Below are 144,179 nucleotides of genomic sequence, written 5' to 3' on the forward strand. Positions count from 1 at the left end.
GCAGCAGTGCTGGAAATGGACAGATTTGACTGAGCTGAACCTCTCACTATCTAGATTTTCCTGCAGGTTAAATACTTTTAGTCTTACATAATGAGATTTAACACATACTACTATACAGTCTATAAGGATGTAAAAGCAGAATATTTAATCTGTTGTTAATACAACTTCTCGACTCTATTATCTTATTTAAGATCAGTGAAACAAGAAATAATCACGAGACAAAACTATTGAAGGTGTTTTGAAAATGTTCTTCCATGTCACATCTCTTTGAATTTTTTCCCTGATGGCCTGTAGGTTTTATAATTCCTTTTATTAAAGTCTGATTGATTAAAATGTTGCATTCAATTAGTACAGTGTCTGTGTATATATGTTCAATGACAATGACAATTTCAAATGTATTGTTTGTCCACAGCAAAACTAAAGAAACCAGAAAATATTCACATTTGAGGAACGGAAATGATATAATTTTGATTTCTTCTTCTTGTTTGTTTAAAAAGGACTCAAAATACTTATTTGATTATCAAAATAAGTAAGTGGTTAATTTCAGCTCTAATACTGAGCCTAGTACTTAACTGAAAGCAGTCCCAGATGTCACTGTAACACCATACAGTATGCATAGGAATGGTGAGGCGACTGCTTACTGATATGCCATTGAACAGCAAATACTTATTATGAATGAAAAACCCACACAGTCAGTGACTACAAATCTTTGAACTGAGCTGATCAAAATGATTTGAATCAGCAAAGTGGTCAGTAATATCCAGTATACTCATATGAGTACCCATGTCTCCCACACAGTCACACCCCAGTGCTTATGATCATGTCATCCAAAGTAAATTGGCTGATATTGCAGAATCATGTCTTTTTTGTCCTTTGAATATATTTTAAACAGATTTTCTATTCAGCCTATTTGTAGTCTGTATAGATGTGTACTCTCAAAATAGTTCCACACTAACAGAGACAGACAGTGCATACATTAAAGCTGGCTTCAGAGTGTTTTCATCTAAATTTTTTCAAATTTAGTACTCAGACAGCTACCCAAAAACTATTTTTTATAATAACTGATCAATCATAAACTACAGGTACCTCATTATTAGTGCTTTCTTCATCCAGTAACAGCTCCATGATTCCCTTCTGTTGATGATGCTGATCTAGGTTTGCCTCCTCTGCCAGGTCCAGGTCCTGGATCTTCTGGCTGGCAGTGAATGATGTCACACAGGCTTGATTTTGGGCTCCATTTTTTAATTGTTTCTCTGCAAAAATGTGAAAATTAAGTTTCTGTGAGAATCACTAATGTACACAACCTTTTCTACATCCATATACAGAGACTGTCAATGTCTCCCTATTACAATATGATACATTATTACATCATATCAAACTATGCTGGGCTGATACATTTCACCCAGTAAGGAACCAGTAGCAACCATTCTTCAATGAAACCAGCACACCTGTTGGTGGTACTTGCCATGATACAGGTCCCTGCTGATTGGCTAGCTTGCTAACATTACTCAATAAATGTGCCAACAAAACACACACAGTAGCCTACTGAAAAAGGAAATGAAAGTAGGCAACCTTCATTTTCTTAACACAGTATAAACAAATGAAATTAACCAGCTCACCTGAAACATCTGAATACCACGTTTAAAGTTGACGTCAGCGTTTCTCTATGTTGTCTCGCTGTCCAAACGGACACTGACACCTGCTGGACATCTGCTGGTACTGCCGCATGAAACCAGCACTGGTAATGATCAACACTGTCGCCTAAATTCATATAATAATGAATGAACGAATACACTCATACCAGATTTACATTGAAAACACACTCTCCATGTCCTTAATTTACATTTAAGAAACAAATGGTTTAATATTCGACACAGGAAACTGATATGAAGATGTGCTAAGAGTAAAAATATACCTATTATTAATATTTGGACAGTTTAAATCATACAAATCACTGCATATGGCTCATGTGTAAATGATGTGCACCATTGAGAAATAAGCAGCTGTAGATGCAACACACAACCCTGACATGTGTTAAACTGACTGAAAATAAAGGACTTGACCTTACTAACAGTTGTGAATTGACATAAACAAGATAAGAATCAACTGTTTATTTATTAACTACTTATTACTGGTGGTGAAATGTCTGGTGTCTGTATTTTCTTGTGTATTTCCATATATTCTTGGGACTACCATCTTGTGGTGTTTGTTTTCCTAGCTACTTATTGACCAGCGGGTGATAATGATTTGATTTGATTGCTGTCTCTACAGGAAATGCCTGTTTTCTGTTTCTCATTTTCCTGATGATGAAGATATTTGAATAAATAAATTAGAGAGTTCTTTTCATCCATGTAGACATGTAAGGTGTAGGTGACTATACCAAAGTTATTTATTAGTAAAAATATTAACAAAAGTCACCTGCAAGTTTTAACGTCACATTATTGTTATTAGATCAGTTATGTCACTCAGTCTATTACACACCAAGTGTAGACGGCTGCACCAGACAAAGGTCAGTTAATAATAAACATTTTATATCATATATTAACAAACTCGTGCAAGTTTAAATTTCATGTATTTAATGGGGTTTTTTTATCTTACGAACTTCAACACAAGCCTCAGGTAAATTTCTATCTTGACCTAAAATATGTTGTGATCAATAAGTTAACAAAGTGTTGTCTCACGTGGTAAAAAATTGTTTCACTTTCACATCTCTCAACATGAGCAGGACTGCTACGTTTATGTGGTAGCACTCTGCTCTTCATACTTTGGAGCGTATTGTCTCATTCCTCACATGGCACCCCTGACAGAGCAGATGGCTGCCTATCATGCTCTGTATCAAAATGTTCATCAGAGATAAAGTTTTTTGTTGCTGTGGAGGCTTGAGCATGTTCAGTGGTCATCAGCAGTCTTCAGGATTTCATGTGCTACATCAGCCTCCCCCTAGAAGAGTCAACATGGAAGACTGACACTCAACATCCAGGGTTTCCTTGACGACAGAGAAGATATGTTTCCTACCAACCAGATCAGGGGGGTGGATGACCACAGGACAAACAAGAGCACTGAGAGGTCTCCTCCTTCTGTTGACTAAGTAAATAATACCCTCAATACAATCACTAAATAGCAACACTTAGTTAGCTAGTTAGTTAGTTAGTTAGTTAGTTAGTATTCACTAAGGATACTTTTTAAAGCTACCTTCTTTAAAGATCTATAACTTGTTTTATACCTGCAACACTACAGATTACTGTTGGTTTACTCAAAAGCCCATTGACAGTATTAGTCCATCAATGCAAATGCAGTATTGTGATAAAAACATACTCACTACTTGTTTCTGATTTAATGTGGCAGGCCTCCTCTTGACTCTTTGGATTATCTGATGGTGGGTGTCAGCCAGGTGATCATGCCAGGAAACCAGGGCAAACCACTGAGCACACTGAACCTCTCTCAGCACCTCATTCTTGTTTCCAAACCCCAAACTTCATCTGCAGAGCCAGTCAGTGAGTGCAAAGAAGCACAGTAGCAGAAGGTGAAAGTGTGACAGAAGTCAGTACCACCAGTCAAGAGGATGAGGAGCATCCTGAACTTACCAGTGCATAGTGAGATGTCACCCTCTGCTTCCTCTGTGGGTTTGGGAAGCTCCTCGTATGCACAGGAAGCTCTCATTATCCACTCACTATTCTGAAACTTGACTGATTGGATGTTGAATTCATTAAAAAACACACACATCAGACATTAAAAATAAAAGTGTAATGTATTTCTCAGTGTTGTTGGGATAATGTAAAGCTACTAAAATATTGAAATACTAGCAGGTGTTATCATTTAAATAATAATTCCAATCTAGTGAATAAAGTCTTTCCAAAACTACATACAGTACTCCACTGTGTTTTCAACAAGCAGGTACACAGAGTTATCTGGATAACCTCGTAAAACCTAGAACAGCTCTTTTAACACCAGTAAATATATGTGACAGTTCAGAGGAACCAGCAAAGATCAAGGATGGAGATGACACCACAACACACAACAACATTTTTCTTTCAACACAGATCTACTGTATGTTGAACTAAAAATAGCAGGGGTAATAGAAGTTTTATAAATCAAATGTATGTGTTGCCAAAGCACTGCTGGTGTTGTGTTGTCATGTTTCAGGATGGTGACAGCTGTCAGGAGGTGGCACTGTGACACAGCACAGCAAACAGTGGCATGGGTAATTGTTACGCTTTTGGGACAAGACAAATATTCTGTGTGTTATTAGAACATTATACATTGTATGTATTATTGAGTGGTTGATAATTAACAAATAAAAAGGAGTACATCCATTGTTTTCAGCTCCAGCATCCACTACTTTACGGATTAGATACTTGGAAGAAAACCAAAACCACAATGATAAAAGCGCAAACATTTATCAACAGCTGCCTGAGGCGGATCCGGAACATCTACTGGGAAGATATCAGCAACAAAGATCAGAGAACCTGTGGAAAAGGGGAACCCCCCAAGGACAAACAAGTGAGGCCAGCCCAAGAAGACCTGGCGCAGGGACCTCCAGATGGGCATCAAGTGGAGAGAAAAGCCTAGGACAGAAGATTCTGGCAGACAGTGGTCAACAGCCTATGATCCCTGCAAAGGAGCAGTAAGTGTTAGTAAGTAAATAGATCCATTGTTAGTTAGAGGAAAATCATAAAACATGCAAATTCTCTGGTAAAATCTGTTTCCATTTCCTTCATCCCACACATGCCAAAAGGAAATCACCCTATTCTATCACTGGCTCATTTTAAAGTTACAATCCTTGAAAGGTTATTCCTGGTTCATTGGGCGACACCTGTGGTCACCAGAAGTATGATTTTATAAAGCTGTCAGAGTTTATATAACCTGTGTGTTGAGTACTAAGGGTAGAAAATACACCTTGAGCAGCTACTCTGTCAGCCACAGAAGAAGACAAATACAGACTCAACGGCAAGCAGAGCTGTCTTGTATTTGTGTCTGCTCCTCTCTACTGACCCAGTTGTTCAGTATGAAATACATGTACAGAAGCATACACACAAGAACACACTGCTCAGCTGCCTATATCATCTGTGAGAGATGCTGGCTTCTCTGCCTCCAAGTTACCCAGAGAAGCTTTTTTTTTAAAGAGGTGCTCCTTTTCTACAATGAAATCTAGCAAAAGGCCAGGATATAATTTTGTTCTCAGGACTGTTAAATGTACATGTTTGGAACAGTTTAAATGTGTTTTACAGCTTCCTCCTCATTTCAATTGGTCAATTTATGAGAAAAGAATCTCAGGAATGTGGGTTGGCATTTCTAGAACCTATTTCACCTCAAAAGCAAATATCATAGTGATCATAGGGAAACCAAAAATATGCAAAAGAGGAAAAACATGCTATTGCACAATGTGGAATAACTTTATGATGTTGTTGTTTTTACAGTAAACTATCTCATTTTACAACAGTCAAACTTCCTGGATATCTAACTACATATGAGCCGACTGTGTTACTAGGCCAATAAACTTGTAAACAACATATTACACATGTTTTATCTTCTTGTTGTTGCCTTTGACCATAAGTGATTTATCAAACTAACTGGATCTATTTTATAATGAGACAGCAAAAAATAGAGACTGGAGCATTGTTGTGCAGCCACACAGGCTCGGCATTTACAACTCACAGTTAAACATACAGTGGAAACCCGGAAAGACCTACCTTGTTGTGACTGGTGATCGTACCATCAATATCACAGTGTTACTTCCAGCCAAGTTTCCCAAGAATCATAAATAATAATCATAAACATATAATGAATCATGTTTTTACTAAAGATTAACTGGATGTATTTCTCAAGAGAAGATGACACAAAGGCTGTCACAAACATAAAAAGATTTTTTTTAAAGTGCAATTAAAAAAAATCATATATGGCATGACTTAAAACAAACAAACAAACCTTTTTTGTTTGTCAATGGTTAGTGACCTGCACGTGAGAAAGGATGCTGAACATAGAAGAATTATCACAGAGAGCTCTAAAAGTTATCTACAGGGTTTAGTTCAGAATCTGATGAAGAGTTTATGGATATCAAAGAGAACCAGCCATACCAAACATGATGTACAGTAAAATAAGGGAACTTTTAGTAGACTGTTAAGAAGTTAAAAAGTAGTTACCATTCAGGTTTATAACAGATAGAGGAAACGGTGCAGTGTCAAAAAAGATATGATAAACCTATCAGCAACCCCTATTAATACTGAATTACATATTGGACATTGATCACAGAGACTGGTGCTTTACTGCTCCACTGTCAGTAACACAGTAACCTACTAACTGATATTGTTGTCATAAAGTACAATTTCAAAGTAGTAGTGAGAATTATCTATGAAGACATGGCAGCATCATTCAGTTTAACATGACACACACAATTAAACACACACACTGAACATAAAGTCATGTTCCTATAGATCTGCTCATGTAAACGAAAGTGGAGTATATTTAATTTATTTTAACCATTTATGTCCAGCTCTTCCCTTTATACCTGATGACATCATAATAATACAGTCTATGAATACAACCAAGTTTTTTACATCCACATTTTCTGTGTCCTATTGAACCGCTTGCCCTAAAGACAACACTGCTGCTGTTGACTATTAGCAGATAACACCCATGTTTACTTTAATATTAGATCACATTCAAACAGAAACTACAGTTTTAAAAACAACCCGAAACTGTGGCTGAAGGCTGTACTTTTGGAGGAACCTGCTGAGCAAGTTTAGTCTAATGTGAATGCATTTTTACAGCAAAACATTCAACTAAATAAAAGTTTAACACAGCTGCAAAGTAAAGCAAAGTAAAGCAAAGTCAAAATGAAGACTTGGATTTTTGTGAAAAAAATGTTTTATTGTCTTTTAGTAAATAAATAGAATAAATTTGTTCAAATACAAACATTCAATATGTAGTAATAAACATATAAAAATAAGGAAGTGACACATTTGGTTTTATTAGTAAAATCTGTGTTTGTTTGTTTTGGAAAATCTTTCTGATTAATAAGTTCCCTCGCAACTTCACAGTGCAAAGTGTGTGATAGTGAGGAACACTGATTAATGGAAGAGGATTGTCTTCATGTTCACCCACAGCTCCGTCAATATTCCTGTCAACATAAAAAAAAAATTACAATTACACATCTGCTGTGAGGACACCACTATGGACTGAATTTCTTAAGTTAGACTTGAAACCATCATCCCCATTAAACAGCTGTTTGATGTCATGTTGTATGTGCAGCAATCTAGCACATTATAAATTAAGTTTGTAGCTCCAAGCAATAATTTGGTAATCCTGTGTCATGCTGCCTGGCCTCAAACCCCAATTCACATAAATAAATAAATACTTAAGTCATTTACACATCTTCAACCAAAATGTATGTAGCTTTAGTTTTGAATCACTAAAAACAGAAGACCTCCCTTGAAAAAAAACTATCATATGACCATAAAACCATTCTTCAAGTACTATACATAACATACCTGCATTTGCTCATATATCCAGTCAATGAAGTAGGAGACGTTGCCGTAGACTCCTGGCTTATTCCTCAAAGCGCATCCAATCCCCCAGCTTGTGTCCCCTGCCAGCCACCATACATTTCCCTCCTTGACTACCAGGGGTCCTCCACTGTCACCCTGCGGCATACACGAATAATAAATAATAATAATCTCAGGTCACTGTGTGTGTGTGTGTGTGTACATGTGTGTGAGAATGTGTGGAAGCCATACTAACCTGACATGAGTCTACTCCTCCCTGCAGTTTGCCAGCACAGATCATGGTCTCAGTGATATCTCCATTTAATATCTCAGGTCTGTTACATGTCTCCCTGCTGTAGATGGTCACCTCAGCCTGATTTAGTAGGTCGGGGCTTGGTCCTGAAAAAAATGAATGATTGTTGACTCACAGTTAGCTCAGTCAAGGATTACAATGCACATCTACCTTATTTGTACTTTAAGCCCTAAAAATCAGATGACAGGAAAGCTTTTAATAAATTATTTACAGTGAGGAATGAAGTATATGTTCATAACTGTTTAATTTTAAAGGTTGGAAAGTGCATCAGGTGAGCATATACACCGAGTGTTTGGTTTACCAGATGAATGCAAGGCTCCCCATCCTGTAATCCAAGCTTGCTTTCCTGCAGACAGCTGTACGCCAAAGTTGGGGAGACACACTGGACTCACTGTTCCTGAGGCACAAAATGATAAGCTCCAAATGTTGCCTTTAACCAGTACAGAAATTATCTGACACTGTTATAATTCAGTTGATGAAATGTGAATTAAACTGGCAAGTACTCACTTGTAAATGTCAGAGGTTCTTTGAGCTTTAGAAGAGCGATGTCATTGTTATTGGTCTTCGAGTCAAATTTTTCATGACTGATGATTCTACTAACAGATTTGCCATTGCTCATTGTATGCAAGTTCACACTGCCGGATTGTACTGTCCATATTCTGGGATAGGAGTTCCTACCATGAAGGACAATACAGTCAACCATGAGGAAAACAAACCTTAGATAAGATATTTTATATCAGGTGTGGACACTGATAATGCAGGCTTGTGCACATGTAAATGTTTGATAGTGGCACTGTAATCTACCTATAAACACATGACTTATTGTGTTGGTCAAGTTCAATTTCAGAGTACTGAGTTTTATGGAAGGGCAGTAAGGTATAATGACACACACAAGCACTGTATAACATTGGGTCATAACCATGTTAAAATGTGTTTGTATTCTGCAAACTGATAATTGCAAACTGACAGCATAGAAAACTGCTGGGTTACACAATGATGTGTTCCTACAAAACTATTCAGGTAAAGGAGATGCTTACTGTTGAAAGCAGTGTGCAGCAGATACAATCCAGTAAGGGCTGATAATGGAACCTCCACAGATGTGTCTATGATGAATCTGGAGGCTGACCTGCCACGGCCAGGCTCCATCTACCGCCTGTGTACCACCTACGATACGAGTAGTGGGGGCTGCTGAACTCTGTCCACAGGCTGAGGATGGAAGAAATGACTCAATCATAAGTTACAGTAACAAACTACACACTTATCTCCTATGTTTTTACTAACAGTGTCAGGCTAGGAACAGCCAAGCCAGACTGTCAGTCCAACAGTTTGGTTGAGAATTAAATATCTCAATAACATTGGATGGATTGACACAAGATTGTAACAGTTTTTGCAAATTTCCTCTTGTGCCACCACAAGGTTGCCATTTGTGGTTCAGGGTTAAATAACTGAACAACTATTAAATGGACTGCCAATCATTTAGTATAAACATTCATACCCATCTCCTCCTGTCCTCAAGTTGAAGCACCTTGGGAAAAATACTGAACCTCAAATTGCTCCAGATGTCTGTGCACACACATTGCTAGTACCTTGGTAGTTTGTCACACAGTTTGTTTACTGTGTGTAAATGTGAGTGTGAATGAACAACAAAAACGATAAGATATAAAGCAATATAAAAACAGCCATTAACCACTAGTCAAACTTTCAATTAGTACTTTACTTTGATTTATGGCCAAACTGTAAAACTAATGACATACCCTCAGCCTCAGTTGTACTTTGCATTCAGTATACATATTAGCATCCAAACATCTAAACACTATACTTGCTAACCGTTAGCATTATAGCGCTGTCATTGAGAGCATGTAAGCATTCTGACACTAATATTTAGCTCAAAGTGTTGCCTCTTCCTGGAGTTGACTTTAATTAATTTAAAAGATCCCCTCCAGACATGTTTTGAGAGGATCTACTTCACTGTTAAGTCCATTCTCAGTGTTTGTGCACTGGAGGTTTCAAGTTTCCTCATCACACTTATGTTATACACTGGCCCATGATTAGCTCCAAACTAGTTGTGATGTCACAAATCATGCTTATAGGTACACCCCTTAAACTCAGATTTAAGGAGAGCACAGAGAATTTCCACTTTGAAGAGATGAATGTGAAAATAGCTTCTAGTGTCAAACTGTGTACATGCATCATTATGCACAGTGAAGTTCAAACATCCAACTGAAGGAATAATAAGCAAAACACATATCTGGCTGGAGGGGGCACTTTAAGTTGTTTCAGATAGGTAGTTAGATGACTTCCTGGGTGGTCAAATCTTGTAATAAATGTTTTGCACATTGAGCATCACATTACTTTGTGTATATCGCAGTTATGTCTCAGTAAAAGCTGGAGCTTACCAATACAACGAAGGCCAACAGCGTTTCCTGAGCAGCTTTGGCTGAAAAAGGAAAGAGAGACAAAAATGTACATTTAAGAGAACCATCAAAATCTAATTATTCATTATTATTTTGCAACTTCTAAATAAAACTGTGAAATGAAACTGATTAGGCTCACAGTTGGAATTAATTGCATCACTGACGTGTTGTATATATCCAGTGGATAGGTGGGTTGGTTTACCTGGGAGTTAGCTGGGATTGTAAATGTGATCCATAGTAACTTCCAGACTTCAGCTTCATGTATCCCTTTGCAGCTAAAGAACCTGCATTAGTTAGAGTGTATTGCACATAATCCAGCCTGTGGGACAGACGCAAGGACAAAAATGGAATAAGTGACATGAGACTAACATACTGTACTCAGCTGGAACTGTCAGTTTAAAGGTGCAATATACGACATTCAGCCCCACTAGATGTCACTCTATAGCACCAGCATCTCAGACCAAAACAAATAGGCATGTCATTTATTTTAATAAAGTTTGGAAAAAAGAAAGCAGCTCCTGAACTGACAGCTCAAGAAACTCATCGAACTATCAAAGTAGGCCGTGCTGTTCAAATATGGATCCGTTAGAAGATTCTGTCACTGCATTGCCTAATTCTAGCCTTACATGTTTTCAGGAACAGAAACAGAAATCTTGTGACATGCACTCGCGATCAGACTGGCTATTAAAACAAAGAACAAAGAAACTCGGATTACAACACACACAGAAGCAGTGTGACTTCATTCTCTGTTCAGGACACCATTAGTCCACTATATCCTTACATAACAAATAGTTTGCTGACATCGAGTGGAGCTGATTGTAAATGTAATGCACCTTTAAAAAAGATTAAAGAACCATACAAAAAAACACACTGCTATAATAGAGGTTCCTCAATGACAGTCATTTTGTTTGTTTATTAATGAGTGATGAATTCTAAATTTTAACTAATCTATTCAGATGCTGCTAAATGTGTGGTTCTTACTTGTGAGTTCTGGTGTCTAAATATTGTTTCAGTGGATTATTCTTACAGACAACAACACATTATGAATGAAACACTGAATACTTGTAAAGTACCAGGTATGGCTCTGAAAAACTCATGAAGATGCAGTGTGTATGTTAACTTTTATGAAGTAGTTATATACAAGACTTTGCAGAAGGGGGACAACATGAACAGCAATGAAAAAGATAATCAGCACCTATTGTAGCCCATGTCCTCACACACAGCACGCCCATAGTTGTTGTCCCAGTTGTCGGAGCACACGGGCATCCACGTCTGGCTGTGTGATGAGTAACCCTCCAGCATGAAGTTGGTCCCATGGAGGCGAACTGTAAAAGCAGAGAGGACAATACTGTTAACTAACACAAAGACAGATGCAGTATGTGGAAGATTAGGTGTTGATTTTAATGTCTTACAGCACTGAGCTTCATCCTCTCCATGTGAACAGTCCTGGACTCCATCACACCATTGAGAGGCGCTCAGACACGTCCCACCACCACCACACGACTTCCCCAGTAAACACTGGTAGTATACTGCAAAACACACATACAAACATACACAATATATATTGCCCACATTGCATACTGCACACATACACATGAGTCTACCGATATAAGCATTATAAAAAATGTCTTCAAATGAACTTACGGAAGTACCAGAGCAAGAGGCCGACTACCGCCAGGACCAGAACGGCACATAGAGACGCACACAGGATGTATTTCCAGTGGCATTTCGGTGATCCTGCAAGGCGAGGAAAAAAATTGCTTTTTTGTCTGCTGTAACTTGGTACAGTATGCAAAAGAATGCAAATAGAACAAACTTCAAGCTTTACATAATATCACATGCAAAGACAAGGATTAACTGATAAGCCTACTGTGTTGCAGATATGAAAAGAACATAGAACATCCAGTAGAGAACAACTTAGAAGAGGTTCTAACACAAGTTCAGTGCTTCACTACAACATGATCTAAAAAAATGCTGACTTTGTGATTTAAATTAGTGCTAACTGTTACATCCAGCATCTACTTCCTCTTAATCTATAACACTATCATAATCAAGTGTTGAGACATAGGTTTCTGTGGTGGTGATCGCAGCAGCCTCATAATGTATAAGTCATAGATTGTAAAGTGTGCATTGGGTCACGAATTGACATATGAATGTCTGTATCACTGGTATTAGTAGAACAAAAGGTGGCAATTGTCACGTGAAAACAAGTTAATGATTTTGTGAAAGTACAGTTGCTAACAATACATAGATATTTGCCTTGCGGTTAACTGGAAATCATTGTTTACCCACCTTTGTTATTCCACGATATCAACTCACAAAGGCTTGTGCCAAAACCAAAATCAAATATTACAGTACCTCTCTTTTGTCCTATGTTATGCGGCGTTCCAGGCGTCACAGTGTGGTGGGTGTTGATGGTTTGAGGAGTGCATGCAACATAGCTGGGGGTTTCACGCGGGAGGGAAGGGTATAGCCCCTGTTGCGGGGCGTACGCAGGGGGTCTTTCTTCCTCGTGATGAAACCCTGCATTATAGGTTCCACCATGTGCCTAGAGGAGAAGACAGTGAGGTAAATGAAGGAATCTGGGATGTGACCAGGTGGTTGAACTCAATGAATTGTTGTATATTTCAACAGGTGGAAAAATATGTAATCAGATCAAGAGTAAAAAAAATAAAAATGTTGCTTTTTTGTGTGTGTGAAGCTGAACTTACCTGATTATTAATCATTACTGAAACTGGTTTTACAGCTCGGAGAGGTAATCTGTGGAAAAGGTTAAACTGTTTTTGTTTTTTTTTATAAATCCAAATTGAATGAAGTAATAATCACAAAAAAGTAGAATTTGTTCATAAAACATAACTTTTATTTGAGGAATATCTGTCATTAAAATGTTAGGCCACAAGAAATAACATATAGGTATACTACCAAAATACATGAACACATACCATAATCATACACATTGCAGCTGGTTTCAACACAAAAACACTCATAAGCTGACTTACTTTAAGTTAAGTTCTCCTGGTAGATTTCCTTCCCACAAATACCTTCAGAGCTCTGATTCTGTCCGTCTCTCCACTCCCTGTTTCTCTCTCTGTCTCATGTTCAGCCCATTCTTCCATGTAATCAACAGCCATGACCACACCTTTTCCACACTGAGCTCGCAGGTCCAGCCTTGTTATGTGCCCCTCAATTTAAACAGCACTTGAACAACTGACCTGGATAAACAGCGAGGTCAGCATCGATACTCATTATCTTCTGTCCTCAGTCAAGCTGAGAGATAAAGGTGCATGAAGTGAAAACAATGGTCAGAGGAGCACGTCTGTCCAGCAGTTGCGGTCCACTCGTTGTCTTAATCAAGTATAAATGTGATATAAAGGCATCATGATCCTGTGTATCTTATTATATAGGTTTATAAGAAGTTATAGCACCAGTGACATTCCCCTTCAAGCTCATATATTCAGCTCCACTCTCACACAGATCACACAAAACCAATATGAAAACATTGGTTGTCAACACAGCTGAGTAGCAAACATCAGATTATATCAACTTCTCATTTTACAGTGAATCCTGCCAACTTCCTCTTCAAATTGCAGACATTCAATAGCTAAACAAGCCTTGAATGTTGTTCACTATCATACAATCTGCTCAATTTTGAATTTGTACATGCATACACACCTAAAAATATAAATTAGTGTTAATTAAAGCAGCAAGTTTAATAAAAAATAAAATATATAAAAAACAGGGGGACATGATAAGCAACTTTATAACGTGAAGCAATGCTTTCCAGTAACCAGAGCTGCCACTCCTAATGATGAGGGGGGGAGTGGTGAACAGGTGAAAAGCACTCATTGTTTGTTTGACATACCAAAAGCTAGGTTAAGTAGGATCATATAGATTAAAATAAAAAGGTGGAATAGATTTGCCTTTACATAACATGTGCTTTGGTCCATCCTCCCGAAGAGAAGTGAGTGTCACTTGTGTTTAATCAGTAACGTCCGAACAAATGGACAAGTATGTTTAAAAATACTAATAGCCAAAAGGACTTTTAGACCCTGTTAATTTTTACCTAAATGTTTGAGCGTGCTAACTGGCAGGAAAAAAGGAAAGAATGGAAGACTAGTCATGCTATAAGATGCAGAGTGAAGCACATGATGTTCTACTGGGTGACATCAGCTCAACCCTTGTATGTTTTCTGTATTTAAAAGTACTTTATGCTGGATTGTAGACAATAAGTTTGCACGTCAGAGGAACCAAACTCAGCAGGAACTGTAGCTTAGGGAAGTCGAATTTAACAAAAACACAGTATTAGATTAAAAATTCACAAGGTTTAATGTAGGCAACCAGTCCTGAATTAAATTTTCATACAAAGAAGCTATCAAGTAAGAAGTACAAAAAGTTAGGGTAAACACTGAGGGTCTTACTGTACCAGGTCTCCCATTACTTCAGTGTGTATTATTTTGCATGAACACACTGAAGTTATGTTATTTTTTTTTTAAAAGGGAGATTTATGTACACAAGTAGAGAATGTTGGTATACATCATCGTCATTTTAAAAAGGATCAGTTCACCCCAATCACTAGAGCTAGGTTTTGTTTAAAAAAATTACAATACCAATCCAAGTATCCTTAAAGTGATGCCGATACCATTTGAGTATTTCATTTGATACCCATTCCACATTTTGTGCCTTTGCACAAAATTAGCAGCATTGCTCAGATACCGAACAGGGATAAGTGGAAAATAAAGGTTTTTGTAATATGGGTGAATTGAACCTTATATGACCGCAACAGCAAATGTGCTTTGCAAAGGCAGCACAAGCAAACACCTTAAACTTCAACTCTGACTTTGACATCTCAACTGCAACACTATCAGTACACAGGACATAAAAAGGAAGTGGGCCCCATCTAGTGGCTAACTTTAGAATTGCAGTGCCAATCCTATAATCAGTTTTTTCAAATTACGCATCAAAATAAAACCAAAGCAATGTTCCTGTTGTGAAACTTGAGTAATTATGTCATTTTTTAAATTAACCATCAACACTATAGTCACAAAATACCAATAACACAACACTGATTTCATAAAAACTATTTATTAAACCATTTCAACTCAAAGTTAAATATTATTGTATTTTTTGCACTTGACGCATCGTCAAACAAAGGAGTGTTTTAAACCCATGATGTGATGTGAGTTGAGTCCTAGTTTACAGTTGGAGTAAGGCCATTCGGTATTGGAGTTGTAACAGCATTCTTCATAGTAAAAGTGGAGTTTATGGAAGTCTTAATCATATGGAGTTACCAGGTCGTCACCACACAAAGGTTTCCTACAGTTTCTGGATAATAATAGTTGAGGCTCCTCCACCTCCATTGCAAATGCCTGCCAGACCGTACTGGCCTGACTTCAGGTTGTGCACCATGTGACCCACAATTCTTGCTCCGGACATCCTGACAGGAGAAAAATAATACATAAATAAAATATAAGTAATAATGCACAACATCATTACATGTTGCAATTTAAGAAAACACATTTAAATAGACAAAACACAAGGAAATTAAGCAAAATATCAATTTACACCCCACCACAATACATTACAAAAACTACAATAAAAGTGAATGATGAACATGTCAATAACTCAAAAGCAAAAAGTTGTTGAAACACAGATGACACCTCTTTCCTTCTGTAGTGAGGTAGAAAACAGGCCACAACATTATATTCACTTAAACAAGCCGTTCCCTGAGCTAGACTAATAACACTGTTCTCTATGTACAGCTGGCTATGTGAGGAGTGAGCAGGGACAGTCTAAAAAGTGCAATGCCAAAAAGATACAATTACTGAAGTAATCATTTTTGGAGCCAAGAAAGAATGATTAGAAGTCAATGCTCAGCTTCAATTGATGATGTTAAAAACCAAAAACCAAGCTAGAAATCTTTGTGTACCAAGCTAGAAATCTTGGTGTAGTCATGGACTCAGTCCTGAATTTCAACAGCCACATTAAGACAGTTAAAAAGTCAGCCTACTATAACTTTAGGACTGTATCAAGAATTAAAGGACTGGTGCCTCAGCAGGATTTGGGAAAGTGGTTAGCAGTCTGTCAAATATTTGATTATATAAAATAGTACCGTTTTGTTTTTTTAAGCACTGAATGGTTTATGGCCAAAATACATTTGTGGTCTGCTGGTACATTATGAACCATCCAGACCTCTCAGGTGGTCTGGGACAGATCTGCTTTCTGTCTCCAGAGTCTAAACTAAACCTGGAGAAGCAGTGTTCAGTTTCTATGTTTCACATATCTGAACAAAGTCCCAGAAATCTGCAGGTCTGCTGTAACTCTGTTCTTTTAAATCAAGGCTGAAGACCTTTCTGCTGTTTGCAACTGATTTTTATTAAACCCAAAAATGTTAGGGTAATTGTTGGTCTTATTGTAATTTAGCTTAATTTTACTTCCAATTTAATAGTTTTTAAATTGTATTTAAATGTCTAAATATTGCCATGTGTTGCTTTTATATCTTGTCAGGATGCCTTTTATGGTTTATGTCAAGCACTTGTTGAAATGTGCTATACAAATAAACCTGCGTTGCTTTGCATTCAAATTATATTCATCAACCCCCTCATTTTCATTCCCCCATCCCCCCCTCACAATTAGTATTGTAATATAACAAACAGCAAACCATACATGTGTCAAATGATTTTGGGAACGCTGCATGGTAAAAGAGTTAAGTTACAGTATATAGTCTGAAGTATCTCTTTTTGGTGGTGCACTTTATAGAGGGTCCCTGCACCCTCACCTCACAGCCAGCTGCACATAGAGAACAATGTTATTAGTCCAGATCAGAGAACAGCTCATTTGAGTGAATGTTTGCTCGTTGTCTAACTTACTCGATAATGATTTGAAAAAACAAGAACCTAAAAAGTTGAAAAGGTTTAAACAAATGATTAAATACTTAAATCACAGTTAAACCCCTGCCAACAATATCAATGTTATCTCTCTGGCTTGGTTTGAATATGGGATTAAAATGCAAACATACTTCCTGGAATGTGTCACTTTTGACATTTGTTCAACGGCTTTGTTAGTTTGAGGAGAATCTTTTAACTCCCACTCTACTGGCTATGATTAAACAATCTATTTCTGCATCACAGATGAGAGGAAGAAGTAGAGGATACACAGCTGAGATAACAGGATGCATCTCTTTCATCAGATCAACTGCAAATATCTTCCGGTAAAAGCCTCTCTCTCTGCTGCTTACCCAATGGGGTGACCCAGTGACACAGCTCCCCCGTTGACATTCACTTTTGCAGGGTCGATGCCCAGCATCTTGATGTTGGCCAGGGCGACCACGCTGAAAGCCTCGTTGATCTCCCACATGGTGATGTCCTCCTTCTTCAGTCCTGCTGCATCCAGAGCCTAACACACACACACACACACACACACATATATACAGAAGTGTTAGGATGTTCTAACAGACTTGCATGAGTATAGAGTACATCTTTTAGGATTTTCATAAAATAATTCTTTAGACTTTATCATTTAAAAAATGTGTGACACTGTTTTAAAATCAGATTTACAGATTAAACCTGGATTACAAAACTCTGTATGACACTGTGTGTGTTAAGGTTACCACCAGCTTTTTGAAAACACTCATAACACACTCATAATGATACACTTCAGAATAGGAAAAAAAAAAAAAAGGTACAAGTGGAAAATAGACAAGCAACATACAACATTTCCAGGTTCACTACACTGCCACCAGAAGCCCTTCGTAACATCCTCACCTTTGGTACAGCGAATGCAGGAGCGATGGGGAAATCAATGGGTGCAACGGCAGCATCAGCAAAAGCTATGTGAAAGAAAAACAAACAAATGAATCCTGTGATTTACAACTTGATGGATGGACCTATGAGAAAGACTGTTGTTCAACTGGAATGTCTGTATGCAGATAAAAGTGTTAAACATTTTTTTTTTACAATTATATCCTGTTGATATCACCTGTTCAATACTTTCCCCTAAACATGCTCAAATACAAAAGACACAAATCTATTATTGTTTTCAACTTATAGACTCTGAGATAGAATAAATGCAAACCAACAGTTGTATGCTTCATCTGTAGGCCTACCAAGAGTTACAATATTTAATTAAACTTAAGCTTTGCAAGAACAACTTTGTGTGTGTGTGTGTGTGTGTGTGTGTGTGTGTGTGTGTGTGTGTGTGTGTGTGTGTGTGTGTGTGTGTGTGTGTGTGTGTGTGTGTATGTAACAGATGTGCAGAAAGCCCAGTATTTGTATTTGTTGAGGCAGAAAAATTATTTGGATTGGAATAAAAGTTAAAATAGGTGAAAAATCTTGTTTTTGTTACACTTCTAATTTTAGTATATTAAATGATTAAAATAAATTGGTCTCAAACTCAGGCCATGGACCACTGTGTAGACTATTAAACTAAAGCCCAGCTCTGTTACACACAGACTCTGTTTACACCTGACATTAATATGCATCTCCAGTCATCCCAATACATGTGAACAGCACTACAAACAAGTGTAAACGGATCAGTCAGTCCACTAGCAGAGGTGGTCTGGGATACATTTGACCACATATCTTTTGTAGTGTAAATGCCAATGTGTCCTAAGAGTCCCCGGCAAGGACAATACAGAACGTGGCGGTGTTTTTTGTAAATGGCTGAAAAAAATAGAGAGGAGCAGAGATGTACTGGCTGGAGTAATCTGAACAGCTGGAAAAGTCCTTTACACCTTTATTATTTCTTGAAACAATCTAAGCTCTTTAGCCCACACTAAAAACAAATGTAGTCGTTGTTCAACTCATGTAATAACTGTGAATGGGGCTGTTTGACCTTGTGGAAGTGAGAAAATCTGGACACAAGTGGTCAGCTAGAGACAGGTGTGAACAGCAATGTGTCTCCGCTGTCCGCTTGTGATTGGATCAGCCGAGACACATGTTAATGCTGGGTATAACAAAGTCACAGAGGCCTGAAGCTATTTATACATCCATGACACACAGACAGTGATGTTACTGACCTGCACACTGTTATCTGACATGTTTTTCTAAAATATTTGTATGAAATAAATATTCATAAAAAAGACCACTTATGATTTTTCCTAATACTGTACTCATATTTGACCTCTAGTGTGTGTGTGTGTGTGTGTGTGTGTGTGTGTGTGTGTAGCTTACAAACAATCCTGGCCAGTGGAGTGACGTTGAGTCTCTTTGCAGCATCTGCTGTCATTAGAACGAGAGCAGCGGCCCCGTCGTTCAGTGTGCTGGCATTGGCTGCAGTGACTGTGCCTAAAAAGCAAGTGTACAAATACATTCTTTGAGAAATATTCTTCAGCAACATCATAGTTTTTTTTTGTTTTTTTCTAATGAGTCTCTTTGAGTTGCACAGAATGGTGTAGATGAGCACATCTGACAAAACACACATGTGGTCACATTAATCACAGTTAATGAGCTGAAAAATAGCACAGATAGAATAACAAACACTGCAATATTATGAGCAAATATTGCAGAGAAGGTAAATAAGCATTTCACAAGCATTACATTAAGTTGTAAATCTCTTTCTGTGTGTGGCTGTTAGGGTCTAAACTAGAGGCTAGAGTATTCTGTATAAATTAGATGGAAAATAAGAGAGAAGGATTTTGTGGAAACAAGACTGTTTGTATTTCTGAGATGTAAAACTCTCAGAAAGTGGCCTCCTGTTATCCCCCAACTCATTGAAAGAAAGATTATATTATTGGATGATTACCATTCTCTTTCTGGAACACTGCCTTCAGTTTGGGCACCTTGCTGAAGTCGACCCGCCTCCACTCCTCATCCTCAGATACGACCACATCAGGTTTGCCTGTAAAAGCATGTCACCATCACATATTTGTGTTGTGTAAATGACAAATGTCTCCAGGTGAGAGAAAAGAAAAACATATTTTTGGCTTCTTCCTGTACCTCTCTGGGGAATGCTAACTGGTACGATCTCCTTGGCCAATACGCCGGCCTCGTATGCTGCTTTGCTGCGGCTGTATGAGCCGATGGCGTAGGCGTCCTGCTCCTCCCTGGTGATGCTGCTGTTCTTGGCGGTGTTCTCTGCACAGTTGCCCTGTTTTAGACAGTACGGTCAACATATCAAATATGAAACTGATCAAAGTACAAATTCAATATGTGTCATTCAAATTTTGTGTTATTATAGTGTGAAAATCCCCATGTTATGATAAAGAAAAAGTAAATCCAATAGTTTTACTTTCACCAGAAATACACTACATCCAATTACAAAACTTAAAATATTGTTGTATTGGAAACATTATATATGAATTTCTTACAGGAGCATTCTGGTTTTTTATTTCAAATTAATTTAAAAAACTAATGTTTGTGTCATATTACCAAGCAAAACAACATAATATTGAACAGGAGGTTGACAGTTACCATGTGGAATTTGTTGTAGACATCAGTGAGTCCATCCTTGACAATGAGGTCTTCCAACCTCACTCCTCCATAGGTTGGAGTGTCTCTGGGCATCACATAAGGTACATTGGACATGCTCTCCATGCCTCCTGCCACCATCACATCCTACAAATCACACAGTCACAGTGTTAGCTATAGCAACAGCTCACCTCCTGCTGGTCATAAAATGCCAAACTTACTAGCTGCAGCCATAGGGAGGCAGTGTGTGACCTGTCATACTGCAATAGCTTGGAAGATATCAAGCATCTCATGGTAAACAAAGCTTGTTTTTAGTCACAATAAAGTTCTCCATGATCTCATCTGAGATCAGATATGTGTGTTTTCTATACACATTATCATCAGCCAGTTTCATGGCAAGAGATGCAATATGTGAGGAGATCAAAAATCAATAATGCAACAATATTGTAAAGATGACTGAAGGTGCATTCACAATTATGTTTTTTGATAAATAATCATCAGTAATGTGGAAGTAATGACCAAGTGGGTAAAGGCCAATAACAGAACAGCTACAACAGTCTACTTACTTCAGAAAACTACATGACTTCACTGTAATACAGCCTTTAAAACCAGGAATACAACAATTATGCCATATCATGATATAATGATATACAAAATCTAAGATGATATCTAGTCTCATATCATAAAATAATACTGATGTATCACCCAGCCTTAGAAGAACCTAATATCTACATTTTATCAATAAAAGACAGACCCAACAATCAGCATGACTATGTTCTATATACACTGTCACTGTAACTGCAAGCAGCTTGATGCTACCTGGTGTCCACACATTAGACTCTGGGCTGCCATCATGATGGACTTCATCCCAGAGGCACACACTTTGTTGATGGTTGTTGCTGGAGTGCCGAGGGTCAAGCCTGGAGACACAGTCAGAGACATGGTTACATTTGCACTGATAAATAAAAGGATGAAAATTGAAAGTCATTTGAATAACCTTCTATTATGCTTGTGTGTGTTTGTACGTGTCAGACTGGCACAGGACTGATGCATATTTGAATATTTCAAAAGTGATGCTACTGTAGATTATTTCACTTTGATGCGTTATGCATGATTACATAATCATAGTAAATGTGTTTAATACATTGTCACATTAGTTTACAACCTCCCTCTAATTTTTAACATTGATTAAGCTATAAGAGGCCTTTCCAAGCCACTGAAAATAAACCTTGCTTGTGTTACAGCTGCAGTAAAGCTTTTGGTTTCCCATTTAGTAATCTTGGTCATGCATGTATATTGTGAAAGAATCAGTTTTCTGGAAGAAGAATAAAAACAGTGTCACCATACCTGCTCCAAGCAAGGCTTGTCTTGTGGGGGCCTGTCCTTCTCCTGCCTGAAGCACATTGCCCATGTAGACCTCCTTCACCTCTTCTGGAGCGATTCCTGAAAACAAGAAACATTCACGAAAGTTGAGACACATGCACAGATATTTGATACTCTGTGACGCATCGCTCCATACAGGTGCGAGAATGATGAAACTTAGGTCATTTATTATATTTGATGTGTAAGATCAGCCATGAATTTTAGTGTACTAATAAAGGAGAAACACTCGACTCTCTCTACACAGAGTAAACTTCCTGACCATACCTGCTTTGTCGATGGCTCCCTTGATGGCGATGGAGCCCAGTTTGGTAGCTGGAACTGCTGCCAGGCTGCCTTTGAAGGAGCCCATTGGAGTGCGGACTGCGCTGACGATGACGACTTCCTGAAAGCGTCCATTTATAAGTCTGTGTTACAGTGTGCAGCCCAAACAATCCATCATGATAAGACTTTCAAATTCCAGTCAGCGTACTTACATTGAGTGAAGGGCGAGATGTGTAGGTTCTTGAGAGGTATTTGTGAGCCTAAAATGACAGGATAACAAGGATAATACACCGTTTACATATGAGAGTTTACTTCTAGCAAATACTTTCAAATGAATCATGTTTTGACGCAAACGGGTGTGAAACAAGTGTGCTATGTTAGAAAATACGAGCAGACATGGCTCAAATTGACAACACTTAAGTCAACTTTAGATCTGTCACTTCTGAGTCAGGATTAAGGGGAAAGTGAAGGTAAACAAATGATAGTTATATTTAATTTACGCTACTTATGCTTGTGAGAAAGTGTAGCAAAAGCCTTAACAATGTTTAAACCCACTTTCAGATCTGTCAAACCTTTATTTTGCTCTTAAAAACAGAACAAAAAAGGGTGATTTCACCGTTTTTTTCCCCATCCAGATTAAAGACCACTATACTTTGGTCTGTCAAACCCAGACCAGATTAACAAGAAGACTCCAGGGACTCGTTAAAACACAGTTAGGGATTTGTGAAACCTTAATTCCATTGGTAGAAAGTGAAACAAATCAAGTTAAATGTGGTCCAGATGGAATACTATAAGTTAACTCTTTCCACTTTCTGTTTTAGGATACATTTCACACATCTGACACACATTTTTAATGAATCTCTAGAGTTTCCATGTTATTATAATTCAGATTTGACTGGTTCTAAACTGGATGGAGGTTTGAAAAAACAAAACAGTGAAATCACCCTTTTTTCACTTTCACAAACCTGAAAGAGAGTTTAAACAGCGTTGAGACCTTTCCTACTCATCTAACACTTTAACACAAGTGTAAATGGTGCAAAAACGGAGAACCAAGCTTTGAATATCATTGTTTATGTTTCTCGTAACTTTGAATTGGAAACTTCAACGTCGCTAAAATTAGCTAGTTTAGCTTAATATCTTGTCATTCAAACTTTGGTGCTAATTAACAAAACTGCTTTTTTGTGTGTTTACTGGTGTTACTGTCGTTGCTTTGTTTGCTAGCTTAATTCATACACAGTTGAGAGTCAGACATTGCTGGGTGAGTAAAGGTTACGGTGACATGAGATAACGTCACCTCTAAACACCTGCAGCAGTTCTCAGGTGTTTTCATACTGCTGGTCACACACACTAATGTTAGCAAAGCTGCTACTAGTGAATGTAGGCCTTGGTGTGTGTTTGCAACTAGCAGGAGGAGACAGGAATGTGGCTACTAACATTAGCATTACTATGCAATGTAACAAACGACACACATTATTAGTTTTCCACAGCCTCACTTACCAGGCGTTTACACATTGTAGCCCGGATGGTTAAAAGTCCACTGGATGACATGTTGGACTATAGGAGACAGGACTGCTGCACACACTTGCAAGACCTCCTTCACCTTCAACCATGCAGCGAAGACGTATATAAATACATCAGCCAATCACAGTGAGAGGTGTTCCCCCGACGTCATGCGACGCAGCTGGGCATTATGGTCGCTGTAGTTTCTACTACTGAACTCACAATGAGTGTGATATAACCTCTTTACATGAACTACAACAGTCATTTATGGTCGAACGTTCACTGTATATACAAATAAATACATCTCAGCATGGATATTAATATATTTTATAAAAGAAGTCGGACATTTTTTCATTTATTTTTAATTTAACATTTACAGTGGATACGTTAGGTTGGACCTAGTTTTGCTTCAGTGACACAGTGTCAGTTACAGTTTGAAAATGTATACCCATCTTCTCATCTATACACACTATTTTTTATTTACATAGACCCCAAAGTGAGACCAAGCATGTGAGTGTGTGGTAAACCCAGTGTGTAAAGAAAATAAACAAGGTATATTTGTGCTCTTGTGTAGTGATGATGTCAGTGCGGTTACAAGATGGTTAAGCCTTGTGGTTCTATGAGTATGAGTGTGATTGTTTTTCCTTCAGCAACTAGCAGGCTTACTCCTGGTTCATACTGTAGGCTACACGGGCGCACACGCACACACACACACACACACACAAGATATGGTTGATTTTCTTTATTCTAGTATAACCTAATTTGTATGGTTAGTTATGACAAAGACACATCTTTTTTTCACTTGTTAAACTTTATTGATTCACATTGATTCGATGCATGTAAAAGCTGGCTAAATAACTGCTGCAGCTGTTGCTCTACAGGATTGTTACTCTATTTCATAAGTATTTCTATGTATTTCCATTCAGATTTCTACAGCAAAGCCCCCATTAGCTGATTAGAATGTGGAGTAGACTATAGCTATTATTGCATGCTCACAAGTGTGTGTATCAGTGTGTGTGTGTTAGACAGAGAAAGACATTCAGATTTGTTTCTTTAGTCACAATTCATCCATCTGTTGTTCGACAGAATGCCAAGCACTCTTTCTCTTCCTCTGTAGCTGTACACTTTCTGTTTGGATCCATATGAAAAGTACAGGTAACCTGAAAAGAGGGATGTATCATCAGTATCACCCCAAACAGGAACACAATGCTACTGCGGAGGGGATTAACATTTAACTACTACCTACCTCTGTTCTCAAAAGCAGCATCCACCCTGTAGCCAATCCCAGGGAAGCCTCTGTCAATAGATTTTGGGTACCCGATATGCATTCTCCCCCTCTCTTCATTGTAGCTATATGAGTAACATAAGGAGGATTGTTAGCCAGTACAGCATATTGATCAATCCTGTATATTAATTCAGTTTCTATGACATGACTGACATTACTCACCGCCAGTATCTACTACCCACAAAGAGCAGGGTTCTGCTTTTGAATGGCACATGGACAGCAGCATCTACTTTGGTGACAGACCGAGAGAAGCCAAAGTCGGTGAGAGGTTTAGGATAACCAGGTAGGACAGTTTTTCCTCTGACCTTCCAGTAATGATCCCCTGTGACATGAAAAGGTAGAGTTACTGTAACGTTCCTTCTGTAACTTTATTTGTTGTCATTTCATCAACAAGAAACAACAAATTAACTTCTGGGGAAGATGAGTTTGGTTTGAAAACGGAGCTGATTTTATACCTTCAAACAAAACAACAGTGTTGCCTTTCTCATAAGCGGCATCGACTTTGTTGATTCCAGGCCAGACAGACTGAATTTTCCCCGTAACGATTCTGTCCCATCTGCTGCTCCTCTTCCAGTAATGTCTGGAAAAGTTATGCAACATTTCATGATGAATACAACAGAGAGATCACACAGGTGAGAGATCTTACAGTGATTTTCAAAGTGGCTGCTCTGATAGAATATAGCGTGTTCTTTTGAAAATTAAAATGTCTCACCTGTCTTTAAAGAAGTAGAGATTGCGCCCAATGAAGGTAACAGCATCAAATTCCAAATCTGGACTGCAAGCATCTGGGCTAGGTTCTGCTGTGGGTGCAGGCCGTGGTCCTGGAAGAGCTGACGTTCCTCTCACTCCTTTGAGAGGCAAAGAAATGATACAGGTAAAATCTCTCAGTAGGAAAGTTTAAAATGAAAAGAGCTTTGTTAAGTCTGTGAATTAGTCAGGCTCTCACCATAGATTGCCTGCACTCCTTGTCTGTCATCATCTGGAAGCATGTACCCCTCCGTGTTCACATATTCGTAGGTGGGATACATGAGCGCTGTTTGGACCTGAGAGTGAGCTAATCCCAGTGCATGGCCAAATTCATGGGCTGCCACCAAGAACAGGTTGGATCCTTCAAACACACAGTTTGAAAGTTAGGACATGAACTGTGGGTGCATCATCAGCTGCAGCATCATGTGACCTTAATGTCCACACCTGTTGATGTCAGAGTCCAGTTTTCATCTTCATCAAAATGGGTGTCACCTCCTATGCCTTCTCCGGGAGAGAATGCATGAGCCAGGACTCCATCCTCCCCATCGAATGGAGCAAAGTCTCCATGTTCTGATTTTGGGAAAGGGAAAGTTAAGGTAACACTTGATCAAACATTTTCCTTAAAGGCAGTGAAGACTCTGCATTACCTTTAGCCTTGAACTTGATCATGATGTCAGCAGTGTCAGTGTCAATCTGCTTGAAATCCAGAGGAATGACATCACTGTAGAGTTTCAGAGCCTTAGCTAAGGTGGCATCCACAACACTATGGCTCAAGTCTGGTGTGTAGTCAGTTACCCTAAGGCAGTGTGAGGGTGATAATAATGAACAAATCTCTTAACATGTGCTTTTTATTCTGACATATAGAGAAAGTGTAGTGCAGTACCTGTATGTGACCACACTTTTGTCCCACTTGGGTCGACCATCGAAGTGGCCATATCTGAGCACGTCTGTGAAGCCACAGCGGGGGCGAGACATCACTTCCAGGGTGTTGGTGTCCAACTTCCCCGTCACCTCCAGACCAAAAAACTCCTGCATTTTCCTGAGAGTGTCCTCAAAGGGATCTAGAGCGCTGCGTGAGGTACTGCTGGGAGAACTGACACCCAGGTCAGAGTAGAACTGAGACAGATAGTCCTGCAAGGAAGACAGGAATAAACAATTCATGTACAGATACTCCATATGCGGATGATGAATGTAATAGATTAGTAATCTATCTAATAAGATTGTAATGTGAGTTGCTGATAAAGTTGAGTGATAAAGATTGTTTTGATGTAATCATTTAATTTAATGAAAGAACCATTACATTTTATAATCATGGTTTTTACTCAAATTACATTTTTATCATAAATTTATTGCTGGGACTTATTATCTGTCACTCTTCATTATAGAGTGACAGATAATGGATCTTCACTCTGATCTATTTCAGCATATCTTAAACTAAACATAATATGTGCTAACAGTAAAACACAGCAACAAAGACTCCAATTAGAGGAGTATGTTCCAACAAGCTACAGATGAAGCCATTTCAAAGTTCCCGTGTTTCCTTGATGGCTCCTTGACTGGTCCTTGACCGGTCCTTGGCTGGCCGATAATGGAAGCAGGGGGGAAATGTGATCCCCCCGCGATGACGTGTTCAATGAGGCCCCGACTGGAAACGCCCCTAAGCTGCCCAAGTGAAAACCAGCTGCAATGCCTCATTTGTCCACGGGGAGGAGCAGTGTGTTTAGACCGGTTTAGACCCACTGCTCATAGAAAATAATAGGCTGTCCAACGATTAAAAAAATTAACTGGATTCATCACGTTACAACCCTGTGATTAAACCTCATTAAAATACTAGGCTAAATATTATATACACTAATATTACTTGTTTTACTTCTATTCTTCTGTATAAAGTCGCCTAATGAAGGGTACAATATAGTTAATCCATTAGAAAGTAAGGATGAAATTGAAGCTGCCGTACATCTGACAGGACACCGTCTGTCACAGGAAACACTCGTGGACACTTAATTCCTCTGACTGATCACTGATCACTGCCACTGTCACACCAAGAAATAGCCCATGAGACAAACCCAGTCTAGCGATTTAAAACAGGACGCGCTATTTAATACGTAGTGTTAATATTATATGGGTTCCCAATCCGACCATTTTTTTGTGTATTATTTTATCATTATTAAGGCAAAATAACTCAATGTATGTCCATCAACATTATAATGAATAGGCTATAGGCTTAATATTAGTTTACATCCAGCGTGCTGCGTGGACTTCATTACATCTGCTGCACCGCTGCTACCGCAATTATGAAATGCTAAGTTTATACAGTCTGTGACTGTGACCCTCATAAAAGTAATATTTTACAAATCTGCATTATATAAACTAACGAAATTCGTTCGCAAGTCATTTGGCGACTTCTAAGTCATTCAGTTAAACTAAGTCTGTTCTATAGCTGCTCCGCTGGATTGGCTGGAGAGGCTGCGAGCGTGAGTGAAATCATTGCGTCTTTTTTACACAAGTATCTGTAGCAGGCTACTGCATGACTCAGGCATGGCTCAGAAGAACATGCTTGTACTTTTTAATCATAGTGCGTTGTGTTAATTGATCAGCTGTGTTGTGTGTTACCGGCGCAGCACGCGTTGTTTTCGCGCAACGTTTGTGTCGGAGGCAACTGTGCTTGAGTACACTTGGGTTTTGAGGTAATGTGAGTGCGGGCCAGCGGGGGACGGGGGGCATTCGCTTTGAAAGACAATGGGACAGCATTGCAACCATCCCCCTCAACCCATCACCTTCGAGCTGGACACCTCCCCCACCGAAAATCAAAAGCCATATGTTTTGTTTTTGTCAGTCTCTAACAGATGGTGGGTATGTTTTTTTTCACTAATGTCTTTACACGCATTCTGGAAACTTTGATTGCTGCATATTCTCCTAAAGATAAAACCCAGACATCACATGCAAACACCATGCCACCACCAAGATTTTGTCTCGATTCATGTTCTAAGGAAATCAGACAAGACTCCGTCCTTCCGACGTCAGGTGGTGTTATCATGTTCAGAAGCACAGTATGGTCACCTTTTGTGGAAGATGTATTCCTTTTCAGGATTTGACATTATAAATAGAAATAAATAGAAATAGAAACAGAAACACGAGCTGAAAAAAAGCTGTCTCTAAGATAAATGAATTACTGATGTAATTACTGATTGTTGTGATTGTGAGATAAACACCCTGTTACTAAATTCTTTTCTAGTACCTTTTTGTTTCATGATGTATGTATGTACAGTACATTTGCTATATCCTACTGCATGGATAATTAACTGATTATTGGGTATAATAGCTTTTGTTTGTTCTTTCTGTTCATCTTTCTTTCTGCCAGACAGTGTCTCATGCACCAACTTGAGTTCTGGAGAGTTTTGTAGGAAGGGAGGGACTCAAGTGCTCTTAAGGTAAAATTAAGAATACTGTACAGTATGTAAATCTGCATAAATCTTACTTCTTTTTCATGTTATATACAGGATTGGGAGGGTTACTTTGTATTCTTTTACAGTTACTATTACCTGTTAAAAAATGTAGTCAATAACTTCATTCAAGCAACACAATATTAAAATAATGTAATTTGATTACTTTTCGTTACTTTAGGATCACTGCAATACCAAATATGCGATAATAAAGACATAGGGCATAAATTCGGTGCAAAAGTGGCCACTTTCTATACAAATAAAAACCATGTAATTAACAAAGACCAGTACAAGATGCCACAAGTAGTTAGGATGGAAATATAAGTGTGTTCAGAGAGGTGGTGTTAACTGCTCTCTCTCTCTCTCTCTCTCTCTCTCTCTCTCTCTCTATTTGATAAAAGGATCACCTTATATGTTTTATATGTCTCTCTCGTTACACACACACACACACACACACACACACACACACACACACACACACACAGTCATATCAGTGGAGAGCAGTTATGTGTGTTACAAGCTATCATAAACTCCAGCTCTCTGTTAACTGATTTGTTAGAGTCTATGGGACTGCCACAGTGCGTAACAAATGTCCTTGCTAACTTTTAGGTTCAATGTGTGTGTGTGTGTGAAGTGTGTGTATGTGCACGCGTCATCCGGTATCATCCTTTACTCAGACCTATGTGGATCAGAGAGATCAATGACGTCTCGTTTCTGCTCTGTTTAGATTGGGACTTTTCAGTACATGGTAGTATATAGTTCTTTATTGTAAAATGTAATCCTGCTAAATAATCCCCATTTTGACAAAGTGTTCCTGTCATCTGATTACATCTTTTCCCCCTGTAACTGTAAGGGAATAGAGAGAGTACATGTATTCCTTTACTCCCCAAGCCTGGTTATATATGATGGGAAACATCTCTGTTATCCCACCACAATCAAATCCACATTAATCCTTTAAAATGCTACAAAACTGAGTAAAGTGTTGGGTTATAATGCATGACATAAACAGGAATATCTCTACACTTTCTCATATTTAGACAACATGGAGCAGCCTTAATAATATCACAATAATAACAGGAAGACACAGTTTTCAATTAAACTAATTAGGCTGAGGTATTTTCCCTTAGGCTAAAGATAATAGCACCAACTTTAAACTCATCTTGAACCTCTGAACTGCTCAAACTCATCTTTTAATGCTGTAAAGCCGACTCCAAATGTCATGGAGGCCTAAGTGAGCTATTAATACATTTTGTTTCTTTGTTCGATTTCTGTGTCAAGCAAGTGTGTCCTCTTCATAATACAACATTTAAAAGGCTGGCAGAGCATGAATCACACTAACTAGAACCACAGAATACATTCTTTCTCCCTCTAATATCACCGGATTAAATAACAGATGTAAACAGAGATAGTCTTCAGCTTTGAACGTACTTCTATGGAATTCATGTTTACCTGTGCTTTAGAGAGCTCTTCTTGGCTAGGTGAAGTGGTGGGAACAGCTCCACAGAGTGCTACAATGACCACCATCATCACTGATTTAACAGCCAATGCACCTTCCATGATTCCTTTTTTTTCTACTGCAAAAAAATAAGAAATAACTCCAGCTATTATTTATTCTTCCTCTCAGACTCAGTTTGGATATAGAGTTCTAATAGCACCACTTCCTGAAACAGTCATATTTCAGTCTTTTGGATGTGAGGTAATGATGCGTGACCGGGCAATAAAGCATTCCTGAGAGTGTCTGAACAGGCCTATTTAGAACAAATGGAGATAATAACAAGTGAAAGAGAGCGAGGGGGAGAGAGAGAGGGAAACAGGGGGTAGAAGAGGTAAAATGAGGTAGTCAGGTGGAGTTGCGTGGGCTTGCATGAACATGATGAGCAAAAATGGTACAAGATGAACCATGAGCAGGAACACGGTGTCTTGTTTGAGATAAGACTTACTTTTTTTTTTATCTATACCTTTTTTTCACCTTGCTTATAAAGATTGTTTTCCTTACATGCAAATATCTCGGAGAAGATTCAAGACACAATAACTTTATCATCCCAGTCATAAAACTGAAGAAACAACAAAAGCAACAACAAACATAGAAAAATGCATGAAGTTCAAATGCAAGAAATTGATGTATTTAAGTATTGAGATGATCTTTTCCAGAGTGATAGCAGACGATAAAAAAAGACAGTGTGCATCTGTTGGGTAATGGCAATTTGGAAAGGGAGCCAAAGGACAAGAAATGTAAGTGTGGATGAAGACGATGGGAGCTGTCTTACAGGATGGACTGTGCTGTCTTTAGTGTCTGTCTTTTATGGAGGTCAGGCAGACCGCCTAATCGAGTTCCAGTGATTGTACTGCTTACGTTGAGCACTCCGTTTAATGACATTTTTTTGTTGAACGTTAGACAGATAAAGTAAAATGTAAGGACACTCTCAATAAAAGATCTATAAAACTATGTCATCAGAGGTCTGTCCATCTGAAACTTGGCCAGCCTATTTTTTTTTTTTTGCAGGGAGACATTTCGTCATTATTCAGCAGGCTGACTATGACTGTGACATCTGTGAATTTTAAGATATGGCGGTGTTTAAACTCATTGACCCAGTTGCTTGTGAATATTATACAAGTTAGTTGATGATATAGTCAAATCCAAAAAGTAACCATTTACTCTCACTGTCTGAATTCTACAGGTTAAAAATTGAGTTAGTGGTTACCTGTAAAATGTGTCACATTTCCATATAAATTCTGGGGACAAAACTCTTCTGTATACATATTTTAGGGTGAAGTATTCCAGCACAGCACTGCGCTCTACAGAGGATAGTACACCAGTGTAGTACACAAAAAAGACAAGAGAGGGAGCTATTGGACCTAAAACTAATGTTGTATAGTGTGACAGTTAAGTGCAGTACTGTGTCACCATGAAGTCTCTGTTTTCTTTTCCTTTGTCATCAAAATTCATTCAGGATCACTCAAAAATGTATTGATTCCTGTATCTGACATTTTTACAAATCATTTTAAAATTTAGAAACAATTGTCAACTTGTTTCCATTAAAATCTTGCTTTCATGTAATAATTAGGTAGGTAGGTAGGTAGGTAGGTAGGTAGGGTAACTTTATTGATCACCCTTGGGGGAAATTCAAATAGTATTCTTTAAAAGTGATAATAAAAATCAAATATCCAAATACTATATACAATAAACACCACAGACCTGTGACAATGGGAGAATATAGACATTTGGTAATAGACCAAATGTCTATTACCAAATGTCTATTAGATGAAAGCTGTGAACTGTTGCTGAATTTCCTGATTTGGAGCTTGTTTTTCTCAGTTTCTGTGGTGACTGTCTTATTAATTAAATTTGTATTTGTTGATTGATAGTAGTGCCATATAGTTTACATTTGCCACCTAGTTAGTTGCACATACATTCAGTACCAGTCTGGACTGTTTGAACATACCTTCCAACAGTATGTCCTAACTCTTTACTGTGCATAAAATTATATACCTAATTATTGATGTCCATGAAAGTCTGTAAAAGGTTAACTAAATGTATTAATTGATACAACCAATGTTTCTTTTAGCTTTACAACTTTACAGCTACAGTGCGAAAGATAAATGACACAATGGGCAAAAATCAAAACACAAAATGCGTAAAAGAAATTTCATTTCAATATTTTTATTTTTATAAAAATGTGTAACTGTGGATTTAAATATTTTCTTCTTAAAACCTGCAGATGAATTGAAATACAATTTACAAAACACCCATTATTTGAGTATTCTTCAATAATCTATGACTGATAATCTGATTTTGCATTGATTGTGTACAATACATTCATTTTATTTGTCAAGTATTTTGTTAAACCTTCATTTATTGTCAAATATAAAATAGTTGCTTTATAGTTAAATCTATTTAATTCATTCCTTTATAGTATAAATTCATTGCCTGACGATATGGAGCAGCAGCAGTATTTCCAGTGATAACATGTTCAAAAACAAGTGGACTTACTGTCTTGAAGATGTTTTGCTTCTCATCATCTCATGCATCATCAAGAAGGTTCAAACAACAGAAGCCTCTCATATCAAGCATGTCAGTAACTCATGCCTACATACTCAGTACTATGCTACAATGCAAATATAACAGTTTGTAAATAATATTAAACTTTAGCAATATACTCTCTGAATATTGTATTTTTACAGCAATACAATATAATATTTACAATCATAAAAAAATATTCAAACTTAACACTGTTATTGCTGATTCATTTTCATTCTACATGAGCTACACAGCTACAGCTACATAAACAACTTAACTAAGTCAAAGGGTCTAAGCATCATTGCAACGCAGGAAGTAGTTGTTCCTCAGCATACGGTGCATTCTGCCGGTCTTCAGGTCGTACTCAAACATGTGGGGTCCACTGTAGAGGTAAGTAAAACCTGGAGGACAGAAGTTCAGTGTTAGTGTTTCGATGCTATTTTAAGAAAATAATGAACATTTGAAGCCAAAGGTTAGTTAAGGAAATTAAACCACTCTATATGTCCACTAAATATGAAGCTGAGGCCAGAAAATTAGCTTAGCTTACCATAAAGACTGGTAAGCAGGGGAGCAGCCAGCCTGGCTTTGTCAAACAGTACTAAAATTCACCTACAAGCACCTATTACACTCATTAATTATCATAGGATATTGTAGTTTTACACTATGCTCTATTTCTTGGCAGGGTGCAGTGATTTACCAGTCTTGCCATCACCAAGAGGTTGCCAGGCGACCAGTGGGGAGTGTAAGTCACTGCGCCTGCCAAGAAATTACTGCAACAATAGCTGCTAGTAGCAAAACGTGTAAAACCACAACTCATGATTTTTACACTATATTTAAACGGATTAGCCGAACAAGATACAACATGTTAATGAATGAGTTTTAGAGGTGCTGGTAGAGTAGGTGTGTTTTTGTTAGCTTTGGACGGAGCCAAGTTAGCAATTTCAGCCTGGTTCTATTTCTAAAAACCATGGTGCTGGACCAAAGAACTACATCTGTAAAGGCAGAAGAAAGTCCACACACTGTAGCTCCTGATGCAGGTATACAGAGTCTGAAGAAGAGCAAAATCCTCAAAAGGTCACTCTTGATATCCCATTAAACTACACTTGCATTGGAAGCTACAATTTGAGGACTTTCTTCTGCCTTTACAGAGGTTTCAATCTTCTCATCTACTCTCTGGAAGAAAGTCAAAATCCCAAATTGTTGAACTTTTCTTTTCAAGGCTGAGAAGACTAAACAGAACATTCTATCATGTCAGTAGTCTTGAAAACTCATATCAGCCATGAATTCTACTCACCTCTTTGCTGAATAGCTGCTGTCACCTTGCTGGTCATACCACTGAAGGTCTGATCAACACGTTTGGGGATTTTCCGGTCCAAAGTCTGTCTGGCCTCATCATAGCTAAAGACACACAGACAATGATTAGGTCAATTCACTGAGGGAAAGGGGTGAAAAACAGCTAATATCCAGAAATTAATATCGACTTTGAACACACCTGAAGTAATATTTGCCCAAAAAGAACAGAAGAGTCTTGCCAGATTCCTCGTCGTGGAGGGCTGCATCGATTTTCGTCACATATATTGGCAGACCAAAACTGCTCAGGCTTTTGGGATAGCCACGTACAGCATTAGTGCCAGAGTAAGCCCACACTTTACGGTCTGCAGGCATTAAAAAGATGGAGAGTGTGAGGTTTTATATCCTTTTGCTAATCAATCTTAATCAGACCAATAAGTTTTTGCTTATCTTATCAAATAATGTATAGTCAGACAGAGTGGTTTGATGTGCTGACCCTTAATTCAACTCTAAGACACAGAAGTGAGAGTATATCCTCCCTTCTCAGTAAGCACAAAAGGCCACAGCAGTTGATATCAAGGAGGAAGAAAGCAAAACAATACGAGACAAGAAGCAGGACAATTTATACACCTAAGCTGTTCCACTGGAGGATTGAGGGTTCCTGTGGGCTAATTAAAGAGGTAGTGGCACCAAACACATAATCTATTTTGACAGATCACAGACCTGATACAGCAATAAAGTTAAAGCATATGACATGACCACATATGATATGAAATACCGACAAAGAAAAAAAACACCCTCAAACGTTGCCTGCATCGCTTTCCTCAAATTTTGAACACGGCAAGAGAAATGGTATCAGGTTGGTCCCTCAGGTAGATGAAGAGAACACATACCTTTAAACAGAAAGATTCTGTCTGACTTTAGGTTTTCGTAGGCAGCATCGATGTTGACGGGAGCCTTAGGCCAGAAGTTTGTGATGGGGCTTTGTTGGGCTACGTTGCTCTCAGGGTAGTTACGCCAGAGGACGCTGAGAACACACAAGAACATAGACATTTTATACAAATTCCAGGTCGGTAATATGGTGAGAAACAATCCTGACAGATTTTGGATTCAGATGTTTTAGCAGTCTGCTGTACAGTATTGCTGATACCTGTCTTTGAAGAAGAGCATCTCTCTTCGCAGGGTGGTTACAGCGTCCAATGCCATGGTTGAATCACAGGAATCGGGTGTGGTGGGAGGCTGAGGTCCAGGCTGAACTGGATCTTTATCAGGGTTTGGACCTGGAGATTTAAACAGCATAAGTCATCAAATAAGTGGTAGGCACTGTATCAAATTGCAACACCTATTGTTTTTGCAGGACATTTTGGTTGCATGCTATTTGTGCAGACAGGCAGCTATGAATCAGTCAGTTAATACTAACCATAGAGAGACTGGATGCCTCTGACATCATCCCGGGGCAGGACGTAGTTGACAGGGTTTATATATGCATAGGTGGGGTACATGAGTGCTTTAGGATCATTCGAGTGAGACAATCCCAAAGAGTGGCCAAACTCGTGGGCGGCTACGAGGAACAGGACGAATCCTACAGCAGAGAACACATCGGTTACAACACTTCATGTCAAGATGGTGCAGTAATTATATAAAATATCATCCCACGCACTCACCTCTGGTTGAGCGGAGGGTGAAGGTCTCATCCTCGTCAAAATGAGCATCTCCTCCAATACCAGGGGCTGGGGCGAAGGCATGGGCAAGAGTTCCACCAGGGCCATCAAAGGGGTAAGCGTCACCATGTGCTGTTAATGGAAGCATATTTATGTTAGGTCTTACAAACTGTAGAAATCAACAAAACGTAAGCCCAAGTATCAGATCTGCTCTCTTAGTCAATGCTTACTCTAATCTTCCTTGCTGGATATCACAATAACAAGTTTGAGCTAAGGTAAACAGCATTCTCAATACCTACTTAATCCTTAAAACCCTGTAAAGAAAAACATTTGTCTGCAAGTGCTGGCAAGCCACCAGAGGAAAGATTGTTATCATTTTGTGACGGTGAGCGATCCAGATTATGTAACTGTTGTGCAAATTGTACATTTCCTGTTATTAAAGGCTAAATACTACACAAATTAGCAGTATGTCCTATGTCAGAGGTGACAACAAGCTTTCTAGGAGATTTAGTCATGCTGCTCCTAGGATTAAGTTTGTGTAATAGCTGAGATATGCTTCAGATACTCAAGTCAATGATATCTATATTGCACCATATCACAACAAAAGTTATCTCAAGGCATTTTTCACATAGAGCAGGTCTATACTGAACTGTGTAGTTTAATTTTAAGATAATAAACATTCCCCCATCAGTAAGCATATGGCAACAGCTTTACAAGGAAGAAACCTCAAGCAGAAGGTAGGTGGCCATCATCTGCCTTGACCATTCGGGTATAGAAAGAGAAAGAAGGAGAAAGCAAGAGAGAAGACTATTACTATTGTTACTTTGTAATCATGCAAAGTTAAATGGTTTTACATTGATATAAAACTATAAAATACAAAAGTTATTTTGTACTCACATCGGCGGCCAAAGGAGATCATGATGTCAGCTGTGCCTCTTCTTATTCTGGTGAATCTCAGAGGAGTGACTCTGGCCCAAACCTGCAGAGCTCTTTCTATGGAGTCATCAACCTCTGCCACAGACATGTCAGGTGTGTGGTTCACTATCCTGTAATATAGAAAAAAATTGCCAAGAATATAACAAAAATAATCAGGAAATTCAATATCTACAATTTATCTCTCTTTAGATCATTCACCTGTATGTAAGCTTGTTTGTCCGCCACTTGATGTTTCTTCCAAAGGTGGAGTAACGGGCCATTCTCTCATCTGGAACGCCACATCTGGGCTTCCTCATCATCTCCAAGGTTTCAGCATCCAGCGCCCCAGTGATCTCTAGACCAAAGAATCTCTGCATGTCAGCCAGCTTCTTGTTCACAGAGCTGATCCCACGTCTGGCTACTGGACCTCTCTCCTCTGTTAGGTTGTAGAATTTCTTCAGGTAATCCTGTAAAAAAGAAGACAAATTAGATTCTTAAAGGTCACTGATAATCATGAAAATTTAAGGAAAAATACAATAACAAATGCTGCATACCTCTGCAAATTTTTCATCTTGCTCAGTCATATATGAGACTGGCAAACTATAAGCTGTGACAGCCAAGCCTAACACAATGCACAAACTAAAAGATCTCATGTTCCCTCTTTGAATGTGACTTATCTCTCTGTGCTGGAGGCTGCTGTTATATAGGTGCAGAGATGCGGGCATGTTGAGTAACAACCTTCTGAGTCAGTCTTCCATTTATTGCGCAGCCAAGAAGTATTTTCCAAAAACATGATCCTGTAATTATGACGACAATCATGTGACACACAGGACATGACATTTCCATACATAATGACATGAATACTATAACTACAGAGTGGATGAACTTATAAAATAAATGACCAACATCATATATAGCATCATATTACACAAATTCAACATAGGAACTTAAACTCATGCATATTGTATGCTCTAAGCAGTGTGACCTGAATTATTAACCATGCTTTTCTTTATATTCGTCCATATTTTTCTTTTAATTTTGAAAAAAATAGCTGCTTTCTATATCTGTTGCTTAAGGTTTTAATCTGAGAAATCTCTTGACATTTTACCCGCCTGTCAAATATCTGTCACTCAAAGTGTCATCTCCCTCAGGCCGTCTTTGCTGTCTTTGCTCCTTATAAGGAAGCAATGTGACATAGGAGCAAAGACGGACATGCTGTGTCATGCCATGAACAATAGTCCTCTTACTGCTTGTAAAACCAGAGGTCACCCAATATTTCCATGACAAAGTCATTCTGATTATGGAAATTTTTATAAATGCCACAGATCTACTTACAGGTGTAGTTGTGCATATAAATGTTTCAATATTTTATGCAGTTGACTAGATTAGGCTTTCCATTCTAATATATCTGTAAGTATGTATTTACGTATCTAATTAACATAACATTTGTACATTATTATTCATGGATAACTTTATTGCAGAGGCTGTTTCCTAACATTGGACAATGGGATGAACAATGCCGTAGTATTACGTTCGTTGTGCAACTTGAGTTAACTACTTGACACCAGTGAACGCAGACAGTATGATTGACAGTGTTGCAATAAAAAGGAAACATCTGATCGATTTACAATAGTATTATTTAGTAAGTGAGTTCTGAAAGTTATACACGTGAGCATTTTTGCCTTTAAGATTAGTAACAGTTGAGTGCAATGTCAATGGAAGATTGAAATAGTTTGTCATATCAACCCAACAGAAAACACAATACAAAAAACACCAAAAACTTACTGCTATTTCTAGCACAATTCATAATATGTCATCTATTTTAGGGAACATAAATGAGGTCACCATGCTGAAGTCAACAATTTTCACCCCCGCATTATTCATCAGTCATCAGTTTCTTATTAAGAAAATGTGGTTAATGTCCACACGCACACACGCACATACAAACATACAAACTGTTTATCTGGGAATAATTATGTAATTCTTGTTGTGCTAAATAAATAAATAAAACAGTACAGGATTGTGTTTCATTGTAATGATAATCTATTTATATTGGCACAGTGCTTCTGTTTCGCATCATAAATCACAGAAATATCACACAAGTTCTATCATGTATCATCTAACCCTAACCCCCCCCCCCCAGTACAGAAAAATAGAAAGAGAGAAATAAAATGCTAGAATAGAGCATTAAATATAAGATTGCAGCATAAAATAATAAATTAGCTTTAAAATCTATCTTTATCTTTATCTTTGAATCTCTATTATGACTGCTTGTTCATGAATCACTACCCAGTGCTGTCTCCTGAGGTAAAGTTTCAGTTTGAAGTTGAATTTATGGAAATTCCCATTCAACATTTCACAACCTACTCCTCCTGTTCCATAGGTAGAACATTTCTCAATCTGTGAAAAAAACATGTTAAACATAACTTAAATGTATATGAAAATGAGAAACAAATCTATTAAATTACAAATGTTTTAGTCGTCTAGGTCTAGGTCTAAGTCTTCTGGCATGACTTCAACACATGCCAGAATGTATTAAACGTGTTTTGAAATTGGTTAATATCTGTGGGGGGAGCCAGCCATGTGAGTGTGTATGTAGGTCTTTCAACTTTTGGCAAGCAGGTAAGTTAGCACACCTTTTTCCCCCTCTGACTCTGACATCTGTACCCTAACCCAAACCACCTCACTCCTCATATCTAAACCTAACCCACCTAACTCACAAAGGTGTGCCCTAGAAGCTTACTGGTAATGTATTAGTATTGATCTATTTGATTTATTTTTTTGTTTTACCTCATGTGATGGGACAATTATCTACCGTGTGTCTCTTTTTCTTTTTGAGGCTCACAATTTATGTGCTCCAAACTCTCAATGCAGTCTCATGGCCACCATAGAAAAAAGAGAAGGAAAAAAGGTTAATGAGCTTGGACTGAACCAATCACAGCATGTCTTTATTATTATGGTCAAATCACAAATTTGACTCCTATTAGCATTACTCACTTTCTTTTGGATTAAAAAAAATACAACCTGATTGACAATTTGGATTATTTATTAATTTAGTCACATTTAATTATTTTCTTTACCTTCTTTTCGTTTCACATGTTTACATTTTAATGTTGCTCACAATAAACACACATCAATTCACTTATTGGCAGTACCTTATTACTTACAGCAATACTGAATGTATATTCATGTATATGTTTGCAGAGCTAACAGAGGTGCTTCAGTGTAACATACTGGTGATATGAATGGCAAAACTGTCATGTGTATGTGTAGTGGTGTGATGTTGTTGCGCTATATTATGAAGGCAGTGAAGCGCAAACTTTTATTTTGAAAGATAGCGGTTTTGCTGTCATGTTTTTTTCTTTATTCCTTTGAGTGTTGTTAATATAGGAAATGTTGTTAATAGGAAATTGTGTAATTGTGAAGGTTAATGTTTTAAGCACAAGTCAGGGGAAATGTATTACTAGATAAATATGCATTACTGGCAGTATATTGAGTATTTTCTTTTCTAAACTGCACTTAACACGTTCTGTCGGGTGTTACTTCCTCTTTGCGCTGTGATTTTCCCCAGAAAGAGTACAGAGAGCATGTATGAGGAAAACTGTGAACACCTGTGAATGTTTCTTCTCCATAATGCAGGGCAATAAAGCATGTTGAGACCATTCAGGAGTGTGTCTCTGCCTACCTGATAACACAACGCAGAATTAGACCCACTACATATGTACAATTGCATTCCAAGCCCCAAGAAAGAGAGCATGGTTTTGAAGCCAATTGAATATAGTGGCTAAACAATGTCATTTCAATACAATACAATTATGTGATGCTATTGGGCCACTTTTTTTTAGACTTACATTGTGAAAGAGATGTCTGTAAATCAGCAGACACATCTTTTAAGCATCATAACTACTGTGAAATGACTCACAGTACATTCACATTTCAAAAGTCCAGAAGAGCCATATGATTGAATTGTTATATGGGCACATTGGGCCCACAGAGAATGCACAGTTTGTTTTTAGGAAGTGGCTTTTTTGGTATCATGCGCCACTGAGCAATTTTCATAGGAATGAAAGCGGCTGTACCTCCAATACTGTATCCAGTTCTCTTTATAGAAAGATCTATATTTACCTTGTGACCCATCAGTGTGGGCTACTGTAACAACACTCTTCATAATATTATTATAGAGTCTAATGCTTCTCTAGATAAGTCTATACATAACATGTAGTCATTGGCTCAGTTAGAATGTTTGCAGTGAGGTATTACAGGGCTTATAGTGGCTTTCTGAGTTAAACATTACTATTGCTGCTTTAATAACTAAAGAAAGGAATCTCTGCACACCTGAGTAGGGGCAGATGTGTAGGAGGAAGGTGCAATTAAAAAAATGTATAAAAGAAAAACAGCTCCCACACACTGTCTCACTCACTTTATTTGTTTTAACAAGTCAATGCAATGTTACAGTCTCTGAGACCTTCGTCAGGCATATCTAATGAACAGTGACACAGTGCAAGGGAGATGTTTTCTTTTTTCTTTTTTTTGATTGCTATAATAACTAAAAACAGAAGAAGGAGTTATCTTACATGCGTGACACGTAGACATGGTATATGATGATAGAGATGATAGGCACCACACTGATGAAATGAATAAATCAAATACATTTTATTTAACAGATAATGATTTACATTGTGTAACATACAACACAGTCATTGTGTTTCCTTTTCCTAATGACAGATAGTTGACCTCATGAACAAAAATACATTTTAACATGTTTTAATTTGTTGAGACTGAATATAATGTACTGGAGATAATGCCCACTGTGACTCCACTCACCCCACCTCTCCTATCCTACTCTCACCTGGTCACCCTGCTTGCTGCCAGCCTATCAATAGCAGGCAGAGGGTGGATCACTGAAGCAGTGCTGCAGACATCACATTGTGGTTGGTTGTGGTCAATAGAGCTGTTCAGCATTCCAGCCTTGAACATGACAAGGATCATAAAATATACAATTTGTCATATTTCCACTGTGTATAACTTATAGTATATTAGTATATAGTATATTTCTATATGTCTGTCATTTCAAAAATCAAAGTACCGTTTTTCTTTCAAAATCATGTTATTGGCCAAGTAGCTTGTGGAATCAAGCATTGTAGACCAGGGCCGCTGCTAAGCTTTTGGGGGCCCTAAGCATAAATGGTCAGAGAGCCCCCCCCCCCCCCCCCCCCCCCCCCCAATTTATTTTAAAATTGACATGAAATATACATATAATTATGAAAATGTATATATTAAGCAAAATATATAAAACAAAATGTCAAAAACTTTCCTAACAGTAGCATTACAATATAATATGTAGCTGATAGTTATAATTTATCACTGTTTATACTATTATTGTCATTTTGTACATGTTTCAGGTGTCTTTGTGTGTCTGTGTTGCTTAAGAGGGCTGTCAACTTTTGTTTTGAAAATACCGCTTTTACTTTGACATTCTGTGTTTTTGCTGCTATGGCAGAGAGTGAGAAGTGAACAGGAGAAGGTAAAGACGCACATGTGCTGTAGTTAAGCTAAACTGTAAAGTTAAGGACCAGTTTACGTGGTTACAAGGCGTTTAAGTGTTCAAGAATCATCCGAAGACCAGAGATAATTCCTCCTTGAACACATACTGTATAGAATAGTAATTGTAGAAATGGCCTGACATTAATACTGAGGTATTACTACCAATAATAAAAGGCTATCTATAAATGTATTATTAATAAATAGCCTATGCCTGTTTCTAATATATATTAGGCCTAATATAAACCAGTGTCTACAATTATCATTTAACATTTACTCTAATGTTCTTTCTTTCAAGCTGGGAAGCTGGGAACCAGATGCAGAGGGCAAATAAACTCAGTTGTCATATCCATAGTCTCATAGTCCATCAGGTGAAACTTCTTACCTAACATCTCACAGGTCATACACAAAAAGAGCAGCCAGTAGTATAATAATACTTTATTTATATAGCACCTTTCAAAAACAAAGTTCACAAAATGCTTTGACAGACAAAGCAAAGCAAAAGCATTACAATAAAAAAACAAGACATACAACATACAGACTGGCATTGACAGGATGAGAGTAGAGGACAGTGGAATACAGTGGGAGATAATGAGAATGTAAAAATACAGATATAAAATAAATAAGACAAAGTAAAATAAGATTAAATAAAAGACAGTAACAATAAGCAAAATGAACAGACAAGCAGATGACATCACATAAAAGCTAGTCTGTAGAAGTGAGTTTTGAGTAGTGATTTAAAAGAAGATACTGAACGTGTGGGCCTTCCCACCAAACATTAGACATCTGATAGACGTGCAGATCATGTCTATATTGCGTCCAATTCTTCATTGACATGATGTCATTTATGTATTTACATTATTATTATTAATATTATTATAATAATTATTATTATTATTAATGTATTATTACTATTATTATTCATGTATTATTATTATTATTATCATAGTAGTAGTAGTAGTAGTAGTAGTATGGACATGATGACTTTTGTGATTAAACATTATTTTTGAATAAAAGTAATATTTTTGTTTGTTTACATTTTCCTGTTTTTCTTTTCTAAAATAGTGTTATTCTGTTTATTACAACAATAAAGCTGTAGCCGTTGGGGAAGGAAGGGGGGGAGGGGTGTTATAGTCAACGCCATTGTGATTGGCTGAGGCATTGCGTCATCAATGTACATCATAAGAGCCACTCCCATTGGAGTTCATTCATTCAGAGCATTTGAAGCATGCGCCGCAAAGGAGTGGAGGCAAAGTCCTTCTAAGGTCCTTCTCTTATTATAATGTCTCTGGTGGAGGGGGGGGGGCTTCACAGCCACTCAGGACTGATTTTGTGTATAGATATATATTATTGTTTATATTGTTTATATTCTTATATTTGTACATAGTCAATCCTATTTTTGTGCAATAAAAATTAGGTGAAAAAACAGTCAGGATTGGATTGTGATTTTTTATTAACCTGACTGCAGAATCGTGTCCAGAAGGTAGGGACCTGTTTTTTAGAGGCGGCTCAGGCTCAGGAGGTAGAGTCGTCCTCCAATTGGAAGATTGGTGGTTCGATTTGCGGCTCCTCCAGTCCACATGTCATGGGCAAGACACTTAACCCCAAATTGCTCCCGTTGCTCCCAACGGTGTGTGAATGTGAATTAATGGTTAGATTCCCCTGATAAGCAGGTTGGCATCCTGCGTGGTAGTGGGGCATGGTTTGATTCCCCTGATAAGCAGGTTGGCACCCTGCGTGGTAATGGGGCATGGTTTGATTCCCCTGATAAGCAGGTTGGCACCCTGTGTGGTAATGGGGAATCGTTACATTCCCCTGATAAGCAGGTTGGCACCCTGCGTGGTAGCCCCTGCCATCAGTGTATGAATGAATGTGTGTGTGAAAGGGTGATATGACATGTGGCTTTGAGTGGTCGCAAAGACTAGAAAGGCGCTATATAAGTACAGTCCATTTTCCTTATTAAAGTTAAAAAAAATGTCTAAAATGAGTTATAATTTGACGTAGAAAAGTCCACAACAACCATATTTGGACTAGAAATAGCTCCTGCACGGCGGTACTGTGGACGTCATAAATGGACGTTAAGTATACGTTGAAAGAAAGACGTCGTCTGGAGTAACAGTCTGCACTTTGAGGTGACCAAAATTATGGCAAAAGCACGGTCCCCTTTAGATTTCAGCCAGTAGCAAAAAACAGTGAGGGATTGAGAACAAAAATCAAAGTCCAAATATCCAGGCAATCAAAAACAGGGTGGACAAACACAAGAAACAAAAGACTAGACAGCATGTACACACACAAAGGACACAATGACAAACTGGTCAGGAAATAGAGGTGACACATGTGTATAAACAGGGCACGGCTGATTACAAGATTGAGTACAGATGTGTGGGGAAACTGGCAGGAGTGAGTAGTAGTAAGTAGCATAGGACTCAACACAAGTGTACAAAATAAAACAGGAAGTTGGTACAAAAATCAGAATAATAAACAGATACACAATCAACTGCCCAATCCCTACTATCTCGGACACTTTCTTCCAACGTCTTTGCTTGTTTGTTTATGTCATGGTAAACAAACAATGACAAATTCTACAGCTCCATAAACCAAGAGTCACAATGATCTATGTGGAATGGAACAAATGTTGGCAGGACCTTTAGTACAGCGGTTACTGTGGGAAGAAAATAACAGTATTGCTGCTAATTTCCATCAGCTTAAACTCTGCTCAGTATCTCCCTGCTTTCTGCTGCCAAGGTGTCATGGCATATGAATGTTTGGGTGTGAGTGCACAGTTAGCACCACCAGCTGGTCAAACTGTTCATCATCCAGTCTAATAACTAGAAATCCACTAACATATGAGATGCATAAAATTCTGTTCAGACAGAAGTGCTTGGGGGTCTTTCATACCATCAGCCATCAGACTGTACTGTGGTGTTGTACAGCTCCCAGTACCTCCCACTCCCACTAATATAGTGTATATTTATTGTTTATTTTATTTTATTTTATTTTTGATCACTTTTCAAGAATACTGTTATGTCATAAACTTACCCTACCCCACCCTTCTTACCCTACACTTTATTGTATTAGTACTGATTGACAAATGTTTGCATACTATCATGCTAAACTCAACATTATGCCTGCTTAAGACATAATAAGTATTACAGTACAGCAGTTAAGCATTTGTATAATGTGGTTATTACCAATTTTATATGTATGTTTCTTATATAGTACTACATATTTTCACATATCAATGATATCAATTTACTCTACACTACTGCACTGTACTATGACTGGTAATAGCTTGTTAATCATACAGCTAAAAAAACAAATGTCTTCTTGAGAAACTGCACAAGCAACATCATTATCAGTACATTATCTTTTGGTTTGGCAAAAATAATAACAAAACAAATACAAATGTATTTAAGTAACTTTTATTTGTCAATTGCAGGAGTCAAATTATTTTCATACACAGTTTTTGCATACATACATTCATATGTGTTGTCACAGTAGGAGTAGTAGTGCAAATCTATGCAGAACTATAAAAATGATAAAATTAATTAATTAAATTAAGTTTTAAGTTAAATAAATTTAAGACAGCAAGAAAATAGTAACAGCAATATTTAAAAAGTGAAAGACAAATAAACAATAAAAATAGAATTAAATTAAGTTCAAATAGAAAAATAATAGGAAAATAAATAAGCCAATTTTGGCAAAAAGGGCATATATCCAGTATATAGCCTTAAGCCAGTAACAATATTACTCCATATTATAGAATATATTATTTCAAAGGATGGACACTTTTTAACTGTCTTCATTGTCATTCACAGTAGCTGCATTAATAACTTCTGTTCTTCAGCTGGTTTAGAAGTTAGTGCAGGGCAAGAAGTAGTCATTTCCAAGCACACGGAACAACCTGCCGCTCCTCAAGCTGAACTCATACATCTGGGGTCCACTGTAGATGTAGGTGAAACCTGAAGAAGAGAGAATCAGTGTTAGTAAAGGCAGGAAGGATTCAGAAATGAACATAATCTCAATAATCATGACTTCGAAAATTCAAATCAGCCTCAAACGCAACTCACTTCTGTACTGGAAAGCTGCCGTCACTTTGGTGGTCATGCCATTGAAGGTCTCATCAATACGTTTGGGGAATCCCTTGTCCATGGTCTTTCTCTCCTCATCATAGCTGAAACACACATAGAAGATAATTAGACTGATTCACCATTTGTACACCATCTTGTAAACCATCATCACATCTAAATCAGTATAAATCTGAATTGATTTCAGATAATCTGAACACACCTGTAGTAATAGCGGCCCACAAAGATCAGAGTCTTGCCAGTATCCACGTCGTACATAACTGCATCGACTTTCTTCAAAGTTTTGGGTAGACCGAAACTGGAGAGTGGTTTAGGATAGCCAGGTACAAGGTCATAGCCATTGAAAGCCCACATCTTACGACCTGTAAAGAGATTCAAAGGAAACATGTTTCTTAGTGAATGCATGTGAAGGTTAATTATCTACACTTGAATATAGTGTCAGATTAGGAGATTGGGTAAATTAAAGGACAAATACCTTTAAAGAGCAGGATTTTGTCTGTTACTTTGCTCTCAAAAGCAGCATCAACACTGTCAGGGCCATCAGGCCAGAAGCTTTGGATGAGACTCTGCTGAGGTCTGTTGACTTGAGGGTGGCTACGCCAGAAGAAGCTGAGGACACACAAGAACACAAATTAGATCAGTAAGCCTCAGAACACTGGATTTCAGGATTCAGATATTTGAGAATTCTATATCCTTGGTACCCGTCTTTGAAGAAGTACAGCTCTCCACGCAGGGTGGTGACAGCGTCCAAGACCATGGTTGAGTCACAGCTATCGGGGGTTTTGGGAGGCTCAGGTCCAGGAGTAACTGAACCACCATCAGGGTTTTGACCTGGGGGTTGAATAGAGTCAGAGTAATGTTATGTTCAGAGTGTCCTTCAGAGTTTATGTTGAGTGTGAACAGACAGCTATGAATCAGTCAGTTAATACTAACCATAGAGAGACTGGATGCCGTTGACATCATCCCGGGGCAAGACGAAGGTTTCAGGGTTTCTGTATATGTAGGTGGGGTACATGAGTGCACCAGGATCCTGAGAGTGAGACAAACCCAAAGAGTGGCCAAACTCGTGGGCAGCTACGATGAACAGGACGTACCCTAGAGCAGAAAACACAGAAGTACAAGTTATATACCTCTCAATGAAGCGCATACAGTATATCATGTATACAAGAACATACATTGAGTAGTTAATAAGTAAAATCAGACACTATGCCAGGCATAAATAACTCACCTTTGGTTGAGCGGAAGGTGAAGTCCTCATCGTCATCAAAATGAGCATCTCCTCCGATGCCAGCAGATGGGGCGTAGGCGTGGGCAAGAAGGCCACCAGGGCCATCAAAGGGGCTAAAATCACCATGGTCTGTTAACAAGAGCATACTCATGTTAGCTTTGGCAAACAAGATAGAATTACAAGCCATTAAATGGATTACTGTTTTTTATAAAAATCAAAAATGGGTGACTAAAATGCATCTTAGTGCTAAAACTGATCAGCTGTCTCTGTCTAACCCTAACCCTCCTCTGCCGGAATCGAACCAGGGATGCTGCCATTATGTCGCATGCACGGTAACTAGATTTTCAAGAACATCACAACTACTATAATAAACATGAGCATCAAGAAAGTATATAACTGGGACATAAACCGGAAATTTTATCTTTTACTCACTTCTGCGGCCAAAGGAGATCATGATATCAGCAATGCCACTGTAGATTCTGGTGAATCTCAGAGGAGTAACTTTGGCCCAGACCTGCAGAGCTTTCTCCATGGAGTCATCAACCTCTGCCACAGACATGTCAGGTGTGTAGTTCTCTATCCTGTAAGACAATATAATATAGAACATATATTTAGATAATGAAGCACATCCAAAGCCTAAAGTTAGTCTCTCACGCATTCTCTCTTTAGATAACTCACCTGTAAGTAAGACTGGTTTTATCCCACTTGAAGCCTGGAAAGGTAGCGAAACGTCCAAGGCTCACATCTGGAACACCACATCTGGCCTTCTTCATCACCGCCAGGGTATCAGCATCCAGGGTGCCGGTGATCTCCAGACCAAAGAATTGCTGCATCTCAGTCAGCTTCTTGGTTATGGGGCTGACCGCACGTCTGACAGAGGGACCGGCCTCATCAGTTAGGTTGAAGAATTGCTTCAGGTAGCCCTATGAGAGAAAATAGAAGTGACATACTTAAATATGCATCATCTGCACATTATATGTATAAGCTCCATGCAGTATGAAAAGATCTGTTAATATATAAACAGCAGAGAACAAGCAGCTGCTGTCAACTTTGCTGCTGCAGTATTGTAAATTTCCCCATCGTGGGACTAATAAAGAAATATCTTATCTGCGTCTATAATAATGTAACATCAGAAGGAAGAGAACAAAGATTTCAAATGCACAATTTTAGTACAAAATAGTAAAAAATGCATGCATAAAAAGGCAAAGCAAGAACACATACCTCCGCAAAGTTCTCATCTTGAAGAGTAATCTGTGCTATAGGCAGGCAGTTAAGTGCAGCTGCCAAGCTTAGTAGAATGCTAAGTTTGAATGTCGTCATGTTTCCTTGTTGTAGGTAAGATATGTTGCTGTGCTCAGGGCAGCTGTTATATAGCCTGTAGACTGGGTGTGTTGAGCAACTACCCTCTCAGGAAATGTTCCTTTTATGGGTGACAGAGGAAGTTAAGGCTTTGATTTCTGATTCGACAAAAAAAATTCCCAGAAACACTGATGACTGGTATGTGTGACAGACTATGCTCTGGAAGATTTCCACAAAACAAGAGATTACATTAATCTTATGATTCTGCCATAAAAGCACTGTTCTCTGATACAAATTTTAGTTCAAAATGTATTTTATGTGTTTTAAAATGTGTGTTTTGCATAATCAGTTTTGAGTTTTCCAACAGCTGTATGAAAGAACTTGACTCTGTTCTTCCTTGTTTATTTAATAAATACATACAAATAAATAAATAACCACATAATATGAACATTTGGACATTCAAAGCTATATTTGGATCTGGACCCAAACAAATTAAGATAGTCCAGCAATACATATCATATTTCATTTCAAATATTTCTAGTTGCATAATAAAATGCAATATTAAGAAAGTCTCAACATGCTCATCCTCCATCGTCTGAGGAAGATATGATTGATATTAATATGATGATTGATATGAAAACTCAATTTGATTGAGCAGTCAAACTTTAAAAAAAAGTCTCAATGCATTGTATCATGGCCTAATTTGATTAAATGGTGTATGTTATGCACACTGACAGGTCTATATCATTTTATTTGAAGCTTTAATAAAATATCTTATTAATACATTTTAGTTTTGGGTTTTTTTTAACTAACTTTTTCTTTATTTGAAATGTCAATCCATACATACATATCTGACTGAAAATCTGATCTGGAATATTACAGACAACTCAAATAACAGCTTAGCAACAAGCTTAGCAACAAATACTACAGAAACAGCAAATACGTCACGAATGGGACAGTGGTTGAAGCCTGGGTTTTGAAATCTTGACCATGTTTAAAATAGACATCTGACATCATAACAGTATAGCAGAAATGTCCAAAAAGCCTAATATGTCCCCTTTAAAAGCAGTTACCGTAACTAGGTATTCATATAACAAAGAAATAACTAAAAATATATATTGGCAAAGGTTACTCATATTAAATTCATACTGTGTATATTGGAGCAAAATTTAAATTAATGATGATTTTTTTTGGCTTTCATTTGTGCTTTGCTTCACTCTCAAACTCACACTCTGAGCCAAATCAACTCATTCTTTTTTTTCTTTTTTTTAATGTATGGTGGTACAACAGTGCTCGCACCATACCATTTTTGACAATTTAATATACTTTTATTAGACCTCTATTATTAATATACTTCTAATATATTATTCTTTTGTCCATTGTCACTGCCTTCCACCCTGCAAAACCAGTCTGTCATTAAAGGTCTGTCCCAGCCATCATGCTGTTGTAAATTCTAGTAAAACATCAAAGTGCTGTGTGAGCAAACACAGACATGCTGTGTCATGTCTTTGTGAACAAAAGCCTCTGTTTACCTCCTTTTCAAATTCTGAAGTTCTGCCACTTCAAGGAGTACTTGTCATTGCCAGGGATTATTCATCAGGCTGCACAGTTTTAATCACACACCGCATCATCAAGTCCAATCAGTCATAACAATTCTGTTTATTGATATGAGTCACACACAGGAAAAAGGCAATATCATCTTGTAAATGATTTTTATCAGTCAGTTAATCTATAATCTATTAAATTCTCTTGTATCTGTATAAAGTGTTTTTCAAGCTGCATGAGCCAACTGTAGGTGGTTATTTTCCACCCTGCTAGATTTGTAATAATTTATTACAACTTTGAACATCAGTGTTGAATGTGGAGCTGGAAAGCTACATTTTGGTCTTTGTTACCTAATTCTGGACACTAACAGGAACAGTAACAGTCTTCTTGTGCAATGTATTGTCTCAGGTAAATTGATCAACACCAGTAAATTTAGACAGGATGAATTTCACTATCGACAAATATAAATCATTACAATTTTATTCTCAATATATGTGAACAGTAGATCATAGTTTCACAAAACATATCTGGCAACAACATTCAGATAAAATGATTGACAACTCAAAAAAACACACAAAAAAACACACAACACGCACAAATGCCACATTTACAACATCATATCAATAGTGAGGTAACACTTTTCACCACTTTCCTGGATTATTCAACAGTTCCCAAATTGGTTTTTGCTAAACTGAGGTTATTGCAGAATATACAATTACTCAACACTTGTCTATACACATGCAGGCAGCAGATGCACAGCATCATTACCAACCTACAGACATGCACTCTACTTCAGTTATCTGCTCTCTGTATCATCAGATTTCATTGCCGTCCTTCTTGCATTCCAGCAGGTCATTAGCAGAGCCGATGGAGGTGACATGTTTAGAGTTGGAGTCATATTGGTAGTAGATATTCCCCTTGAAGAAGTAGACAAATCCTGTTGGGAATAAAGATTAATGTATCAGGGTGCATAATGTTTACTACAATAATACATTAAAGATGCTATGTGTGGGATTTTTTATATCAGATTATCATCGGGGCCATGGGCCACTGGGGTTTCTGCATTTAACCCTTACATACTGTTCAGGGTCAAATTAGAGCCTTTTATTCAAATTTGAGAGCTGTAAAAACACCTTATACACATTTCTTTTAAGTGGACATTTCCTAATGTGACGCCAAATATACAAAAAAATTTAATAAAATGCATCATTCTTTTTTACATTGTTGTGCAGTTTAGTGTTGCTTTCGTCAACGAAAATTATGACGAAATATCTTCGTCAACGAACCTTTATCACGTGACGAAAACGAGACGAGACGCAACGAAAACGCTGGTCACGTGACGATAACAATAATAAAATGTGTAATCCCATTTTGTTGACGAATAAAAATGAGACGAAAATGTGTTTGTTTTTCTGTTTGTTTTTATTGTAGCTTATTAAAATGCAAGATATTTTTTCTGACTGATTTATTGCCCAATATCGCCGTGTATCTCGCTTCTTTTCCCCGCCCTACCCCCTTGTCTTTGTTGTCACTTTGTAGCCGCTCCACAGAGGCCACATGGCTAATTAATATGCACGTGCTGACCATATATGGTTGTGTCCAGGCATTCCGGGGTGCAGTATGAGATGTGTTTATGCACCATTCTTGGGTCCGGTTTGATTTATCAATGGAAAATTGCGGAGAGTTGTGCGTAAATATTTTGGGTGTACGCCATTTTTGTGTTTTCGCTGTATGCAAAAATGTAGTAGCAGTTTTACACACTTTTTGATAAATGAGGCCCCAGATTTGTAAGTATATATTTACAATGACCAGTTACCCTCACTCATGTAAACCTATCAGTGGGTGTTGTTGTTTGCTTTCTAAAGATAACAATTTGTGTACTGATTTTTGTTGTTGTTGTGTTGTTTGTGACAACCACTCTTAAAATAACACCTCCAGGCGGTTACAGTTTCATCTCTCTACCACTAGGTACTTATACTATATTGACGGGGTTAGATAGAATAACATTACTGAAAAGAGATTAATACGGTTTTCTTTGACTAAAAGTAGACTAAAATAGTCAGGGACAATTCTGACTAATACTAGACTAAAATGCTCAGACTTTTCATCGACTAAAACTTGACTAGACTAAAAGGAGTATGAACATGACTAAAACTAATAAAAACTAAAACGACCGCTTGACACAAAGACTAGACTAAAACTAAAAGTAAAATAGGCCGCCAAAAACAACACTAGTGCAGTTACACATACAGATACACATTTCTGTAAATGCAAATGTTGTTGTATTCTTCATATTCTATAGTGTCTAGACCATAATATAGTGAATGTGAATGAATTCCCTCCATAAATAAATAGAATGCACTCAGTTTGCTCTCTGACAGCTTCATTAAGGATTAATAAACCATTTATGGCTGACTGATGAGAAATTTATGACTGTCAATTGGTGTAGAGACTAAAATTATTAGTCAGAATATGAGCAGTATGTAAGGGTTAAAGCAATTTTAACTTAAACATGTAGGTTTGTTTGATCACCCTTTTTGTCTACTTTTCCTCCCTAATTTGACCTGGATACTCTACTTCTTTTCTCTGCAATAATACAATCTAGATGATGAAGACAACCAGTCACTGTAAAATACATTGCTGATTTGCTTTGTGTTTACATGCTGTGCATAGAACCTTTATATGTAACAGAGACAGACATAGAAGGTGATGTACCTTCATGAAAGGCAGCAGCATCTATAGGAGATGGAATCCCTGGCCAGTGCTTCCCTATGGGTGTTGGTGACGCCTGCATCATCTTCTGCTTCTCATCATACCTATTGTTGCACACAGAAGAAAATGTGGTTAAGCCTTGTCTGTACGCTTTCCTGCTGGTAGTACATGCGCAAGCTTGATAAGGAATGAGGAAGCCACAGTATCTTATGACATCTGATTAATAACACAAGTTGAAAATTAGTCAACACAATGAAAATAAATCATTCTGCTTAACACACAGGAAATTTAGAAAAAGTTATTGCAGCAATACCTAAGAAGGAAGTTCTTCAAGACAAGCCTTGTTTGCTGTATAAATCACAAATAGTGCTATTGCATGGCAATATGAAAATTTTTCAAGAGAACTGGTGTAATGGGTAATGTAACATCAATTGGCAAATATTTAGATGTAAACAAACTAAATTACGAAAGACTATTAAAACTTAAAAGAATCCCTCCGTTAACTATGAAGATACTGTGTGAACTGGTCTCAACTCAAAAGTAATTGATATAGTTGAAGCTTTTGACGACTTGTATTCCTGTTGAGCACTTATTTGATAGTCTGTTTCTTCTTTTAAGCCTATCACCAATTCTGAAGTATTTTATGTACTTGATTACTCAATACATGAGACAATCAACAGGAGCAGACAATCTAACATTGTAACTGATTTAAAGATGATCTTATATCTTGGTATATATCACGATATGCAGCTTGTGTGTAGAGTTTAAGATCATTCAGATTGCAGTGAGTGATAGTACACACAGTTATAATGCATGAAGTTTGTTGTTGGTGTTCTGGGGCCCTACTGTCTTTGAACTGACATTAATGTTCCAATGATGAATGTGTTATTTTTGCATGACACAAAATAGATTCAATCAAGTAATAGTCAAAGCTAACATACACCAGCATCACAGCACCTTCGTTCCCATTTGATAACTACCTGAGTTAGCCATATATTTAATCTAACATGGACTACTGATAAAATCCCAACTGTATCCTCAACATTTAGCTCTTATTCTCAAGCCATGTCTAAATTATGGTCCATCTTAAAATTCTACTTGCAAGAGCAGAGCATTTGTACTCAAGAACCCATAAATCTATTTAATGTCCTCCTTCTATTAAAACACACTAGTGCTGTGCCCGAAACTTGGAGATATCCTGTATACATGTTGCTCATTCCTTATAGATAAATATTGTATCCATGTGTGGGAAATGGTAGGATCTTGAATACCTCCAACACTCATGGCCAGTGAAGAACACAGTGTAGTGATCATTGTATAAGTGAAGAGCAGCATCTACAGATTTTATTCTGGAGGGGAAGCCCAGGTCCCAGATGTTTCTTGGATAACCTTCCTCAAGGTTTAACTGCTTCAGCATCCAGTACTGGTGACCTGTAACAAAAACACTACATTTTTATATTTACAGACGCATTTTATACACACTACCCATTCAAGTATATATGCTTTTGTCATTATAAAGGCCAATATACTTTTTTGTTGTGCCTATACTGCACAACCCATGATGCTCTTTTAGTATTACCTTTAAAAAACAGAATAACATTTTCCCGCACATTCTCATAGACAGCATCCAAATAAGAAGGTATACTTTCTGGCCACAGACTACTAATCAGAGTGATTGCTGTCCTCTCAAACTGATGATGTTTACGCCACATAAATCTGAAAAAGCATGAGAAAGTAAAATCATTTCTATTGTTGTTTTACCAAGAATCCTCAAAGCACAAAGACAGCAGACAACAGATGAGAAGCATATCTGCCTGTCAAACCTTGATGATGTAGAATTTCTGAGAAAGTGTACATACCTGTCTTTGAAAAACAGGAGCTCCTGCTGTAATTGTGTCACAGCATCAAAAGACAGATCTGGGTCACATTTGTCAGGTGTTTTTGGAGGAGGGTTTTTTGAGGCTAGAGCAGCAAAATTGGAACTGATACCTACAGCCAACAGAAGTAAACAGTTTAAGTGCACGATTTATTACCATTTATTCATTCATTAAGGCCTTGCTTTTTGAAATGTGCCCAACTCAGCATTTTCTTTTCAAATAAAGTCATACATAAACTCCCTGAAGTTCAAATGTACTTTGACTTACTTAAGTATATCATCTGCATATAATCCGATCTTTTCCAAGTCAAAGTCATAGACATCTGTAAGGAGTATAATATTGTTTGCTTTAGTAAGAGATTCAAACTCTTTTATAATAAATTGACATATCCAGTTTCCATAATTATTGATTCATGGTTTTCTACTGACCATTAATTATTGCTCAACTTTGGCAGCAGCCATTGTTATGGTTTTCCATTTAGTTACTTTATGATTTAATTCTTTCAAATTAGCTGTTTTAAGCCAATTTATATCAGTATGAGTAATCTCAAAGTAGTCGCCTATATAGAAAGCAGAAATGATTTCTCAATTGTAAGACTTACGAAAGCTTGTTTGTTTTGCATGAGACTATTGCAGGTGATATCCCCCTTCTTTCGCTGCTGTACGCTCACATACATAGAGCGAATCTGCACTGCCTAACTTGCTTGAAATATGCTTAATCAACCACCTGAACCTGACCCAACCTGACCTTGTTTTTTTTTGTTTTTTGTTTTTCAAACCATCTTCTACGCTAAACACTAACCACCACACTGATATGCACAACCCACAAAATTGTCCCATTCCTTAAATTACATTAATGCCCAGTTACATTGTCAATTTAAAAAAACCAATAAAGGCAAATAGCTTTTGTAATAGAACCTTTAAGAAATATAATGCCTAGTGTATAATGTGCACATTAATGTGAATCAGGCATTATTCATTTACTTCATGACGCAGCCAACTGTCCAGTGTCGTATCTTTTCTCTTTTTACACAATAAATAAATTGCAACTCATAGTCAAAACAACCACATGTATGACTGTGGGAACTGTGAATTGTGTCAAAGTTGACACAATTTAATGGCTTCACTGTCTTAAGTCAGCTAGTATCAGAATAATGGTGAAATATTAAAAAGAGGAAGTTGTGGTTTTCAGTTTGGATTAATTCCCACCACTGTGGCTGGAACAAACAACATTTGTTACTGTTGAATTACTAAGGCTTCCACATGCATATAAATATGTGATTTGCAAAACAATCCAATATACATTTGCACATTTAATTAAAAGGGGAATATACTGTATTTTCATTGAAGCCAGAACAAATGTAATGCTAAGTTATTGTGAAGCTGTTCTTGCACCTCACACCTCACAATGCACTCTGACATATGAGTGAGTCCAGCTGTACTTACCGTATAAGTGTTGGACGTCTTTGACGTCACGGAAGGAAAGCTGAGGCTCAAAATTTGGGGCAAAGTTGTATGATGGGTACATGATAGCGCCAGGATCAGACGAATGGGCCAGGCCAAGCGCATGGCCAAATTCATGGACAGCCACAGGAAATAGGTTGAAACCTGGAGCAGAAACAAGTCTTATGAAGGTCTGTGGTGCTGCATATAACTTGCCTTTTCTCTTTAAATGTAGACTTGTCATCAATAATCTGTGGTAATATGTTTAGAAGATGTAAGACTCCTTTTACCTTTGTATTGCAATATATTAGTATTCAAATCAAGTGAAATAAATAGTTAGACATGTGAAATAGGCTTATTTGCTTCCTTGTCAAAAGTTAAATTAAATCGATGCTTCCAGACCTGCCAACACTCAAAATTTTTCACAACCTGGCAGCAAACAACCCAATTTAAGTGTCACCAGGATAGTGGCTATGCTTTTGCAAAGCCTGTAGGTTTGACTTTAATATAGGGCATGGCGGGGAAAATGACACAAGCCAACATATCACCTCATAAATATAAATAAAAACATAAGCAGGGTGAAGGCAGCTTATATAATAACCGATAAAACTACAACGGTTGTTTTTACTATTTGGATTTTTTATGGTTTAGATAATGAAATTACGGCTTAGTCTGGAGGCTAGCAGTAGCTTCTTATTTTTATGGACAAACAAGAGTGGTAGTATCTATCTTATCATATAACTCTTGGCAAGAAACAATATTGAACTAGTTCTGTAACACAAACATTGAGTTTCTATTTTCCAGGTTCACTTACATCTACAATGGACTCCATGTTTGAGTACAACCTGAGGACTTAGAGATTGTACCTTGTGAGGAGCAACAGCTACTTCTTACACTGCACTCACCTCCAGCCTAGTTACATAGTTAAATTGTTTATGCAGCCACAGTATCTATGATACAATCATTTGTTTTAAGTATGTGCATGACTGGAGGTTAGCTTGAGGTTCTTTGAACAGAACTAGGCTAGCTGTTTCTTCCTACTTTAAGCTAAGCTAACACCCAATGCTGCATTAGTACTCCCATGTACCCCAAACAATTTCTAGCTTGTTCTGATAGTTTTGGTCATACTAGGTTTCTGACAGTCACAATATTTATCAACATCAAGAGCCCATATGGTGAATCTTGCCATGTAACATCCCCCTTGTAACTTATAACTTCATATTTAAAAGACAGATATGAAAGTCATTGCTGATCTCATCAAACTCCTGACAAGAAACATTAAATAAGAAATAAACATTTCCTCCCAATATTGTCCAACTATTCCTTTAAGTAAAAAAAAATCCTTGTGTAAGTGTGAGTAATTTCTAACACCTGTACCAGTGTAATTAAAGCTCCAGTCTTCATCAGCATCAAAGTGCACATCTCCACCAATACCAGACCCAGGCAGAAAGGCATGAGCCAGGATTCCTTTTTTGCCATCAAAGGGTGAGCCATCCTTATGATCTGCAACAAACAATGTCCAGTTAACCATTGGCCTAAGATACAATAAAGCCCTCATTAATGTTGTGAGTCATCACTTTCCAATAAAGCTCAACTGAGCAGATCTGACATCACAATACTGTCACTGTCTTAAATTATCTTATCTTGGATTGTGTTATTTTCTTATAACCCCTAGTCTCTTGTACTCCTCCCTAGAATGCTTTTTCCAAACCTGTCCTGCATTAGCCATATCAGCCCTGCCCTACTCCCAGTGTTTCTCCAAGCCAAATAGCTCCTTGCCTGTTCTCCAGTCTAGTCACCTGTTCCCTATTCCTTCATGAGTACAGTTAGTATTTTAGTCCTGTTGTTCAGTTCAGTCTTTGTCGGATGATTTCTATTTCGTTCTGTTCTATTCGGTTTTACTTTGCTTGCACTCCTGAATAAAGTCCTGAATAAACACTATTCTTCACTTCCTGTCTCCTACTTTTGGTCCAGCATCTGGTCTCTTTAGAGCTCACCGCCACTGTGGAAGGAGATGACAATGTCAGCCTCTCTCCTGCTCCGCTTGCGTAATTGTATCGGCGCCACATTGGACCAGAGCTTCCATGCTGTCCTGAAGATTTTGTGAATCCGTGAAGCTGGTATGGTGAGGTTATAGTGAGCGATCCTGAGGAACAAAGAATAGCACTTATTAACTTTAGTGAACATCAGCTTCATCGTTTTTAGTTTCTATTTACTTTACTTACTCTGCAAAGTAACCATATCTTATGCCTGAATTTAATTTGATCATATAAAATGAGTTGAGATGATTTCAATTAGTAGGAATTAATGCTTTTATTTAGGCTGATGGGATAGGAAGTCATATCAGTGCTCTAACCTGTAGCTGAGGGTGTGCCGCTTCCAGCGAATGGTCTGTCCAAATGCTTCGACATCAGACAGACCACAGCGTGGCTTCTTCATTACTGCCAGAGTCTCTTTGTTGGGCTCTCCAGTCGGGGGTAAACCAAAGAAGTTCTGCACCTCCTTGATCTTATCACAGAGTCCAGTTGACCAGTCAATATTAACATCATTGACTACATTCCTCTTCTGCCTATCTTTCTTGGGCTGGTAGCCATAGAAATGCTTCACATATTCCTGAAAGCAGATCATTTTACAAAAACCTCATGAATGTATGCTGAAGTGATGTACACCATTTCAGACACAAAACTCTCTTTCTGTGCCCACAGGGTTTGACAGTCTGTCTCCATAGCAGATAAAAATAATTACAAGATGACACGAGCAGATGACAACAATTTGTTGGAGGTGTAAATTATTTGATTTCTTCTTCTTCCACAATGTCTGGCAAGCTGAGAAGTAACATGAATCATGAAACAACTACAATCTTTACTGTAAACATTCCAAACATTTTCTCCAACCTTTAATAATATAGTACAGTGCCGGGACATTACTATACTCATGTAATTACAGGTGTCAACAACAGACGCAAGACCTATAGATGCTGTAGCTTGTGACTTCAAGAAATGACTGCAGACCTATGTGTATATATATATGTGGGGCTAATATTCCTCAGTTGAAATATTTAAATACTTTGTCCTATTTAGCATTTATGAATAGTATATAAGCATTTAATACATCTTTTATAATACACTATATTTATAAAACAACATTTGTAAGTGTTTCCTCATGTATAGGGTTAGGGTTGTCAACAATTAACACTTTTCCTATTAAGACATATTTCTTAATATTACACCTGTGTTTTACTTTTTTTAAAAATCAAATAATGTGAAAGATATCATTTCTTGCAATAAAAACTCACCTTTAATTATAATGAATTTAATTAAATATAATTGATTGTAATGAATTATAATCTTAGCCGATTATTTTGTTACCTTGAGGAATAAAATTGTTGTGATGATGTTACATTCCAAGATCAACATCAGCTGAAACCTCAAGCTGACATTCAAAGGATTGACAGTCATAAATTGTGGTTCGTTCGGCAAATCTGTAACAAACAGGGCCTCCATGTGAGATTGTGGTCACTCGCTCATAGCTCAACTGCTGTTATCGCTTGGTTTAATTATGTGTTACCACAAGATAACACTGGTTTCGTAGCCATGTCTTGTCACGCTGATGGTTAAGCCAAGCGGCACTCAAAAGGGATTTTTATCAATGCATCAGATTTTACTACACTTGAGGTTTCCTGGGGGCAGAAATTCTGAAAATGAATGTATTATCTTGGAAAATGATCATGTCAATACTTTTATTTTATATCATTTTCAATATTAAAATTGATTATTGTAAGAAATATCAATCTTAAGCTGTAAATTTGTAAATAAGATAAAATGAAGCATCAGATTATTTAGGCTGGACACAGTGTATATAAGAGACATATATATCAAAATACATTTCAAATAATAAGCAATATGTGATTCTTAATATTTACGCTAATTTGAACCAGATTCTTGGCTCCACGCTGATGAAAGAGTGATGCTATTGTGTTTCGACCTGCTCTCACAAAACACTCTGGTTACTTAAATTGAAAGGTTATTAACAGTAACCACCACCACCACATATTGTTGTAGTCATCTTATTGAATAAAATGAATTATCAATCAATCAATCTTTATTTACATAGCACCAAATTACAACAAAAGTAATCTCAAGGCACTTTACACATAGACTGTACTCTTTAATTTAATTTAGACCTAACATTCCCCCATTAGCAGCACTTGGCGACAGTGGCAAGGAAAATTCCACTTTAATGGGAAGAAACTTCAGGCAGAACCAGGCATTTGATTTGTTTTTGTAATATAGTGGTCAGAGAATGATTGTCATTAGGAAAATATGTCAAGATAAAAAAAAAGCTCTGGTGAAATGTATACATGTAAAAAAAAAAATCACTAGAGATTACCGCTTATAATATTCTTATTGTTACACTTGCATAAAGACTTCTACAATATATATATGGATGTATATTAGGGCTGGGCAATTAATCGAAAAATAATCTAAACCAACATTTAGAAACTCTAATTGACTTAATCTTGCTCATATCAATTAATGGTGGTGTTCACTGTTGCCATGACAGTAAAGGTTGCATATCTTTAAGGAATTTAACTTGTCTCCAGTGATCATTTGAACCCAAACCATGATTTTTACATAGTTCTAATCAAGTAAACTAGACATTAACCACAGCTTAGTCACACCTTAAAACAACATTATTTTCAGACCCTAAAGATCCTCATGTGTGAGGGCAGCAGTGGAAAATACTAAACTAAAGAAACTGTGAACATACATCATTGTTCATAAAGAGTAGAGATAATCGTTCATTGATCGTAATCAAGGTTAAAAATTCAATTAATTGTGATTTTGATTTTTGCCATAATCGCCCAACCCTAATATATATACTGTATGTATATGTTGCCATGAATTTATAAGTGTCAAATAGTGTAAAATTATGCGTGGAGCCATATCCTGTACCTTACTGTTAGTAATAGAATACAGATCCGATTAGTGGGTCAAGAAGCTTTTAGAGAACTTATCTGAACTAACAGACGTAATGGGGTAATAAAACAGTTCAGAGTTAACCCCCAATAAATAAAACAACACACCCCATTCAGAAACCAGTAAAGCAAGCTCTTTTCTGTACTTTCTTACTGAGTTTACGTTGCAAGTACAAAGTGATAAATACCTCTGCAACCTTCCATTCAGCTTCAGATGGCTCAGCGTGGGGTTGTGTGGGCTGCTCTGTGGTCCAGAGAGGCATGGCCATCACAAGAGTCTTGCTGGGCATCATCAGAGTCAAAAGACTGAGCCAGAGCATCTTCATGTTTGACAGACAGGAGTCTCAATAAGTCAGTCTGTCTTAGAGACGTGCAGCTACTGATGCACAGAGCTGTATGCAAAACTGCAGCAGAGGCCACCTGTTAATTATATATGGGTGCTCTTGCCCCAACAAGAACAGCAAGGTGGCTTGGCGCAAAACTGAGTCTTATTTTGAGTCTCTAACACCAACCTCCTTATTTAAAGCTTCAGACCAGGAAATCAGTTCCATCAGACCCAAAATTCTCAGAAACACCTCCTATTTTACCAACATTCCTAACTTTTGTAAAGTACCTTTATCTCCTCCGGGGATGAACAATAACAAAAAAAAATATCCTAGGAAATTTGATAAAGAAAATAAACAACGAGCTACATCAAAGATTAAACTCAAAATTCACTAGAAAGATCATGTCAGTGATAGTCTTGGAATCTACAGTACTGTCTGCTTTCATATCACAGTAAATCACATTACTAACTCATTTGACAGAGGCCTACTGTGATTTCTTTTGTTGCATATCAAAATTCCAAAATCGCATGTTCAACAATTCCCTCAGTATTATAGAAGATTAAAGAAAGACTCAACATGTAGGCTACTGGTTAGGCCTGTATTATCATTGCATAATAATGAACAGCTTGTCTATAGGCCATTTAATGTCATATACTTTTTCATTTGCTTATGTAAAATATAGTAATGAATAAATGTTGCACGTTGAATTTGTATATTAAAAGTGCTATAGAGTATTTTTATGTTATTTTATGGTTATGGCTAATTGAAGGTGTGAAAAACGTTATAGTTATAGCCCACCAGCACATTCATCCTAATCTTTACTGATCTGTTTGCAAGCTAACCCTAACCCTAACCCATGCTTTATTTATTGTGCTGCATTCTTTCTTTCTTTGATGATCCTGTGAAATGATGAAACTTTCTAATTAAATAATAAAGATAATATTGATACACCAATTATGGGAGACCACTGATGTGGTTTGGTTTGTGGTTCTTCACTCCTTGGTTTTAATCTTGTTTATGCATCACTTTCAGAAAGAACTAAAATTTGCACGATGAAACTTCTTCCAAAAAGAGAATGTCAACAACAAGTGGTAAACATAGCTTGAGTTGTGGCAATTGCTTGTCCTGAATGTTGCAAGCTTAGACAGAGTGAGATACTGACAGGTAAATGCACAAAAGTGTAATGCTGCACTTAACGTTATATTGTCACAATCTATCTCTGAAAAACTCCTATAACTCATTCATCTAACACTCATAATATCTGCTGTTGTTATTGTTTCCCACAGTTGAGCAGCTAAGTCATTCCCACGTTCACACAGTTACTTCCATTTTCTTAGTAAATGTTTTGAGTCAGTCCAGTGCTGCAATCACAGAGAATAATAATATGACGTTGGCATTGTCAACAGTGCTATCGCTGCTGTATGACATTAGATTATATGATAATTGTCTAAATTCTCATTCTGATAAAATGTTGGTTTTGGTGCTTGTTCACCTCAGTGCAGCCTTTGATACTGTTGAACATAAAATACTTATTGACAGACTGGAAAAGGTGTCATTTGATCAGATACAGTCCATATCAGTTCACATCTTCAAGGCAGGAGTCCCTAAGGGTTCAATTCCCAGAATTCCTTTATCATTCAAACCAAAATGTACATGGCAATAAGATTGTTTATCACAGCTACACAGGTAACGCTCAGATTTACTTAACTTTCATCTAGTAACTATAATCCCATGGACTCATTCCATAGCTTCCAGCTGGTAAATAGCTCAATACAATTAAAGTTCAGTTAGATAAATACCAGTCATCAATCATTGTATTTGGCAACAAGGAGGAATAAATTAAATATATTGCTCAACTTGATTCCAGATCTATAAAGGCAGAAGGTAGATTTCTAGGTGTTTTTATTGACTCAGATCTGTGCTTCAGCTGCCAAAATAAAGAAATAACTAACTTTTACTTTTATCATCTAGAACAAGTAGCTAGAGTTAGAGGTTGTAGGATGGTGCTAACTTCCTGATGATATACTCCAACTGTAGCCAGTTTCAATTCTAAGTTAAACTCTTGATTGGCTGGTTTCTGTGCTGCTCATTTATTTTCTTGGTTGCCTTTGGTGCAACTTAAAACTTATTCCTGCACTGTAACTGCACTATAACAGCATTTCTAGTCTATTACTTATCCTGTCTCTCTCCTAATGGACTCCCAGCATAAATGACATCACTATGTTGGAAAGCATACTTTACATTTCTTTGTCTATAAATGACTTTTAGGTAACTTAAAGTAATATCTGTCTATGCATAGCCCATGTAACATATGAAAAATCAAATATTCCCTAATTGGGTTTCATAACAATGCTTCATGGTCATTTTTTATATTTTCTCTCTTTGATCACATCTGTAAACCCAGTTTGTGGCAAAGGGAGGGGGTTACCATTTCAATACTACAATTTGCATTGTTAAAAATGGTCAGAAGAAAATGTAAAGATTTATATACTGTACTTAAAGACAGAAACTCATTATTATTATCATTATTATTATTATTATTATTATTATTAGCAGCAGGTTCTGTGACACCACAAACAATATGGAAGTATATCAACAAAAAGAGTATATTTTTTTCTCACTCTGATCATAAATAAATATGCTTTCATGATTTTTCATTTATGCCTTTTAGATTTCACAAATAACTTGTAGGTTTTTAGATTAACTAGAGAAATGAAGACAGTGTGCTTATTCACATCCAGCTCAGTTACAGCTTCTTTTAGTTTCAGTGTTACATTTTTTTTATTTACTAATGATCACTTTTTAGAGGTAATTTCAAGGATTTCATCATCAACTACTCTGATGGTGCAATGTTAATATACCTCTCCATTTGGAGAACTAATATTACTTTACACCAACTACTTAAATTGAAATCTGCAGTTGGAAAAGTGGAAAAGATTCATGTGTAGATACATTTTGTCAGAGTTGTTACTTTAAAATGTAGTATAGTTGTAGTACAGTCAAAAAAATCACCTTAAAGCAAAGTATGCCAACTTATAACCAGCATGCCAAGTGTTTAAGCATGACGTATGGTAGCGTCATTCAGCCTTTTCATTAACCTGGGCATTCCCAGCATGAATCAGCTCAGTGGAGACAAGGCGTCAACCAGATTACATCTATTCTACAGTGGGGACAGTTACCTGACCTGCAGGAACAAAAACTCTGTGCCAGAACACAGTCTAATCACTAGGATTAGTGGCTACAACTAATACTGAGTCAAACTCAGGAAAAAAACCTACTATTAAGATCCATTAGGGCTTTATTACACATTGACTCATAATACTGTCGTGTTGTCGCTGCAGGCTACAACTGAATTTAATGCTGGCAATAAAGCCTGTAACATTATTTTAATGAAGCGCTGCTGTTTTGCAATACCTGGGTGATGATTTGAAGTTATAGAGACCGTATGATACTTTTTCAAGCATGCAGATGCAGGTGCAGATTAAATAAAACAGCTCTGACTGATTTTCAAATGAAATGTTTTTATAGGTTTTGAGTATTCAGCACATTATGTTGATGATGCATTTCCTTTTTGTAACACGTAGGAAATAATGAATACACTGTTTTGCACAGCTGTGTGTCTCAAATAACAAAAACATGATTCTTGTTTAAACTAAAGAGAAACAGGAGTTGCTCACATTCCAGTCAGCAAGGGGATTTTGCATATTGGTCACCACACTAAAGTGGTGTTTTCCTCCTTTTCTCAATAAACTATTTCCATTGAATAAACCCACAAATCCTTGCCAGCTGTGGGGACATCCATGTTTCGAGAAATGAGTTTATGAGCTTTGATAACAACAGTAAAGGTAATAGGGTGTGCAAATGACATTGTTTGTGCAAAACCTGATTGATGTGAATATGTGGAACAGGACAAAAGTTCTTATAATAATTGTGCTTTTATGACTTGCTGACAATTAGTTGACAGTAAAATCGTGTTTGTGTTCACAGCGGTTAGGGAACACACAGCATGCACTGCAATTACATAACAATGTATGTTTTTATCATTCAGGGAGGAATGTTTGGATCCTATGGACGTTGTTTAGCCTTTGCCTAAACTTGCTCTTCTCACAGTGTGCTGAGAGATGTCAAAGAGACCCTGACCCTAAAGGAGAATTCCACACACATTATATACAGGACATGTACGTATATATTATACATTATAAAGTCAGGATGGCATAACCCCCCCTCCGCCCCTCCTCCTCTCAACCCAAACTGAGGTTTCTTCTTGTTAAAGGGTTTTTTCCCCTTGCCCCTGTCACCAAGTGCTTGCTCATGTGGGAATGTTGGATCTCTTTAAATGAAAGAGTACGGCTTAGACCTGCTCTATGTGTAAAGTGCCTTCAGATGACTTTTGTTATACAGATAAAGATTTTAAATGAAGTGATTTTCTTACTTTGACTTCAAGGTTAAAATATGATAAAGCAGTATATGTCAGACAAATAATCTGAGTGGATACTGCGCAATTTACCTCTCAAAACTACTTCTAAGGTGTGAGCGGGTTCCTAAGTAAGAAAACACAATGAGCACTGACAGTGTTAGATATATTTCAAAGATTTCCAAGTTTTTACTACTGTTGACTGCACACACTAACATAAACATCTAAAAAATTTCTTCTCTGGAACCCGTGGGTGTCACTGTGATGAGCATATTATTGGCGTAAGTGCCCTGTGACTAAAGGAGCAAATTTGTGAGTCCAGATGACACATACTTCCAGCCGTGTCCAACACAAACATTTAAATGTACTCAGGAACAAGCCTTGTGTGAACTACGGTTCAATACAAAAGTTCATGATGCCTTACAACCTCAAGGTCCAGCCAGTTTCTACAGTACCACCTCAGCATGGAGTGACGTGCACTGTTTGAAGAGTGAGTTGCACGGCACGGTGTTATACATCAATATGAGGTTTGGTCATTGGCAAGGAAAGCTCTGTCAACTGTAACACAACCCTTTCAGTGGACGCAAGATTTCATTTTTTTTGTTTTTTATATGTTGCAATACTGACTGTCTGAATCAATTGAACAAATAACAGTTCAGATACAGAAGAGCAAACTTCATTTATAATTACAGGACCTGCAGAGTGAGTACAACAGCTAGTAAATGACTGCCACACCTTCAAGTTACATGACTCAATTCAAAGCCCAAACTACATAATAATATTTAAGATGCACCAAATTGTCAATGAAGGGTTCGTGAGTCATGTGTTAATATCCCAATGATTGACACTTGAGACAGGGTGTGATAATCTGATGTGACACATTTGCTGCAGGTGCATGATGATATGATATTTTATAATGATGCACTGACTGGAAAGCACTTTTAATTTCGTTGTACCTGGTGACAATGACAATAAAGATCTATCTATTCTATTCTATATACTGGTATGACCCTTTGCAAAAGTCTGCATGTTATAAACATATAGTGAGTTACAGGATATGATTTTAAAGAGAGGTTCTTCTTTAGACAGCATGTTAGTTTGACAAGATTTCTTTTTATTTGACAATACAATGATTAAAGACTGGCACATGACCAAAAAACTGTTGAAAAGGTTTGCTCTTCTGGCCTCAGCACATACTGTATTATCGTTTTTAGATACAGTTAACGTCATAGGAACCTGTACCTAACTTGTTGGAGACATGAAATGAATGGAAGGCCAAAGATTCAGGCACAAACTTGATCTTAGAAGCTGTTGTTTTTTTCTCTCGATATCCATGGGAAGGGCTCGCCGCGAAACACGAGAGAACAAGTGAATGGTTTGTTGATCATGAACAACAAGGCAACTTGGATTACACTGCAAGGATAACAATAAGGCACCCTTCTTTGAAAACTGCTGTTCTACCGATGAGCAGTAACTACAAGATAATAACATACATTGAGACATAAACATTTGAATCATGTTAATACTTATCTTTCATACATTGTGCTTATGAATGTTTGCAACACTGGGTTGTTGTACCCAAGCATATGAGTCGGTGCATAATGAACTGCATGTTGTCCGGCACACAGCAGTTTACTGTAGTAGGCCACACAAATACAACATCTCCATACAACAACAATGTTGCGCATCTTCCAGTTACTTTAAGCTTGAGGTTCTGTTGTTACCTTTACAGATCTGCTATTTCACAGTAGCAAAACAAACCTTTCAAATACAAATGAAAAAAACCTTTCAATTCACAGCACAAATGCAGTACATGAAAACTGAGGCAATTATTCTTTAAGCTCTACAGTAGGTAGGTAGTTCCTCAATGCACTCTGGCATATTTGGCAATGTCTGAAATAAGCTGGACATTTGTGTCACCTAGTGGTTGTTTGATGAATATATTTTACAAGGATTTACAGCGTTATGTGCCTGGCATAGATAAATGAAAGAGAACTATAAATAAGAGTAATAAATTAAATGCAGCAGTTTGTAGGGGAGATGTTATAAATACCTAAAGATAAAAAGGATTCATCTTCTTTTAATTCAAATATGTTTCTAATAAGTAATGAGGGCTCAATCACATCACTCTAACTACATCATGACAACTGATATTAAGGGAATTTAGTGTATCGAAACAGGAGATAAAAAGCTACCCACAACTGACTGTGTTTAGCACCACATTCCCTGCACTTTATGAAGACAGAATAATCCGGGCATGCTTCGTTCATTTAATTGGTCCGTTGACTGAATTGGAACAATGACAATTAAAATTTGCTTATCTTTGTCAGCTGGGTTTAAACTATCAGCATTTGAGGTCTCATTACTCTCAAGTTATCTGTACAGATACCCAACAATGGTGATAATGTTTTGTGATCAATCATAGACAAGCCAAGTCATTTGAATGATTTCCAGTAATATTTCTACTTGTTTACATTATAAGCTCCTGATCAGACCCTTCAGATGCTGCTCAAATCCTGACAAAGTGTTTTCTAAACCTACAAAACCCTGGCTGTAAAATTGTACTGCTTCACAAATCTGATTGTGTGAGTGTCATGTTGCAGACTATGATATTTGATATATAAAGTGACTGCTCTCTTTATTGGGCAGCATTTTTAACCCTGTTCTACTAAAAATTTAAAGTCAATATTAAGATGATATGTAACAAAGCATTTCTTCTCTTGCTTGTTAATAGTGAGGTAAAACATGTATGTCTCTCCCATTACACCACTGTTTTACATCTCAGAGCAACTTTGGCAAAAAATGATATATATATATATGTATATAAATAAGAAATGAATAATTCCAGTCTTGGCATGTTTTCAAGTAAGAATGTTTTCAAATGAAAATGAAGCCTGTGGCCGAGCAAAGTTATGAAGATTTTCTAGTCATGAATGCTGAGCTACAATGACACAGTATTACTTTCTAGCTGGTAGTTTAAATCCCATATATAGTGCGCACATCCAAGAACAATGACACTCCTTAAAAAGGGATATAACAACACTGTGTTGTAAGAATAGCTCCCTCAGCTACTTGTAAATCTACATAGAAGCATTATTCTTCATTAAGGATTTAAAAATCTTTAGGCTTAGTAGATTCAAATATCCACAGAATCGAACATACAACGATTAATACGCTAATTGTGAATTCTAAATTGACACTGGTTCCCCCTTTTCCCAAAACCCCAAAATAAAAAACTCTAAAATAGCATCCATAACCCCTTCAACATTAACCACTGCAGTGGACTACACATCATATTGGTTTTTGAACTGAAGGACCAAATAAAATGATTACACTTCAATAAAAATTACAGAAAAGCTAATCTAATAAATTATTAGTGATGAAAAAAAAAGCTTCCATTTCTTAAAACTGGAGTCAGTGCTATACTGTACTTAGTAAATCCCCATAGAGCCGAACCGAAGGTTCCCTGGGTTGGTGCCTTGAGGTCCATACTGCCCCCTGGCTGTGGCAGAGTCCCTAGCACTGGCAGAGAGGCATTGGCAGGTCCTTGTGCCGATGGTGTCTGGGTGAGGCAGTCACCATCCTTCAGTTGGTCCTTGTCCCTTAATCTCAGCTTGTCTTCTGTGGGTCAATGTGCAGTGCAGGCCAAACTCCACAGATAAACTAGTCAAAGTTAGAAGATAATAGATCAGGACTGGAGCTTTGTTTTTCTTCACTGGCGTCAAACATTCAAAACTCCAAATGCAACTCGTTAAGTATGAAAATGAATATATTAATTAATACAATATAATATAATAAAATCTACTGGATAGACATACCTTTACTTTTGGTCTGTACTTGAGGTAGGTTGATCTGATCTGCAGACTTTGAAAAGATAAACATTTGATTTTAAAACACCTTAACATGTCTCATAATAATAAAACTGCAGCATCTGTACTAAAATAGGAGCTTACCTGAGAAGTATGTGCAAGTATGATCCCAGGCCTGTGAAGATGTGCCACCAGGCGTGGAACTGTGTTACTACTCCAACACCAGAGGGCAGTGTGTGTCTACTGGCTCTGAAAGACCAACACATGGAGTTTAAGTAAAGTAAGCTGATACATTTCCAGGCACTACCTTGTCTTACATCAGCCTTGTAATAACATAAATTGTCTTATTGTCACTGACTGCTAATGTGAAAGTTTTCCACAGTGCTTCCATTAAAGGAGGATATTTAACTCTGTTCTAATAACTTCAGAGGGACATGTTCTCAGTTAATAACCAGTCTTTTAGTATTGTTCCCTATATTATCCCAAATATTTACCTTATTGAGTTACAGAAGATATTGTCAATGTTCCACAGTAGAAAACCTAACAGAAAGATACCTAAGGAGGTGTAACATAGAGGTTTGAGCCATGGGTACACCCTGAAATAGAAACAAAAACAAAAGAAAATCATTCAGCATGTTGTTACTATCTCTACTGTACTTATGATCAGCAGTTATATTGATATGGTAATGTCTTCAAAATGAATGGTCCTCTTTGCAAACTCACCATGTTACAATGAAGATTGATCTCATCACCAGGCAGGCTACTAAAGCACCATACATGACCTACATAGAAGAAGGAACATTTATGGGTTAGAAACCCTTGTGGAGCAACACTGATAACACATTTAGAGTAAGAACTTATTACACATTGATTATCATTTAACCATAAAGACTACTTAGTAACTATTGACATCATTACAACTCATCAGAGCTCAAAGTGACAACTTTAAATAGCTAACATGGCCTTTCCAAGAGCAGCAAAACTGTCTTTTATGTTTCTTCCATCCAGTTGTTTATGTTTTGTGGTGTGTGTAATGAAAATAACAACCTGTCACTACTGTAGCTATAGAGTTTGAAGTCATTTTAATGCTTAAATCATTTGAACAATTGATTGATTATCAGAATTGTCCACAGTTATTGTTCTGTGCATTAACTAATTGATTAATCTTCTAGCTGATCCAGCTCCAGTAACAAAGCTTCTTTCAAACGTTCCTATACACAAGGGGTCCCAAAATAAATATGAGGGATCACCAGATGACTTAAGGAGCAATACATACAAAAGAGACACCCCTCACTGTGTAAACCACTATATATTCTATATGCTTAGTTCATCCTGTTGTTTTATTCATTCAGTCAGCTGTCACTCCAGTCGGAAATAAATGTGTTTTAAAGTTAACTCATGGTTTTCTGTATGTATCCTGCCTCATTTTTATCAGCCTGCATTCAAATACCACAGATACATTATAATTTAAAAAATTATAATTATATTTTTCATAATCATACATGTTAGTCATTATTAGTTGTCATATCGTTTTTATGAAGACTGCGGTTCATACTGAGGTTGGAGGTTTGATGAATGTTACTGCAGGTTTTTAGATGATTAGAAAAGGCTGATGAAGCAAAGGTGGATTTAATGAAGTCAGTGAGTGTAATACATAAAGTCCCATTCACGTGTTTCTTTCTTCACAAACGGTGTGCCCTTGTTTGGATGTAAACGTGTTAGATGAAGAAGCTCTAATACTGAGAGGAGCTTTCTGTGCAGACTGCTGAGTCCCAAAGTTCAGCACTGTGCAGTGTGGAGAGAGAGTGAGAGACTGACGGTTTCAGTGGAGCAGTGGTTATTAAATGTATATATATGGACTACTTAAACATTCAGTGGGCCCTTTATTGTCTGTCTGGCTTTTTTTCTCAGTTTAATTACGTCAAACTTCTCTTTGAACATACATGTTTCAACTCCTCATGGCACACGCTCTTTCCATGTCTGCATCAGTAAATCTGTGATCGATCAAATGGTCTATGTAAGAAAGCCGTGAACACGCACGTATCTGAATTACTTAGGCCTGGCTTGACATATTCACATATCCTCATCCCGGATTAGCGAATGTGCAACAGATTAAGCCAGGATGCACTGATGAGACTTTGTCGAGCCTTGCTTTTTCAGTTCTGGATTTCTTAATTCTGCTGTTGTGCAACAGTCCTCTGACTCACTCAAAAGATCCAGACTTCCCATTACTAATAATAATCCATAAAATGAATCATTAACCATTGGGTTAAACTGTTCACAAATTATGTCCACAGTGTAGTCATAAGCTGAAATAATGAGTCTTCTGTAAACATGGCTTCCTTTTTAAAAAGTTGGGAACCACTGTGCTCGATCAGAGAAAACACACAGGTGTGTATCTGTTAATTTGTTGCAATAAGTCAAAGCAGCACAAACAGCAATAAGAATAAAGCACTGCCTCTATGTTCTTGTTGGTTCAGTGTGACAACAGATCAGTCTTGTTATGAACCAGTGTGGAGATGTGTGATTAGTAAACAAAGTCAGCTGGAAAGAGTAAACAAAGGCAGCCATGTCACTTTGTTCTTACTGTTGTACAGAAACACATAAATATGACTAAGCAGGCACAGACACACACTGAGAATAATTGAAGCTGCTGCACTTATCGAGGTTTATGTAGACGCTTCTTCTTCTGCTTCTTGGTAACAAAATGGGCGTCGGTATAATGCCATAATTAAGGATTTAATGCTGGGTTTAAGGTTTGTATCTGTTTTTTTTAAACTAAACACTTAACTTATCATCAGCACACAGTAAAACGCAATGAAATGCTTTTTTTGTGTAATATGTAATAATGTGATTTGGTAATGTTTGATGACCAGCATTCACCACAGTAACGCCCAATGTTTATCCAAGGTAAAAATGACTTATGGCACACTGAGCTCTAATTGCAAACAATGTGCAATCTGATTACAACACAAAGTGCTCCATACCTGATGAAACACTGGCTCCTTCCACTGCAGGTACACCTACAAAAACAGTACAATGCTTAATTCACAGCAATGCTTCAAAGTACATGATCAGCTTTACAGTAAATGTAGATACTCACCACAGTGACCGAGACACTGAAGATGAATAACAATGCAATAGGAAATAAACTGAGGCTGTTCTCTTGTTTGAAGCACTCGTATCTGAAAAAAAAAGAAAGCAAATAACGAACTGAGTTAAAATGGAGAAAGATATTTGAGGCCAGGCTGGAATCAATAGATCTATTACACACAGTATACTCTAACAGCCACAAGATGATGACAGATTGTAGTTTCATGGAGTGGATCAAGTGATCAGGAAAGCATTTACTGGTTCGTTTTACAGCCACAGTCACACCAAAATTGTTCCACTGAGTCATGTGGCCATTGAAGTAGGTAACATTTTCAGTCTTGAGTGCTTCAGCGGTAATAAATCCAAAAAGGCTGCGCCACTTACAGACAGTAGACAAAAACGCATGTGCTGTAAATCATTGGCAACTCGTCCAGTAACTGCAAATAATGAGACAGAGAAAGCTCGAATTAATACATGTACCCAAATGCTGTAGGATTATATTGTTTTAAGCACAACTTATAAATACTTCATAAAGCAACAATGGGTCTGATTCAGGCTTATTCACACACTTTTTTACAGATTTGACTGTAGCTCAGCTCACCTGCATCTCATACAGCAGCGTCATGTGGAAGCACCAGGATCCAACGCCGACAGCTTGAAGACAACCCAACAAAACATTCAAACTGAGAGCCAGGACATTCTCACATACTGGAAATATAATTATGGCTTGACGGTATTAGCAGCACATACTGTACGGACTAACCTGCCAGTCCGAGGAAAGAGCAGACATAACGAAACTCCAGGCCATCACGAAACGTCTGGATGGCTCCATAGATTGGAGGAAGAATCATAATCAGGTTGCTGACAGTGTTCCCTGTTCAAAAAGAAGACAAATTAGAGATGGATGACTATACACCTGTGTGTTATCTGACCAGCTTTTCTTCTGCTGCCTCTGTGATTGGGTGACAGTATGACAGTATTGAGACTTCCCGTGAGGCAGTCTGGGTAGTGGGCTGTGATCATTATGACAACAGCATGAACTATATCTTATTACAGAAACCTGATCACTGCAGGTGGGTCATACACACACTTCTGCTGCAGTGTTTGCTGTCACAGTGTATGAATTTAATGACTGTGTGTTTACCAATTTAATGCCTAACATTAGACTTAATATTACTAAAATAGTGTTGAAATGACAAGCACAGGTAATGAATAAATGGACACTTTTCGTGTTGCTGCACTATTTTGTGTTGCACTGCTGCCATTTCCACTCATTTGTAAGGAATGAGATTCAAGTGAGCATAAAGCTTCATTGTGGCCTGCATGTAAAGAAATGCAATGACAGAATCACTGGTTTGAACCCTGAAAAGACAAGAGTTGAACAAGGCTTCAAGCACAATCTTTAAGCTGCCCTTAAGCAAAGTACTTAAGCCTTATCTACAAAAAAAGGCCTGTAGTTGAACTGGTGTCAATGTTTGTATTTGTTGTACTGTGTGTACATATACATATATATCATCAGACATACAGACAACCTGATAAGGCAAGACCTCAACATTGATCCTAATCTTGCTGTTTCTGGGCGTGGCGACGTACAAACGCAGGTGTGTAAAAACAATGAGACTTAACCAGGATGTAAACTAGTTTGAAAACTAATACTGCTTACTGCTAGTATTTTCACAGCCGACACGACAGTTACCCTTTATCTGCAGGAGTCTGATAAAAATCCAGGGTGTCGCCTCAAAGTCCTTGGAGTGACCATATGAAAATGAACTTTGGTTAGTGATAATAAATACATGTACGTGCCAAGAATACATGTGGCTGTTTTGTTGTCGGCCTCTCTCTCTCCCTCTCTGTCTCTTTCCCTCTCTCTGTGTGTGTCTCTCTTTCTCTGTGTCTGCCTTCTGCCATAACCACGTGCTGCTATTTAAAAAAAGGCAGTTAATGCACAGAAACACACACATGCATCAAACAAGGATTAAAATCATGACGGCGTCTCTTTTCCACGTGAACAATGCCACATTCCAGCCATTGTAACCTAAATCACAGTTTAAACGCCAAACGATTCTTCTGTTGCTGCAAACAATTATCCAGCTTGGCCAGCATGTGTCATTTGTGCAAATAAAAAGCCTCTACTGTCACTATCAGCGATACACTGTGTTTGGACATGTGCCAAAAGTTTGGAACGCATTTTATTAAAGTGTATGTAGTCCTACGACTTATTTAGGACTACAAAATTAAATGCATATCACTAAAAAAGCTGTTAGTGTGGACAAAAACACAGCAAAGGCCCATTTTAAACTCTAACCCACTTGATTTGAGTTACTTTGCAATAACTGTTGCATCACTACTCTGACAGACAGACAGAAAGTAGAAAATAGATATAGATTCACAAAAATGTAGTGCAAATCATTTCTATTTTAATCTTCAATTCTACAATGACTCTACAATTAATTTGTAGGATGTCCCAATGCATGCAAATTACATCAAGTGAATGTTAGTTAGTGTGGCAGTAATTAATTGAAATAGCCTTTCTTTTCAATTACCACTTCATACAAGCACAAAGAAGACTGGAGAACAACTGAATGGCACAAAGCAATGAATGATTGTTTTTTATGGCACCATTTACCCAGTGTAGCTTTGTTAAACGCAACAGAAAGAAAAGGAAGTGCCCCTGCTTGAAGATGCATGAAGCTAACCCATAACAGACGCTCAACACTATGTTAACATCTAAGATAGACTCCTGCAAAACCAGTTTTTTTATCATGACACGAAGCGATGAGGCGCCCTGACAGTCTGAGGGTATTTTATCAAGTTTGAAATGGTGTCTGGAAATGACTTATGCGCCTTTGTAAAGCGAAACCTCAGCGCCAAGTTTGAGAAATGAGTGTGACAGAGAAGACTGATGGTAACCTGCGGTGTCTCTACGCTAACGCTCACTAATCACCTGCCTACTATAAAGCTAACGTTATATGCAAAAGAGCTTGAAACAGAAGAGGCTACCGACAGCTTTTCCATTCTCCTCATTAGTTAGCTAAAGCTGTAGTTGGTTTAATGCGGTGTAAGCTAGCATTTAGCTTATAGTACGTGCCTAAAAAATGAATAATTAAGCAGAGTAATAGATAGTAAATGTACTTATTACAACCGCTGCTGCCACTTCATGTTTACGTTATTCAGAGGCGACTGTACGTGCACGGCTTTACCGCCCCAAAGCCTTCTAATACAAACACGCACGTTTCTATTTTTTAGTATCAATGCTCTACGGTTATACTTACAAAATTCTGCGATATAAAAAGAGGCGACATAATTTTCTTCACACCAGTCCAGCGTTGAGGTCGGCTGCCCCCAGTATCCCTGCCTGTCCAGCGACGGAGCCATGATGGAAAGAGGAGGAGGCTGCTAACGGATGTAGTCCCATCACAGCGCGAGCACACCTTCAGGCTCGAGCCCTCCTCCTCGCGACGATGGAGAGGCACGGGCACATATCAAAGTCCGACGCTGAAGTACACGGGCGTTTCTAGCTTTATGGAGGCCTGTGCAAAATCTTGTTGACCCCCCCACCACCACCACCACCACCAATCTGCACTATCTGCTTTTTACACATAAACTCCACTGCTGTTTACATCAAAATAAAAAAAATAAAAACGAACATTATAAATAGACTATGTTATTATTATTATTTTTAATTCTTATTTATTTTTTATAAATATATTATAAATAAAATTACTTAAAAAACACAATGTTTTGAATATATTGAAGGTATGACCAAGAATAAACATAAAATTACGCATTATAAAGTCAATGTCAAGTCAAATCAGACAACTAAAGTACTATTTATAGGCTAATGAAACTGGCATAAAGATGAAGGTGAAATGAACTATGAGCAAATATCAAATTTCAAGCTATGAAGATTAAAACAGAAGGCTTTCATTATTATTATGATCATCATCATTATCGTCACCACCATCCTCCAAGTCTGTTCTTTACTTCTTTTAGAAGCAAAGTACTCACATAAAAAAAATCTTATTTTAATTTAAGGAACTCAGCTACATTTAAAACAAAAACAAACATGCACATTATAAATAAAATGATTTTAAAATGTTTTGAATAAATTATACATTTATAACCAAGAATAAACATAAAATTAGGCTTTCAATTATCATTAATATTATCATCATCATCATCATCATCATCACCATCCTCAAAACTGTTGCTTCCTTTTTATAATCAATGTAATCACATAACATTCTTATTTTAATTTAAGGAAATAAACATGTAAGTTGTAAATAAAATGACTTTAAAAAACACAATGTTTTGAATCATTTATAAACATATTACCAGGACTTAACATAAAATGAAGAATTATAAAGTCAAAGTCAAGTCAAACAACTAAATGAATAATCAATGGTGACAGCTGCTGGTTCATCTCATGATTTATACTGATCATGGAAAAATCTGATCTTGTTAAACTGATGACCTCAGGTAAGTGAGGATGCTGCATTACCAAATTCCACCATTCCAGCAGAAAAAATATATATACAGTATACAGTATGTTTCTGTGTTCTCAAGGGGTCCTGCTAGTAGGGCCCACTAGTGGGGTCAAAGTGTATAGCAAGAAAGGGCCTTGCTGATGTGATACAGTAAATCCCAGATACTTTAACTGTGAAAACAACTGCCAAACATATAACTGGACTGTAATTGTAGATCATAACCCACTACTGTAAATAATAGTAATAATGAAACCCTTAGTAACAAATGCACAATTACCTTGAAAATAATTGAATTCTAGGCATCTATTTACTCTGTAATTACCCAAATAATTAATAACCATTCCCAAATTACCCAAATGATTTTACTAACCAATCATCATTATTGTGGGTCAATATATGAAAAGGCCTGTATTAACTTCATTGTACTGTATGTGGTACATGTGATTCTAGTATTTATATCTTATCTTTTTCATATAACTGAATATAGTCATTTATATTTTTTGTCAGTTGTCAAATAATTGCAATGACTACTCCCTAGAAAACAAAGCATAGTGTATATAATACTGTTGTGTGACCACAGAAAAAAGGATCTTACAGCATGATTGGAAGCCTTTGGTGGAGTTTTCCATAAACTCAACTTTTTGTCCAGTATTTAAAGAAATACTCCAATATCCTCTAGAGGGAGCCAGACACTAAAAATCCCAGAGTTTATTGTTGCAATGACAAGACTTACTAACATGTGTTTACTGTGTTTTTTTAAATAAATGGTGGACTGATCAAACATCCTGCATTTCACTTTTAATTCAATTACAGTTACTTTAGCGTTTCTCCTCACCAGATTAGTCACTTGCTTGATTTCTTTGTGGCAGTTTCCAATCCGATCCTAATGTAAGAACTCTGTTGGGAATTCGATGATGTGGCTTTTTAGCAAGTGTTTTGCACCCAGGAGCAGCTGCAGCACCCATCTGGATAACTCAAGTATTTGTTGAGGTCTAAATATTTTGAGTGTGGGACGTTACTGATTACAGTAAGAAGCTATGTAGGTCTTGCTGTTTACCACATACTATATACCATTAATGCAATAATGCAAATATTAGATGCTTTGCTCAAGTAGAGATGTCCGGGAGAACACAAAATCACACTTTGTTCATGTTATTCAGCTGGAAAATCCCACTGGGGGCCTGACTTCAGCAGACATGCCAAAGGCTAAACTGCCATCGCACACAGACTTTCATCCTGGAAAACTGGCCATTGTGGGGTTTTTTTTTCACTTTTATTGCAAAAACAGGAAATTTGCAACAGTCTCAAAATGCACTCATGTTGTAGGGATAATGTTGTGGGATTTGATTTAGTTGCCAGTGTAGACTTGTGCATACAAGGTAAATAATTTTCAAGAGAAAACAGCCATGTAATCTTTTAGAAATATGAACAACATGGTGGAAAGCAGTAGGTTAATATGTCATTTTTTGTCAGTTAATCAGTAAAAAGATTGTTGTGGTCAGTGATTACAAAAACTCTTTTGGGTTGGCACATACTGATGACAACATTTCATATAGATTCTCTTCTCGTTTGCAGTAGATTCAAGTAAACTGTGCTTATATATTTATGGCATTAATCAGGGAAATCACACTTAATGTAATTTCTCAATCTGTAATGTGATCTACCATTACATTAAATATTCTCCCCTATAAAAACTGAGGGCTATGAACAATGAAACACAAAACAAAATGCTTAAACACATCTCGTCAGCCATGTGTTGTGGAATGCTGTCGACATGTGATGTACAGGAATGTATGTTTCTTTTCCCCACTTCTCTCAGCATATTGCAGTACAAAATATACAAACACTCATTTAACTCAGATCAACATGTGGTTACAATTCATCTCGCATCTTTTCACCCTTTGGCCTGACCATCCTGCCAATGAACAGGATAGAGTTTGTCTTCTGGTCCTTCACTAAGAAGATGAAAGGGTGGTCAGCATAGAAGAGTTTAGGGCTTTTCAGCTTGTCTGTGCCAAAGACAGATGTGTCCATTGGGTTTCCCTCTGTGTCCCATTCCATGGCAGAAGCGTGGAAGACATTGGACAGGTAGAGGTCCTTCTTCCCGGTGATTTTGGACAAGTCAGCTTTGGACTTGTTTACAGCCTCTGTCAGGCCCAACTTCTCGAGGTGTTTCTGAGGAGGAACAGAAATACGACGCATATTACATTAAAGAAAGTAAAGCTACTTACGCAGATGTTAAGACCAAATATTTTGTTGTTTTACCTGCAGGTTGTGACTGACTTCCATGCTGACTTTGGGTATAGACACCGCTACTGCTGTCTGCTTCAGCTTGCCCATCCATGTGTCCAGCTGCTTCTTAGTCAGTATCTTCTCCAGTGCATCCAGAGATCCCACATGGTAGGGCATGATGAACAACAAAGTGGACTTTTTATGAGCCAGGGGCATGCTCAGGATGGATAACTTATTTGTTTCGTCATCATAGAAGTCATAGAGACCTGAGGAAACAAATTAAATGTGTTCGAAATATTAGTATGCCATCTCTCGTGCCTCATGCTGTGCACCATTTTCTGTTCTATAAAAGGCTAACAAAAGTCAATAAAGTGTTTTTTCTGCATGAATTAGTATGTTTGTACAACTCTTATGTATTAGATCTTGAACAAGAAATCTACAGAAATCTACAGTAAATTGTCCCACATTAGTTTCTAACTGTAACCGACAGGACTGTCTCCACCTACCTGTGCGGTGCATCATCTGTACTGACACAGTGTAGCTACGGGATGTCAAGAAGCCACGGTTGTCCACCATCTTATGATGGAACTGCTCATCCCAGTGAGCTGTGGGGGAAAAATTGATTATACTTTAAGTTTGAGGAATAATATATTGAACATATACATGTTTTATAAACACTCACGTTTGAAAAACATAGCATTAATGATCATTGCCCCGTCAGTCTTTTCTACATCCTTGGTGACCTCAGGTAGTTTGCCATCAGTGGACTTGGCTGCCCATTCGTTGATGGACTTCACTGCACTCTTCTTATCTTTGAAGTTTATCTTGGAGTGGTCATAGTTGTAGTGCTTTTTGCTGCTCTTAACAAAATCATCCACAAATTTGATGGAGCTGGGTCCATATAGGCGGTTGCTAATCTTCCAGGTGACGTTGCGCGTCTTGGGGTCGCTCACTTCAGCCAGGAGCTCGGCCAAACCAGAGTGCAGCTGCTCATCTTTAACTTTGCTCGCATTCAGAATGGTCTTTACCTGAGAAGCAGTGGAGTCCTTGCCCCCAAGAGCAACCAGACCCAGAGAGTTGGCTACCACGACGGGGGAAAAGAGGATGTTTTCTACGTCTTTCTCCTTTGCCATGTTCTGGTAGAGACTGAATGCCAAGTTTGCACTGTTGTCAGCCAGGATGGTGGCGTGGTTACTCAGGACTTTGTCTGCTTTTGCAGAGGTGGCAGCTGAGGTTGCAGTGGCCAGGAGGACCAGGGCTACCAAGTTTGTTATCCACATGGTGTAATGCTAATCAGTGAAAACCTATAAGAAAACGTGAACACAAACATCACATACTGTCATTAATGTAATGAAATGAAGAAGAGACTTTGTTTGGCTTGATGTTCTGTTTCAGTTTGAAATATCTTGTTCTCCTTATTTTTTCAAACCTCAGGAAGTCCTTATTGGACATATTGAGGGTTTAGTCTGAAGTTTTAGACGATAATAGCAGGGGGAGCTCGGTCAGCCATACAAAGCAAATCTCTCCCAGGAGGCAAGAATTACATAACAGCCACGTAGGCAGCTGCAGGAGGTATCTAGCCATAACATTGATGGGCGAGATCGAATGCCTGGGCAACACAAAAGATTGCATATTTTACTCTTATAGAGGAATGATGGTTGGTGCTGATTGGCTCCTCATAGTGTGGAAGAAGTGTTGATACACACATATACATACACACACACACCCAATGTCAGGGTTTTATTCCTGTCCACATATATAAATGGAGATCAGCTTTACAAATAGGAGGTTAATACAGTTTGTACTGCAAAAATGTGTTTGTGTACTGAGAATTGAGCTAGCTGGCAGAGCATCAACCTCTTAATAAAACACATTAAGAAATCCACCCTCTACTTAAGACCAAAGGTATTTTATACATAAAGAATGTCTTGTCAGCAGCCTTGTGAACATGTCTTTACAAGCTCACTCAGGCACAAAGCCAACAGAGTGAGATGGAGCCATGTGTGACTGCAACAGGCATGAAAGAAGTCACTTTTAAGGGAGCAAAGTGAAGCTTTTATTTTGGTCTACATTTTTAACATTTTGCTTTTATATGTAGTTAAGAACTTAATTACTAGTTATTAGTTACTCATTACCCTATGAGTTCTTGCAAGCAAATTAAAAACAGAATTAACAAGGTTGAATGTTATATAAAATGCTGATGATGTGTTCTAAATAGTATCTGAAAAGTATACTGCATTTGACATTTTGAAATCGTACTCTGTTTCTTTATATATCAAAAAATTGAATGACTAACACTGGTAAATTTAGTTTACCCTTATTTTTATTCCAGTCCACCTATCCATGTCCATCTGAGCCTTTTGTACTGTATATTATCACTTCATACACTTCATATTATGATATCCTTAATAACTGTGATGTACTCATCAGACATGAGACTTTGTATAAATGAATGACAGGGAGTTCTATTATGCAGTTTTAATGCACAACAGAATCTGAATATGTATAATTCATCAATAATGTTTATGTATTTTGGAAAACACTGTGTAATTTGCAGTTTAATATGCAGACGAAGGAGAGAGAGATGTCGCCTGTCACTGATGAAAACAGAGTCAAGAATTGCAGCAGGCAACTCCCTAAAAGTGAACCCATCACGCTTGATTACGTGCAACTTCTTTTTTTACATTTTCCTCCATTTTTTCAAACTTTTTTAAACATCTCCGACAACTTTTATAAACTAAACTGCTTAAATCTACAATGGAATCAACAGCTGCATTTCACAGATTTAACTTTAAGCCCTCTTTTCACATGACTGGGCATTTTCCATTAGTTGCACACAGCTTACAGCACTAACTCTCCCTGCCCCCCCTCTACTCCCACTACTTTTATCTTACCTTATTTGGTTTCTTCAGTAATTCAGTTGTCCCAAAGCTGCTCACAAATAGATCCTCCGGCACCAGTCTGTTTTACATAAAGTTAATGTATCTGATGGTTGGGGTCAGAGTTGTACAAGACAATTGCAGGAATTGTCATGCCGGTTTTCAGGGCATGAAAATCTCTGCAGTGAGAGGAATCTTATTTCCAGGCCAGTCCCGCCCATAGTATCCACGGGTGAGGGGAAGAATCCTCCCCCGCCAGGTCCTAAAGCCTGAAATTGTAGTCCAGTTGCAGCACACAGACACCCACTGACCCACAATGAAGTTATATTACTCACTAACTGCATTGAAACATCAATATCTAAGACAGATTCATCATTATATCTTCTGATAAACACTCAATACAGCTCCCATTCTTATATAAATACTATACTACGGTTTGATCAAGAGACCGTTATACATGCTTTTACATTCATGTTTGCACTGCTGCACTGATCTGCACATCACTGGCTCATGAAAAATGCATAGAATGTAGTGTTACTCCTTCCAAATAGGCAAATGGTGGCAGTAACACGTAACAGTAATTAATAGTCTATTGTTGTGTAAGTGCTTTGACTCTTCCCTCCCCCACCCTATAACTGCTCTTCAGCCACTCTGCCACATCCAGACCTAAGACAGTGTAAGGAGGTAGCTGGGACTCTGTTCAAGGCTGAAGTTAAACAATGGACAGCATTAACTTTCTGGCAACAGCTTGGATGCTGTTAGATCATTCTGTTGGTGTTTCTCGCCACAGATTGTTGATAATGAACCAATGATTATTGATGCAATGTGCCTCTCTCTCACACATGTCAGGTACTAGTCTGACTGAATCTGAAATGACCTTAATGCTGTTGTGTGTTATTAATTGGCAAAAGAGAGGAGCAAAGCATTTATGATATTAAAATGTTATGGTTTATGACTTCAGTTAATCCTATAACAACAAAAAGTTTGCCTCACCTAAATCATTAGACATTGAAATGTAGCAGCAGCATGTCTGAATATCTGATCGCATTATATTTGTTTGCTGTCAGCATTATAATGCACAGCAGACTACAGGAGACAACAGGATGTTCTTTCTTTGAAACCATATCAGTGAAACCATCTAGCATCAACACGGGCGAGACGTCGCCTCGAGCTACATCTCTGATACCTCAGTGTTACATAGCAAACAGCATTGATTGTCTTAAGGCAGTTTGGTGAGAATTATCCCCTTAGTAGCACAAATGTAGTGCTCATGAAACCTGACTTTTGTGACCTTTCCCGTGAGCAATTTAGCAGAGATAGGAAAGAGAGGCAGCTTGTGTCAGATCATGTTTCCATTTTCTTCCTTTTAGTGTTTTCATTTCCTTATCCCTATATGGGTGTGACTTAAGCTCTCCTCAACAGTAGGCAGAACCAATGAAAAAAAAAGCTAGTTTAGTAACTGTTGCGGATATATTCAGTATTAATGAATCCTTTCCATTTGAATGTAAGTCTAATACTGATTCCTCTCAAAGCAAAGCCCAAAAAAGCAATAATTCAGCAGTATCTCTCTATATTTTATCAGGAACATTGTTTAGTACCCATCTGAGGTGTGTGGAGAGTATGGGAACTGATTTCTCTGGCTGCATTTTTTCCCATGAATGCCTGTGTCTCTTCTTCCTGATGTCATAAGAATCCTCCCCCCTTGCCTGGGAGTCTGGATCAGGCAGTATAGGAAGTTACAGAAGGAGCGGATGCATGTCCGGTGCATTGCTGCCCCTGTTCTCTAAAGCTTGTTCTACATTCTATGCAGCTGTTGTTAAGCGTCTGGAACCTCATGGGAAAAAAATGTACTGTGAAACATTTGATCATATGACCATAGAATTATCCATCTGTGTTCAGAGTGTGGTATTTTGTTGTCTTCTTGCTGTATATTACTGATTAAAAAGAGAAAGAGGTGAAGTAAATTTCAAGAGGTGAGAGATAAACACATATAATAAACATAAACTCATATTTCTTCAGTTTTAAATGTGAAAATCTGATAAATTTGAGAGATTTTGCATATGTTTCTGCATGATTTGCAAACCAACTGTGGACCAGCACAATCATTTGAAAGTCTATGACCAATGATTTCAATTCAAACCTGTTTCTGCTTCAGCAACAGCAAATGTGTTTCAATGAAGTTGGAAGGCCTTCAGTTGAAAACAAGAAAAGAAAAAGAAAACTTGACTTTCCTTTGTATAGGTCAAGCTCCAAAACTACCTTCCTTTTCCATAATCCAACCAATAGCTGCTTTCATCAGACTTCCAAAATGGCTACATCTTTCAAACTCAGAGCACTATTTTGTAACTGTGTTCCCACAACATCCCTGGTGACATCATCAGGATTATTTTCTCAAACAGTGCACAGCTTGTTCCAAGGCCACTTCACAGGCTGAAAACGCTCTGCATGATGAACTGAGCTCCATTGGCAAAATCTGTGGAGCACCTCTTTAATGGTTTGACAGACTAACTTTACACCAGTGACCAGAGCTCTCAACAACCCACTCCACCCCCACCATGGACTTCCCTCTGAGAAGAGGTTTTGCAGCTGCAACAGCTTCTTCCCCCTAGCCATCACACACACACACACACACACACACACACACACACACACACACACACACACACACACACACACACACACACACACACACACACACACAGAGAGAGAGAGAGAGAGAGAGAGAGAGAGAGAGACTATGGATGGATCCATGGACTGTACAAGTTTACAGTTTAAAAAAAAATCTTATTTACTGTTTCTTGTCAAACTGTTTGATGATACAGAAATGATAGAAAAATCATCTTTAAATGGGCCAACCAGCTGCATCCCCAAAACAAATCCATAAAACCCCATAGTTTCAGTAAACCATGCCTATAATGTTGACACATTCATTTTATTTTTTAGTCCCCTGGTATATCATTAATCCACTCACCTGCTTGTCTCCGACTGAGGGGTTACTGTAGTTCATTTGGTAAATGTTAGTATAGTTTGTTTTCTACTGCATATTTACTTTGTGCAATGTTTGTTGCAATGATGTCATGCTTCTGTTTAAAGCACCCAAGGGCCAAACTGTCACAAGCAGTTCTGGAGTTAGTGGAGTAAGTCTGTAATGGTGTAAAACTGTTTTTTTAAACTACTAATTGATTGACTAATATATTCAGTTTAATACTATATTGTATCATATATAGCGTATCATATTTTTCTGTGCAATTTAAAAGTGGAAGTCTTCTTCATTTTAATGATTCTTTGTGTAGCAGTCTCTGGCTCCATCTTTTTAAAATCTTGGCATTACTTGGTCGCACAGAACTACAATACCCAGATTAACTCCAGAAACATTCAGGAGAGAGCAAGACAGTGATCTACAGTACAGTGGGTGCAGGCGTCATCTAGTGGCATCTAGTGGTAGAATAGTAACTTTCACCACCCCCCCCCCCCCCTTTTTCTTTCTTCCAATGGCCACTAGAGGTAGACAAAGAGCTAGCTATAAAATACAGGAGGCTAAATAAAGTTCCCCTTTTATAACTGCTATTAAAGGTACTGCTGCTGTCCATGACCACCTTTAAATGATCAGCAGCAGCACCATCATAATAAACTGTGAAAGGAATTCAGAGAGTCTAGTCACACAAATATGTAAATCTGATTTGGAGTAACTGAATATTAGACGTTACTCACATTTCACATGTTTTTTGATATGTTTTTCTTAACTTTGTGTCAAATACAGCATCACAGCAGCAGCAACAAAAGCATACCATCTGTAAGAGAATTTCTGTCTGAGAGACTGTCCCTGCCATTGGTACATTGTTTGGGATTAAAGGGATCTGACGTAATTATCCCAAACCAAGGGTTAATCTCTGACTGCTAGGCCTGGAATAGATCTCTTACAAGACTCATCTGCTCTACCTCTTTGCCAGGTGTTGGTATACACAGCCTCCTCAGGACATACTTATTACAACAATCAATTGAATTGTGTAAATAGTCTCTGGCACTAAATTTCACTCAAATCAAAATCAGATCAAATGATTTTATTTGTATAGTGCGAAATCACAACAGACTAAGGGCACTTTTCACATAGAGTAGGTTTGGACCATATGCTTTAATCTAGAGAAACCTCACATTCCACCAACACCTGACAACAGTGGCAAGAAAACTGCATCTAAATGAATCTAAAATGAAAGCTAAAAGCAAGGACTTTTCTTTTCTTTTGCTCAGTTTTTGGAGGGTTTTTTTGCATGGTGAGACAAATTGAAATGAGTCAAGCAAATGAAATGCTGCTTTTCAAGTATGAGCTCAATTTGCAAAACACTCATAATATGAATTGATTTAATTTTTGATATCACCTCCCAAGTCTCTGCACTGTATACACATCATCTGCCCTTTGAGTCTTCGAGTTTATGTCTGCTCCATGGAAACTCTCAGTACTCCATCAACCCCAACCTAACCTCTTCTCCACCTCCCCTGTAGCTCTGCTTGGTGAATTCCAGGAAACACACACATTTCCTAGCGATGGGGCCAATGCCAACTCACCCCCCTCTGCGACTTCAACCCCCACAGAGAGGTTTAATTAAATTATTTCTTTCTTATCCCCCTTTCATCTCCCCTTCCCCTGACATCTGAGCCCACACTTTAAACCTGTGACATACTTGACTTAACCCTATCAAAAGGCCTTGCAACTGTATCCTCTAAAATGTGTCTAATTTTCTCTGTATGACCCCATCTATCCACCAATTGTCTTCTCTTCTCCTCACCATTTATCTCCTCTGTTTCTGCTGTCTTTCCCTCTGCAGTATTCATATCTGCAATGCCAAATTTATGGCACAAGATTCATATCTATTGAAATTAATAAAAATGGATTTATGATGTTCAGGTGTTTGCAGTGGTGTTTCATTTCACTGGAAACATGAGTCATGCATTTTATCTTGTAGGCTACTGAGTCATAAAACATTTCTTTTATATCTTCTGTAGACAGTAAGCCCTATCTGCTTTCCACAGAGTTCCTGAAACAAGTGAAGCTGCATTTCTGGAAGACCTTATTTAATTATTCCAGATTAAAGTGAGAATTATCAACCTATGAAAATCTTTGACAATGAAATCAAGCTTGAATTCAAACAGTTACAACACCAAAATAAAATGATGATAAAAGTTAAAATTTCTTGGATCCATTTTTTAATAAGGCACCAAAAGGTTTATGAGTTGTATATAAAGGCTTTATTCATGATTTAAAATCATTTACTAATGCTTTACAGAGATAGTTATAAGTCATCAATAAGATCCATAAAATGTATGGATCTTGAGATGAATTTGGCTGTTGTACATATTATCTTTAATGCAGTTATTCATGCTGGAAACCGTTAATAAATGTTTAATAAGTCATTAAGCCAATTTTAAAAGAGGATTTTTAAGTTGTCATGTATGATCAGTTAAGGGCACTTTTTTACAACCTGGCAAGCTAACAGTTACTCTAATTACTGTATTGAATATTTATCATCCATTAATAAAGCCATCAGTTACCTGTACACCTGTTACCAAGGACGACTAATCAGAAAGTGATACTAATAGTGTTTTGTGTGTAATAACGACACACACACACACACACACACACACACACACACACACACACACACATCCTGGAATATACTGAGCAGCCACAAAACTTCCATTATACTGTACCTGATGCTTAGACTGCTGCTCAGGTCCTTTTTTACCTGTGACAAACATGAGGCACACTATAAAAAAAAACCCATTTCAACACAGCAGTTAATATTATGTCAAGTGTAAAAAATGCTTGGACTGGATATTCTTTGCAGTGTGCGTCACAGCTCCACCCACACCGTGTCGGACGGATTACCGTTTTTAACTCTTCTATGAACCCTGGAAGTGCGTCTTTACGCAGAGGAGAAACTATCCTGGAAAGTATTGAGTGTATTGAATATATATTCAGGTTTTCAGTATTATTCCCGCTGCGTTACAACAGGTGTGCGCTCTTCTGCTCTTTCACTGTAGTCTCATGTGTGCCATCGGTTTGTCTCACACTGCAGCTGGAAATAACTTTAAAGACTGATCATATGAATCCGTAAAGTCCAACTGTACAACAAGTCACGACATTATGTCAACATCCATGGAAATAACTGATTAACCGAGAGAGCTTCGGACGTTTTTCAACAGTGACCAGGAGAAAAAAGGCTGTCGTGGAGGTAAGGTAAGTGTCCTGTGCGCACTTCATCGGATTATCTTCATATAATCTCAGTTACTGTCACTTGGTCCGCACTGTTATGTTTTGCGTTCAGTTTGATGGAATTAGAATCAGACAGTTGTTTCATCTGCTTTAATCGATGTTGTTACAATTGAATCATTTGGATGAGATCTTCCAAAACCTGCTTTCATAGATGTATAAAGTGGCACAACCAGCAGCACCACCAAATATAACTCTACTCTATTTTCTTCCACAAGCACAAACAGATACAATGTAATAAATGTGAAGAAGTTAATGGAGATAACTAAAATGAGAATTAAGAGCATCATTTTCTATGATGATGCTGCGTTATCTTGATTTTGGAGCTTCAATGATTAGTCGAATAATCTATTAATTCTATTAGTTGGCACCTATTTTATTAATTATATCTATTTTAATAATCAATGCTGATTTGGTTGGTGTGAATGTTTCCTTGTGAATGTAGTCTTCTATGACACTAAAGTAAACTGACTATTGTTGGTTGTGGACTGTTGGTTGGGACATATGAGGACATCATATTTGGCTTTGGGTAACAGTGATTGGAATTTTTCACCATTTTCTGACAGTTTATAGACCAAACAACTCATTGGTTAATCGAGAAAATATCAAATAGATTGATCAATAATTAAAGTAATTGTTAGTTGGAGCCTTATTTTGGTACAAACACAAAGAAAAGCAATGACAATATTTGGAAGTACATAATAATAAGACATTGTTACATGAACACACACACTGACCTGCTTTATTCTGACCTGACATCATTTCCCATCAGGCATGTAACCACTGGAGCCTTATTCTGACATGGTAATATACTGAACAGGTTGTTAATTAAAGGTTGCTGTTAAAGTTAAAGATAAAGTATGGATGGCCTTTTCGTACAGCATGTAATTAGCAGTTGTCTCCATATATAATTTCTTTAGTGAATATGAAGGCATGTAAAGGCTGAAAAACATGGGAAGGGCCTTTGACAACCAAATGGTGACATCATCTAACCTAATGCACCAGATGGTTTGTTACACAGAATCATCTGAGAAGTTGTCCATGTAAACTGTTTGGAAAAAGGACTTTCAAGAAATACTTGAAGTTGATTGGATGAACCATCTGTCTATCACCATCTGTATGTTGTGAGGCAGCTGGATTCCCCACGCTAATTGGTCCGAACCACCACTGGCTCTAACTTGAAGCCTGACAAGATTGATTCTTGCGTGATCTCGTGATGTCACGATCTTGCGAATCCAGCTGCCTTGTAAGGTTAGACGTCATCATCTTCACAGAGCGAATTAATCAAGCTTTAATTACATTGGTCTGTCCTTTTGTCCTTCCAAATCTGATTAGTACAAGACATATCTGACTACCAATTCTCATCTCTATCAGTATCCCAGCCTCCCTGCAGCATCACTTACATTAAACTGTCAGACTTAAATCATCTTTAATGAATCAGTGACTGCCTCACAAGTGGCAGGTGCTGCTTGGCTGATGATGTGCAGAGCTGAGAGAATGGGGTAACACTTAAGTGGGGTCCCTTGGTCTTCTGAGCACCCAATGGATGCTGGGAAATATTGGAATATGCAGAAACAAACCTGTTGGCTTCAGCTGCAGCTTTGTTTCCAGTCTGTGCCCCTATACTCCTCCCTGTGTGTGGATAATGAGCGCGTGGCACTAATGGAAACTCTATTTTTGGCTTAATCCACTAAAAGATTAAGGATATTATTAATGCATGCATATATAATTTTCATGAAGGAGTGAACGATGGAAGCCTGGAAAGAGGCGACAGTGACCGAGATAAAGGGCTAATAATAGATAGATATGGCAGAGGCTCTGTGGCAATTGGTCGGCTGAGACTTAGTGGATTATTGTATTATTATTCAATGAGCACATGGAGTCCAACTCCACTGACAACTTTGACACTGCAAACTTCCCGCAGCCTCAGAGGGGTGCTAACAGTAACCAGGTTACTTCTAAAAGATGGCAAGGAAGTGAAGAGAGTAGTAAAGTGCTCTTAGGTAAATGTCAGGTTCATTAGAGAAAACTGGCATGAGACCAGCTGAATGACAAGCCAACAAAAAACACAGCAGTGAGACACTGGAAGAGATGAATGTGGTTAAATTAGAGTAATAATTGGAGCTATCATGCAAATGTAAATGCAACAATTACAATTAAAACGTACATTTATCAGACCTGTCCTCATGTTCTAAAGCAGGAGATAGACTGTACTGTCTTCAGTTTGTAACAGAAGCTAAAGGAAACAATAGAAAATACATTAAAAATTAATAGCACATTAGACCTGAGAGTCTAATCAACAGTGCAGCTCCTGCTACTGTAAGAACACCAACAAAACCAGCCAACACTGCTGACTCATTACACTCTGTTTACTGTAGCAAATTCCATAAACCACGAAAACAAGGACATTAACTGGTAAAAACACTGCTGAGCTGTATTTTCATCAGGTAAATGTCGGTTAATCAAACTTGTGAGGTCAAAGGCTTTTTGTGCCTAGTGTGTCTGTGTGTGTGCTTGCCCTTGGTGGTTACACTGTAAACAGAGCATGTGTTGGACACATTGCTTCAGACGTAACCGCAGGCACACATTTTGATTTGCACATTCATCTTTTCCACTGAGTGTTGATGGAAGTTCAGGATCCAGGAATACTTTGGCTGCCATTTTCCAATAACAGTTGCATGTTTCCCTGGATTCTTTTGAAGATGTTTTATGTTGTCAAAAAGCATGGCCTTTGTTCCCCCCACAGCTTCACTCCATCAAAAACATCTGATCTGAATATCGTGAAATTAACTCCTATGTCAGACAGAAACAGTTGTACCTCTTGAGAAAACTTTGACCTTTTCTCGAGATAATGGAGCAACTTCTGAGTAGATCAACCTTATTTCCTTTAGTCCAGCTTAAGCCTAAAGGAAAAGAAAGACATACAGGTGAATACTTGAAGAGGAAAGGATCCTAACTGCATCCTTTTACTCAAAACAGACAAGACATCATTTATGTAAGATTATTTTCAGTTAACTGCCTGAACAATTAACAGGGGATTGAGGTGTGTTACCCTTGAGTGACTGACTATAATTTACTTTATGATGCAAACACAGTGTGATGATCACACCATGCTAGGAAGCAACAGAGACACAATAGGCCAACCTGGCTGGAATCAGGCCCCTGTGATTTCAGCTCCAGTTGGCCCTTGTTCGAGGACGGGATCTGGATTTGAATGCTGGGAATCTGCCAAGTCCCCTGAATGCACCAAAAGGCTCCCTCAGGCTTGGGAGTTCCCATATAATAAGCAGTCAACAGTGAAAGCATGCAGATCTGCAAGGTGGATGCAAAACAATTTCCCCCTTTTGAAGACTGTTATATAGATTTAGGTTAGCAAGTGAATGGTAGACAAATGTTCACACTCACCCCCAGAAAAAAAAGAAAAACCTTGAATAGGATACACAGCTCAAGCATGTGACACACAATACCCGACAAATTTGTATTGTAGCCCTTTTAAAGCAACCATGGTGTACATAACTGAGCCAGATGGCATGCAGTTAGATGGGATTTTGTCATTCTTTTAAAGGTTTTAATGTGAGTTTGGCTATTTATATCAGAGAGTAAGTATCCTTAAGAGGGAGGCACAAGTGGGGGTTGTCATGGAGCTCCAGCACACTATTGCTGAAGTCATAGAAATTTCTTTAAAGATGGGTTAGGTGGGCACTTGTTTTTCTTAAGATTTGCAGGCAAAATGTCCCAACTCAAGCCCAGTTTGATCACACAGGAAGCTTTGCTGCCAAAGTGTCCATACCAACCAACTGGAGATAAGGATGTTAGTCAAATATTGGTCAGAATTATCATTTTAAATCAATCCTGCCACACACATTTACAGGGCATAATGGCATTTTTAGCCACGGTAGGCATTTGGCTCTAGGAATATCAATGGTGGCCTGGTTTTCTACAACTTTGGTCCAGACTGAATCATCTCAACAACTGTCAGATGGATTGCTATGACATTCATGGTCCTCAGGGGATAAAGCCTCAATTGCTTTGATGAAGACTGACATTTATATTTGAGAGTTAATATAATTATAGAATGGCTTGCTGTGACATTTGCTACAGATGTTAAAGGTCCCAGGACGATAGCTGCTAATGACTGACATTTCCTCTAGCACCACCAGCAGATCAGTGGTTAGCTTTTTATGTGCTTTGAATCTTTGAAAATCTTGAGATGACGTGGAGTATTAGCTGTACACAAACACAGCTAGACACAGACTTAGCCTGGCCATTCGGTCATGTTGTAATTTCTCTACTCAGAGATAAGGACAGAGGAGCGGTTTATTTTTTTAGGACTGTTGACAAGGAAATAGGCCTTTATCTGTCGTTGAAATGGGCATTTATTGCCCTCTTTTTTCAAAAAGATCATCTTTTTTTTCTTTTTTTAAATCTCAGCTTATTTATCTTCAATTTAGATGGTGAGTGTTTTTCTTTTGTGAAAATCTATACACATGGACCTTGGAATTCACTGTGGTAATGGTGGTATTGACAGCACCAAATGGCTTGTTTTCATTGTTGATATGAGTATCAGGGATTACCTTGTTAATTTGCTCCGATTATCTGCTGTACCAACGCAGCAGTCTCATTGAAATGAATAAGAAGGCCTGGTTTATCTGACACAGTGGCATTGTCGTCTAACTCCAGCCATAAGGGTGCATGCTTCATCCCTCTTTTCTTGTCATTTAGGTAAAACGCTTGGGGGTCAGACGATTGTTACTAGTGACACTCACAGATGTCCCTCAGTGGGAATTAACCAATACTCCTTGAGGCACTCTCCAGGGGGCCCTGCTGATCAAATCTCTCCAAAGGTGATGTCTTTTAAAAGACCAGTGTATAGGAATTAGTGTCATCTAGTGGTGAGGTTGCAGGTTGCAACAAACTAAATTCCCCTCTCCCTCTCAATATTTTTCCCTACTTTGTCTCTGATTGGTTTACCCTGATATTCATACTCTTACCCTAACCAATCTCATTCCGCATGCCTAAACCTAAGCAACCCAACCAACAAAGGCAACGAGTACTAGCCAATCAGAGGCAAAGAGGGGTGGGTCATGATTTTGCAACCTGGCAAAAAAAAAGTGGTCTTCTCCCTCTCCCTTTCCAAGCATGTAGGAGAACTTACAGTGGGTGCGAAAAACATGAAAGGCCATCTATAGAGTATAGTCGTGTTTGGTTTGTCCCTTTTGGGCTACTGTAGAAACATAACAGTGCATCATGGCGACTCCGTGGAAGAGGACTTGCTCCCTAGGTAGATACAGAGGGCTCATTTTAAAGTAAAAAAAACATTATTGACCAGTGTGTCCAAAATTTTAATTTGTCATTTCATGCTAAAATACATTTAAAAGCTGAGGCTTCAGCAGTCTAAATTAGTCATATCAAGTGCCACATTTACAGTCTTATGCATTCATTTCCCTCTTAGTGTTTCCCTGTTGAGTTGTCATGGAAGTATAGTAACAAAAAGAGAGATGGAGGACTGTGGATTTTGTCCTTTATCACTGTGCAGTATGAAGTGCATCATGAAGGGATCTTCTAATGGTCTGTATGAACAGGAGGAATGATTCCAGCAAGAAAAAAGATAAAGATAAAAGGATTCTGTAGCTGACCAGTGTGAAAGCCAAATTGCAATTGAACACCACATTGTGCAGTTGGGTGTAAAGGAATGTAGTTCTGTTCTATTTCTTCCACTTCTTGGTCACTTGCACACTGCACACTCTGGACACTCTGTACTGGTCATCAGTGGCTCAATCGGTCAGCCAGTTGGGAGCACTCACAAGTTGACGAATCAATAAATGGAATAACAAATTGGCTTTTCATATACAGACAAAGTGCACCCAACCTGGGACAAGGAGCAAACTGAGAGCAGCTCAGTCAAAAGTAAACCTGGAAAGAGAGCACAAGGTCATTCATCCTATTGGTGGATGTTAAGGCGAGCAGTAGCATTGTCTTAAAGGTGCAGTGTGTAGAATTTACTGGAATCTAGCAGAACAGACATGGCAGAAGTAGAATATAATATTAATAAGTAAGAATAAATAAGAATTGTGTGTTTTCGTTAGCTTGCAATCAGCTCTTCATATATAAAAAGGAAGTGGGTCCTCTTCCACAGAGGCTGCCATGTTGCACAGGCATGTTTCTACAGTAGCCCAGAATGGTCAAATGAAACACTGGATATAGACAGGGTCTTTAGCATTTTTTCGTGACTTTCATGGCCACTGCAGGTTCTCCTACACAATTGGAAAGGCAAGGGAGTGGGTTTTCACTTTGTTGCAGTCTGCAAAGTCACCCACATACAGTACTGGTCCTTTAAAACTATTGGCCAAGAGTTTCCAGTCACACTAGCAGCTCTGTGAGGATGCACTTATGCACAGTGTTGTTTTTAGCTAAATGCTATCATCAGAATGCCAACATGCTCACATTTACAATGATGACATGCTGATGTTTAGCATGTAGTATTTACCAAGTTCAACATCTTAGTTTAGCCTCTTAGCTTAAATTAGCACTAAACACCGTCCATTTGGTGTTGTGGTCATTTCTTTGGTTTTAGTTTTGGGAGTATGTGGTCATAAATCAAAGTACATTTTAGTTCAGGTTTAAGTTTATTAAAACACAATATATCAGACTTTGTCAGGGATAAAATTATAAAGTCCTACTCTTAATGGTAAGATTAGCAGTTTAAAATATTAAGCAGTAGTACATTTTAGGCAAATTGATGGTAAGTCAGAGGATCACCAGAGTCATTATGGGCTCTAAACAAACCTCTCAAGGTCAGGTGCGTACATTGGGAACTTTCCCAGTGTGCAGCTTTATTTTTAGATCTTAGACTGTAAATAGCACATACTGTAGGTTACATGAGCTTAAACTATGTATTATCCTGTCTAAAAAAAACTAAAGTACTAAAATAGAAGTAAAGAGAAAAAGTAAAACAAGAATTTTAGTAATAAAGGATCCAGAGAGACAAAAGAGACAAGGCACAGCACCATCTCTTCCAGGGAGCCATGAAAAACAACGTTCTCTGTGCCAAGACATTTTTACCTGCCACCGAGGCAACCAGCTTTTCTCTGAGGTAGGACTGTGAGGACAATACAGTCTAACTCTTTCCCTTTTCTTTTTTTTTTACTGATCTGATTTACTGGATCTGGTCAAATAAATAGGTAAAGTAAGTAATGTGTGACTGTTTTCTGCTTTGCTGTCATATTCCTAACTGTTGCTTATTAGTGCTGTTTTCCTCTATACCACAGTCACACTTAAAGGGTTAAAGGTTGACTCAGTGACTGTCAAGCATATACTATATTATTATGTCTGTCCCAGACATGACTCACTATGGAATAGTGTTGTTGACTTCCTTCTACAGGTGTTGTTACTCCAAACAAACTCAGTGCTGTCAACATATTCACCTTGTTTTGTGAAAATATGCCTCAGGCAGCATGACGTGACATGACAATGTTGATAAAAATTGTAATTGTATGTACAAAGACTGACAAAAATGTTTGAAAACTTTCACTGTTTAGTAACACGTTGGTTCTTCTTCAGGGTTCCCAGTCCTGTGTGGGATGTTAACAGACTGGTGGCGCGTTGAGGCTGAAGGAGCATGGTGAAACACCAACCCTTACAGGTCTATGAGAAGCAGGTGTTTGTGTCCTTTGTCACTGGGATCTATGGTTGCCGCTGGAAACGCTACCAGCGTTCCCAAGACGACAGCTCCAAGGTAAGATAACACCACTGATCATCAAGTATGGATAGTGATAATCAATACATTTTAAGTATTATTTGCTCAATATCCTATATAGACCATTACTGGCATTACAAATACTTTGCATTAATGCATTAGACCTACTGTGTTTTAATGCATGATACAGTTGTTCTTATATAGATATTTTTCAGTGTTTAAAGTCTAAAAATGTGATTGTTGTTGATAAATACAAGCTATGTTAATCAGCTTTTATTACCATGCTGCTGATCTGCAGATAAAATGACATCATCAGATAAAATAAACAAAAATACAGGTTAATGATAGCAATCTATCTGAGTTTAGCTACATGTTTAAGTGTCTGTGTCAATATATTTTTTTCTACCACAAGATGACCCCAGATGTTTTTTCTACAAGACCCTTTTCTATCATTAAAAAAAAAGAGGCCAAAGGTCACAATGTTAGATGTGGCCTAAATGTAAGCAGTGTAATGATAAATAGCCTAAATAAAATAACATTTATCTGATCTTCAGTGCTTAAATCTCAGTAGTCACATTACAATCTGTACCAAAAAAAAGTACTGAGATTTGATACCCAGTCTTATCTCCCATTTATACACAGTATCTATGTTGGTCAGTGTTATGTCAGTCATGCTTAAATACTCTTCCTCCAATAGGCTGGAACAAGCCTTAACTGTAGCCCTGCAGTGAAAAGATGTATTACTCAAAAGAAAGCTGAACCTGAGAGACATATCCAACTGATTATCACACTTAAGATAGTTGTATTGAGGAATAATAACAGTTATTAAGTGGATCATAGATGCTTCAGCCACAGTACTTACAGTGCATCCTTACAGTCATCAGTCCTCAAAACAGACATCGTTTCACAGTATAAGCTGCAGTGTCACCAAAACTGTGTGTGTACGCCCTGTTTACCTTTGGCTGAAGAACAAAGGTAGTCAAAACAGCGATTCATCTGTGTATTTTCATATTTGCTGTGGATATTGACAGGGATCCAGTAGATAAGTGTTTATGTAAAGAAAGTAGATCCAGTGGAGAAATTGTGGCCACTGGTTCACTGTACACAATGTACAGCAGAGCATAACAGAGAGCCGTAATGACACTACACAATCCTGCTGAGGCTGCACTGAAACATGATCGCACCTCAGGAATAAATGAACCGTTTCCATTTTGTGGTTCTGAAAGCACAGAAAATAGGTCAGGCTTTGTGAACGGCAACAACAGTAACCCAATTCAGTAAAGCTATTTGATGCTAAATGACTGAAAAATTCACTCAACATTAGCATTGGGGGGGGTTGAATGGGTCTGCGGAATCTCAGCTACCATCTGAAAAATAACCCTGTTGATTTAGATAACAACTCGAGTTCAAAAGTAGTTATTATACTTGAAATGAAAATGAAATCCTCTCCTTTACCTCTTTATGTTACTAATTTAGAAACACTATCAGTCAAAGCACAAAGATGGAATTTGGTACTAATCTATGTGCTGCCAGTATGACCAGGAGGAACAATTACCATGACTCAACACTATTTCAGTGTACACACATTGTTGGCATGTGAGTATTGTTTTAAGACTGTTAAGATTGTTAAATATGTGATTGTGAACCTATAATTTAAATTAAAAACATTGTTTCCTATAGATATTTATGTCATCTTATTTTTATCTTATGAATTCCTAAGGAACCAAGTTACTGGTGAAAATAATCCAGACAGAATCAGTGTTGTGTCTGGATGTGTAAAGCCGAGCCAGACACCCAGCTGTGTTAGTTACCCACTGGGCAGCCACAGCTAACTCCTGCTGGATGTCGTCTTTATCACAAAGAGCCAATGGCTCGGCCATAAATCAGTCCATTTACTGAATGTTTGAAGCAGGCACTGATTATGTGTTGACCAAGAGTAAAAAAGACTCACAGCACACAGCTGCCCCTCTCGACTCTGTCTCCATTTACAAAGCACCATGCAGACACACAAACGACACGCGCACATAAGCAGAGAAGTTAACATTCATGCTCTGAAATGCTGTCTGTTTACTCTGTTGACTGATTTCATTATTAAACAATTTCAGTGTTTCAATCCACAATGGATATCAGTCTCAGTGCTTCGTCTTGTTTCAGGCTTAATGTTCCTCAGACATCATCAGTGTCATCTGAACCTCTGCTTCTCTCACTTAGTCATTTTGGATTGTCCCAACTCTGCACTTAAGCAGTGTGGCCAACAGCAACATTAGTTACTCCAAGAAGATAGAGGACATTAACAATTTGTGTGCATAACATTTTAAAGCTGCACTTTATATATTAAATTCCCCCTCCACTGAAAAATGTGTTTTTCTTCTTGTTCCTACACTTCGCTTTTTGAGCTCCATTGTGCAGAATGATGTATGTGCAGAGTTACGTTAATCTCATGAAAGTAGAACGTTTCTCTGAGCTCATTGAAAATCAAATTTTAAGGGGTGGGCCTACAAGTATGATTTGTGACATCACAAATTGTTTGGAGCCAATCCTGGTCCAATATTCAACTTACACAAGTGTGATATGGAAACTTAAAGCCTCCAGTCCTTAAACACTGAGAATGGACTTTACAGTAGGAGACATCTTGTGTTGAGCTGGACAACTTTCAAAATGAAATAGATAGTAGCATATTCATAGTTTCCAGTAGATGTCATTTTAAGGATTTTAACAAGAATTGTATGTGTGGAAAAACCATATCACACAAATTATTATTCAAAGTATTTTTATATTTGCATATATCTCTAAATCTTTTCTGGAGGGGGTTCTTTAACAGTGGATCAAGTGACTACATTTAACACGATGACTCACTCATAGTGAGAAATCACCCAACTTAATGGTTCCCTTCAGCTCTGCAGAGCATTTTCAGGCTCTATTTAGCTTGCAACTTCAATGTTTTGCTTCAAAAAGAGAACATAAGTGACTGGCTGGGGATGAAAGTGGAACATGTTGCAGCTAGGTGGAAAGAAACCTGACTCCAAATGAATGTGAATGTTATGCTATGACTGCTGAATGTGTAAATAGGCAATTGCAGTATGTCAGTGTTACAACTTGACCGACCGTGAAGTGGTCAAAATATCTGGTTTTATAGTCTTCAATGATATCAGGCTGAATATTTTTTTTGCGAGGGTTGAGTTGGAAATCAACTGAAATGATTTGATTAACTTTGGCCTTGGAAAAGAGATCAATCCATAATTGAAAGGAAATACTGCATTACTGTTCAGTTGCTTTCCTTTTTTATCTTGAATTACACCCATATCCACCAGCTCTATCAGTGTCCATGTTCAGCTGACACTGACCTTGTCTGATAGGCTATTCTGTCCAGCAGTGGACAGAAGGTTCATCATGGTGAAGTCAGCACATAGATCAGGATTTATGAGTGCTGTCAGAACTTGGGTACCAGCAGTTCTAATTGGAGAGATGGAGGGACCTGTGAAGGCTATGTAGGACTCAAGAGACAGTGTCAGATAATACAGATGAATGATAAAATGCTCACAAGAAATGCGAAAATAATCCACTCCAGAGCCAGATCGTGGTGGTGCAACATAGTGGCATCCATGGAAGGGGACCTGCTCCCTAAAGGGTTCATTCTAAGATAACTCAGGATTCTTATTATAAGGTGATTTACATGAATAGTCCCCCTAAAACCTAAACACTGAGCCTTTAAGGGATGATATGACTTTTCAAGACTTTGTTTCTCAAGCAGAGAAACTATTTTGTAGATCTTCATGTGGATAAAACATTTTTCTTGTACTGTAACTGAAGTTCAGGTGTGGTTGAGCGATATGACAAAGTAACATAATTCTGTTGTTACCTAGAATGGCATGTGCTCAGATACAAGATTTTGTCCATAGTGCCCACATCTAATCAGAGCAAGTCACTGCTGGTGGAGGCAGATTAGCCCCACAGACATTCGTATGATGACATTCAATACTCATCCCACAGAAGCAGATGAGAATTGAATGTCTTTCTTAAAGAAAACCTGGACTGAGTCACAGGCTTCCTCTAAACACCATTTTCTTTCCCGAGGAGATTTTCTCCACTAGGGATTAGTTTACCTGTAGGTCACAACCTTTCTCTGACACCAAGGGCGACCCTCTGCCTCAAACAGGATTCCTAATCTACCAAACAACTCGTCTCTGGAGCAGGCATCTGTCTTTAAGGTCTGACATGATGAGAAAAAACACAAGGGGAAACAACTTTTCTATCAATACCTGTTGTATCTAGGACACACTTGTGTGGTGCATGAGGTAAATTGACAATGTGACTTTGGCTCAGTGCCTTATAGCCATGCACAGTCACCTGATCTACAAGGTGGTAGCTGTTAAACCAATTAAATACAGCTCCTGATACCTTGTCATATCATCACCTTTACTACCATGTTTTTACTGGTTAAAAGACTGTTTGCATGTCCTCTCCTCTCCTGGCTAAAAGTGACACCTTTCACAGCCTTTCTGTGTAAATCCAACCGCTTCAACAGTTCAGTCAATTGCTCTTTACCTTCACACACATCTAATTATCTCCATGCCTGTTATATAAGCAACTGGAAGTGGTGAGTCCAGGCACGGTGTGGTGCAAAGCTGATCAATACGCAACAGGATATGTTGACTGGCCTATCATACTTTAAACCTCCCCTCACATGGCATTAGCTCCTAATCCTGTTAACTACTGAAGGAAAGAGTCCTTGAGTGATGGACAAGCTCTCCTTTACACCTTTGCCCCACATGGCAGACCGGGAGACATATCGTACAGGAAATGGTTAAAACATGAGCTAATGAGAAGCCATGTTAACATTACAGTACTGTTTTCAATTGCTATAAAATAATAAAATGTTGCATATAAAATACAGTGCAGAACTATAAATATACTACAAGTGTGTAGCAGGAAAACAGGTGGAGGACCCAATTGCAGAGACCAATACAGAGGTTGAATGAAAAGATGCTTAAATGAACCATAATCCAAAAAACAGGCTAGGACAAAGCAACATGAAGACAGTCAACAAGCAAACAAGTTTGAAAGGGGCAAGTCAGGCAGGCAGTAACCAGGTCATAAACAGGCATTAGGTCAAAAACACAGGTTGCAGATAATCAGGCTGGGAAATCAAGGGCACGGAAACAGGTGCAGGGACATGGGAGCAGGAACAAGTAATTGGATGGTTGGAAGACAAAGACCCACTGTAACACTGATGACGTAGCAGTGAATGATGAGCTATGGACCCGTATATAAGCTGCTAGTGAGACAGTGAGCGGCAGGTGAAGATAATTACGGAGTGGGTGTGGGAACCAGGCAAGAAAGTCCGGGGGCATCTGGTGGACAGGTGGAGAAGTGCAAAACCAAGGGAAGAGAAAGTGTGAGTCTAGAGGGAATTACAGGAAGTGATCAACATCTTGAATTGAAGCAGAACAAAAAATAGAAGCAACACGTACAGAAACTTAGAAAAGAAGACTGATTGATCTCTAAGAAGTAGAGCCAGTAATAATTATCTGCAGGCTTGTCACTACAAATGGTACCTTTCACGTGACACTTACTGTATGATCATTTGATCCATTGTTGGTGTAATATAGTTGGAATAGCAACTTTAATCTTCTTCTCAGACCTTGCTCTTTTTTGAGAAACAGCCTCTTCACATATATATGAAATAGTCTCAGTGTGAAATCTCAAATAAGAACATGTTTGTCTTTACAGTGGGAGTGTGCATGGTTCATCATCTTGTGCAGTTCTTTCTTTCTGCTGCTCTTTTGGGCCTACTTCTGGTTGGTGGCTCAAAATGATTTCAACGACTTCAACTGGTAAGTCAACCCAACATGTGACTGTGGTGGCTGTAAGGGAAAAGCTGTTCATGAAAACGTGTTTGATAAAGCTGGAACTAAATCAGATGAGGTTGTGAACAGATAAGAATTCATTAGTTTTACCATCATCAAAGATTAACCCTTACTTGTTCATACTCCTCCAGGTCGGTATACAACCGCTCTGGAGAATGGAGGGATGAGACGATCCCTATCCTGGCATCCACCACCGTGGGATTCAGCTACATTACATTCTTAATGGTAACACTATTGTCAGACCTCAAAATATTTGCCAACTTTTGCTCAATTAAAATATATAAAAACTGATTCTTGTTTCTTTTTCAGATTTTAGCACTTTTCCACATATCGTTGGGCCAGCAGCTGAACCTCTACTGGGTTCACAAGGTGTGGTGAACTACATCTAATTGTGATATATCATTTGATCCACACATGATTTGAAATAAGGCCTTCATTGTGTGTCTCGTCTCAACAGATCGGAGTGTTGGCTACGCTACTCACCACGATTTCTGGTGTCATCTCTGTTGATGATCTATGGGGGGATGAGTGGGACATCCTACTTGTATCACTGCAGGTTAGTCTAAAATCAAAATAACATGACTGCTTTAAGCTTACTGCTTTTCATGTTCCTGTCTTTTTATTTAGTTTTCTAATGAATCAACTGTATCATCAAAACAGTATACTATCTTACTGATTGTATTTCCCTTGTAATACACCGAGAAAGAGTGTTAATCATAGCACTGCATGCTTATTTTTGACATTATTGTTAATCTTAGTCATCTCTAGGTTACAAAAATGTATTATGGATAGTGTTCTTGGATAAATAACCACTAATCAACACCCATGTTCTATATTTATGTTCTGTTACCAGTCCACAGCACCTTTCCTGCACATTGGAGCCCTGGCAACAGTCACAGCTATCAGCTGGTTGGTAGCTGGATATGTGGTCCGCAGAGAGAGATCCAGTAAGTGGTGACTTGGATTTCAAGTAGCTAAAGACCCTCTATTGTCACCAGGGCTGAATTTCTGCTCACAGTTTCTTTCAGTATCAGTATCTCTTTATCTTTGACTAATAAAGATTGATCAGGACTTTTTTAGCCATGACACTGTGTCTTGGTCAGTTGGTCAGAACGCCACTTTGGTGGAAAGTGAAATATCAACCAACTATTGGATTGCAGTGAAATTTTGGACAGACATTCATGGTCCCCACAGGATGAATCCTACTTACACTGGTTATCTACTTACATTTCCTCTAGTGGCTGCAGCTCACTAAATGTAATACTTATTTAGTAATATATCTCAATATCCACTTCATATATAGGCACACATTTTCTATATTTTATTGGTTTGCAGACAACTATTGGATGGATTACACTGAACTTAGTACAAGCACTCCGAAAGGATAATTAGTAATACCTTTCCCTGACTATTCATGTAGTGCAGAGGCGTCCAAACTATTCCATAAAGGGTCATGTGGCTGCAGGTTTTTATTCCAGCCAAGCACACCAGGCTTGACTCATTTAATCAACTGATCTTCTGAGTCTTCAGACAGTTGATTTGTCAAATCGTGTGGTCTTGATTGGCTGGAACAAAAACCTACACCCACACGGCCCTTTATGGAATAGTGAGACATGCCTGCTGTAGAATCTTAGTCTGTTTATGATTGTATCTTAAATAAAGTTCCTATCATTGTCATATTTAAGTACCTACATGAAGATATTTCAGGTGTTTGTTTACTTTTGCTAAATAGATTTTCCAGTGCTTTCCTGTTATTGTTCGAACTTCCCCGCATCAGCCATTTGTTTTCACCTTTGAGGAAGTTCCACCCTCTGATACTCCAAACAGATTAGCAATTGTTCTGACCAACACTGACAAAACTCCAAGTGAGATAATGAGATGGATGAGTAAAGCCACTCTTAAAAACCTCTTACTCCTTCCTCTTAGATTTCCAAGTGATGGTGTTGGTGACATACATTACCATCCTCCTGGCTCTCTATTTGGTACCACTCACTTTCACCTGTCCCTGCATCATGGACCGCCACAGCCTCAAACATCGACCAGACATCATTGGTCGACGGGGAGCTCCTATGGTGAGTTGGTGCTTCGCCAGACTTCACTGTCTGATCCGGTTAATTGTTTAGATGGAGGATTTTCAGCTCTGTGGGGAGAACACAACACAGCCTAGACCTGCCAGGTGTTTATTGCCTTCTGGTATGATGGATGAGTGTTAAAAAAACATATTTTAACATGTTTTGTGGTGAATTCTTCCACTTAAGAATTCTTCTGTTAACATACAATGTTGATAAATGGATATATCTATTTTTGAGTACTGTGTGCATGACTGAGGACTGTATTTTTCACAGCAGAGTGGTGTACAGCACACAGTACACGGGTCTGCTGTTAACAGGCTCTGTGAGCATAAGAGTCAACAACACACTGAACTGTCATTTCACAGCTGGCCAAGCAAATACTGTTCGGGATGACTAGCAATAAACAAATGTACAGTGATGTTCAGAGCTGTGTTTTCCTGCCCTCTAAAAGCACACACACACACACACACACACACACACAATCACACACACAAACACACACTTTGTCCTTTTCATCCATCATAGTTGATGATGACCATGGCATGTCTCATTATGCTGGGTTTTAGTGAGTGCACAGGTGGCTGAACAGACCAATTTGAGCCCCAATTCTCTGTGGCACAGTAGACAGGTCAGGGAGGATGCAGAGCTCTGAGGTGCAGCCACAAGTCCTTTCTTGGCAGATTTGCACTTAAACATACATGAACTTCTGCTCTCACAGAGGACTGTACCTTCTTGTTTTTGGACCACCTTGCACTTGCTTGCCATTTTTTCAAATGTTTCTTTCATACATGTCTGTGGCGGAGAAAGTATTCAAATCCATTACGTAAAAATACTCCATTGCAATCACAAGTCCCCATTTTTTAAATCTTATTGAGGTTAAAGCTCAAAAGAATTATCAGAAAAGTGTATTAAAATGACAAAAGTTTTAAAAAATGCTCATTATGCATGCAGAATGACCACTGTTCTACTGTTATATTATTAGATTATTATTACTGATGAGCTAACATGTGAGCAGCATTGTATGTTGTAGCTGATCTGCACACATATTGGTTACAGTAATTATAACGGTAACTATAATAAATAAATGTAATGGTCTCTAACAGGTAATATAATATATATTATGAACAGGCTGCAGAGACAAAACACTTCTGCTTATTAGTATTAACATAGTGTGTATGTGTGTAAAAACAAACTTCATCAACAGTCTCTTCAGCTGATGAAGCTGACTGATAGCTGATCCAGCTGTGATCAGCTGCAGCTGTCATCAAAAACAGACGTTGCTTCACGTGACACTTCAGAGGAAAGTCTTGTGTCTCTAAAGACAGATTGCCTCGTTTCCTCTCTCCTTGTTTGGTTTTGATGCGTCTCTCTATGCATCTACTGTGGGAGGAAAGTAAGAAACATAGATGCAGTTTAAGAGACTTGGGCTGCACCTTGAGTTGTGCTAAGCTCCTGAGCAGAGCAGCAGGGCTAAAGGAAGAACAGCTGGACTTGACCAAATGAGGGGCAGCATGGGAGGTGAGACAGGGGTCAGGATGCAGGTAACAGGCTGAATCACAATTGCAATTTGCAAAAAACAAAGAGGTTCGAAGTGTAGCAACACTAACTGGTAGCAGACTCTACAATCTGGCAGGGTGGAAGTGGCAAAGCTGAGTATTTGTTGATGCTTGATTACAGACATGAGGTGCAGCTGTAGAAAATCACTCACATGCAGGGAGAGAGAGGGAGAGAGCCACTCAGGGCTATAGGATAGAGAGACATGAATTGGAGGTAGAGGGTGTGGCAGATGATGTCTCAGAGACAGCTGTAACAAAATGGACTGCATCAATGTAGCAATTTTATACAAAGCAATTTACCTCCTATGCTGTGCTGTTTCTCTCTTTGAATTTATTCTGGGTATTCTGAATAGATACATAATGAAAATAATTTTTAAAAACATATCCTATAAGAATTCATAAATGAAAGCCATGGGTATATAACTATGCTGTGTGAAGATAAGCATGGTAAAGACCTGTGTGCCTTTTCAGTCTCACTTTTGATCATGTCACACAAACGTATGCGCAACAAATCACAGTTCTTTATTTAAACACTCTTTTTTAATTATGTCGCTCCCTCCTGATGTGACTGACTGTATCCTTCCTTCTCCGTCTCCTCTGTGCTGTAGCTGGCTCCAGAAAACACCATGGTGTCCTTTAACCGAGCCCTGCAGCATGGAGCCACCTCCCTGGAAGCTGACGTCACTCTCAGGTTATTAAACACACATTAACAACATTTCATCCTGGGGTTTATTTATAATTAATGAATTCAGAGTGCTGACTGTATATGTACATTATACAGTAGATCCACACATCCACAGCTGAGATATAGCTTGCTTGTATGCAAGTAAGAAATAGTAGAAAAGATAAGATTAACCTAACTTGTTAAGCACTAATTCATTACTGAAGTAAGACATTTTCTGACCATACTTTGTCCTCTAGTGTGGACGGGGTTCCCTTCCTCATGCGAGACCGCACCTTGAGGAGAACCACAGATGTTAGTAAGGTCTTTCCATCCAGAAAGCATGAAGATGCCTCTTTCTTCAACTGGACTGAGATACGCTCTCTAAATGCGGGGCATTGGTTTTTGGAGGTATTGAAATCCACATCACCTCAACTCACATAGATTTGTTCATGCAGAATCCATCAGCTATATAAAATGCATTTTCACCCTTTAATGAAACACATCGTTCACCATTTTCTGTCATATGTAGCTGTGAAATTATTTTCAGGGTAAGATGCAAGGGCTTTTGAATAAAAATAAGAAATGGTGGGTATAAAGTTTTGTGGATACATTTGGTTATCCAATAATGAACATATAACAATGACCGTATTGTCAGGTTAAGATGTATAATTACAGTAGAAAAATAATCATCCCTAAGTCTTTGTGACCAAAACATTAGAACAAAGTTGATGGTTGTAATGGAGATGGTGATACAAAGACAAAAATACAATCAAAAAGACACAGCAATACACAAATGATCATATACAAGCAAGTTTGTGCTTAATTTCAAAATGTGATACATATTCTTAATGTGTGCATCAACTGTTCAACAGTGTACATTCACAACCAGTATCTGCCTCTCTGTTCCTCTCCTCCGCCTCTAGAGTGACCCCTACTGGACAGTAGAGAGCCTGTCGGCGAGGGATCGGGGCCGAATAGGCAACCAGACAGTTTGCAGTCTGGTGGAAATGTTGCGTTTGGCGGCCCGGGCCAACGGCTCGGCAATGCTCAACATCCGCAAGCCTCCAGCAGAGCACCCACGCTACCGGAGCTGGTTCATGGACACGCTGTGGGCTGTGCAGAAAGCAGGGATCTCCCAGAAGAGGGTGAGGACTGTAGGTCCCTCCGTAATAATACTTATTATTATTATTGGTGCTGCTTGTAGTTGTGTAACTGCAGTGATTAATGAGTACATAAATAAAGATTGGCAGCTCTATATTGATCTGTATACAGTGTTTCAAAGTGTTCAAACACCAAAAAGAAATGTCAAACATGAATAAAAAGCCTAAACAACAAGTGGAATGTGTTATTGAAAATGTGGACTTACGTTACACTGCAATTACACTGCTTTATTAATATTTAACTCCTACAAGTGGCACCTTTTGTTTTTTACTGTAAAACTGTAACATTCTCTACCTACGAAGCCCACGCCACATTCTGTCTGATCAGTGGTCTTTCCATGTGCCAATGTGTTTTGGCCAGGTGACGTGGACCCCCGACACGGACAGGGGGAGGGTGCGAGGCTTTCAGCAGACAGCAAACGAGAAGCTGTCAATAGCAGAGATGAAACACAGGGGGATCACGAGCCTGACCCTCCACTACAGCAAGGCCAGCTACAGAGAAATACAGTAAGAGGAAGCATCCACACTACTAGATGAAAGACTTTATAGAGACCAAAAAGCAGGAAGAGAAGAAGTATAAGGGCTGGTTTGACTTCATCATGAAAATTTGGTGGATATTTACTCTTATCTTCAACACTCCTCTGTGAGAAATGTGTTTTCTTTCTCTCTGGCTGTATTTTATGACTGCAGAATGATCAGAAAGGTAAAACGAGCTAAGGAGTTAAAGGGAAAATCCCTTTTTTTCAGTCTTGACATGTATTTTTTCTTGTCCCTCAGGGAGTATCTGGCCAATAATGTGAGTGTGACTGTCTACCCAGTGAATGAGCCCTGGCTCTACTCCATTATGTGGTGTAGTGGGGTGCCTTCTGTGTCCTCTGATGCCCCCCAAGTCCTCCAAAAGGTGCCTTACCCCATCTGGCTCATGGTAAACAGCTTTCCTCCTCCTCCTCCTTCTTTCTCTAGTTCTATCTCTCTCTCATCTGGCACCACACACACACAAACACACACAGTCACTCAACAAACACACACAGGCAAGGTCAGAGACGAGACGAGAGGACAGCAGGAGAGAGGACAGAGACTGACGAGGGCCCAGCAAGACTCGAGGGCAAGGATGTAGAGAAATGTGAGGGAGCTCAGCGGCAGACTTTAGCTCAGCGTGGCGTTAGAGAACAACAGAACCCTGGGAAAGAGTCCGGCAGGTTGAGACAAGGGCGCAGATCTGAGTGAAGAAGCAGCTGTCCAGCAGGCTTTCTGTCTCAGTCAGGGCCTCGCGTTACTTTAGCTTTAGGTGACACGCATGTCGATGGTGACCTCCAGTGGTGTCTGCTGGAAACTACTCATATTTTTTCTCTTGTCTTGCAGAGCCAGAGCGCTTACGGCTTCATCTGGATCGCCTCAGATCTAGTCTCCTTGGCCATAGTCATAGGGATTTTCTGTTTCCAGAAGTAAGTATTGTTTGGATTGTGATGATGCTGAAAGTCACAGATATACAACAGCACACAGCATAAATGGCAGTGACCATTGCATACATCTGTCACAAAAACTGCTTGTTACCTTTGGTTTACATTACATTACATTTACGTCATGTTACATCATTTGTGAAACATACAGTGTTCAATTCATGGATTTTTAAAGACTCTGATTACCCATATTGCAAAAAAATATATGGTTTTATTTTTTCGGATTTTGAGATAAACATTTCTGCTATGGTTGAAAAGATTATATTTGGTAGCAACATGTCTCACCTTTTATTCTAGTTTATCAAACAGAACATGTTTTATTAGAGCCAATATTAGAAATGAGTTCTTCAAAAACTGAAATTGAGCAGTTAAGTGAGAAAACATGTTTCTAATATGGGTAAACCTGACCCTTAAAAAATCATTATATATTTTTTTTTTCACTATGAAGTAAGACTCTATTTAGGTATTCATTTATGTTATATTGTAATTGTAATTGGTTGTATTTATTTTAACATGGACCCCAGGAAGAGTAGCTGTTGCCTGGGTAACAGCTAATGGGGATCCAAATAAACTAAACTAAACTAAACTTTTCTTCTTGTGGCTGTATATTGTATATTGTATATTGTTTTTGTTTTTTTTCTGCTCAGTGAACACTTACGCTTAGTGTCCTGCACAAATAAACTAAATTCTGTGTTTTTCTTTGACTCATTAACATTTCATAGCTCTCAGTTCATTTGTTCAATCTTATATTATGTAAATGTTGTCTGACACCTGATAAAATTGACCAAATTAACATTTTTTTAAAACACAAAAACACAAGCGTTTGATTGGACGTGAGCTGAGCTTTGTATTTTGTCCATTCCGCTTCTTCACTGACTTTTCGTTCTGCTCTTTTCTTTCTTTTCCTTTTTTTCTCCTTCGTGTCTTTTTGTCTTCCGGATTGTTCCATGTTTCACCTCCACGCTCTAACCTCTCACTGTCTTCCTGTCCTCTCTCTTTCTCTTTTTTCCTCTCTTTCTCCTTTGACATCCTTACTTTTGTCCTGTGCTCTGCCTGATCTGCATGCAACCTTCCTCCGCTGCCCCCTGGCATCTGTCAGCTATCATATGATCAGGTAACTGCAGCGACTGCCTTGGCCTTTGTTTCTGCCTCCTTGTTTGTCCTCCTTGTGCTTTTTCTGCCCAACAACCCTGAGGCCGATTCTTTCCTTTCTTCCACTTGTTTACCTGTTGTTTATGAATGTACATTCTATTAAATATGTGTTTGTCTGTAGCTTAAAAGCCCTTAAAGAACTAGAGATCACCATAAGAGTGAATGGTTCAATGACACAGCTGTAATCAGTGCATCCATGTGTACTGTATGTGATTTGCATGTGTGCGTGTGCTGTAACAGGTGGAAGATGAGCGGGATGCAGAACTATAACCCAGAGCAGATTATGCTGAGCGCTGTGACGCGTCGGACCAGTCGGGACGTTAACATCATGAAGGAGAAGCTCATATTCTCAGGTGCCACTTTAACTTCAATTCATGTCTGAAAATAAATGAAAAAATAATAAAATAAAATCCAGGTGTAAATAATGCAGCCATGGAGCTGTGAGGTTGTAAACTGGCAAATGAGTTCACATCTGGTTCTCACAAGGACATACAGATGTGAGGAAGCCTGACAACAAGAAGTTTTAATTCACAATACGACCACTGGGGGCTGCCAAAGCTGGACATTAGATTTTACCAGCATGAATAGTTACAGTATAGTGGAAGTGATGCATATTTATCCAATACTACATTATACAAATGCCAGCTGTATGTGCCAGCTACACAGTTTATTGGTGTGATGCATTGATAGAAACAGGGAAGAAAAAATGCAGTTTTTAGAATACAGCAGTTGACACACACCTGGTTCCCAACATTATCAGTGTTTTTGTGTATTAGATCACTAATTTAAGTCCAGTGTTTCTATTCATTTATCAGACATCTTATACTAATAATACTAATATTTTGTGTTTTGGGGCCTCAGTTCTGTTTTTGAGGGTTTTGTGATCATGGGCAGATCGCTGGTTTAACAGTTTAACAGGTGTGTGTGTGCGTCGTTAGCTGCACCAAACACTGAGTCACTGCTCTGTCAACTTGTGGTTTGGAGCATAAAATTATTCTGTAGTAAATTACATTCTGTATAAATTGGTGCACTTGTAGCTGCGTGTGTGTGTGTGTGTGTGTGTGTGTGTGTGTGTGTGTGTGTGATCAGAGGAAATTGTGATTGTAAGCAGAAATTCATCGTTGTTCCATATCTTCTGAAAGCTTTGTGTCAGTCTAGCTCACCCTGTGGTAATCTGAGTAGTAGTAGGTGAGGCTGAAAAAGTAAAGGAACAGACGCTGCTTAATTAAAATAGAATAGGGAAGGGAGCAGGTGGCAGCTTGCTGTGAGGCTGCAGATTTTATTTGTGTATTTGCTTTGGCTTAAGCTAGATTTTGATTTTTACAGGTTCATTTTTTGCTGTTTTATGAATGTTTCTGTGAATAGATATCACTTTTTAGTGCTTATAGGCTGGCAGGCCGTTTTTTGTGACATCCCTTTAAAGCTTTATAGTGCCAAATACCAACTTCTGCTATTTATATGCAATGGTGGCACATACAGTGACAGCAAATACATGCTCCGAAAGGTATTATGTGTTCAAACTCTGTCATCGCAAGCCAAGTCCTTGACATCCACTGACATGATGAAAAGAAAGGCTGAATCCAAATGTCCACCCTCTGGATATATGGAATGAGTCATCACAGACTTCAGTCGGACGTACTGTGACGTTTTCACCTCCATCATGTCAAGTCTGCAGGGGTAGATAGCTCTAAGATGGGACTTAAGACTTCAAATACTTCCATTGAGATAAATTTAACTTCCTCACCTTGTAACCCATGTCAAAACATTGTTTTTTTGTTTTTCTGAACAGTTCTTAATGGTTTTAATGTGTGCGGCTCTGCTGCTTTATACTCAGCACATCTGGTCAGAATGCTCAGGGAGATTTTCTCTTTACATGAACTGCTGAATACTGCTAATATTATATTCACATTAAATCCTCAATGAATGGCCTTCACATTGTAGACAGATAAAAACAAACCTTTGCCCCTCTACTTTAGTGGATTATCATAAACAAATCCACATTTTGAGCCTATAGGCCTGTTATACTGTGTGAAGCCTACACTATAACTCACTACATCACAACAAGATAATATTTTAAACAACCTATTATTATGTTTTTTTTATTTTGATAATAATGATTAGGTTTTTTTGTTTGTTTGTTTCATTTTAAAGCCTATTGCTGCAGGATTATGGGTAATTTTCCAAGCAAGGTCTGGTGAAGTCTGCAGAAAGTCCACTCGAGGCGTCTTGTGGGCTTGATGAATTGTGGATTTGGACAGTCTTGAGCACTAGCAATCAATCAATCAATCAATCAATCAATCAATCAATCAGTCTTTATTTGTATAGCACCAAATCACAACAGAGTTATCTCAAGGCACTTTACACATAGAGCAGGTTCTAAACTGAACTCTTCAGGTTTTAACTTTAAAGAGACCCAACATTCCCACATGAGCAACAGTGGCAAGAAAAAACTCCCTTTTAACAGGAAGAAACCTCAGAACCAGATTCAGAGTGGGCGGCCATCTGCCTCGACCGGTTGGGGTGGAGAGGAGAGAAAGGAAGGATAAAGGAGAGAAGCACAATGAAAATCAACAATGAAGCTAGAGGCCCAGATTACCTGTGAGACCAGAAAGCTCAGACAACTCCGGGGAAGAAGTTTAGGTTATTGAATGCATTAATAGAACATGAATGTTAATGGATATAGATGGATGGATAGAGAGAGAGAGGGAGAAGGAGAGAGGAGCTCAGTGCATCATGGGAGTCCCCTGGCAGTCTAAGCCTATAGCAGCATAAGCTAAGTGCTCTAAGAGCCCTAACTATAAGCTTTATCAAAAAGGAAAGTTTTAAGCCTACTCTTAAATGTAGAGAGGGTGTCTGCCCCCCGGACCAAATCTGGAAGATGGTTCCACAGGAGAGGAGCCTGATAGCTGAAGGCTCTGCCTCCTGTTCTACTTTTAGAGATACTAGGAACCACAAGTAGACCTGCATGCTGGGAGCGCAGTGTTCTAGTAGGTACATAAGGTACTATCAGCTCTTTAAGATCTGATGGAGCCTGATCATTAAGAGCTTTGAAGGTGAGGAGAAGGATTTTGAATTCTATTCTGAATTTTACGGGAAGCCAATGCAGTGAAGCCAAGATGGGCGTAATATGATCTCTCTTTCTAGTTTTTGTCAGAACACGAGCAGCTGCATTCTGGACCAGCTGGAGAGTCTTTAGAGACTTGTTAGGACAGCCTGATAATAATGAATTACAGTAGTCCAGCCGAGAAGTAACAAATGCATGGACTAGTTTTTCAGCATCATTTTGAGACAGGATATGTCTAATTTTTGCAATATTACACAGATGAAAGAAGGCAGTCCTTGAAATTTGTTTTATGTGGGAATTAAAGACAGATCCTGATCAAATATAACTCCTAGGTTCCTTACAGTGGTGCTGGAGGCCAGAGTAATGCCATCCAGAGTAGTTATGTCATTTGATAGTGAGTTTCTATGGTGTTTAGAACCAAGCACAATAACTTCAGTTTTTTCTGAGTTTAATAACAGGAAGTTGCAGGTCATCCAGGCCTTTATGTCCTCAGTGCATGTTTGTAGTTTAGTTAATTGGGTAATTTCATTTGGCTTTATTGATAGATATAATTGAGTATCATCTGCATAACAATGAAAATGTATTGAGTGTTTCCGGATAATGATAGCAGACCTCGTCTATGCTGTAGTGCTATGAAATCTGAACATTGGGATTCAGTCCTTGATAAAGAAAGACAGAATTGTTGATATTCTTGGTTTGGGTTCCTGAACTTAAAATTTTACCACCAGTGTTGCTACTTAACAGAGCAGTGCTTCAAATCAAGAAAAGAATAAAGGTGAGATTTATGAAACATGGTTTTACAGCATCACTAATCATTTTGCTGTCTTTTTCAGAGCTGAACAATGGGCTCAGCAGTACAGAGGAGCTCTCTCTGTATCCTGAGAACGGTTATGCCAGATACTCTCATGGAGGCCCCAGCCGCTGATTTCATCACTACTCCACCTGAAACCATGGGGACGGTGAACATTGAACGACGCTGGATGTTATTTTGCTGTCAGAGCAAAAAAAGGAGGAGGCCTACTGATTGAACTATCATGAAGTTATGTGCAAGATCATTTTTGGATCAGTTTCAGGAGTATTTGTCCACAGGGACTCTCCCATCATCTAGCACCTAGTAACAATTAGCTACAGTAAATAGAAACATCTGCATTCATTTTAACAATATAATGCATACGACTGCCTGTCTAAATCACATTCCATCAAAATTATTCACCATTCACCTTGAAACTATATGTAAGAAATTGTTGTTTTTTTTCCATTTTAAGGTAAAATATTTGTGTGCTAAACAGCTGTTTAATCAGTAGACGAATGTCTTCAGATTGAATTTCAGCCCGAACCAATTAAACCAGGCGAAAATGCAATGTGTGGTCTGTGTTAAAACCAATTTAAATCCAATTATAGCACATGGACATTGTTATCTAGTATTAAAAGAATGAACGGAACCTGGTTCTAATACAAATCTCGGGCTAGAAATCAATCTGACAAACGTGAGACAACAAAAAGACTTTGAGTTCAGTCTGTTTGCTCAGTGACCTTCTCAAAAGTCTTATTGGAGCTAATAAAGGCTGTAATGTTGTATTTGTCCATGTCATTTACTTCACTGTTGTTTTATAACAGAGGGAATGGGCTGTGTAGAATTCTGTATTATACAATGATGTAAATATGAGTTGTTTTACATGTTTTTATTTCTTTATCCCTCTGAGAGGATTTTCAGTGGTTTGGACATCTGAATTGTGTATTCTATGTTTGCATTTATTATGACTGATGTCCTCTTTTATGTGTGACAGACAGATTAGGACATGCATGAGACTTCATTTCTTGCAGTTTTATAGAGTAAGAGGGTTTCGAAGGGTGGGGTGGGGGGTGATCACTATATTCTTGTCCAAATTCTTATCTTTTTCTCTGCCTCTCATCTGTCATGCCATGATTGATTTTACTTTATAGTCATATTAGTTGTTACAACTTTCACATGGCTGCCTTTTTGTTAATTTGATGGATTGGTAGAATATTGTAGAATGTTTTGTGTCTATACAGTAGCTTAATAATAAGGGTACAAATTTCAAGATACAACTACACTTTTAGCTGCAGACTGATCAATAAAAGTGATCTTTTTCTCTTTGGAATTTGTGTAGGTTGTCTTTTTGTGGAAGATGTATAAGACACTAGCAATGGGAATTAAAATACAAAAATTTGGATTGACAGTAGAAAAGTTTAAATATTGCATTTCCAACAAACCTAAACTTAAGTTAAGACACAGAAAACAATTATGTGAATTTTTAACATATTTCCAGGCAGCATATGCTTTTATTTCAAAACATTTGCTGCTTCAGGTGTAATTGATTTTGACCTCAATGGTTAAATGCTGATAAAATTCAGATTTATTTTTGGCACATCCTGTGTTGTTTACTACTCGCTATAACTCTACATTAGGATGCACAGCACTTTGTTGCTATGGTATTGACCATGTGTACTCCCAAAATGCATATTTTAGTTTTATGTGCATCAGATTAAATTGAAATTATCTTTCATGCTTCAGGGTTTCCATGGGAACCATCAGGATCAATAAGTATCTTATAATTTCACTGTTAGCAGGACTGTGATGATGAATTCTGCCGCTTTAAATAGTTGTTTTTTACTTGATGGTCTGTTGCTGTGAAGTCAAGCTACTTAACTGTAATGTTAACCTGCATTTGCTTTTGTTATATGCCACAGTAAAAAAAAAGAAATCCATAAAATATTTTATTCCAGGAAACAAATGAACATATGTTTTACAATTGACAGACAACAGTGGAGTAGTTTGACATTATGTTGTTGTAGGAAGTACAAAAAAATCATAAACGAGCACAACAGCAAACATAAGGAATGAAACAGGCATCTGGGAGAAGAGGTTGTTCTCATGAAGCTGTCATCTCGCCTGGTAGAGGGTGTTCAGAGAGAAAGTGAAGGTCTGTGTCCTCTCCGCTGTTGTCAGGGCTGTCAGATGGCATGTGGCAGCCGGAGTCTCTTGGGCAGTTGTTCGTATCTGCCTTCATGTTCTCGCTGAGGGTCTCGGCCTCTTGATTGGCCTCATTCTGCAACTGACAATCAGCTGTAAAGTGGAGAAGAAAGGTTTTTTTTGGGGTACTGTCAAAGAGTTGAATAGACGAGCAGTGAGAAATCCTTTGGAGCTATTATTTCTGTGCATTAAAGCTGAACGACCTGTCTGTCTGTAGCTTCTGCCTTTGTGTGTCACACTCTAGTCTCTAGAAACACTCTCTCTTTCTCTTTGCGGTTATCATTATATCCTTAACGAGCTGTGGCCTGAATAACACAACCCCCCCCCCCTCCAAAATCTTCTCTACTTTTTTCAGCTAATAGCCCTGCAGGACATCAGCAGCTACAGGAAACCATCCGCAACACTGCAGAATATTTAACTAGCCGAGGACCTGAATGTGTTTTACTGCAGGTTCTATTAGCCGACTTGCTCCCCACCAGCACTGACAGTCTGTGACGATGATGTGCGTCAGAAGAACCGGAAGGCACAAGGCTCAGACAGCGTCTCACCCTCTTCTATGAAAGTCTGCGCTGATCTGCTGGCCCTCATCTTCACACATATCTTCAACAGATCACTGGAGCTGTGTGTAAAGTCCTCTCCTGTTTGAAACATTACACTATCATCCCAGTCTCCAAGAAACCCTCCATCACTGGACCAAACCACTAAAGGCTCATTGTCCACCCCATTGTCTAACCCTAACCCTAACCCACTGGTGTTGACCCTCCTGAAGCACATCACAGACTCCCTCCTGGATGCATTACAGTTTGCCTACCTGGCAAACAGGTCAGTGGATGATGCAGTCAACATGGGACTGCACTGCATCTTTCAACACCTTGACTCCCCAGGGACGTACGCGAAGGTCCTCCTCACCAAACTCACCCAACTCACTGTGCCCACCTCCACCCGTCACTGGATAACAAACTTCCTGATAGATAGTGGCGGCAAGATGGGAAAAATCACATGCAGCAAACAAACAGTCAGCACTCAGGGATGTTTGCCCCCTCTATATCAACCACTGCACCTCAGGAGACCTGTTTGTTCAACCTCTGAAATTTTCAGGCAACACAACAGTCATTGACCTCATCAGAGACAGGGATGACTCAGTGAGTACAGACAGGAGGTCAAACAGCTGGCCCTGTGGTGAGATCACAACAACCTGGAGCTAAACATGTTCAAAACTGCAGAGATGGCAGCAGACATCAGCAGGAGCCCCTCATCACTGTGGAATCCTTCAGGTTTCTGGGTTCTCAAATAAACACCAACACAGTCATAAAAAAGGCCCAGCAGAGTAAGAACTTCCTGCATCAGCTCAGGAAATACAACCTAAATCAAGAGCTGCTGATCTTGTTTTACAATCCAGTCATAAAGAATGTTCTCTGTACTTATATCACTGTCTGGTTTGGATCTACCACCAAACAGGACAGGAATAGATCACGACAGCCAGGTCCATAGAAAAGCTTATCAGTGTCAATGAGCCTTCCATCCAGGACCTGTACACTTCCAGATTCAGGAAACAGGCGGGCTAAATCACTGCAGACCCCTTACACCCAACATAACCTGTTCCAACATCTCTCCTCTGGTAGGCGCTACAGAACACTGTCCACCAAAACCACCAGAAACAGAAACAATTTCTTCTCCCTTGCTGTCACTGTGGCACTGTGCAATAATCCTGCAACATTATAATACCCACCATAGCTACAAATTATATTTTTTTTAGTCTAAAATCCAAAATGTGGAATACATTTCACTCATTACTGACTATCTGAACAGGCTGATACTGTACATAACCAACTACTTTACAGTATGTATATAAAGTAACCCCTCCATTACTTCTTGTAGATTCGATTGTTGAGTTGTTATTCTGTGTAAATACATTGAGAGCCACAAAACAGGACTCAAATTCCTTGTAAATGTAAACATACTTACCAAGAAAGATGATTCTGATACTGATTCTGATTGAGGTGCAATGTCACTTGTCTCTTTTGCTTTCAAAATCAAAATGTCTCAACATATCTTTGTCACAATGTGTGTGATGACACTGTCCTTAGATGACCTTTAGTGTGTTTCTCATTACTCACAGCGCAGTTGCTGCAGGGAGTTGACAGCAGCGAGCAGACGATGCCTGTGCTCTGGATCAGTCACATTCAGCTCTGTTAGGTGATGCTCCCTCAGCCTCATCAAGTCATCTACTGTTTGGTAACCATTCAGCTGCAGAGACGAGGAATATTCCTAATAAAGCAAGAGGGGATGAAACATTTAGAGGCTGAATGAACCCTTTCTTGTATGGAGGATTAGTGTTGCTGCATTAAATTAGTCAGTTACAACAATAAGCAACAAAATACCTCTAAACTGAGGCGTTTTAACACTTCATGGATAGTCGATCTATATTTGTGTCTCCGTCTGTGGACTTGTATTTCTTCATGTATCCCTTCTGTTAGCACATCCACATAGATGAACTTGAAATTTCCTATTTTGTTGTTCAGCATGCCTGTCCATATTCCCATCGGGGGCTTGCTGATGATGTCAATCACGTCTCCCACCTGGATGAAAGTTTAGTTTAGCTTGTTTTATTACGCTCATTTGTCAGGAATCTTTATACCAAAAAAACCCCAACATTAATCTCATATAGGAATAAAAGAGATTTGTATCAGAATTAGCTATAGCTCCTTTCCCAGTGCAGGGACTAGATGATACAAATGCAAGCTCCAAAACACATGTGAATACAAAATGCTTCGTTATAATTTCTGTTACTAAAACTAAACAGGGTAAGGCAAACTGGCCAATTAATAACAAGACTTTGAGTGTTCAGACATGCAGGTATCAGCATGCTAACATAATCCAAAAATAATAATAAAATTGCTCATGTTTATCATGTATTTACCATGTTCACCATCCTAGTTTAGCGTTGTTTAGCATGCAAACATTTGCTAACTAGCACTAGATGCAAAGTAGGCCTATATAGTGCAATTCACATACAGTATGAGTCTTATGGTGGCAGTCAAGGGGAAAGTCCGGGAATTAACAAAGTCTTTAGGATACATCGCTTTTGATCTTTTTGAGACATTTGCCTACTGGTTAATCATAAATGAATGAAAATTTGGTGCCAATCCATCTAGACAATGTGGAAAGATGTATCTGCTGGTATGACTAGACCAAAAGTCAGGGGATCATCAATCTGTGAAGTAGTTGAGATATTATAATCATAAAGTGGAGATCTAACCAACATTGCCTACTAGTATGGCTAAGATATTGGCCAATAATGACTGATAATTTCCTTTCATACAATCATATAGTTATGGGGTAGATTTATAGTTAGAAGTACAGTTGTTTTCATTACCACTTAATTTCCCGACTTCTTTACCTTGAGTTTAAGGGATTCTGTGTCATATGGACTTGGCACAAAGTCTGTATGGACTCTTGCTCTGCCACAGAACTGTCTTGTGTAGGATAGATCATCCTCCATCCTCAGACTTTCTCTGTTACTGGAGCAGTTTGACCCACTGGTGACTCCACCTGGGGAACAGCAGAGAAACAATAGGACTCAATAAAAGACGGGCTAATGACTGTGTTCTGCTGCTTAGGCTACTGATTGAGTTGTCCACATGTCAATAACAAGACAGCACAAGTTGAGAGGTTTCGGGTCATCAGCGGTTAGTGTCACTCTACAAATTAGTGCATCTGAAGGGAAGTAACAGGAAACTTGTAAGGATTGCATAATTCATTGGATTGTGGTGTTAAAAGTGCACTTGGTCCTGTGCCTAGTACTTACTTGAGGAGCTTTGTCCACTGTTAAGGCTGTAGAGGCTTTCCAACGAGTTACTGCGCCTCCTGTGTCCTTTCGTAAATGGCCACCCACCTCTAACCTCCCTCCTCTCCACTTTATCTTCCCGTCTTTCTCCATTCTGCACAATAAAAACACCATGTCAAATTTTTATTCTGCCCTCAGTATATGTTTTGGTCCTCTGTCATTCATTCTCCTCCACTACGGGCACTGGGGACAAACAAAAGAGAAAGTTTACCAGCCAGAAAGCTGAGTCAAGGCCCTAAGCTGCTGTGTTTGATTCGTCATGTGACGGAACAGTTCAGTATCTAAGTTTATGCTGGGACATGCAGCTCCTCCAGCAGGGAAAATACTTAATCCCACAAGAGTTTCCTTGCTTTTTATAGCTGAGACCCAGGAGGTGTGTCGTGAGTATAATCCCTGACTACCTGTGCTCAGCTTTTAACTTCCTTTTCCTGGACAAGGATAGTCACACCATAAACCATATTTGCATCAGTCCCTCAGTGAGTAGTTTCTGAAGTGCAAATTTCTGGAGAGGATGTACTTAAATCTGAGCTTATTTGACTGGATCCTGCATTGCATTATAAGAGCTTAAAGTAGACAAATTCAGTATATCCCAGTCTGCCATAGCATGTGATTTAAAGATGTGTCAACCCTATTTTACACTGAATCCTTGGTTAGCTTTTACTAAAAATACACTGCACACAGAAATATGTGTTATAGTGCACTGGTGTCAATGAGATGACATATTATTACACTTGTTTCATCCAACAGTTTGATGGGATCCACAGAATAAAATCTATTAGTGACTAGCCTAAAAATTAATATATGGTATCTCTAATAATTTTTGACTTGAATATGTGCCAGTCAGATGCAAACATCTGCATGTTGCTGGACTGAACATAACTATGCCACGCATCCCTAGAGTACCTAAAAATATAATTCATATATATTTTTAAACTCATATGCCATTCCCTTACTTGTAAATGTGACATGAACAAAGGCTGTCGAGTCATGCAGATGTTTGGATCTGACAACCACTTTGATAAAAAAACAGCTTGATATTTCTGTGAGGCTGATCACATGCATGCTAGATTATAGATCACATGTGGCATATAAATTAACGATATGTAAATATCTGTATATTAATTCATCATTTACTGATGAATGAAGGTTACCTAGTCACATAGTGAGTTGATCATTTGTTGATGGTAAGCAAAGGGAATTCTTGATAGACCCTTTGCATTAGTTTTGTATTACTGCATTTTGTACCCCATAAAGTGCTACCCAAAATTATAATTAGTAAATGTTTTGTTAAGTCATTTATGAATTTCAAATGTAATGTCATTTAATATATATAATTCAAATATTTGTAACTCAAACAATCATTCAAACTGTCTCATTGTAGTTAATAGTGATGAAAATGCTTTTTAAATATCAAAAATATAACAGATACTCAGGTCAAACCTGCCATAGTCATACATACTGCTGTATTAACATGTTATAGAGCCATATTCATTTCTGAAGCAGATTTGACAGATCACGGTCACGTGGTCACGTTATGCAGGTTGTCTGTCTTGCTGTACTTTTTAAGCTCTAATGTCAACACTCTGTGAAGCTCCTTCAGTAAAATGGCAGATGATAGGCTGCTTGATAGTTTGCAGTCTGGCAGAACAGGTGTGATGCTAACAGCGGAGTCTAGCAGGCAACAGATGTTATTTGATTAGGTGTGAACTGCTGCAAATTCAGGGCGCTGCGAACTTAAAACCGGTTGTATTAGCATAAGCTTTACAGAGAGCATGACATACAATGATGGCTGTCAGAGTTTTCTCAGGCGAGACCTTGATGTGCCTCTTCTCGCTCTGTGATGAGGACTCCATCTCCCTCCTCTGCAGCCTCGGGTTGGTTTCTTCACCATTCTGCTCCTGCTTAAAAAACAAAAAAGCCTGTAAATAGAGGGCTCCCCCGCAACTGCCAAACACACACAATGTACATTTCCTCTCTAAAATTCAGCTTTGGCTCAGTGCGGAGGATGTTTTATGAAGCTAAAATTCCTGAAAAGACGAGCTCTCTTCTCTTACCAGAGAGCTTCCATTATGCAGTGGTTTCATCAAAGGCGAGTGCTGTCTGAAGGCGTCAAATCTCCCAAATCTGGTCAACTGTTGGGGGTAAAAGAGAGATTAAATTGCATGCTATCTGGTGACAGATGGGCATATTATCTGTTTACAGTGTGTTCTTCATGTGACCGCAAACAGTTGGTGTTTATCCATGTTTATGGTTTGTATTCTTAAATTAGGTCAACCTCTGGCAACCGGACAGTTCTTACATATAATAATAAACATTGTGGCTTGTATTTTGTACAATCATGTTACACTGATCTTGTACTGTTTAGTGCTGATCTCTACTCTTCCTTTTTTCTCACATAATAAACCACATAAGTGTTATTAAAGTGGAGGCTTCAGTTTAGCGTCAGTGCTTCTCTTAGAACATCTGTCACACTGATTCCTGGATCATTTCCCAACATTGACCGTTAGTGAACTACTATCCATTTCTGCCCCACTGAGGCAGTTTAATATAGTTCTTATGGGTTTCTCTCATGCCAAACATACAGCCACGTGCTCCCATATGAAGTATTGAGTCCGATTTCAATCAGTAGTTGAACAAAAACTAGTTTAATCCAAAATCCTGTCTTCTGCTGAGCTAAAGACAACAAAGTTCCTCAACAACATACTTCCTCAGGATGTGTAATACAATAAGAAGCTATTTTCACTGGTTTCTTGATGTCACCAGGCTCTCAAGTCTTGAAAGAATTGTTCCCTCTCACCTGTATGAACTGTGTGAGATAAACTCTACATTTTCCAGTAGTGTTAAAGGAGCACTGCAGCAATCAACTGATGATGGTTTATTGGAGGTTCACAGCAACAACCAAAAGAAAATCTAGGATGGAGCCTTAGTCAATTACGTCCCAAAATTTTGGAACAAACCTTTAGATATCAGGGAAGCCAGCTGTATTTTTAAAATATTTATATTTTAAAAATAGAACTGAAGACTCATCTTTTCATTTCAGCCTTTTATCAGCTTTTCTGACCGTCATTTCTAGACTGATACACTACTGAACTTCTTGTTGTATTTTACTTGATTTTATATATTGTATTTATTCTATTTTAGCTACTTTTACTTTGTACTGTTTCTACTATTTTAAAACTATTTTTATTTGCCAACTAATATTACATTAATGTTTCTATTTCTTTCCTCTTTCTCTTTGTCATTTTTTTAACATTGCTTTATGCTTCTTTTAGGCCTTTTTAAGCACTTGGTGTAATGTCATTTCTTTTGTTGTAAAGCACTTTGAGCTGCATTTCTTGTATGAAAGGTGCTATACAAATAAAGCTATTATTATTATTATTATCTTTGTTATTATTATTATTATTATTAGTAGTAGTAGTAGTAGTAGTAGTAGTAGTAGTAGTAGTAGCAGTAGTAGTGGTGGTGGTGGTATTAGTATGCTGGGGGACTTACAGGAGAAATATTTTTTAAAGAATTGTCAAAATTGAAGCAGGTCAAATATCCTCATACTTCTTATAAGCCAAGCTCCAAAAACACTGCATCCTACTCATCCCATAATGCAACTCATTGCTCACTTTTGTTAGTACAAGCTTATAAATTATTTTCCAAACTCAATCTCAAGTGAGAAAGTCTAAGAAAATCACTCAAGTTGCATCAGTGATTGACTTCAATGATTTTATTAGACTTAGCCAAGCTCCTCCAGAGCCACAGGAGACATTGTTCCTCCTGAACATCAAGAAAAACACACATGATATCATTATATATAAACTGTATATCAATTGTTAACTATCACTTGGAAAGTCTGCATCAGCCAGCCTCTGCAGGACGATCCTCACACTTCTAATAAGTCTTACGTAACGCCATGGCATCTGTTTTGTTTTCACACCATTATGATTATGATATGATTAAATCGCACTTTATGACACATTAACCGTGCTAACTGAGGCTGGAAATAGGCTGTAAAAAACCCTCTGCTTCAGAATGCTCACAGAAAAACAAATATTAACTAGAAATTTAAATCACAGCTCAGTTAGTCTAACTGCTCCCTAAAGAGCTCTGAGGTGCAATTAGAAAGTCAGGCCCTGCAAAGCACACTTTAATGATACATCAGAGATCTGGCAGGAGGCTACAGATAAACTGCAACACCATAAACAGCCACTGAAATAAAAGCTTACAGTACTAAGTCAAATCTGAGTTATTTAGATATTTGATGTGTCATTTATAACATCTTACTGTGTTTTGTGTGAGCTGCAGATCAGTGATGGAGCGGATCATTTGTGGAGGAGAGAGATCTGACTGCTTGCTGTCCAGTTCCTGTATCAAACTCTCAAATCGATCCCACTCTGTCGCCCGAGGCAACGACATGGTGCCGCCGTAGACCCACAGCTCATGTCGAGGTGGCAGGTGGCAGGTGTGGTAGAAGGGGCTCCACGGCTGTGAGCAGTCGAACGGGCTCCACAGATGATCTCCAGTTCGTGGGCTCCAAAATCCCTCCCTCTCTGAATCCTCATGAGCATCTCTGGCCTGCTGCCGACGAGGCGATGGGGGTTTCTTCTCTGTTCTCCTGCCCAGGCCGATACAGGTGAGCACTGGGTTGCTGTTGCTCGACGCATCTGACAAATCATCTGAAGATGAGCAGAAATCATTATTAACCACATCAATAACGCAGCTTCTTGCACAGGTTGAACATCACCCACTATAACTCACCGCTATCCTCTGATGCACTCTTCCCCTTTCCTCCTCCGCTCTGATGTGCCCTCTTCGCTTGCATCAGATTCTGCAACTTCTTCAGTCTTCTTGTTGTGTGCATTGATTCTGCTGTGTCAGCTGCACTTTCACCGGCCTGCAATAAAGAAACAATACATGCACTGAAAGCACTGAAAGCATTAAAAGCACTGAAAGTCCTGTTGTGATGTCTCCCTCTCAACTATCAGCTGCTGGCATAAAAACAGCACAAATCCAGGTGTCCTAAAGAGCATGGGGCATATAAAGGGCCTTATAAAGAAGATTGTAAAGCAGATTAAAGTGAACAGTGTATCTGATTTGGCTGACATACAGCTGACCTCTCTCAAATTAACTCTGCATACTCTCTTTACCTTCTCTAGCCTCTGGCAGAACCTATGAATATACTTGAAGCTTTTTCCACATTTCTGTGTTCTGACACATTTACACGTCATCTGATAAAACATCTTAAAGAGCCTACTGTAGTATTTTTAGCAGCACCTTACAAATACTTTACTATTACTAAATCTACCCCATGTTTTGTTTTCATGTATGTTTTCATTACATGCTGTAAATGGAGTGTTGAAGAAGACAGAGGTATACAAGCACATCATTTCCCTCATGTGTACCTACATGTGCACTAACCTGCAGGTACGCCAGGTATGCACACGCGGTCATGTGGGTACGGGATTACAAAAAGACTAAACTCTGCCACCTGCACACAGCTTTGCAAACAATTATCATTTGTGGCGCCAAAGTGATTGCGTCCATGTGTTGAATGACAGTGTGAACAATGTTATCTACTACCCAGTATTCCTTTGTATGCACTGGCAAATGTAAGAATTTTAGAGGATATATGGAGGCATTTATGTGAGCAGCATTTGAGTCCAAGACTAATTTCCCTATGGGGACAATATAGTTTTCGCATTGTATTATATCATATTGTATCATATCGTATTGTATCGTATTGTATCATATCTTATCGTATCGTATTGTATCGTATTGTATCGTATTGTATCGTATTGTATCGTATTGTATCGTATCATCCTATCGTATTGTGATGTATTGTATTGTATCGTATCGCATTGTGTCATATTGTATCGTATTGTATCATATCGTATCGTATCATATCATATTGTATCGTATTGTATCGTGTCATATTGTATCGTATCGTATTGTATCGTATTGTATCGTGTCATATTTTATCGTGTCATATTGTATCGTATCATATTGTATCGTATTGTATCATACTGTATCATATTGTATTGTATTGTATTGCATCATATATCGTATTGTATTATATCATATCATATTGTATTGTATCATATTGTATCATATCATATCATATAGTGTCATATTGTATCGTATTTTATCATATCATATATCGTATTGTATATCTTATTGTATCATATTGTATCATATCATATCGCATTGTATTGTATTATATCGTATCATATTGTATTGTATAGTATAGTATCATATCGTATTGGATTGTATCATATTGTATCATATTGTATCGTATCATATATCGGATTGTATTGTATCGTATCAGATTGTATCATATTGTATCATATTGTATGTACATTCAGTATAATGTGGCACAAATGGAGGGTGAAACCTGTTGTGAGGTGACAGTAATGTGGTTTTACCTGAGCCGGTAGATGTGTCGGTGTCCTCTCAGAGTTCAGCTCCTTCACTCTGTCACCTCTTGTCAACACGCTGCGCTGACAGGGAGCTTTATACGTCTCTGCAGGATCAGTCCACACAGGTCAGCCACTGCTTTATTTCCTCTTAATTCATACAGTGTCAAACATACAAATCAATAACGTTATTAGCATTGATCTTATGGTAAATAATACCAGCTAATGGAAATTCACCATTTAATAACTGCCTTTCTTCAGCCTGTCACATGCTCACTCTGATAAGTCTACGTCGACTGTTTCTTTGGTGTAACTCAAACCTCAGTGGACTCAGTGGTTTTGTAGTGAAAATTGCTCAGGTAAGCATATTTTTTTACCTCTGCTCTGGACTTTGTTTTGATGAGATAAGTCCTTCTTGTCGCAAGATGACATCCAGCAGGCGTGATTAATGTCTTTTTCTGCAACAGGCAACACGGAGGGGAAGGAGAAGCAGAAGCAGATGACAAGCTGTCACACTGTAGCTGGGTTCAAAATCTATAGAGTGCAGTGTGAGCACAATGTTGCAAGTTTTGCATGATGTCCTGACCATTCAGAGGTAGTAATAACATTAAAAACATACATTTGATTGGCCGTGATAATTTTGTACCAACCTAATGTTTCATTGTCCAAGGATGACGTTTGTAGACATGATCTAGAATGAAATGACAATTTTTCTTAGTTCATTCTGAGGAACAAAGCTACAAACACAAGCTATTTGAATTATGAATAAGAAATGGGGGGGGGGAAATCACATACCTTCTACTGTTCTTTTTTAATTTGATTGTGCTCTGATGTCGCTCCTTGAGGAAAACAAAGAAAGGCAGAAAGGAAGGAGTTATAAAAGGAAAAGCAAGACAAGACACATTTGATCAGAAGCACTATCCATTATCCAACAGACTCTCCTCTCTAGTCTCTGCTCTCTGTGCCTTTTTGTCCTTGTTGATCACACTGTTGCACAGCTTTGCATGTACCTGCATCAGTTCCACAGCATCCAGACGAAACTCAATATGGGAACGGGGTTTGTTTTCAGTCTAAAAGAGGTGACATGTACCAGCAAACACACCAGCTGCACCTCAGATCAACACCGCTGTCGCACCTTGACCTGGCAGCTTCCAGAGGCTGACCCTCGGTTGTGCACAGCAGCCATTCTGAGGCTGTCACCACTCTCTTAACTCAGCAGTTTCAAAACGGTTTGGATGTTGATATCTGTTGTGTGCAATGTGAATGTTTGACTGGGTCTAAATCTGAATAGAGAGATGATAAACTTACAGCGTTGATGGATGGATCTGAGCCGCCCCATTCAGGTTCTCGCCTCAGAAGAGGACTGCACTGGTACTTGGGTAGGACTTCCTTTAGTGTGTGGCTGTAGGCTGGTTCATACACACTTTCCGTGGAGCCCTCCTGCAGGAAAGAAAACAATCACCATAGTGACAGCAGCTTTTGTTAAAATATAGTACGCTGATCAGGCTTTGTTCAAACTTTCAGACTAACTATATGCTGCTGTTGAGGCTCATCAAGGAGGAATTGTCTGGAATCAATCATCAGTCCGACTACACAAAACAAAATCGATGAAAAGACTTACATCTGAGGGGGGGGGGGGGCACGTCTTCTAATCTAATGGTTTGGCATCTACACTGATGTAATTATGCTGCATGTACAGCGTGTCACTCAAATATGTGTAATCAATACCCGAGCACTTTGGTGTACTTTTTGTGCTTAATTTCCTCAGTGCAAGGGTAGTGCAGGTCAGCATGCTGCCATGATCACATCAATTCAGTCCAAATGCCTGGCTATATGAAAAGAAAAGGCTGGATGTGAGGAGCACTCTATGCAATATGGGAAAATTGATTTGAACTGAGAAAACTGAAAGCCCTTGGAAATTTATGATGGTAAAACATTTTAGACAAAAAAAAGAATCTCCAAAATGATTGGTCATAAAAAAAATGATTCAATGTCTGTCTTACAAAAAAGAGCACAGAATAGAAAAGACAAATGAGTGTCAAAGATTCGTCAGAGGGAAGTTGTTTGATACACCAAGGCCATTTTTCTGGAATATGGAGTTTAATAACAAGATAAGGAGTTTACACACATATTACATGACTAGACTAGACTAATTATCTTAAGATTTGATTGATTTTGAAAAAACTAAATGAAATTAAAAAGGATTCAGTATTCTCTAGATGCTGCATTGTAGAGGATGCTTTGAAAATTTAGACCAATATGAAGGATAATTACATTTAAAGCAATAATAAATGAATTCATAAATTGTGACATTTGAAAATATTTTTTTATGTTTATAATATTGTGCAGAGCTTGGTTGGCCATATTTATTTTAGTGGGTGAGGTGCTGCTAGACCTCAGTATCTAAAATCCTGACTACAGCCCCTTCCATAACCTTTATATTATTAAGTAAACTGCTTATATTACTGTGAATTAGTCTCATGTCATGTTCTCATCAGCTACAGACACTGTTTGTTATGTACAGAAGCCCAATCATCTAAACCTACAGAGACACAGATACTGTAAGCTGCCAAATCCTGACATGTAAAACAACAACTTTTGTATATTTTTCAAGTTGTACACATGTTTTTATATTGTTCTTACATCATCTCCCTATTTTGAAACGTTCTATACTTGTATATCCTTTACCATGACGTCTATTAAATTACAGACATGAATTAACTTTTTCACCCTTAACTAATGGGATCTGTTATGTAACCACTGACTTAAATCTGGCATGGCTCGTTCAGGTGACGAGAACATCTGATGTTGTAATGTTACTATGCTTTTGAGATCATTAGTGTGATTACATGTTGTACAACTGTCTTTTTAACCTAAGAGAAAAGCCCCAAATGTGGCACCGACCGGCTATAAATGGACACTAACCATCCTGTTAAACATATGCAGACATGTTAAAACTGAATGCACTCAACAAAATGATATTATTGAAACAAACTGCAAGCAAAGTTTCCATTCATGCAAATGCACATTCATCCTTATTAAATGATGATAAATACAAGAAATTGTATTTAAGCACTAACTTTGACTGTTATTACATTATAGGAACAAAGCTGGAAAGGTGTCATGTTGACAGGTATATAACATGAAGGCATTACAGTAGGTTTACAGTTGTAAGGAGCCCACACAATGCAGCAAATACAAGCAAAGCAAAAGGAAAGCTGCATCTTAAAAGCTCAATGAATCTTAGAAAGAGGGAAAGTTGTTTGCAGTTTTGTCTCGTTCCCCGGAGAGCCCATTTCAGATCCTTGTCAACAACAATAACATCAGCAGTCCCTCCCACAGCGACGCACTGACTTCCCTCTGCTAACCCTCTCTTTTAAGGCTGCAGGGACTAAACAAATTCTCCTGGCAGATAGACCTAAAAGAAAATGTTGCAGTATAGCTCAGAAAGATTAATCTTACCAGCGTGAAGCAGAACAGGTTCATGTTTGACGGTCTGTGCCAAAGACAATGGAGCCAAAGAGGAAGACAAGCTGCACGCGCCGTGGCCCCTGGACACTTTCACACACACACTGCCATGCACCCTCACACACCCCTGTGATGCGAAAGCTCACGCAGCCCCCATGCTGTCTACAGCCCAATGGCCTAATCCTAGTTTAAAATCCCTCACATAATCCAATAGATGCAGTGAGCCATCGCTGTCCAACGCTGGCACCAGAGAGGCCCAGGCCACCCGGAACAAGACAATAAACAACACAAACACACAGGCAGCCTTTGTTTGGCGTGTTTGGGAAATGATTATAATAATGACCTGATAGAGATGAAGCAATCACTAAGTGAGGTTAAACTTTTAGTGACTGAGACTGAGAAAAAAAGACTAATTTATTAATGACTTTGTTCTGTTGTTATTCATGCAGAATAAAGAGATCCATGAAGGTTCTGTCACATGTAATCAAATGTGTTTTGTGTGTTTGTGTGTGTGTGTGTGTCTGGATGCACGTTGAATTCAAGCTTTGCATAACAGATTCCAGGAATACTTTTAATCTTGTATTGTTACCAAACTTGTGTGTGGAGACTAAACAGGATTTGATGATAAGAACAAGTGCGTCACGTGAATTTTGGGATGAAAATGAATAAAATGGAAAACATCTTTCAGACAAAAGCAAGACTTTACCAGCTTTATCCCACATAATTGCAGTGACTCTTCATTCCAAACAGTGTGTGTGTGTGTGTGTGTGTGTGTGTGTGTGTGTGTGTGTGTGTGTGTGTGTGTGTGTGTGTGTGTATGTGTATGTGTGTGTGTGTGTGTGTGAGAGAGAGACTTTCACTTCTTCTCAAAGTGGTGACACTTGAAGAAATATGACAAATCCCATACATCTATACATACATACATATATCATTTTTTATTACAGTTATTTCTTTTCATCTTCTCTTAGGATAAACATCAGTTTACGTTCTTTAAATCTTGAGGCTCCAGCTCTTATTCTCTCCAGGCGGTGGTCCCATTCAGGTGGCGTCTGAAAATAACATTATTATAATAATTATTGATGTCGGGCTGAATGTTAATCTCCACTTGAAAGCCTCCCTCCCCAGTCGTCTACACCTTCTCCGTGCCTCGCTGTCTTTTCCGTCTCTCGCACAGAGACAGAGAAGACCTTTCATGTTGTTGTGATCAGGGCTCCGCTGCAGAATTAGGTCAGAGAATTAGGACAATATTTCTCTGTTCATAAGAAACAAAGATGATACTCTGTCCCAAAGAAGAAGAATTCAAGAGCCTTACTTACTATCTATCCAACAGTGTAACTTACATTTCCATCTCTGTGCTCCCTGTAGCAAGGATTTATTTTTACATTGAGCCCCAATTTATAGACTTCATTGCAAAATCAAATCTGGAGTGGAAATATACCAAAATAAAATGCATTGTTTAGTTATTTAAAATTAAAGTAGCATGTCATAATCTATATAAAAATACTCTTCCATTCTGTATGTATGATTAAGGATAACTTTATTCTTCTTGTATAACACATTTTAGATTTTTAGTATGTTATAGTTTGAAATTATCATTTTTATATCTAATATCTAAGATCAACTTTACAACACATTCATTATGAATACAGACGCTCAAATCCAATATTTTCTATGTTCTATTAAAAAAGTATTCATCACTAAACATCACTGAGTGTGAAAGCTCTTTTTCAGTAACGCCCTACTTCACACTCATCCAGTTACACACATTCACACCTGGAAGCTCCCCACTACAACCACAGATTGATCTCTTGGCCACTCAGCAGTTAGGGATTAAATGCCATGCTCAGTGGCACCTCGACAGTGGTAACATGGCTGCTTCTCTATCCTTTAGGTCAATCTCACCTCACGTATCTCATTGTAACTCATCTGGCTTCACTGTTCTCTAAGTAGCTATTAGTGCTGCAGCATATTTCAAATGTTATGGTTTAATATTTAATATGTTAAGGCTGCTGCTGGTGGATTCTGACCCCTGCTGCAGAACATCTGCCGCAGTCTGAGGTTCTGTATGACAGCAGGGCTAGTGTGGAAATACTGGTCTGATTTAATGCCATTGAATGAGTGCTGTAGTCATTTTACACTTTCTTTAAGTTGAGGGACTTGTGAAATACAGATTCGAACAAGACTAAGACTCTCCAGTTATGCTGGTGATTCTGTGAGGATGTAGCTACAGCAGTGTATTGAGCTAAATGCTAATGTCAACGTCCTAATATACTCACAATAATCCAAATATAGTGGTGTTTAGCAGGTATTATGTTCACCATGTTCACTGTCAGGCTTGTTAATGTGCAAGCATTTGCTAATTAGCACTAAACACTAAGCGCAGCTGACGCTGAGGGGAATGTCATTCATTTTACAGTTATTTTGTTATAAAGCAAAAGATTGGACAAAAAAATATACTAGCATCACACAGGCAATGATCAAAGTAGTAATGATACATTGAGCCACATGTAGAAAGATTATCTTCTATCTTTTATTTCTTATATGTTCTCAGAAAATAAGAGAAGTCAACTCCAGGTGCATCAAACGTTCTTAACCGCCCAAAAATGACCCATCATAGTTTGTAATCAGCATAGGTAACACCGCCTAAACACTATATAAGGGCATGTATTGTGCAGGAATCAGAGAGATGCTGCCAAAAAGAATCAGCAGCAAGAAAAAGATGATTAAGTTTAGCAGTAATAAAACGGACATACTGTTAAATAAACTTAAAGTTATTGTTTTCCTAATTGGGATCAATTGACCAATAGTATTTCTTTAGCCCACAAATTTAATGATCCAATTATTATAATTGCTTTGAAACTTTGATTATTTGATATTAATGCATTTATTATGTTCCTCAAATTTAAAATGTATGTTTTCTTACATTGTACAATTTGTAACTGTGAAAACTAGATGTTGTTGTTTCTTATCTTGGTATGAGTGCTCTCAGCCTCTTCTCTTCTTATCTAACCGACCTACCTAAGAGAAGAGAACAAAGAAGAAAACATTGGTGAATCCCACAAATCAATGCTGCTAACAAAAAAAAGAACAAATCCTAGATAGGAGCAAAAGTAGGAGAGAATTTGTTAGTGTATGGCTTCTTGCATGAGGCCTAGTATCAAAACTTTGTGACAATATTGCTGGTAGTGGTAGAAATATTTCACATGATAAAAAACATTTTGACATGCTGGTAGCACTGGGTGAAAAGTCAGGGCATCACTAAGGTCATCAGCATTCATCCTGTGATGAGATGGATGATTATCCAAATTTCATGGCATATTTATCCAATAGTTGTTGATTTATTTCAGAATTAGTAGTGCTCCCTCCACAGCCACAGAACACATTATTCAATTTTTTCTTGAATGCGTCTCATTGTGATGAGTGGAACTGGATGTCTAACATTGGTGGACTGTTCCTTTAACCAGCTAACATGGATTATGCTCCTCCACAAGAAATGGTAAAGCAGTACCATTTTCATCATGAAGAGATTATATACACATATGAGACACATACCCACCATGATGGCACTAGTGGACTGCCCTCTACTGGGAGCGGTCAGCAATACACGCTTATAGCTTCACACACTCAGCCAGCCTTGTTTCAATCTGTGAATGTTCCAGCCTAATAATCAGCAATGACAAAAATGAGTGTGTCAGTCCTTTGTGTCCAGAGGAGAGTGAAGCACAGACACAGAATCAGTGAAACATCCTGTATAATAAATGTATTATCATAGTTTTTAACTTCCTGTCTCATATTCTACATCTCCTTTTTTAATCATCTTTTATTCCATCTCTCCATAATATGAGAACATTAGTCTTCTTGCTTTCTACTCAGTCATTACATTAAACTCTTCTCATACACTGTATCATTTTTTAGACCTGCAGACCTCAGAGGGACGACTGTTTGACATCCTCCCTGTAGATGGCAGTGTCACACCTATTGATTTCAAAGTGTCTGAGCTCATCTCACCTGTCATTCCAGCTGAATTCTATACTCAGTGTAATATATAAGTGCTTCTTTATTATATCTGAGAAATGTATGGATGGAAATTGGACATTTTTCTGTTTTATCTTCCACAATATTGCACATGTTTATTTAAATTATTGAAATTCCTCCAGTCTTGTTAATAACATGCAATATGCAGCGCTCCACATTTGGAGTCTTAGAACAATGGCTGTCTTGGGATCTTAAACTACTTGCATAAATTTTATCCCACGCAGCAACAGTTATTCTTGAAAAGTTTAATTAAACGTCGTAGTTCTTCTTCTGGCAGTCTTAATATAATATGATCCATCACCTTCCATTATATGCCCTCCACTGCGTGTAATTATAATATTAAATCACAGCTACACCTTCAGCCTAAACCTGCTGCTGCTGCTAGGTGAAGTTTGACCTCCAGTCGAGGGCAAAACACAGAGTACAACCCTCACTTTTTCAGACATGATCGGGGATGGAGATTACACCTTTGACCCTTTGCTCCCAACCTTCCATTTACCCTGGCATTCCTGAGCTGACCTTTGACCCCAGGACTCACAGAATCTCAGCCCAGAGGCTTCGACCTGGTGCCCTTTTACTGCAACCTTTTGAACTTTTGACACCCCCCAAGTCAAAAAGTGAAACAGTTTGTCCCCTTGGAATAAATGACCTCTCGTCCCCCCTTGTCCCGGCAAAGGTATGTGAGTACGTTGACCCTGCTCGACCTTTCATTAGCGCTTCCTTTTATTACACCGCTTCCTCCCTGCTGCATCGTCAGCTCGTCACAGAGCGGGGGGGATGGTGCAAGAGGGGTGGAGGGAGAGGAGGGGGGCGGCAAAATGAGAAAGAAGAGGAAAGCAGAAGAAGAAAGCCAAAAAGGGAAGGGAGAGCAACAGAGAAAGGTGCAGGGAGAAAGAGATAGGGATGTAAAATGAGGGCAGGAGATACAGTCAGGGAAAGATAGATTGGCAACATCTGCTGCGTTGACTGAAATGTCACCTTTAAATGGCTTCCCTGTCCTTGAAGCCGGACCTCCCTATCTGATCTCCATTCTCCTTGGGAGTTGTAGTTCTGATGACTTATGTGGGACACAAAACAGATCTCTTATAAAAATATAGCCCCAGATCAAGATAAGCTTTCAGCAAAAAGAAAACAATTTCTCATGCCTCCTGTGGCTCTGTGAGTTCTACTGAAATTGACTATTTGAATGTTAAGTCAAAGGTCATCGTGCCATGTATGAATAAGATAATTGGATTTTGTGACTTGCTGATACTGAGAGCTTACAGGGTGATGCAGCTACTCGCCCCAACAACTGTAATTCATTTTTTGCTCCTGTTTTGCCCTCATATGATATGAAATCTATTTCCTTGAACACTGCTGGTACAGTAAGACACTGTTCATCCAGAGAACACATTTTGCTTACATATAGCTAAATACCTCAGTGTGGATAGACATGATTTTAAATGGAGCAATGAGGATTTTGCTTTAACAACAATATCCCAAAAAAGGAAAACATTTATTGTGTATTTTATATAAAACCAATGCAGCTAAATCCGCCCTGAGGCAAAAACAGCACATCCACATCTGGAAGGTGGCAGATCTTGTTAACTGTCACTTGACATGTGATGCAGTTGACATGTGTAAGAGATATGTGTGTGTGTGTGTGTGTGTGTGTGTGTGTGTGTGTGTGTGTGTGTGTGTGTGTGTGTGTGTGTGTGTGTGTGTGTGTGAGGGGTGTATGGCATTGGAGAGATGGGGATACACAGGATTTCGGGGCTAAGTCAGATCATGCTGACATTGCCTCCTTGTGGTGGTTGGCCACAGGGCACAGCGGTGCCACACTTGATGTCATTTCTATCTTAAATGTCACTCTCAGTAAGCCCATCACCATCTACTGGCTCGTGTCCCCGGGGCCGTATTCACCCTTCAACCTTACAGTAATGTAGCAAAGAGGAGAGGGCAGCCAGACCTCGTCTCCGGCTCTTTAAGGCTGCTGTTTACTCCTCTTTTACATAATCTATTGTGTCACTGTAGGTCGTTAAATGCAAAGATACACTGAGAAATATAACAAGGCTCAGCAGACTTGTAAGAGCTGTGTGTGAGAGCTTATGTGAGCAGTGGATGGTGCACTCACCGGTCTTACCGTTGGCCCTGAAGTAACCTTTGATCCAGCGTGACCCTGAGGTCATGAGGTGCCCTTTCATTCCCACTGGTGTGGTGACAGCCAGGCTAATTACCCACCCTGTGTGTCTGTTAAAGCCATAAAAGGAGTTATGGCTGTGGGATGACAAAGCACCGTAACACTGGTGCTCATTTAGTGGTGCACTAGTGCTGTCATCTTCTATATTCATTAATGAATAAAGTGTGGGCAGGAAGAGTACCAACATATCACAATAGAAGAAGCTTACTACTACATATCCTAATAAAACTATGCTTCATCATGGTATCATTCAATACTTTAAGCTCTGTAAATAGTCATAAAGCTGTTCATGTATTATAATAGTATTAACGTAGGGATGTATAATTATATTATTATGATGTATTACATTATTGGGCAACATAATGAGGATTTATGTAACACTTTCCACATGCATTATGAAATTATCAATACATACTTCATATTAAAATTGACTAAGAACTGAATAAGGAAGTCAATGTGTAAAAGTAGATTAATTAATATCTAAATAAAGAGTGCAATTCACTTCAAAAGGAAAATTAAAGGGGATTATTTTATCAATTTCCATTCTAGTTGAGCAATTAGTTCCACGTTTACTTTTCCATCTCACCTCTATTTATTATCATAACTGTTTCAAGGACACATGCACACATATGCACACACCGCCACAAAGTTCAGGTGTCAATGTTTGCACTTGGCTGCATGTCCAGCTGTGGATTCTTTTTAACATAGCGGTCTTTAACTGAATGTATTTAAGGACTAGTCTGACTTCATTTGCAAAGAATTTAATTGTTTTATCAATTCATTAATGGTATCATAATTTAAGTTTGGATTCATTTATTTATTAATTGTAGAAAAGATAAAGAGTAGAGTGCTTCTTGTAATATCTTTCATAGACTATATATTCCTTATTGTAAAATATTCTGATTCTTTATTTGTTCTGTTTACAGCCAGTTTTTAAAAAAAAAAAAAAAAAACACTCTTATGATTCAGTAGCATCACCACACTGATGTTTGTGTTTCTACAGTATTAGCCGTCATATTGTCCACCAGGCTAACTGTTCCGACAACCAAGCTAATACACAATGAACATTTCATAACAGCTTTTAGCTAAATGTTTTGGTTTTCCAACCTACAACTTTACTGTTTTGGTTGACTCACAATTGACATAGTGTTGTTTTCAGCCAACAGACACAGTTAGCAACTAGCTGCTGAACATAGCGGAGTACTTAGGGCCTTAGAGCCACAAGCTCCTGTCAGTGGTTGGTGGTGACCAAAAACTGAACTAAAAGAAACATGAATATTGGATCATTATATTTGTCACGTGGCCAGAAACTATGAATGAATGATAATGTTGCTCCGTAACTGCTGGACGTGTCAAAGGGCTAATGTATGCTAGCATATCTACTTAAAAGTCATAATATATTATTATTCATGTTTGCACCTAAGAAGATCAGTAGTAGAAGGAGGTTTTATTTATTTTGTTTGTTTATATGTGTGTTGTTTCTCTGTTTCTTAACACTTCTATGCTGGAGACAGCTATAGCTAGTACTATAGCTAGTACTGTAGCTTAAGGCATTATGTTTCCAGGTTGTCCGTCTTCCATCTGTCTGTCATTTCCTCTCGTGAACGTGATATCTCAGGAACGCCTTGAGGGAAATTCTTCAAATTTGGCACAAACATGCACTTGGACTCAAAGATGAATTTATTAAATGTATGCGGTCAAAGGTCACTGACACCTCATGTCCATCCCATTCTTGTGAATGCAATACCTCAAGAACGCCTGGAGCCAATTTCATTACACTTGCCTCAGACATCCACTCGGACTCTAGAATGAACTGGTGACCTCACAAAACATGTTTTTGGTCATAACTCAGGACACTGAATACCTTTTTACTACAAATATTATGAGTCTGGACAGACATGGATGTAAACTGCAACTTGAATGGTTGGCAAATGTGGTATTTCAAGTTGTATGTGCTTTGGAGCATTTTTGGCTTTTAATTGAGAGGTGATAGTGCAGAAACAGACAGGAAACAAAGGGTACATGCAACAAAGGTCCCAAACCAGAGTCGCCAGGGACGTTGCTTTTTGGTTACCAGAGTGCTCTGCAAGTTTTACCTAAACTGTCATCATAGATACACTTGAGTCATTTATGTGACATTATGTTACTTACTGTAAGCTTTACCCCATTATGTAAAGGTATGATGAATATATTTATAGCTGGACAGTTTTGTGGTTTGGTGATAAATGACAGTTTACACCATATATATCCTTTATGCAATAAAACTATGAAAGTGTGACAGTTAAATAACTTTAAGTACAGTATAGTAAAAAAAAAAATCCTCTTTTACAGTGAAAAACGTGTATGTGTGGCCCATGGGTGATCTACTGTATAGAGCTTTATGACAGCACAGATCCCACCAGATACACTTAGTTCTCTTTTCTTCAGTCGGTATCTTTCCTCACTCACTTTCCACTCAGTTGCAGATCAGACGAGTTTCTGTGTTTTCATTTTATGACTTAAAGCGGTCCTGCTCGCTGCAAGCTGCATAACTCACCCGCCACTTTATCAAAGGCGCAATAATGAAACGCTTCCTTGCGACATCTAAATATAGAACGCAATGGAAGTGGTGTCAAAAAACAAACACAAAATAGATAATCCATTTGTGACCCATTTCTGTCCCTGTGAGTGAACGCCATTGTTTGGAATAATAATAATTGTAAAAACATTCTCTCCCTAGGCACGTCAATATCTACAAAGCCCTCGTCACTGACAAAGGGTTTGTCACTGTGGGACCGTGAGGAAATTAGGACTCCTGAGCAAGAAGCTTGTACAACAACCAACACCCTCCTTATAAAAAATAAAATAAAAGACAAGAACTGTCACTTGTTATACAGCCAGTGTGATCCCACTTCTAATTTTGAGATTCCCACCCCTACGTGTGCATTCAAGTGTGTGAAGCCCAGAGCATTAGTGCTGCCTCTCTGATCGCACGGTGGCAGAGGAAGGACATTGTCACCATGTGTGTTTTTAATAGGATAGCAAAATAAACCTGTTTTCTGGTCAGCAATTACCCATTCTCCTGGCTCTGTGTAAATTAGGAAAAGCTGCAGAAAAGAGGCTTTGAGGGCTATAAGAAGGAGGGGAGGACATAGACAGGATATCAAATTAAGGTCTAGTTCTTTTTTTTTTATTACAGTGACTTACACTACAGCTTTGCCTCAGCCCTTGCCGATCCCTGCTAACCCCTGCGTGAACCGATGCTGCCTACACTCCTCTGTTGTCTCGAGCCTTCTCATCTCATCTCTTCTTTCCATGTGATGGTGCGTTATCAAATGTGAGTTTTTCGAAAGCTGTTACGCTGCTGGCAGGGAGGAAATCAAACACCTCTCTCTTATGGCAAACCACAGAACACAGGAAATTCCTCCCCTCTCTCATCGCTCTGAACCACAGTGCTCGCTGTCAGGAGAGCTCAGACGAAACACAGGATTATAACTACACTGTACAGTCAAGTGGCGTGGAGGATCATTTCACCATTTGGCTTTCTGTGAAGGAGTTTCCAGCAGACTTCATCTTAGGTTTTTGGGGTGATGATACCGCAGTTAAAGGATGGAATAGGTTTTCCATCACGTGCCAAATAAGGGTATTGCTATTGCTCAAAGGCGGATGGCAACCGTATGGATGGAATGGTTGTGATGTATGTCACTTGTACAGAGTTTGGATGGAGGTTGTTCATAAAAAGGGAAGGTAGAGTGCATAGAGAGGCCTCAGGGGCAGGTGATGCGCTGCCATGATGCCACCTGACATCTTCCTCAGAGGTGTTTCAGGCAACAAATAGCAGCTCTGTCTGCTGTCAGCCTGTAGGCCACCTGGGGGGTCAGGCCTGACACTCTGCACCCTGACAGCACAACCCCCCCGCCACACACACACACACACACACAAACACACACATATACCAATCTCCATCCCTCCCTCCTTTCCCCCCTTCTTCTCAGTCCAGGGCCAGGCTGGAGCTCCAGAATGCACCATGAGCCGTCACAGCCGATGAGGAGTGACGCCGCAGAGGAAGGAGGAAAAATCCCTCTTTCCTTAAAGTGCAATGAAAGGTCAGCGGCCCCCGGTATCACTGGGAGAATTACTCACCGCCGCCTTGCCTACCTTGACATCAACAGAGAGCCGACCCGCTGAAACGAGGAGAGAGAACAGGTGGAGGCGCTGGAGAAAGGCAGCGGAGGATAGGCGGTGAGGGAGTAATGAGACGGGGGTGGGTGGGGGGGGAGGTGACAGGGTCAGGGGGAGGTGGAGAGGCAGGTTGAGGTAATGGGCTATCGGGAGCATGGATGGTCCTGGCATACAAAAAAAAATTCTCATGTGTGTCTGAGCTCTGGTTGTGAGAGGAGGCAAGGTAGATGGGGGGAGGAGGATGAGGGAGAAGACGTCTTGCCCATGCAGCACTTCATCACATTCAGTTTTTTTTTTTTTATCCACGCTTCCTGAACTTCCACTGCTTGTTCCGCTCCAGTTGGCTCTCAGCGGACAATGCGATCAGAGTGTCCCTGCATTGGCATTGTGCGAGCATGTTCCGGTCTTTAGTTAAGATGTCAATGGTGCGTGCACCTCCGCAAGGTCAACACCCTAATGAGAAATCTCCAGGGACAACAGTAATTATCAAATGACAAAATGCAAAGGCAACCAAAGCGCTGATAATTATTCTCAAGTCCACTACTGATAAAAAGGTTTGATTGCAGACTTACCCCCCCCTTAAAAATAAAAACTGCATGAGGCGATGTCAGATACCAGTAGCTTGTCAGTGGTTGTCAGGGCCTGCCACATTTAAATTCTGGAACCATCTGCTACTTCATACATTCCCTCTAATAGCTTTCTTTTTCCATCAGGGCTGTCTCACTATCTGACATAATGTAGTTATGCACAAGACATTCACTCAATATTTAACAAAGCGCACACTATCTGACTGCACGGCTGTGTGGAATTCTCTCAACCTGCTCGCACATAACAAGAATTTAAGCACATGAGCACTTGGTATTTGACTGCTCGGGAGTCTGAATAGCATGGAGGCAGAGGAGGCTGAGTGAGAGGATTGAGATTGATCAGCAGTGAGACAGTGGTTGTGCCGCTCACTGAGTGTTTCTGATTTTTTAAGGTCACCCTCACTGGAGCCAAAAGGGCACATCAATTTTAGAACCCTCATGAGGAGGCACCACGTCTTCTCTTCGATCACTCAGCCCCCCCCTCCCGCGGAGAAACGACATCTGAAGGTGCACTTGATTTGTGTGAAACCCGGTGGCGTGCATGATCGGAATAAAAAATAAACCGACGCAAACCTGGGCAAACAGATGGATAAGCACCTCAACATGCGGCGGGAGACATCTTCAGAGAACATGGAACAACTGGAAGGCGGCTGATTAGAAAGTTGGCAGTTGTCAAAAACAATATGGTGTTCTGTGAGTCATATTTAGTGTTTATTTCCATTGTGTGATGTTTGTACAGTACTAGATCACAGCATCAGTCTATGTTATATGAGCAGAAAGAAATGGAGCTGAACTGTATCCTACCTTTCAGACTTCAGAGCAGCAAGTTCAGCTGTCAGAGTCACAAACATAAACATGGTTATGTCTTCACTGCACAAAAGGATCACATTCCCAACAGCTTCTGAACTGGGAACAGACAGTCTCTAGCAATAAACCTCATTAATGTAACTGACTTTGGATGTGTTCAAAGTGAAATGCATAATTGCATAAAGTGTAATTGGCCCAGACATGACCTCGCCTCCTTTAAAAACAAATAGGTCAAACAGAGTGTAAGGCTGCTCAACATCCACATTCAGTAACGCAGATTTGGAAAGCAGCGCAAGGACAAAAACAATGAGGCGTTCATCCCCGAGACAGCTTCAGGGAACAGCAGTGAGTGGGAGGAGAGTGAAAAGATAACATCACCACAAAAAAAAAAACACAGACAAGGAGAGGGAGAGTAAGGGAGAGAGAGAGAGAGCAGGAGGAGGAGGAGGAGAGTCATCAGAGATCAGGGTGACCCTGTGCCACTCAGGAACATGTTCTGCCTATAAGCTGAGGGAAAAGCCTAAAGTTTGCCACTGATTAATCGCCGAGCTGTCAACGTCCTGGGGACTCGGCCTTGGCAGTGACCATGATCCAGCAGAGAAGGGCCACGCTGCTCTCAAAACTCGGAGAATGCCTGATGTGGCTGAAGCATGTTTTGGCGAAAATGTTTAGCCAAGTCTCCCTGAGCTGCCAACACAGAATAAATATACACCTGCTCTAAACCCTCATACTGTAAGAGGTTAATAGAGACACAACAGGCTGAAGAAGTCTCAAAACTAACTCCAGGGAGGGGAAATATTTTCCATGAGGGTGCCACAGCAAAGGGGGGGGGGGGGGGATTCTGAGGATTCTGAGGAAGCGTGCTCACACAAACATCACAGCAGATGGTGTCTTGCTTTGATATATGTCAGGTTTAATGGAGCCTACCTACCATCAAAGCAAAACAAACTCCTTACTTAAATTGAGTGAGTCTGACCAAGATGTGCATTAGCCTGTGGCAAAAAGGACAGAGCTGTCTGTGGTCACAGGGACTTAAAAAATGGTAACAATTGGGCAGCAGTTCAGCTCCTCCTCAGTAAATGACCGTCTATCCAGAATAACACTTTGACAAATGTTAAAACCTCAGCTGGATGGAACAGGAGTCTGGGAACACTTTTCACTGTTCCACACAATTAGCATAGCTAACAGTACACACATTGCAAGTACTTATGGAGGAAGTGTTTTTACAGGTGTTGGGGAGTAGTTGGATAAAAGTTACATTAAGCCCTTGAGTTGACTTGCATTTTAATGTATTCTCCAGTTAATAGCAACTGTTAATTTCACTCATCCACATCCCAGTATGCAAAGCTGGCTACAGGAGCCATTTAGCTTAAACTTGCATAGTATGCCTTAGTTGGATTACATTAGGGGTATCAAACACATTTTAGCTTAAGGGCCACATACAGTCCAATTTGATGTCAAGTGGGCCGAACCAGTAATACCAATGCATTATAGCCTATAATAATATATAACATATAATAAATAATCTATTGACAAAACAAAAGCAAAATGAGTGAAATTTCAACATTCTTAGCCTTCATAAGTACATCAATGTTAGGTGTCAAATCCCGCAGTAGTAACCAGTTTCAGAAAGTTATTCAGGTGTTTCTATGTGTGAACCTGGAACACAGTTTCGT

At 38.5% G+C, this 144,179-nt stretch overlaps 8 protein-coding genes across 10 annotated transcripts; 1 reads left to right on the forward strand and 7 right to left on the reverse strand.

Annotated features, from left to right (window-relative positions):
* Positions 1 to 6,852: 6,852 nt before the first annotated feature.
* Positions 6,853 to 13,653, reverse strand: tmprss2 (transmembrane serine protease 2). Its single transcript, XM_053331898.1, has 14 exons — positions 13,208 to 13,653; positions 12,920 to 12,968; positions 12,567 to 12,756; positions 11,853 to 11,945; positions 11,621 to 11,737; positions 11,404 to 11,533; positions 10,411 to 10,527; positions 10,191 to 10,231; positions 8,832 to 9,000; positions 8,302 to 8,468; positions 8,096 to 8,191; positions 7,738 to 7,880; positions 7,488 to 7,640; positions 6,853 to 7,117 (listed from the first exon to the last, which is right to left on the reverse strand). The coding sequence occupies exons 2-14, from the start codon at positions 12,932 to 12,934 to the stop codon at positions 7,109 to 7,111; spliced, it is 1,440 nt and encodes a 479-aa protein (XP_053187873.1). The 5' UTR covers positions 12,935 to 12,968; positions 13,208 to 13,653; the 3' UTR covers positions 6,853 to 7,108.
* A 1,618-nt stretch (positions 13,654 to 15,271) lies between these two features.
* Positions 15,272 to 23,871, reverse strand: acat1 (acetyl-CoA acetyltransferase 1). Its single transcript, XM_053331486.1, has 12 exons — positions 23,753 to 23,871; positions 22,468 to 22,515; positions 22,259 to 22,376; positions 21,959 to 22,054; positions 21,431 to 21,531; positions 20,615 to 20,758; positions 20,141 to 20,291; positions 19,947 to 20,042; positions 19,376 to 19,489; positions 17,969 to 18,033; positions 17,443 to 17,600; positions 15,272 to 15,642 (listed from the first exon to the last, which is right to left on the reverse strand). The coding sequence occupies exons 1-12, from the start codon at positions 23,801 to 23,803 to the stop codon at positions 15,522 to 15,524; spliced, it is 1,263 nt and encodes a 420-aa protein (XP_053187461.1). The 5' UTR covers positions 23,804 to 23,871; the 3' UTR covers positions 15,272 to 15,521.
* A 937-nt stretch (positions 23,872 to 24,808) lies between these two features.
* On the reverse strand, positions 24,809 to 37,767 carry LOC128370954 (uncharacterized). Its single transcript, XM_053331138.1, has 21 exons — positions 37,669 to 37,767; positions 37,334 to 37,581; positions 37,097 to 37,245; positions 36,203 to 36,331; positions 35,959 to 36,120; positions 35,689 to 35,818; positions 35,432 to 35,565; positions 34,741 to 34,903; positions 34,543 to 34,646; positions 33,546 to 33,649; positions 31,893 to 31,902; positions 30,686 to 30,738; positions 26,671 to 26,918; positions 26,435 to 26,583; positions 26,232 to 26,357; positions 25,987 to 26,148; positions 25,753 to 25,888; positions 25,496 to 25,620; positions 25,203 to 25,362; positions 25,002 to 25,105; positions 24,809 to 24,915 (listed from the first exon to the last, which is right to left on the reverse strand). Exons 1-21 carry the CDS (start codon positions 37,765 to 37,767, stop codon positions 24,809 to 24,811), a joined length of 2,802 nt encoding a protein of 933 aa, XP_053187113.1.
* Positions 37,768 to 46,389: 8,622 nt separating this feature from the next.
* On the reverse strand, positions 46,390 to 49,291 carry LOC128370843 (collagenase 3-like). Its single transcript, XM_053331015.1, has 10 exons — positions 49,193 to 49,291; positions 48,650 to 48,894; positions 48,404 to 48,552; positions 47,972 to 48,100; positions 47,677 to 47,838; positions 47,445 to 47,574; positions 47,219 to 47,352; positions 46,946 to 47,105; positions 46,726 to 46,829; positions 46,390 to 46,617 (listed from the first exon to the last, which is right to left on the reverse strand). Exons 1-10 carry the CDS (start codon positions 49,289 to 49,291, stop codon positions 46,508 to 46,510), a joined length of 1,422 nt encoding a protein of 473 aa, XP_053186990.1. The 3' UTR covers positions 46,390 to 46,507.
* Positions 49,292 to 51,630: 2,339 nt separating this feature from the next.
* Positions 51,631 to 62,150, reverse strand: LOC128370955 (neutrophil collagenase). Its single transcript, XM_053331139.1, has 10 exons — positions 62,013 to 62,150; positions 59,203 to 59,459; positions 58,844 to 58,992; positions 58,224 to 58,349; positions 56,850 to 57,011; positions 55,387 to 55,516; positions 55,107 to 55,243; positions 54,799 to 54,958; positions 53,531 to 53,631; positions 51,631 to 51,752 (listed from the first exon to the last, which is right to left on the reverse strand). Exons 1-10 carry the CDS (start codon positions 62,148 to 62,150, stop codon positions 51,631 to 51,633), a joined length of 1,482 nt encoding a protein of 493 aa, XP_053187114.1.
* Positions 62,151 to 67,655: 5,505 nt separating this feature from the next.
* acer3 (alkaline ceramidase 3) lies at positions 67,656 to 76,874 on the reverse strand. Its single transcript, XM_053331659.1, has 11 exons — positions 76,739 to 76,874; positions 74,230 to 74,340; positions 74,068 to 74,120; positions 73,851 to 73,903; positions 73,477 to 73,558; positions 73,361 to 73,396; positions 71,097 to 71,155; positions 70,868 to 70,969; positions 70,518 to 70,622; positions 70,383 to 70,428; positions 67,656 to 70,227 (listed from the first exon to the last, which is right to left on the reverse strand). Exons 1-11 carry the CDS (start codon positions 76,839 to 76,841, stop codon positions 70,174 to 70,176), a joined length of 804 nt encoding a protein of 267 aa, XP_053187634.1. The 5' UTR covers positions 76,842 to 76,874; the 3' UTR covers positions 67,656 to 70,173.
* A 2,345-nt stretch (positions 76,875 to 79,219) lies between these two features.
* serpinh1a (serpin peptidase inhibitor, clade H (heat shock protein 47), member 1a) lies at positions 79,220 to 83,209 on the reverse strand. The gene is made up of 5 exons (XM_053331533.1): positions 83,080 to 83,209; positions 80,868 to 81,489; positions 80,692 to 80,790; positions 80,219 to 80,451; positions 79,220 to 80,128 (listed from the first exon to the last, which is right to left on the reverse strand). The coding sequence occupies exons 2-5, from the start codon at positions 81,463 to 81,465 to the stop codon at positions 79,826 to 79,828; spliced, it is 1,233 nt and encodes a 410-aa protein (XP_053187508.1). The 5' UTR covers positions 81,466 to 81,489; positions 83,080 to 83,209; the 3' UTR covers positions 79,220 to 79,825.
* Positions 83,210 to 88,971: 5,762 nt separating this feature from the next.
* Positions 88,972 to 116,492, forward strand: gdpd5a (glycerophosphodiester phosphodiesterase domain containing 5a). Of its 3 annotated transcripts, none has more exons than XM_053331750.1 (16): positions 88,972 to 89,299; positions 96,893 to 97,067; positions 102,759 to 102,862; positions 103,027 to 103,120; positions 103,205 to 103,264; positions 103,353 to 103,451; positions 103,749 to 103,842; positions 104,822 to 104,967; positions 107,132 to 107,214; positions 107,445 to 107,595; positions 108,111 to 108,332; positions 108,709 to 108,854; positions 109,125 to 109,272; positions 109,710 to 109,792; positions 111,200 to 111,312; positions 114,857 to 116,492. In XM_053331750.1, the coding sequence occupies exons 2-16, from the start codon at positions 96,951 to 96,953 to the stop codon at positions 114,946 to 114,948; spliced, it is 1,752 nt and encodes a 583-aa protein (XP_053187725.1). In that variant the 5' UTR covers positions 88,972 to 89,299; positions 96,893 to 96,950; the 3' UTR covers positions 114,949 to 116,492. The 3 variants fall into 3 exon arrangements, with proteins under 3 accessions (XP_053187725.1, XP_053187723.1, XP_053187724.1); XM_053331748.1 differs by having other exon boundaries at positions 108,111 to 108,341; positions 114,857 to 116,491; XM_053331749.1 differs by lacking the exon at positions 88,972 to 89,299 and adding an exon at positions 94,104 to 94,176 and having other exon boundaries at positions 108,111 to 108,341.
* The last annotated feature ends 27,687 nt before the right edge of the window (positions 116,493 to 144,179 follow it).

This window comes from Scomber japonicus, chromosome 13 (genome assembly GCF_027409825.1).
Source record: "Scomber japonicus isolate fScoJap1 chromosome 13, fScoJap1.pri, whole genome shotgun sequence".
Taxonomy (NCBI): Eukaryota; Metazoa; Chordata; class Actinopteri; order Scombriformes; family Scombridae; genus Scomber; species Scomber japonicus.

Bases quoted from the DNA above. Each gene is read 5' to 3' on its own strand.
- LOC128370954 (XM_053331138.1), bottom strand. From the start codon at position 37,767: ATGAGATCTTTTAGTTTGTGCATTGTGTTAGGCTTGGCTGTCACAGCT. The intron at 34,904-35,431 runs GTATGTGTTCTC...TAATGCCTGCAG, and splicing joins CAGAATCTTTCTGTTTAAAG to ACCGTAAAGTGTGGGCTTAC. The intron at 24,916-25,001 runs GTAGGTAGTAGT...CCCTCTTTTCAG, and splicing joins TGCTGCTTTTGAGAACAGAG to GTTACCTGTACTTTTCATAT.
- LOC128370955 (XM_053331139.1), bottom strand. From the start codon at position 62,150: ATGAAGATGCTCTGGCTCAGTCTTTTGACTCTGATGATGCCCAGCAAG. The intron at 58,350-58,843 runs GTGAGCTCTAAA...TGTTTGTTGCAG, and splicing joins CATCTCCTTCCACAGTGGCG to ATCATAAGGATGGCTCACCC. The intron at 55,244-55,386 runs GTATGTACACTT...ATGCTTTTTCAG, and splicing joins CTCCTGTTTTTCAAAGACAG to ATTTATGTGGCGTAAACATC.
- LOC128370843 (XM_053331015.1), bottom strand. From the start codon at position 49,291: ATGACGACATTCAAACTTAGCATTCTACTAAGCTTGGCAGCTGCACTT. The intron at 48,101-48,403 runs GTGAGTAAAAGA...TCTTGTTAACAG, and splicing joins GATCTCCTTTGGCCGCAGAA to ACCATGGTGATTTTAGCCCC. The intron at 47,839-47,971 runs GTGAGTTATTTA...TTTCTGCTCTAG, and splicing joins CACCTTCCGCTCAACCAAAG to GGTACGTCCTGTTCATCGTA.
- serpinh1a (XM_053331533.1), bottom strand. From the start codon at position 81,465: ATGTGGATAACAAACTTGGTAGCCCTGGTCCTCCTGGCCACTGCAACC. The intron at 80,791-80,867 runs GTGAGTGTTTAT...TTTCCCCCACAG, and splicing joins TAATGCTATGTTTTTCAAAC to CTCACTGGGATGAGCAGTTC. The intron at 80,452-80,691 runs GTAGGTGGAGAC...TTGTTTCCTCAG, and splicing joins ACAGATGATGCACCGCACAG to GTCTCTATGACTTCTATGAT.
- tmprss2 (XM_053331898.1), bottom strand. The intron at 11,534-11,620 runs GTAAGACATTAA...CTGCTTTTACAG, and splicing joins AGAGGATGAAGCTCAGTGCT to TTCGCCTCCATGGGACCAAC. The intron at 7,881-8,095 runs GTAAACCAAACA...CATTTTTTTCAG, and splicing joins GGGAGCCTTGCATTCATCTG to GACCAAGCCCCGACCTACTA.
- acat1 (XM_053331486.1), bottom strand. From the start codon at position 23,803: ATGTCATCCAGTGGACTTTTAACCATCCGGGCTACAATGTGTAAACGC. The intron at 21,532-21,958 runs GTATGGTGACAC...CTGTGTCTCCAG, and splicing joins ACAAGCCTTGCTTGGAGCAG to GCTTGACCCTCGGCACTCCA. The intron at 18,034-19,375 runs GTAAGCTACACA...TCTTTCACATAG, and splicing joins TCCACTGGCCAGGATTGTTT to CTTTTGCTGATGCTGCCGTT.
- acer3 (XM_053331659.1), bottom strand. From the start codon at position 76,841: ATGGCTCCGTCGCTGGACAGGCAGGGATACTGGGGGCAGCCGACCTCA. The intron at 70,429-70,517 runs GTAAGCTCCTAT...ATCTTTTCAAAG, and splicing joins TACTTGCACATACTTCTCAG to TCTGCAGATCAGATCAACCT. The intron at 70,228-70,382 runs GTATGTCTATCC...AACTTTGACTAG, and splicing joins AGTACAGACCAAAAGTAAAG to TTTATCTGTGGAGTTTGGCC.
- gdpd5a (XM_053331748.1), top strand. From the start codon at position 96,951: ATGGTGAAACACCAACCCTTACAGGTCTATGAGAAGCAGGTGTTTGTG. The intron at 97,068-102,758 runs GTAAGATAACAC...TTGTCTTTACAG, and splicing joins CCCAAGACGACAGCTCCAAG to TGGGAGTGTGCATGGTTCAT. The intron at 103,121-103,204 runs GTAACACTATTG...TTTCTTTTTCAG, and splicing joins GCTACATTACATTCTTAATG to ATTTTAGCACTTTTCCACAT.